Source organism: Castanea sativa, chromosome 11, assembly GCF_040712315.1.
Source record: "Castanea sativa cultivar Marrone di Chiusa Pesio chromosome 11, ASM4071231v1".
Classification (NCBI taxonomy): domain Eukaryota; kingdom Viridiplantae; phylum Streptophyta; class Magnoliopsida; order Fagales; family Fagaceae; genus Castanea; species Castanea sativa.
Genome location: NC_134023.1, coordinates 52,312,533 through 52,456,711, shown reverse-complemented (window position 1 = coordinate 52,456,711; position 144,179 = coordinate 52,312,533). Strand labels below are relative to the sequence as shown.

The 144,179-nt window shown below is 34.7% G+C and overlaps 7 protein-coding genes across 8 annotated transcripts; 3 read left to right on the top strand and 4 right to left on the bottom strand.

Annotated features, from left to right (window-relative positions):
• Positions 1-20,600: 20,600 nt before the first annotated feature.
• On the bottom strand, positions 20,601-22,236 carry LOC142617525 (cyclin-U4-1). Its single transcript, XM_075790418.1, has 2 exons — positions 21,848-22,236; positions 20,601-21,110 (listed from the first exon to the last, which is right to left on the bottom strand). The coding sequence occupies exons 1-2, from the start codon at positions 22,180-22,182 to the stop codon at positions 20,834-20,836; spliced, it is 612 nt and encodes a 203-aa protein (XP_075646533.1). The 5' UTR covers positions 22,183-22,236; the 3' UTR covers positions 20,601-20,833.
• Positions 22,237-43,337: 21,101 nt separating this feature from the next.
• On the bottom strand, positions 43,338-48,280 carry LOC142617505 (pentatricopeptide repeat-containing protein At1g02150). Its single transcript, XM_075790392.1, has 2 exons — positions 47,832-48,280; positions 43,338-45,048 (listed from the first exon to the last, which is right to left on the bottom strand). The coding sequence occupies exons 1-2, from the start codon at positions 48,207-48,209 to the stop codon at positions 43,789-43,791; spliced, it is 1,638 nt and encodes a 545-aa protein (XP_075646507.1). The 5' UTR covers positions 48,210-48,280; the 3' UTR covers positions 43,338-43,788.
• A 6,313-nt stretch (positions 48,281-54,593) lies between these two features.
• LOC142616703 (PRA1 family protein F3-like) lies at positions 54,594-55,184 on the bottom strand. Its single transcript, XM_075789502.1, has one exon. The coding sequence runs from the start codon at positions 55,182-55,184 to the stop codon at positions 54,594-54,596; it is 591 nt and encodes a 196-aa protein (XP_075645617.1).
• Positions 55,185-56,328: 1,144 nt separating this feature from the next.
• LOC142614740 (dol-P-Man:Man(7)GlcNAc(2)-PP-Dol alpha-1,6-mannosyltransferase) lies at positions 56,329-75,539 on the bottom strand. The gene is made up of 20 exons (XM_075787307.1): positions 75,386-75,539; positions 74,811-74,852; positions 74,644-74,689; positions 74,114-74,200; positions 72,176-72,231; positions 71,257-71,374; positions 69,156-69,214; positions 67,912-67,983; positions 66,205-66,268; positions 65,975-66,078; positions 65,332-65,403; positions 63,817-63,903; positions 63,391-63,458; positions 61,239-61,307; positions 60,410-60,492; positions 59,529-59,628; positions 58,786-58,851; positions 57,060-57,153; positions 56,876-56,966; positions 56,329-56,800 (listed from the first exon to the last, which is right to left on the bottom strand). Exons 1-19 carry the CDS (start codon positions 75,512-75,514, stop codon positions 56,886-56,888), a joined length of 1,497 nt encoding a protein of 498 aa, XP_075643422.1. The 5' UTR covers positions 75,515-75,539; the 3' UTR covers positions 56,329-56,800; positions 56,876-56,885.
• A 2,105-nt stretch (positions 75,540-77,644) lies between these two features.
• LOC142614848 (F-box/kelch-repeat protein At3g06240-like) lies at positions 77,645-83,692 on the top strand. 2 transcript variants are annotated; one of them, XM_075787491.1, is made up of 2 exons: positions 77,645-78,852; positions 83,422-83,692. In XM_075787491.1, exon 1 carries the CDS (start codon positions 77,765-77,767, stop codon positions 78,836-78,838), a length of 1,074 nt encoding a protein of 357 aa, XP_075643606.1. In that variant the 5' UTR covers positions 77,645-77,764; the 3' UTR covers positions 78,839-78,852; positions 83,422-83,692. The 2 variants fall into 2 exon arrangements, with proteins under 2 accessions (XP_075643606.1, XP_075643605.1); XM_075787490.1 differs by having other exon boundaries at positions 77,645-78,857.
• Positions 83,693-89,550: 5,858 nt separating this feature from the next.
• Positions 89,551-100,421, top strand: LOC142616702 (uncharacterized). The gene is made up of 2 exons (XM_075789501.1): positions 89,551-89,665; positions 99,898-100,421. The coding sequence occupies exons 1-2, from the start codon at positions 89,551-89,553 to the stop codon at positions 100,419-100,421; spliced, it is 639 nt and encodes a 212-aa protein (XP_075645616.1).
• Positions 100,422-132,339: 31,918 nt separating this feature from the next.
• Positions 132,340-133,663, top strand: LOC142616701 (F-box/kelch-repeat protein At3g23880-like). Its single transcript, XM_075789500.1, has 2 exons — positions 132,340-133,520; positions 133,621-133,663. The coding sequence occupies exons 1-2, from the start codon at positions 132,340-132,342 to the stop codon at positions 133,661-133,663; spliced, it is 1,224 nt and encodes a 407-aa protein (XP_075645615.1).
• The last annotated feature ends 10,516 nt before the right edge of the window (positions 133,664-144,179 follow it).

Here is a 144,179-nt window from a genome sequence, read left to right as displayed (position 1 = left end):
CTACTCCAGAGTTAAGAATTTGTTAACTCTGCGAATTGGCCCATACGCCGAGGGTCCGAGGATACAGCCGAGGGCGAGCTTCTCCTCGAACATATCCAAGAGAACTCAGAGCTTTATTATGAAGGTCAAGGCACAACTCTGGAAAGACTAATGGTTAAAGGGGGAAACCCTGAATCTTCGAGGTACACCAGTGTTAGAAAAATACCAAAAGAAAAGGCTGCCACCACCACATTAAAGACTCTGCACCTACCTCCTTGGCCGCCTTAATGGGGAAGTGACCCCTAAACAGTAGAACTGAAACTTCTGGTCACTATTCAAAGGCACTAAGAAAAGAAATATCTAGGGGGGAGGGGGTTGAAGCAACACGTGGATAAAGCATCAGAAAAAGAAGTATTTAAGGGGGGTGAATGCCAGAGAAAGGGGGGTCGGTCGGTAACAAAGAAAGAAATTAAGAATTGTAACTTTTAAGAGAGAAAGAGAAATAATACAGAAGTAGTCATCGGCTTACGTCCGAGGAGGTCTATTTGCAATTATCATTTGTTATTTACAAGTGTTTGTAACTTTTAGCCTGTTATCAAGTTCTCAGTACCTCTAACCTAGATTTCAAGCCCACACTCTACAAATTTTATTGTTTAAGGCTCATTGGGCCTGAGCCCGTAATTGTCTTTGGGTCCAGGTGCAATTGTGCACTTACAATTGGCGCCGTCTGTGGGAAATCTAGTCTAGAAGGAGTTGGGATACTATGGCAGGCCTAGGTTCTCACCATGCAGCATCACAGGGATCACAACCGGAGGATCTTTTCGAGCGTCTTGAGCGTCGAAGGGATCGTGAGGGAAGTGTCCATACAGAATACCCCGGGGCTAGCCATACTCATGGTGGGGGTAGCACCACCCATGAGGATGGTGCTAAAGCCATGCAAAAGGAGATTAATTGTTTGAAGAGAAAGCTACGCCGCGCCAGACGTAGGTCTTCACCGTCCTCATCTAATCCTTCCTCAGAGGAGGTCCGAGGAGGTAGCTATAGCTCAAGGTCATGCTCACCCCCCAGTGCAATGTCCTCTGGTGAGGAGGACGACCAGCCAGCTCGCAGACGCAAGAAGCTTCCTTCTAGGGGCTTAGGGAACGATGCTATGAGTCGGGCGTTGCACCAACTCTCCAAATCTCTGTTTTCACGGAGGATTGAGAAAGGGAGGCTTCCCAGGAAGTTTACCCAGCCCACCTTTACCATCTACAATGGCCGGACTGATCTGGTGGAGCACGTGAGTCACTTTAACCAGAGGATGGCGGTGCACTCTCACAACGAGACCCTGATGTGTAAAGTTTTCCCCTCTAGCTTGGGACCTGTTGCTATGAGGTGGTTCAACGGCCTTAAATCGGGGTCTATAGGTTCGTTTGGGGAGCTCACTAGAGCATTCGCCTCGCGGTTCATTACGTGTAGCAGAGTACCTCGGCCATTGGACTCGCTGCTATCCATGACCATGAGGGAAGGGGAGACGTTGAAAGCATATTCTGACCGGTACTGAGAAATGTTCAATGAAATAGATGGTGACTTTGATGAGGTAGCGCTCAACACCTTTAAGGTAGGCCTTCCTACTGATCATGACTTGAGAAAGTCTTTGACTAAAAAGCTCGTCCGCAGCGTACGCCGCCTCATGGATCGTATTGATGAATACAAAAGGGTAAAGGAAGACCAGCAGCAAGGAAAGGCTAAGGAGAAGGTTATCTCGTAGGAGAGAAGGGATTTCAGGTCGGACAGATACCACAACAATAAGCCGAGGAGAGATTATGCCAGGCAGTCCGGCTCGGTAGCACCTCAGGCCGTGAACACTGTGTTCCGAGAACTAGTGCACCAACTGCTGGAGAAGGTTCGTAAGGAGCCCTTCTTCAGGTGGCCTAGTAAGATGGCAAGAGACCCCGCGAAGAGGAATCAGAACCTCTTTTGTCAGTACCATCAGGACGTGGGCCACACTACCGAAAACTGTCGGACCCTTTGGAACCACTTGGAGCAGCTGGTCAGTGAAGGAAAACTAAAGTAGCACTTGTGTCAACCTGGTGGACAGGGCGGGCAATCTGGCTCGAACAATCAGAAGAATAATCCATCTCGGCTGGCATTGGGAACAATTAACGTTATCTTCGCTGCACCTAGCAGGACTGGCTCAAGTCCCACTAGGGTGATGGCGGTTTCCCATTCTCAGGCCGAGGAGGCAGGCTGCAGGCCGAAGAGGTTGAAGGTGACTTTACCCGTCTTGGGATTTTCGGAAGAGGATAAGGTTGGTACCATTCAACCCCATGACGATGCTCTTGTGGTCACTCTCAGGATAGGGAGCTACGATGTGAAGAGAGTGATGATTGATCAGGGCAGCGGTGCAGATATCATGTACCCTGATTTATTTAAGGGGCTAAGGTTGAAGTTGGAAGATCTTACTCCTTATGACTCGCCACTCATAAGCTTCGAAGGAAGGGTCGTTGTGTCGAAGGGACAGATTCGTTTGCCCGTCCAATCCGGCTCAGAAACGGTTGAGGTGGATTTCATTGTGGTCGACGCGTACTCCCCATATACAGCCATCCTCGCCAGACCATGGCTGCACGCTCTGGGAGCTGTCTCCTCTAGCTTGCATGTTAAGGTTAAGTTCCCCTCGGGGGAGTATGTTGAGGAAATCCTCGGTAGCTAATCAGTGGCCAGGCAATGCATATCGGCTGCAGTGCTTCATCAGACAGAAACCGAGTCATCAGCTTTGCCCATCCAAGAGTCATAGCAATTAACAGCTCCGGATGCACCTGGAGCGGTGACAGGAGAGGAGGCTGTTTGTGAGGAGTTAGAGAAGTTTTTGATAGCAGATGACCCAGAGAGGTTCTTCCAAGTTGGCATACGTTTGCCACACCAGGAGAAGATGGAGTTGTTGGAATTTCTGAAGGACAATATTGATGTTTTTGCGTGGGACCCTTATGAGGCTCCAGGCGTAGATCCGAGCTTCATTTGTCATCGTTTAAACGTCAACTCTGCCATTGTTCCGAGAAGGCAGCCACCTCGGCGTTCTTCCAAAGAACATTCCGAGGCTGTGAAGGAAGAGGTGCTCAAACTCAAGAGGGCTGGGGCTATTAAAGAAGTTTTCTACCCCGAATGGTTGGCGCATATGGTTGTGATTAAAAAGAATAATGGAACGTGGAGAGTATGTGTGGACTTCACAGATTTGAACAAGGCCTGCCCTAAGGATTCATTCCCAATGCCGCGTATTGATCAACTGGTGGATGCCACTATCGGACGTCCTCGAATGAGTTTTTTGGATGCCTTCCAGGGTTACCATCAGATTCCATTAGCATTGGAGGATCAGGAGAAGACTGCTTTCATTACTCCAACAGGGAACTACCACTATAAGGTCATGCCATTTGGATTGAAGAATGCTGGGGTTACCTACCAAAGAATGATGACTAGAATGTTTGAACAGTAACTAGGGAAGACCATTGAGGTGTATGTAGATGATATGGTGGTGAAGAGCAAAACAATACCTTTACAAGTCAAAGATCTAGCCGACACCTTCCAGGTGCTAAGAAAGTATAAGTTGCGCCTTAACGCCTCAAAGTGCTCTTTTGGCGTGGGATCTGGAAAGTTCCTGGGGTATATGATTACTCACAGAGGCATAGAGGTGAACCCAGCGCAGGTCAAGGCTATTCAGGATTTGCAGCCGCCTCGGAACCCAAAAGAGATCCAGAAATTGACCGGAATGATTGCTACATTGAATAGGTTTATCTCTCGGTCAGCTGACCGATGCCGTCCTTTCTTCCAATTGTTGAATAAGTGGAAAGGGTTTCAATGGACCGAGGACTGCGTGTTAGCTTTCCAACAGCTTAAGCAATATCTTTCTCGGCCACCCATTTTGTCCCGCCCCGAGGCGGACGAGGTCTTGTTTGCTTATCTGGCAGTGGCCGTCCACGCGGTCAGCCTGGTCCTTATAAGGAATGAAAGCGAGGTGCAAAGACCGGTCTACTACGTTAGTAAGTCTTTGAATGAGGCCGAGATGCGCTATCTACTCTTGGAGAAAGCACTTCTGGCCATAGTTCATGCCACGCGCAAGCTTCCTCATTATTTCCAGTCTCACACTGTGGTGGTTCTGACCCAATTGCCTCTCAAGGCGGTGTTACGCAGTGCCGATTACTCTGGTAGGGTGGCAAAGTGGGGAACCATTTTAGGAGCTTTTGACGTTAAATACAGGCCTCGCACCTCGGTGAAGGGGCAGGTCCTCGCTGACTTGGTGGCAGAGTTTACCGAACCATTGCTAGAAGAAACTCTGAAAGAGGCGCGCATGGATGAAAAATCAGTTGGTGTGATCACAGCCGCAGTACCTTCGACTTGGAAAGTGTATGTGGATGGGGCATCTAATCAGAGAGGGTCTGGTGTTGGACTTGTCCTAATATCCCCTGAGGGGATTGTCTTCGAAAAATCTTTGAGATTGGCGTTCTCGGCTACTAATAATGAGGCCGAGTATGAAGCAGTCTTGGTGGGCATGAAGATGGTATGTAGGATGGGTGGAAAGGAAATCCATGTGTTCTCGGACTCTCAGTTAGTGGTCGGACAAGTCATGGGGACCATGGAGGCTAAAGACCCCAGAATGCAGGAATATTTGGCCCAGGTCAAGCGTCAGCAAGCTGAATTTGACTCCTTTGTCTTAGCTCACATTTCTAGGAGTGGAAACACCCATGCAGATTCTTTGGCTACGTTAGCAACGTCCTTGGCTCAGGGTTTGCCCAGGATTATCCTCGTGGAGGATTTGCTAGAGCCAACTCTTACCACTGTTAGCGCAGTTCGCATTCATCTGATAAGGCCTGGACCTAGTTGGATTGACCTGGTTATATCTTTTCTTAAGAATGAAATCCTTCCTGAGGAAAAATCTGAAGCAGATAAGATACGTCGAAAGGCGCCACGTTTCTGGTTGTCCGAGGACCAGAAACTGTATAAACGGTCCTTCTCAGGACCATACTTGTTGTGTGTGCATCCTGAATCAACGGAGGCACTTCTGGAAGAATTGCATGAAGGGATTTGTGGGAGCCACACCGGGGGAAGGTCCTTAGCCCACAGAGCTCTAACTCAGGGTTATTGGTGGCCCAATATGCAGAGGGAGGCTCAGGATTATGCTCGAAAGTGTGATCAATGCCAGAGGTTCGCCCCTAATATTCATCAACCTGGAGGGGCTCTCAACCCTCTCTCCAGTCCTTGGCCTTTTGCACAATGGGGATTGGACATAGTGGGGCCATTTTCGAGGGCTGCAGGAAACAAAAGATGGCTTCTCGTGGGGATAGACTATTTCACTAAATGGGTTGAGGCCGAGCCCTTAGCAAATATCAGAGATGTTGATTCCAAGAAGTTTGTCTGGAAAAACATCGTCACTAGATTCGGTATACCACACACACTTATCTCAGACAATGGCGTTCAATTCGACAGCAAGGCTTTTAGGAAATATTGTGGTGACATGGGCATCATAAATAGATACTCCACCCCAGCTTATCCTCAGGGAAATGGGCAAGCCGAGGCCGTTAACAAGGTCATAGTCAGTGGGCTGAAGAAAAGGTTGGACGATGCGAAGGGCAGATGGGTAGAAGAGCTCCCACATGTTCTGTGGACGTATCGAACTACACCGCGCAGGTCCACGGGAGAAACGCCATTCTCTATGACTTATGGAGCCGAGGCGGTGATACCTCTGGAATCTGGTTTTCCCACCCTGAAGACGAGTTCTTTTAGCCCAGAGAATAACAACGGCCTCCTGGAGAAAGGTCTTGATTTACTTGAGGAACGACGCGAGGCAGCTATGGTCCAAATGGCTTATTATCAACAGAAGCTTAAACGGGGATATGACGCCCACATGAAGCTAAGGCCACTCGCACCTGGGGATCTTGTACTAAGAAAAGTTGTGGGCACTTCTAAGAACCCAGCTTGGGGTAAGTTAGGACCAAACTGGGAAGGCCCCTATCGCATTGTTTCCGTAGCGGGCATAGGGTCATATCGGCTAGCCGACCTAGATGAAAGAATTGTACCACGCCCATAGAATGTAAATAACCTTCGAAGGTATTATTATTAATAAAATGTGCTTTTGTTAGTTAGTAGTTCAAATTATAAATACTTTAGGGGCTTACCGTTACTATTCTTAAGAGTCAAACAGAAACTTGGTTAAGTATGGTCCTCGGACCACAAACCTTGTGAAAATTGATATCTTGTCATTTGTTAAACAGAACCTTAGTTATGCCGGGTCCTCGGACCTCCTACTTTGGGGAAATTAACATTTGAAGTTACTATTCTTAAGAGTCAAACAGAAACTTGGTTAAGTATGGTCCTCGGACCACAAACCTTGTGGAAATTGATATCTTGTCATTTGTTAAACAGAACCTTAGTTATGCCGGGTCCTCGGACCTCCTACTTTGGGGAAATTAACATTTGAAGTTACTATTCTTAAGAGTCAAACAGAAATTGGTTAAGTATGGTCCTCGGACCACAAACCTTGTGGAAATTGAATTCTTGTCATTTGTTAAACAGAATCTTAGTTATGCCGGGTCCTCGGACCTCCTACTTTGGGAAAATTAACATTTGAAGTTACTATTCTTAAGAGTCAAACAGAAACTTGGTTAAGTATGGTCCTCGGACCACAAACCTTGTAGAAATTGATATCTTGTCATTTGTTAAACAGAACCTTAGTTATGCCGGGTCCTCGGACCTCCTACTTTGGGGAAATTAACATTTGAAGTTACTATTCTTAATATCTTGTCACTATTCTTATTCTTATCACACGTTTTGTGGAAATCAGTATCTTACCATTCATTAATTCAGATCTTAAGTTTTATATCTTTAAGTGCGAAGCATATTTTTGTAAGGAATGGTTCTCGAACCTTACATCCTACTAAAAGCAACACTTCAGATTACAAAGGTTTAACCATCATATGAGTTTTCTAACTAGGGCATTGTTTAATGTTCAAACTAAGTTTGGACGATGCGAAAGGCAGGTGGGTAGAAAAACTCCCACATGTTCTCTGGACGTATCGGACTACACCACGCAGGTCCACGGGAGAAACACCATTCTCTATGACTTATGGGGCCGAGGCGGTCATACCTCTGGAATATGGTTTTCCCACCCTGAAGACGAGTTCTTTTAGCCCGGAGAATAACGATGGCCTCCTGGAGAAAGGTCTTGATTTACTTGAGGAACGACGCGAGACGGCTATGGTCCAAATGGCTTATTATCAACAGAAGCTTAAACGGGGATATGATGCCCACGTGAAGCTAAGGCCACTCGCACCTGGGGATCTTGTACTAAGAAAGGTTGTGGGCACTTTTAAGAACCCAGCTTGGGGTAAGCTAGGACCAAACTGGGAAGGCCCCTATCGCATTATTTCAGTAGCGGGCATAGGGTCATATCGGCTAGCCGACCTAGATGAAAGAATTGTACCACGCCCATGGAATGTAAATAACCTTCGAATGTATTATTATTAATAAAATGTGCTTTTGTTTGTTATCAGTTCAATTACTATTCGTAATTACTATTTTTAAGAGTCAAACAGAAACTTAGTTAAGTGTAGTCCTCGGACCACAAACCTTGTGGAAATTGATATCTTATCATTTGTTAAACAGAACCTTAGTTATGCCGGGTCCTTGGACCTCTTACTTTGGGAAAATTAACATTTAAAGTTACTATTTTTAAGAGTCAAATAGAAACTTGGTTAAGTGTAGTCCTCGGACCACAAACCTTGTGGAAATTGATATCTTATCATTTGTTAAACAGAACCTTAGTTATGCCAGGTCCTCGGACCTGCTACTTTGAGAAAATTAACATTTGAAGTTACTATTCTTAAGAGTCAAACAGAAACTTGGTTAAGTGTAGTCCTCGGACCACAAACCTTGTGGAAATTGATATCTTATCATTTGTTAAACAGAACCTTAGTTATGCCGGGTCTTCGGACCTCCTACTTTGGAAAAATTAACATTTGAAGTTACTATTCTTAAGAGTCAAACAGAAACTTGGTTAAGTGTAGTCCTCGGACCACAAACCTTGTGGAAATTGATATCTTATCATTTGTTAAACAGAACCTTAGTTATGCCGGGTCCTCGGACCTCCTACTTTGGGAAAATTAACAGTTAAAGTTACTATTCTTAATATCTTGTCACTGTTCTTATTCCTATCACACGTTTTGTGGAAATCAGTATCTTACCATTCATTAATTCGGATCTTAAGTTCTATATCTTTAAGTGTTAAGTAAATTTTTGTAAGGAATGGTCCTCGGACCTTACATCCTACTAAAAGCAATACCACAGATTACAAAAGTTTAACCATCATATGAGATTTTTTAACTAAGGCATTGTTTAATATCTAAACTAAGTTACTCTCTGTCAGGTTCTTAAGTATTCTACTTTGCAACGCAAATATGCGCATGGCTGTGTGGAGGTTATAATTGTGCAATCCCTGGAGTTAGATTTGTTTGTTCTGACCTTCCTTTAACTATGTATTAATGAGAACTTTTACGACAAGTACAAAAAGAATAAAGTAAAACAAATACAACATGAGTGAAAATCAAACAAAATTGTCTTTCATTGATTATTCGGACATACATTACATGCTAAGTTTTGAGTACAAAGAAAGAGAAGTCCTAGGCTAGGTCCTAAGCTCTTGGAGGGGGGTCTTGCTGAGAAGTGCTGGTTGCCTCGGTGTTTCTTAGCTCCAACTCAAAGGGAGACAGAACTTGCTTCCCTTTGTTTGCTGTAGTTGTTGGAGGGACAATGGGCTCCGCACTCTGGCTCAAACCCTTCTCGACATCCCCGCCCCCTTCCTTCTCTTTATTGGAACCTGAAGGTTCTGTAGGATCTGGAACGAGCTTTGGGACCATAGGAGGAAGAGCAGGAGGAGCTATCTCAGGGGCAGGAGCAACAGCAGGAGCCTCTTCTATCTCCTGTATGTCCAGGGGAAGCCAAACGTTCTCAGACTTCCTCAGCTCCGAGGCTGAAGGAACCCCTGCTACATATAGAGCTTCCCCCCAGACTTGCTGACAGTACTCCCGGCACAAGGCCGCGAAAGCCTCTGTCAGCTGCTCCTCTGTTGCAGCTACCCCTTCCTCATAACTCGCCTGCTTGGCGGCCTCCACAGAGCGTTTGAATGCGCCGGCTTCCTCCTTCATTCGCGCAAGCTCCTTCTCCAAATCAGAGCGCTCCCTTTGGGCTTGGGCGAGCTCGTCATCTTTTTCACGGAGAAGCTTGCGCTGCCCTTCTATTTGAGTCTTCATAGTCTTCAGGCTGGCCTCGGCACCGTCTCTTTCTCTTTTGAGATCAGCCACCTGAGAGACGAGTTTCTCATTTTCTGCGAGGGCTTGGCCTAGGGACTTCTCAGTCTCCATTCGAATGTCAAGCTCCATTCTGGCCTTCTTCCGAGAGTCCTCTATAAACTTCTCGGCTACAAAGACTTCTTGAACGGCCTACATAAAGTGTTAGAGAATTAGATATAGCAGGACACTCATTAATAATCCAATATTATGAAGAAGGGAATATTCATAAAAATATTAAACTTACCAGGGGTAATTCCCTTTTTAAAGACAGGAATAGTTGAGGTTGGCTCATTCTCTCCAAGGTTTCCATGTCTTTGGACAGCAGAAGAGGGCGCTCCAACGCATCGGCCAGGTAGTGGGTGTGACCTTGTTGGATTGCCCTGATAGTAGACTGGCAAGAAATTGGTGCACTGTCCAGTCTTAGGTCAGGAGACCAGGTGGCCGGTGCTCGGCGCACTTCGGCCATATCTCTGATCTCCCCACTCTCGACTGAACGAGGCCTACCTTTGCCCTTGTCTAGCTTTTGCTGCTGAGCTAGCTGCGGCTGTTGTCGTGGCCTTTTTTGTTTTTTGCCAGCAGTCTTCTCGGCCTCCCCCTTTCTTTTCTTTTTCGGCTCCTCAGCTGGAAGTTTGGGTTCGGCTGGAGGAGGGGGAGGTGGCAAGGATGGAAGAGCTTGGGACCCTCCTGCCTTCTTCTGGGCAACTTTTTCGCCTCTCTTGGTCAGAAGGCCGTGAAGTTTGTCCATGTCCTCCTCGGAGTCGTCTTCGGGGTGGGCAACAACGAACCCTGCAATTCCGGAGGCCTCGGTGGGCTCTTCTTCCTCGTCAGAAAGTACGACGAATTGGTTTCCTCGGGGTCTTTCGACGTCCTCGAGCTGAAAGTTATCTATTTCGTCGTCTAGTGTGTGTGAAGAGGACACCTGCTCCTCCGGGACAGCAGTTGCTTGGGAGTGTGTTGAGAGGGGGATCGCCGCAATAGGACGGCTGTACAGAATGTGTTGGGGTCGTCGGGAAGGTCGTGGTCGGCTAAGAAGTGCGGCCTAGCTACGTGAATCCTTCTTCGCCTCCGGTCACCCGCAATTATTGCGTTCTCAATCTCCTGGAAGTCCGAGGAGATATGGTTGTACCCTAGAATCAAATGAGCCGCCCTAAGTTGTAAGTCTTCGCTGATGAACACTTCGGAGCGTAGCACTCGATTCAAATCTGCAACGTTGCAGTGGCTTAAGCGTGGGCGCACGTTTTGCTTATCTGCAAAGAAAGACATCCAAATAAACAAACATGGTCAGATTCGTAGAACATGTAATAAATTAAAACTAGACGCTCAAGTAAATGCAAATGCACATTCCTAGATGATAGAGGGAGTTATAGGGTGGGAAGTTAAATCCTAAGGTGTCGCACTTGGATCTCCCCACTCAACTGGGCAGTGGGGGCCGTCGTGTCAGTTGCCTGAGACGATGAGGTAGTCATCCTTCATGCCTTTATTAGACTTGGGTAAACAGGAGATTAACCTAACTACGCTAGAACGGGATTTGATGTAATAACCTACATTTTTAAGTTTATGGCACTCGTACATGAAAACAACGTCGTGCTAGGTAAGGCTCAGACCCATCTGCTCGTTTAGAGCATCGACACTACCTAAGACTCTAAAAACGTTGGGAGCGCACTGATTGGGACACAACCGATGGTTGCGGAGGTACTCCCTGGTTACGGGTTTCATTGGAAGGGTCATCCCACCTTCTACAAAGGCGACCATTAGGATAATGACCTCTCCGGTTTTCCTAGAACCGGCCATGGCTTCTGCCGGGCAGTATTTTAAACCTACGTCGCTGGGAATGTTATACTTAGCTCTAAAACCTTCCATCCCAGGTATCAACTAGACACATAAACTTTCCCATCAGAAAGGAACGAAAGACTAAGTTCTAAGAGGGAAAACGGTTAGAAGGGGAGCCGAGGACAGGATCCGAGGAGAATGGGTTAAGGAAAAGGAATAATCACTTACAAATTTGAAGTTGTACGAATTTCCACGGATTTGTACAGACAAAAGGTGATTACTGATGTTTTGATGGGATTAGCCTCTGAAGAAATAAATGAAGGCGCAGGTTCCCGAAGCGTCACGACGTACGGGAAGCGGCCTCGAAATTACATTTGTCCCACCCAAATTTTCATGGAGTAACAAGGGCCGTTGGATGCTCATCTCACCGTTGAACGTGGGGGACAAGGCGTAACTTACGGTAATAAATGCGCGCGTTTTTGAAAATAAAACCGCCAAGTGGCATCTTCTGGAACGCGAAACGGTCTCCACACGTGCAATTATTTACAAAACGTGTGGGGTAAGTCCTCGTTGGATCAAAACCCTATTTTTCTCCTCGGATGCTGAAAAATAGAGTTTTGAGGGGCTATTGTGGGGAGTAAAAAGACCCAAGTGGGCATATGGGCCTTTGAACTGTAGCATGGAGGGCCGACCTGCTCCAGAGTTAAGAATTTGTTAACTCTGCGAATTGGCCCATACGCCGAGGGTCCGAGGATACAGCCAAGGGCGAGCTTCTCCTCGGACAGATCCAAGAGAACTCAGAGCTTCATTATGAAGGTCAAGGCACAACTCTAGAAAGACTAATGGTTAAAGGGGGAAACCCTGAACTTTCGAGGTACACCGGTGTTAGAAAAATACCAAAAGAAAAGGCTGCCACCTCCACATTAAAGACTCTGCACCTACCTCCCTGGCCGCATTAATGGGGAAGTGACCCCTGAACAGTAGAACTGAAACTTCTGGTCACTATTCAAAGGTACTAAGAAAAGAAATATCTAGGGGGGAGGGGGTTGGAGCAACACGTGGATAAAGCATCAGAAAAAGAAGTATTTAAGGGGGATGAACGCCAGAGAAAAGGGGTCGGTCGGTAACTAAGAAAGAAATTAAGAATTGTAACTTTTAAGAGAGAAAGAGAAATAATACAGAAGTAGTCATCGGCTTACGTCCGAGGAGGTCTATTTGCAATTATCATTTGTTATTTACAAGCGTTTGTAACTCTTAGCTTGTTATCAAGTTCTCAGTACCTTTAACCTAGATTTCAAGCCCACACTCTACAAATTTTATTGTTTAAGGCTCATTGGGCCTGAGCCCGTAATTGTCTTTGGGTCTAGGTGCAATTGTGCACTTACAATACTTATCTCTATTTATCTATTGTGATAAATATTCTATTATGATAAAGATAATAATCAACAGAGAGTCCTACCATAATTTGTTACTAGTAAATAATTATCTCTATTATATTTTGTTATTTTAGGGGCCAAATGAAACTGGGTAAATTTTAATATGTCAATGTGATGTTAATTTAAATGACACGTGTCACATTTGATTTAATTTATTGAATGACACATAAATTTGGAATTTGTCACTAAATTTTATCATAGTATATTGTAATAAATGCCCTCTCCGGACTTTAAAACGTCTAGACTCACACAACTTTTTGATGCTATTGTTTTCAGCACCCTTCATATATACATACCTTTTTATACCATATCACAATGATCCCACAAGGTTGGTTCGCTGCCCAAGCCACGCTCACATCCCTTGGCCGAGGCATATCAAGACTCACAAGAGTTCAAATGTTATTCATAGAGTTTAGGACTGGATTTCGGATAAGTATCTTTCACCCCTTCAATTCTTCACTCTAAACAGGATACTAACTTGTAATGCTTCATAGAATAATAAAGACTCCTCATAACAGGTAAACAGCTTGTATTGCTAGGTTCCAAGATCCTAACCATCAGATAAAGGAGTAATCTCCTCGTAATTTCGACTCCTTTTCCTAGCCAAATTGGTCTTTGACTAGATAGGTACTTCCTTCCAGATTCAGATCATCTAGATTTCCTAGGGTATTTTACCAAATATATATTTTTAAATCTTAACTATTCTTTAATGATTTAATGGTCTGGATTCTGTCATGTCAGCATTCCACTAACAATAATCTTAATTGTTTTGTTTGCAATATTATTTTATAATTTTAAGAATATTGTTAGTTGAATGCTGGCAGAATCTTGACCATTAAATCATTAAAGAGTAGTTAGGATTTAAAAAAATCTACTCTTATTCTAGGAAATCTAGAGGATCTGAATCCCTTCCAATAACCATCAAACAGTTCTAACTTCTATGCCAATATGACTCCACGTTAATATTAATAATGGATATTGGATGGTATTCTTTTGGACAACTTCAATCCGAGGAGGACTTCTTTTCCAAGTCAAACTGCCTGATATCAACAGCCAAATCCAAAAATGAATAAGGATTTAAACTCTTATCTTTGGAAGAGTCCTACTTAAACACGGAATACCAGTAGCCAAATACTAACTGAGATTAACTCCTGAAGCTTTATCCTTACCGCAACTCAAGACTTCTTCCCCTAGTTAAATTCGTCTTGACTGAATGAGTTCTAGTCGGAATTAAACTCTCTTTAACCAGCCCTATAAAAGTGATAGTCACAGCCGCAAAAAACTGAATTCGCAGTCTCTCTGGTGTAGTGCGTGAGTGCAAAAATATCTCAGTAAAAAATTTTCTTTTCTTCTTTCTTAATCAGGTAACAGAATGATCTTCTCTTCTCATAATTTTACCTTCATGTTTATATTTTTATAAACTGTAATCATGGTCTTATTCTCTTTTCTTCACTTTTGCTTGCTTTTCATTGTCACTCTTTTTTTCATCTTCAGATCGTGGCATATCACAAAGCGCTAGAGATACTCTTCTTGCTAAGCACGTATTCCTTTGTTCTTCAAAGGTTCTTTCTCTCTTCAAGTATGAGACAATTATCTTTTTCACTTTATCTTGATTTTGCTTTCTATGCTTTTTTTTTTTTTTTTGGGTTCAATACGGCATGAACAGTACTTCTGGGACCCTTCTAATACATACGGATATATGAGATTCAGTTAGATTGGTTGATTCTCTTCCTTTTGTTCCTTTTCCTTTTTTAATATGAGTCTAATTTATTCTTCCCCCCCCCCCCCCCCCCACCTTCTTTTGTGCAGCCACGGGTCCTAGAAGAATTTAGCCTCAAATTTTGCAAGAGTTCCATCATCCAAATCTTTGGAGATACATTCTTGTACAAAAGCTTTCTTATTTGTGAATTTCTTTTCTTACATGTCTATTTTTTTTTTTTTTTTTTTTTTGTATTGTTTTGCGTCGGTTTAGAACATGTCATATGGTGACTTATTGGCACTTGTCCATGCAAAGATGTGCATTCATTGGCATCTTGCATTGGAGCTCTACCGATGCAATGATCTTGAAGACGATGATCTTGCAAGAGTTTCTTTTGTCTCCCAAGCCAAGTGATCTGCCAATGCAACAATCGAGACGATCTTGAAGATGAAGATTGTCTATGCAAGGATGTGCATTCATTGGCATCTTGCATTGGAGCTTTATTGATGCAACGATCTTAAAGATGAAGATAGTCCATGCAAGGATGCGCATTCATTGTCATCTTGTATTGAAGCCCTACCAATGCAATGCTCTTGAATATGAAGACAATCTTGAAGATGAAGATTGCCCATGCATGATCTTTAAGATGAAGACACCCTTGAAGATTAAGACGATCTTGAAGATAAAGACTGTCGTGAAGATGTAGATTGTATGGGAAAGCATGCACCCAAACAACTAATTGTTGGAGAAGAATGAACAATCTTGTTTAGTCTTTAATAGAGACTAGCTAGAACTGGTATGACTAGACTAATAGGGCGACCTGCTGTCATGAAGCTTGCAATCTTGAAGGTTCTAGGGTGAATTGTATTGAGAACTTCACTTGGCAAAACAAACGTGCAGAGCCAACAAGATAGTAACGCAGCTAAGTATGTCTCTCCCCATATTTCATCTTCAATCTTGAGTTTGACGAACAGACGTTTCCTATATTTGGACCAACCTTTAACTTTATTAAACAAACCATCAGGATTATGAGTCTTGATAGGACGACTTAACCTCTTTTTCCTTCGAGCAGGTGGTTTTGAATGTTTCTATTCACGTTTACACCAAAAGTTGACCCAATCACTCGCCAAAACATGCAAATCTCTTTCTTTTCTAGTATTTAGGTAATGAAAAGCCGCAAATAGATGTTCACAACTCTTTAGGATGAACCTCTATTTCCCATCATTTCCTATCAATTCCTCACAAGGATGGCTTCATCATAAAGAGGACCAATGATAGGGAGCCCGCCAAGTCGATACAAATCCCAAAGAGAGATAGACATCTCGCTTAGTGACATGTGAAGGGTGTTGATATGTGGGCACCATGCATCACAAAATTTTCGCATTACATTAGAATTTTGATCATATGTATAGAGAGATGCTAAAACTGCATCATAGATATAAGTCTTAATAAGAATTCCCTTGCTTCTAAAAAGGACATCCTCAAGCCATTCCCAATATAAAGGTATGTAACTACACTCTCCATTGATCTTGGAAAGAGTGTCCCAATGCGTTCTGCCTAAAATAATACGGTGACCAAGAGTCATTAGTTAACGTGACTCCATAGAATTCTTGTGAAGCATGGTCACCATATTATTTCAAGCGGAATGTGTTGGGATGCTCCTTTCAAGATCGATGGAGAGTGTAGTTAGATACCTTTATATTGGGAATGGATTAAAGATGTCCTTTTTAGAAGCAAGAGGACTTTTATCAAGACTTATATCTATGATGCAATTTTAGCATCTCTATATACATATGATTGAAGTGTTGATGTAATGCGATCATTTTGTGAAGCATGGTGCCCACATACCAACACCCTTCACACATCACTAGGCAAGATGTCTATCTCTCTTTGGAATTTGTATCGACTTGGCAGGCTCCATATCTTTGGTCCTTTTTATGACAAAGTCATCCCTCGTTGTGAGGAATTGACAAGAAATGAAAAGGAACAGACGTTCATCCTAAAGTGTTGTGAGCACTTATTTGCAGCTTTTCATTACCTTAATACTATAAAGGAAGAGGGTTTGTGTGTTTTGGCAAGTGATTAGGTTAGCTTTTGGTGTAGAAGTGAACAGAAATATTCAAAACCACTTGCTCAAAGGACAAAGAGGTTAAGTCATCCAATCAAGACTCATAATCCTAATAGTTTATTTAATAAAGTTCTAGGTTGGTCCAACTATGGGAAACGTCCTTTTCTCAAATTCAAGATTGAAGATAAACTATGGGAAGAGACCTACTTAGCCTCATTACTATCTTGTTGGCTCTACATGTTTGTTTTGCCAAGTGAAGATCTCAATACAATTTGCCCTAGAACCTTCAAGATTGCAAGCTTCATGGCAGAAGGTTGCCTTGTTAGTCTAGTTATACCAATTGTAGCTAGTCTCTATCAAGGACTAAACAAGATTCCTCATTCTTCTCCAACAATTAGTCGCTCAAGTGCATGGCTCAAAAGATGTGACAAGTTGATGAAGAGGAGATGAAAGATAGAGATGGTCCCACTAGGCATGCCAGAAATTCGTAAACACAAAATTTTCTCAAGTTTGAAAATCAAACAATTGAAAAGTATTTCACAAATATAATTTTGTATTAATCAAATAGTGCATAGAATTCTCTATTTGACTCTTTTACAAAATAGTGATCATCTGATTCTATCTTCTTTGTAATCTTGACTTGAATGCAAAATCTTCTTCACTATGAGGGGAAGGTGAATCTAATGGTCTTCATAACAAATCTTTGGCTTTGTGCATGTTAAAGATTTGTTGTTCTTCAAGTCTTTCAAATGTTCTTCAAGTTCTTCGAAGATTCTTGGATTTTGGGTTGAAATTCTTCGGTGCTTCAGAAGCTTGATCCATTGACTTTCAACGATTTAGAACTTTTGAAGCTTATGGACGCTCTTGAGCTTGATTCTAATAGAACTTCAAGTCTTGAAAGAATGATTTAAGTGAATTTCTTTTAATGTTCTTCGTTTGCTCTTGAGGCAGAATTTCTCCAAAGTTTTGGCTTCTTCAAAACTTGGTAGAGAATGAGAGTGGGATGCCCTTTATTTATAGTGTTTTCAAATGATTAATTCCACTTTCAATTTATCTTTTTAAAGATAAGTAGTAGACTCTAATTGGCCTAAATTTTACTTATTAGATACTTATCTCTATTTATCTATTGTGATATATATTCTATTTTGACAAAGATAATAATCAACAAAGAGTCCTACCATAATTTGTTACTTGTAGATAATTATCTCTATTCTATTTAGTTATTTTAATATAGATAATTATCCATCAATTTTGAATAGGAAATTTATCTTTGTCTTGTAGACCAAATGACATGTAGCAAATTTTAATATGCCAATGTGATGTCAATTTGGATGACACATGTCATCATTTAATTAATTTAATGACACATCAATTTTGAATTTGTTACTAAATTTTGACATGGCATGTAGTAATTGGCCCAATTAATTTTTTTTTGCCTCCTACACTCTCTCTCTCAAGACATAAAGTTTTTTTTTTTTTTTTCAAAACAACAATACATAAATTTTAAATGGTGCTAGGAATACTACAAATTTAAGATTAAAATACAAATTGTACCCTCTAAGTTTGACTGAAATTCATTTCAGTCCTCTAACTTTACTTTAGTTTAATTAATTCATCTAATTTTCTAATTCAGACATTTTATCCAATTTCATTAACCAAAATTTCCATTAAAAAATATTTTTCACATAAAAAAATCTATAAAATTAAAAATATATTTTTTATAAATTTTTTGTATGAGAATTTTTTTTTCGAAATATATTTGTTATTAGTTAATTGCAAACTTAATGAAATTTTTTTTAGTAGAATTTGATGAAAGTTCTGAATTGAATAAATTTTAATACTTAAATGACCAATTAAACGAAAGTAAAGTTAAAAGATTTAATCAAAGGATTTTATCAACTTTTAAAAACCAGATAAAAATAAGTAGTTTAGAAGTTTATTTTGAGTGCATACAGTCAAATGTTGGACATTGACTATTTACTAAGATAGAAGGGCAAACTGTGAGAAGGGTGTATCTATTTTGAAGTTTTGGCATCAAAGACAACGACATAAAATTCCTTTCACTGAAGTTTACAGTCGAAAATGAAAATTTGGGAATGAAAGATTCAAAAACAAACCTCTTTTTACTCAATCCAACACAACTAGTTAAGATAGGTTCATCTTCTTTTAGATCAGATTCCCACACATTTTCAAACATATCATAAAGTTTTAATGTTGCTTATGATGCTTATGTCGGAGTTTATTTGATCAATTACCAATAAAAGCAATTTTTCAGAGGATTTTTTGTAATGATTTCCCGGGCATTTAGATTGAGATATTTGCCTGAAGAGTTTACTATTTTGAGTGGGCCTATAAAGCCAACCCCAATGATGTCCTTGTTTAGCAATGACCAAAGTTGAAAATCTATAGGAAAAAAAAAGTATAATTCCTAATAGGTTTATTAATTAAAGGATTATAGCTGTTCAAACTTCAAAGTAGATTTACAAAAGGAAAAGATGGAGATCTGATCCACTCTCTGTATAGACTTTAAATAGAAAAAAGAAAAGTATAAATCTAGTGTCATATGTTTCTTAATTTGTGATTGTCAGGGTGGTATGTGCATTTGACCAATGAGTTTTAAATCAAATGCTTTTTTTTATAAATTAATTATTACAAGAAGTAGGAAGAAAGAAATTTGAACCTTAATTCTCTTTATTAAAAGTTTAGGCAGTGCTATTAAGTTGTAAAGCTATTCACATATAACATTTCTTTCTAAAATAAGTAACAGCTGGAGGTAAGATCATAAGTTCAATATCCATGAATATGTTTCTTGTTTTCTTTTCTTTTTTTCTTTTTTGAAGTGTAGGACTTTTTTTTTTTTTTTTTTTCGGGTTAAAAGGAGGCATAGTGAAAACTAGTTGATAAATCTAGAATAATTTCAATTCCATATTTTCCTCAAAAATGAAAAGAAAGCTCACATAGTTGTTTGAATTTGCCTCAAACTATCTAAATGTACAGGAATTGGGACAATATCAGGAAAATGTCACCTAAGTGGCCAAAATCTTTAATAAGTCTTGCATCTTTTTGGGAGAAAAGGAGAAGATATCGACTAATAGTGTATTTTACACAAAAGATGGACTCACTCCATCCTATAACAAACGATAACTTAAAATAAATTTTTTCTAAAACATATGAAGATTTTCAATAGAGAAAGTTCAATTTCCTATATTATCCTTTGCTTTTATAAAAATGAAAAAAATGAAAAGAAAAGCAAATTTTATAAAAAAAAGTTGTATCACTATTACTATTGTTAAATTACCAATTGTCCTAAAAGTTTAAACTATTAGGAAATGATGAATTTAATCACTTACCTCATTTGTGGGCCTAAACTTTCCCTTTATAAGTAGGGGCCCAACAAGTGGGAATTTAACTTTTTAAATGGGGTAGAGTAAAACCAGGAATCGAATTCAAGATCTTCTACTCTGATACCATTTTAAATTACTGATTGTCCCAAAAACTTAAGCTATTAAAAAATAGTAAATTTAATCATTTAACAATAAGTCTAACAACTATAAAATGATATTTTAGAAGGATCACTATTATATTTATATTCTACGCATGAAAGGATAATCTTATAAATAGAAGGATGATGCTCTTACTACTGCCTTATATTTTGTTTTCCATGCTAAAAAAATAAGATCATTCTATGGTAGACACCTTTTTTTGTGGTATATAGTACCATATATGTCTAATCTAAATTGTTTGTTTATTATTAATATATATATATATAGAGGGGGAAAAAGTGTGCACTGTAGAATTCATCTTTAAAAAATAAAGGATCTTTTTCAAAAGATCATGAGTGCTTTTTTCCCATAGCATTTCTGTCTTTTCAGCTTTGGGCCTGGAATTAATATGCCGGCCCAAAACTTGGCGTAGTTTGATAGAAACTTTGGGTCAAATTATAAAGGTCCAGATAGGCAAGGCCAATCCAAGTTAGCCACTCTCTCTCTCTCTCTCTCTCTCCTAGCTGGCTACACATGCTCTTTGTTCCCTTTTCAAGAATCTGTACAACTGTGAAACAGAACAAACTGTCTCCACTACAAAAAAATAAACCCAACAAAATAGTCCTCTTTGCGTACATTACTGTTGTTCTCATCTCATGGGCCATGACCCACCCATACCACCAAACTACAGCTTCTACACTCACCACTCACCACACATCACACATTTTTCCTACACAAAATCCAAGTTGTCTCCAAGTATAAGCCAATTATGCCTCCTCTGAACTTAGAGTGACAACCCAAAAAGTAAGAGAATCCTAGCGTAGATAAGAGCAAGTATCCGCCACATAACAATTTCAAAAAATTTAATGACACAATGAGACTTTGATAGACAGACTGTAAAGTAAAGAAGAGACTCCAATCTGTACATTCCAAAATAACTTCAAATCCAAAGCCCAAAAAAGGTAAAACCAAAAAACATCAAAAGCAAGTTTGGTACACAAATATCATAGGCTTAATGAGATAGAGGACAATGTTGCTACTTCTATATCTAACTGCATTTTTGAGATGTGCATTAAAAAGCTTAATTACACAGCTAATTGTTGCTGTTGATGTGAGGTTTCATCCTCATTGAAGCACAAATGGAGTTTGAGTGATTTTCCTAGATTTATAGAAGACTCAGCTAGATTAAGAGGAGGTTGTTGCATCATCATCTCTCTTTGGAGGAAGGAGCAGTAGATGTGGAAGGTGTTGGGGGTCACATTTAATCTGAAGCCCAAACCAAATAGGAAATCTACTTCAAGAAAGTTCATTTCTATTGTGCTGATCCCTCCAACTTTTGCATAGTATGCGTTGTTGTAGTAACTGAAAATTTCAAAACCATAAACAAAAACAGAACATCAGTATATGATTGGGAAAGAAAAAATAACTAGTTACATAATTACCAAAATGAATTTTACAGTATAAGCATTTAAATTAAGTGAAAATAGGAAACTAACCAAGGCCATTTTTTTTTTTTTTATATTGGTTCATTGACCCCAAATCAAATTATTTATATAACTTGCTGGATTCACATGCTTCTTGGCTGGCAATATGTAAAAGAACCAGGGTTTCACATGGCTTGTATTCATTTGTATCTACACGTGGAAGCATTAATCTTCGACAAAGAATATCCGGTGATTATGACTTTACAAAGAAATTGAATACAAGCTTTGCAGGATATATAAAACCAAAGTTTAATTTCAGAGACTTTTCAGAGTTTCAATTATTTGCAAAGAAAAACAATCAATGACAGCAAACCCAGAAAAGAAAACAACATGAAAGCTCTGCAAGCTACAATTCTAGCATCAGGTCGAACAGATAAAGGAAATCCTGAATTTCACAATTTTATACCTCTATGAAACATGCTCTAAAACTAGCTAGTAGAACTTATATTAACACAAAAAACAAACTTGAAAGCCAAATAAGAAAAGGCAAGAATTTAAAATTGTTACTTCATTTCAAACGTTAAGTTACATACAATATTAAGTTTCAAGAAAATTAAAAGCAAGGAATTGAAATTATGCATCCAAAAATATTGACTTCAAAACTATAACACTTACATATCATCCATGAATTTTGCAGCCACCATGACACTTGTGATTAGTAGACGATGAACGTTGAAGGAATTGACGGGCAAAGCGGGTTGGCTTTGAGCAAATCGATCAAGATAAACATATGCAACAATGTAACAGGAAGGGCTACAATTTGCATACTTGAAAATTCTCTCTAGGTAGCTTTGAATTGAGATGGTTGGTCGAGATAGGCCATGGAAGACAGAGATTTTCTGGGGTTGGAATTGACGGTTGAGATCGTTCGAATCGGCCACTTTTTGGAGAAGAGAAGAGAGAAAATTTATGAGCTTTGGCATCAGATTTGGGTTCTCTAACTCAGCCATTGTTTTGCAACTTTTAGTGCTCTCTGTGTTTGAATTTTGCTGTTGAATATTTTGGGCTATAAAAGGTTTATTAGCACTAGTCTATATATAAAAATAAAAATAAAAAAACAGGTACAGTGGTCGTTAATTGGTTGGTATTTTGATTGACCAAAACACCCTCAGAAATTTAAATATTGACCGACAAATCTCTTTTAGTGGGTTTGAGTTCTTTTTTGATTAAAAGTTTGTGATTTTGAGTTGGGTAATCATTGTTATTATTGTTATTAATTTCAAAAACTTAACTTGTGAAAGAGGGAACATAGGTGGAACAATGTGGATCAGTGTCTTTTTGTTGATAAAAATTTGGGGTTTTCTGGCGATTTAATGTAACATTATGGTGATGGTGGCATGCCATACCCATCATGTGATTACATGTGGGAAATTTGTGATTTTAATTGAAGGGCCCACTTTTTGGGAGATCTAGCATGTGTTTTGATTCCAAAAAATTGGGTGACATAACATGGATTTGCTATGTTGATTTATAGCATTAGAATATGCTGCTATTGTTCCAAGCATACAGAAAAACAATGAATTTAAGAGTACTGATGGGTTGGATTCAAGTTTGAGATATGTAATTAAGGATCATTAACAACAAGCTTGACTAATAAAGTTTGGATAGGAAAGAATGGTAACCTGAGGAATAATCCAGCTTTTTAGAAGTTGTAAATGAACAACTGTGACTGCATAGATTTGTCTAAAATTTAAGAGCAAACAAAATCAGATCTAGAATTTTAAGTAGAAAAGTTTTAAATCCACAATATTTTTATAATATTTTAATAATAAATTTTAAATAGTAAGTTGTTACTGGTTTTAATCTGAACCCACCACTGAAATTACTTTATTGCCTTCTAATAACAAGGAGAAATAATCTCTCATTTAAGATTTGTTGCGAAAAATGTTCTGGACATAACAATTCTCTTTCAAATATTACGGACAGCTTGCCATGCACCTACCTGTAGGCTATTGTGGGCTTGGATTCGGGTTGGATTTTATGAGTTATGGGAGTTTCATTCATGTGTGACTAATTCCCATGAGGAGTAGAAGTATAGTACAACAAAAGCAATGTGTTTATAATTTTGTTGGACCACTCAAGCCCATTAACTTATAATTATGTCATGAAATTCTGTCACATTATGTGCATCTTGTTTTCAATGAAAGAACTTTCCCCAAGTGTAGCACTCTAACAAGTGCTATCAATTATCAAAGTCCTCCATATGGAATAAATGGCATTTTTATATATGAATTGTCTTACTCACGCATTTATAGGAACCTTCACATGTATATAAATAATTTAATCAAGAAAAAGAAAGCACTAGAAAGAAAATATTTTCTCACCACGATCACCATTTTTGTGTGTATAATCAAGATGGTACTAAGAAAGGTACTTATTGTGACGGACCAATGATTTAGGTTTGATCAGTAAAGCCCACTATTTTTGGATCGGAATTCGTCTAAGATTGCTAAAAGAATTTGTGATTACATGTTTTGCGTTGGGTAACGGTGGGGTATGCAAACCTCAGATAGAGGAAAAGTAAAAGAGATGAGGAAAACAAAATATAATTGGTCCTAAACCCATAAGTTTAATCTTATGGATTAAGTGGTCTTATACATTGTAATAGGAGAAATGTTAGGCTCATAATATTTCCACTATAAATTTTAAGTGACAGATTATTGTTGGTGGGATAAAAAAGTAAAGTCAATAGTAGGCTCCTATTAGAGTCAATAACAATTTGTCACTTAGGATTTGTTATGAAAGTATTGTGAACGTAAAATTTTATTTTTCATAAATAAATAAATAAATTTACACTTTACTCCTAAGATTTGTGATTTATATAAAGATACACCCATATGACCACTCACGTATTATTAATAACTAGCAAGTTAACTAGCAGGTTACTCGCACGATTCGCGGATAATACTTTAAACTTTTATATAAGATGGTTTTAGAAAATGTTGTGTGTGTGTGTGTATTATAACACAAACGGTGGATATTTTCATTTCTAAAATCACCTACAATTATAGTTGAAACTTCAGAGCAAGTAGGCATATTTTGTTCCCTACCATTAGTTGATCATGAACCCAATTAATTGCAAGCATATGTTGTACATATCAAACTAATTGAACCTATCACTTTTCATATGAAATTTCTAACTTAGGCATTGATCTCATCAAGCATCCTCAATAATATTTTAACTATATATAGCAGCATCAAGGTCATATAGTGAGTCATGTCTAAGCAAAGCACTTAGCCCATTATCAATCTCTTTGGCTCTGCAAAACAGGGTTCTTCTCCAACTATCAGAGATTCAGAAGTAATGACCCAATTTTGTGGTGGTTTTGGATATTCGATCAAAAGATGTAAGGAATTCGTCCTTCATTAAATGGGCATCGACAGTCTCTCTCATAGAAGTCATTGAAACATGGAGTTGAGCCTCCTTATATTAGCCTTGTAATGTTAATTTAGGATGCTTTGAGTATCAACAATTCTGATCTGCATAAATATAATTCCACCAATTTTAAATGAATATAATTAGATACAATTATCCTAAAACCTGGTCCAAAAACTTGTTCTTGACCCACAATTCATCTTCAATACAATTATGACAATAAACTAATTACTAAGTATAGTCACTCAATCAATTACTTAAATTTGAAAAAAAATTTATAGGAAAGCAAAAGGTCAAATACAGTATTTAGAAAGTTAATGTTCAATTTATGATAAAAAGAAGTGGTAAAGTGTAGATAAAAGATCATAACAGTTTATATTTCAAACAATTGGCAAATTTTGCTATATTCCTTTCTATAAAATTCATGCTTATAGTATTGTTGGAATAAATAATAGTCACACTAATAAAAATAAAAAATAAAAATGAAAAGAATTGACTTGTAATATATATATATATATATATATATATATATATATATATATATATATATCAGAAAAAATTGAAAAAAAAAATAAAGAGTCAAACATACATGGCAGTCCCATCTAAATTGATGCACAACATCTATTCCCAATTGTCACCACAATGATCAGCACCCACTCAATTAGGTGATACATTCTTCAACTTTTACAAATTCCTACAAAAAAAAATAATAAATAAATAAAATTAGAGAGCTCTGTCTATCAATTTTTTGTTTAAATATAATTAGTCAAAGAATGATAATTGAAAGGTAGAGACCTATTTGAATGTGACAATTCCACTCCCATAACCTTGAAATAATCATTTTACTATCTTCATAGTTGCAATAAATTTGTTAAAACACAAATGAATGGTTTTTCTCAATTCTGAAAACCCATTTATCAATTAGATTTACCTTAATAGTAATAAATATTCAACAAACATGACCATCTTTTTTCTTGTCAACCCTTTTCATGAGTGTGTCCATCAAACACATGAAAACATAGAGATACAATTATTGGGATTAAAGTTATCAACAAAATAGGGAGTAACGCACATTGCTCAATGACAATCCATTGTAAAAGATTTCATACATATGGTATTGTTTTAGTCAGTCATAATACATATCTAGGCAACAAACATACATCATCTATTTCCTAACATCATCCACTTGTATTACCTGCATATAATCATAAATTTAAAATAAAAAAAAAATTGAAAAAGGAAAGGAAAGAAAAAAAAATGTGATGAGAATAAATCAAAATATTAATTCAAAGGTCAAAGTGGAATCTTTACCTTTTCCTATTGAGACTTACATGAAATTCAACAGCAATCAAGGCCATCAAAGCCATGTGGCACATTGGATCAACGATTAATTCATAACCCTTTATGTCATGATTGATCTCTCATTTCCTTCTTATAGTCTACAACCAACCAATTTACTTTTAAATGTTTTGAATTATTCCAATATCGCTCACACATACACAAAAAAATAAATAAATAAAATTGCAAAATGGGCATTATGAGGGTAAAAGGTCCAGGGGTGGTTCTTGGGCCTAGGGCCTGGTCTGAAGGAGTTAACACGTCCGAGGAGGGTTTAGTGGTAATAACGATACGAAACGTAAAAGCCCATAAGCACACTATAGTGACAGAGGTTGGTGGAAATGGTCTGAGGAGGGGTATCTCCTCCGCTATATGAAGTGAAGGTTATACTATACAATATGATGTTTAGAAGGAAATGCTAGGAGGTTTGGTGGAGGAGGATGTGTTCCTTGAGAGTATAGAGGAAAGGAGGGAATAAGAAATATCTTGGAGAAAGTTGTTTCCATCGCATTAAAGATTTTGCACCTACCTCTCTGGCCGCATTAATGGGGAAATGACTTCTGAATAGTAGGAATCAGCCTTATAGCTATTGTTTGAAGACTTCAAGAAGGAGTAGGATGTGACAAGTATCAGGGGAACTGATCTAATCCATACGTGGAAGATGGAGGGAAGAAGGAGGATAATATAAAAGGAAAATAAAGGCATTCGAGTGGGTGGAATCGGAGAAGAGAGAGGAAACACACTGTACACACTACCATCAATTGTAATCTATCTTTAAATAGAGGAAAGCAATAAAAACCGTCCTCGGCATTAGTCCGAGGAGAATTTCTGCTACATAAACAGTTTGTTGCATGTGAATTGTAGATCTAGCCTATCATATTTGTTATCTAATATCCATAAAACCTAGGTTTCAAGTCCACTCTCTACAAATTTCATTGTGTTGGGCTCTTTAGGCCTGTTCCCTTCGTACTGTTGGGTTCGGGTGCAAAACTGTGTCCTTACAGACATCATTTAAGATAAATTTCATAGCTGCAGAATTCTTTTGCCTTGTTTTTTATTTTGTTCATGGTCTAGTGAAAAAATTATCCAGTTAAGCAAACCATAGACGTTATAGAAAAGAAAGCAAAACCAAAATAGTGTTTATTTGAAGCAATTTACATCGTTACCTCTAGCACATACCATATTTATTGGGTATAGCTACAATTTACAATATGAGCTGATGAAAAATGGTTTGCTACTTCAACATTAACTATTGCCTACAGCGAAATACTCAACTATTTTGTCAAACAATTTGCATGCATGTAACTAAAAGGCAATTGTGCCCAAACCAAAATTATAAAGTAAAAAATTAAAGAGATTAAAGTAATAAAGTAAAATTTTAAAGACTTACAAAGAAAGGGTTGTTTATTAGAGATTATATACCCAACTCTTAGTGGAAGAATTACCTTATAATTCAATTTGGGATCCTAAGCATAACTTTGAAAAGAAGATATAATGGTTGAAGAAAATTGGCTTCAATGGAGTAAGAAAGGGAAGAGGTGTCTAATGGGATTTGGGTTATTATCCAAAGAACTATTGCATTGATTTATTTTTCTTAGTGTCTAGCAAACTCTAAGGGCTATATATATATATATATATATTTAAAAAGAAATACATTAGTTTGCATTAAATTTAAAGGGGAACTAAAGAGTAAAGAAAGAGAAATAGGTGAATTGGATTTTGTTGAAGCAATAAGTAATGTGTGTCTTTTCAATTTCTAAAAGGATGTGGGAATTTATTTTTCAAGTGAAGGTAATTTGAAAGGTCAAATGCAATAATTGCTCTAATAGAGCTCAAATAGAGTGCCACATAGCAGGATTTCATGCTTTCCGGCAAAACTTCATGCTTACCCGCATAAGGTTCCTGCTTTTAAATATATACTGATTGATTGTGACATGTTATCTAATTAATATTCATGGTTTTTTTTTTTTTTTTGCTGAATAATTAATATTATACATGGTTGGCAACCGTTTTAAAAGATTATATACGTACCTTGAATGGGAATTAAACATACATACATACATACATACATACATACATATATATATAGCAGTTATGGGCAAAAGGAAAGTTAAATAGCACGTGTCAACACTTCGAGGAGATATATTTATCTCTAGCAAACTTAAGATTAACGGAAAAAGATCTTTAGGTCCCTTTGTTAATTATGCGGATTAATTACTAATTAAATTAATTTAAGCCGATTATGTGATTACAACTTAAAAATAGTTAATTACAACCGCAATGAATACCAAATATGAAATTTAAAGAAACAAGCGCATGAACACACAAAGTTGATGAGAACGTGAAAAATTGATGGAGAACATGGCAAAGAAAAAACCACTACAAGTGTACCTCTCCCAAATAGTGCAATCAGTTATAGAAGAGAAGTTTTACAATGTAGTTAAAACCACTGGCCCTAGTCACTACTCAATAGCTTAATTTACTGAAGTGACCCAACAATATCCCTAGAACTTCTAAATTCTTCATGCATGAATACTTTTTCACAAACCTCATCTACTATTAAAATTAGACCCTTTGATTGACCCCAAGGAGTAAGGACTCTTCTTGAAAACTTAAACTCCACGACTATACATTAAGATTGTAGGTTTTATGGTTTCAGCTCTTGATCACCGAAAGGTAGCAACCCCTTTGTCGATATCAACTTTTGAACTCGTGTTAAAATCACAAGGCAAACAAGAAGCTTCAAATCAAGGAAACAAATCACAGAAAGATCAAGAAAGTTCGAGAAACAGAGAGAAAACTCTAAATGAAAGAGAGAAACTTTATCGCTAAATTTTTGTGAATTACAAAGACTAATTAACTTAAACACACTGAGCACTATTTATACTAGCAGTTACGGATCAGAGAAAGGAACAAAAGCGCGGAAAATATAACGGAATTTCCTAAAATCTCCTCCAATAGCATTAGGACAAGTGTCACTCTAAACCTAACTAAGTCAAAAAAATCTTTTTTTATCAATTGAAAAGTAAGTGAAAGGTTTTCGAAAGTTTAGATACGACGGATCGTGTATCAATCAAAAGGCAATCAAACTCTTGAATGAAGGACTTCTTTTAGCTATATCTTGAACCTTTAAATCTTGAGCATTTGACACCCACTTTTAACTCAATTTAGATTTGAATTTCATGGGATTTGTTATTTGTTAACCTAAAACCTAATAATTAATATAGGACAACAGGGGGAGGAGTGAAAGAAAAGAAAGAAGTGACTTTACATTCAAGACGTCATTTTCTTCTTACATGCCATATAACAATGTGTTCTTTCGAAAATTCATTTTCTTCTTAAAAAAAAAAAATCAGGTCACCATTGTATTTATTATGAGTTTCACATGCAGCAAATATTTAATGCGATGAGTGGAATACGTTTGTTGTTTAAATCACCCATCTGAATTTGCTATTAAGTCGAGATGTCTGTTAATAAAGATGTTGTTCAATGCAAAGTGAGCCACCAAAACCATAGTATGGAAATGTTAATTTCATGTTTTTCACAAAACTCAAATTAAATTTTGTATTAATTTTTTATTGAGTAATACAGTTTTTAATTTAATTAGTTGTTTCTTAATCTTACAATTGGACGTCCTGTTCTTTCTAAGCTTAACACGGATGCTAAATCCTTAGAGCAACTAAATGTTATTCAATATATTTATCTCTAAACTCAGGCAGGGACAGAGCCAAAACTTTAGGTTGGGAGGGTAGTTTTATTGTTGACTGTGTATTGATTTCAACCTCTGATCCTGCTACTTAACTGCTAAGATTTTTTTTTTGTAGGTAAGAACAAAATTGTTTTTGTTTAGAATTTTTTTTAAAGGGCAGGGTTACTTATTTTGGATAAAATTAGTTAATAGAGCTTAATTTTGTTTTTAGTTTCACTCGTAATTTTTGTTGTTGAGCTTTGTTCTTTTTTTTTTTTTGGGCTTGTATATTTTGTTTTAGATTTTAGATCTATAAATTTTTTTATGGTCACTAAAATGAGGAAAATGCTAGAAGTTTTTTATAAATTACTTATGTAATAAGTGGTTATTGGTAAGTAAAAAAATGATGTGAGTGGTGTACCTATATGCGAACCAATAAGAATTTGCTGCCAAAAAGGTTTGTAAAAATGTTATAAAAAAGTTTGTGTGTATAAAATTAGTCTTAAAAGAATCAATGATATTGTTAAAGGAAAATCAAATGAAATTTTATAAAACAAAATTGCAAAAAATAATACACATAGAATAATATTTTTTTAAAAAAATTTAGGGGGTGGCCATTGCCCCCCTGGTCCGAGGGTAGTTCCACCCCTAAAATCAGGTAATATCGGGTAATATATATATTGAGTGGCATTGCATTAAAAAATTATCTATGCTATATGTAACTTAATTAAACCTAATTCGTGTGTATATAATTTTCAAATCATTGCAACCGAATTAAAGATATATATACAGGTGGGTTTAGGGTTCTAGCTTTTTAGTCTTGATTTTCAAATAAGAACTCAATAAGAGAAGAAACTATCTTAGATCCTAGAATATTTATTTGTACCTAGATGGAATTATATTTGCAAAGAAAGATGAAATAGTTAAATTATCATCTACAATCAATGTGACCATTGTCAACAAGCCATCTTTAAGGGATTTTAATAAATCCAACTAAAAAAGTAAATACATTGATCCCTTCCTCTTAGATGAAACTTAATAAATAAGATGACACATACTTTTGTAATATATATATAGATATATATACCTGTTGAAATACTCTTGATGAAATTGTATTCCTTTAGGAATTACCAATGTTTTTCTGTGTTTTTTATTTTTTTGATTTGTTGAGCGGAAAAAGGGTAAGGATTTAACCTATTTTGGCTACTCTGCTAAAATCATAACTCAAGTTCAACTTGGACAACAAGCATGGACACATGACCCTAACCCTAACAATTGTGTCACAATCGTGGGTTGTATTAATTTCTCTGTGTAACATGATTAAGGGAATGTATGAAGATTACTGTTTTAATTTTCACTTATCATAGAAAAGGAGAAGAAATATATATTTAAAATGTGTTTTTTTTTTTGTCCATTCCTTATTGGCAAAATACCAAAGCCACAAACTATTTTGCACCCCTTTTTTTTTTTTTTGCAAACTACTGATATAGCAGGTGATTATCAGTAAGTAAAAATATGATATTAGCAGTGGACTCAAAAATTCAATAAAAATTTGCCACTTTAATAGTCTGTAAAAATTATTGTAAAATAGTTTGTATTAATATCATTACTCTCCCTTATTTCCTCTCTTTTAAAGCAATCATAATATGAATAGTACATGTTATTAATGTGTTTTTTTAGGTGAATGTTACTAATATGTTAATAACATATTAATATTGTTATTAGATGTTAAATGAGTAAGTTGTATTAGAAAAAGTACCATTGTTTATCTAGTGATTAAACTAGTAACACATTAGTATAACCATGCAATGCCTGCTAAACTACATAATAATTTGTGACATAAGGAATATATGCCTCTAATTTTTTTTCTTTTATAGAAATTAGGTATTAAAAAAAAAGATCTTAAATTAAGTTAGTGACTAAAATAATTAATTCATAAGAAACCTTTCTTGCTACCTAAATGAAACAAAAGAAAAAAGTTATTATTTTTTTATTATTTATAATTTAATAGTTACAACAAGAGAGAGGGGAATTTAGCGTTAGATATTTTCGTTGGAAACAATATAAGATGCCAACTAGCTGAACTATAAGATTCTTAACTATTGAGAAAACTCTAATTCTTCTTAAATACATATACAAAAAGGATCATATGAAGTACGCATGAGGGTATACAAATTTTGTAACAAAATTTATAGGTATCAGGATAGGATTTCGTAACATTTATTTTCTTTGTGTTTTCTGCAATTCTGTTCTTTTGTACGAGGGAGGATTGTCATGGCAATGAGCAAGTGTATCGGAAGTGAGACAAGGTGCATGATCGGAAGGAAAACTAGGATGCCGAAGTTGATCACCTTCTTGTACTACAACAACAACAACAAGTACAAGCATAATTCATTCCAATATGATCAAATTGTCATAGCTCCCTTGCCCATCTTGAGTTCCGTTTTTCTTTTTCTTGGAAAACTTGAAAGTTAAAATGCACAAGAAAATTCCAAAGAGTCTGAATCCTATATACAATTAGTTTTCTGATCATTTTAATTAAATTAAAGATACCTTAATTTAAAAATAAATTCATCTGAGAAATATATATTTATCAAACAAAAGTTGATTCAAACAAAGAGCCAGTTTTTAAATTAATAGCGATTCTTCTAGGAAACCTTGGAAGTTGGAACAAAACGGAATTTGGTTAACTCATGTTTGTAATCAGCCTAGGATCAGAATTTTTATTTTTAAATTACTTAATAGCTTGTGTGTGTTTGTTTCTTAAAAAAAAAAAAATTCAAGTTTGCCCTTGTGTTCACTTCTTACCTGAATAGGGCAATGGTGATGTGTGAGGAGTAAATATTTTAAATGGACCAAAATTAATTTTTGAGATTTTAAGGGGTGATTGATCAAATATAACTACTAAAAAAATAAATAAATAAATAAATAAAAACCTAATTGATGAGAGTTTCAGTAACAATAGCGTGTCTAGCAAAAGATATAGTTTCAAGAGCTTAGTTATGGGTGTGGAGAATGTGTTAGTAAGGCCCTGTTTGATTCATTTTTTTCATCACTCATCACTTTTCACTCAATTTTTGTCACTTTTCACTCATCACTCATCACTCAAAAATACCCCAATTTCTTATAACTCAGTTTAGTGGACTGCTTGGGTGAAATGTCTCAGTGGGTTTTCAATTCAATCACTCACCTTTATGTCACTCATTGGGTCCCACAAAAATCAATTGCAGAGGCAGTTGTACAGAACGGTCACAAGCCTACCCGCGTTGCCTCTCTCTCTCCTCTTCACGCACTTTCCGCAACAAAATACTCTGTCCCCAACTTCAGAAATCCACACACCACAGCAGCGTCTCCACTCTCTCACCACTGATCTTTAGCTCTCCAAACCCTCACTTTGCCTCTCATTTTCTGCCCCTCACTTCCTCGCCTCCATTGCATTAGATCCGTCCCTCATCTCAAACTCTAGAAACCCACACGAAGGAATCCTAGACTCCCAACTCTGAACACAACCTAGGTATCCTGTGTTGCTCATCTTCCTCCCCTTCAACTTGTAAACCCATTGCGGCACTGTGGGTCTGCTGAAGAGAAATTTGCATGCCCTCTGTTGGTGTGGTCTTATTTCTCATCGTTTTCATGATTTTGTCTATATATTTCATAAATATATTGTTGTTACTCTGTCATGTCACAATGTGATAAGTGGATTGGATCATTGGAGATAGTGGGAATTGGTTTCCTAACTAGAAATTGCATGCTCCAGTTCCCTCCATGGTAGCCTTCTTTGAGTTGATGGTGGCTCTTATAAGATCTTGACTATTGTGGATTTCTTCCACTGGGTTTCTCTATTTTTATTTTTTATTTTTTTTGGACTGAAATTTTGAATTAAGTTTGTGGAATTAGGCAATGTGCCTTTTATCCATCTAGAACCTAGTTGATTAGTTGGTGTTTTTCCCCTTTTTTGTAGTCTTGCTGTTGTCATTTGGTTCTCCCTGGCTTGTTTCCAATTTGATTGTTTTCTCTTGGAATCCAATTGTTCTGTCTCTGTTTCTAAATTCCTTTTGATATGTGTTGATAGTTTCCTCAAACAAACTGCTGGGTTTTACTTTGCAGATTTGAGACTATTTTTTCTCTTTGAAGAGAGGACTTATTGGTTGGTTAAAATGTTTACATAGAATTCCTAGTTTTTATTTATTTTCTTGGAGTGGACTTGTTGGTATCATTTTGTGGGATAAATTGTTCTCTGTGTGTGTGTTTTAGTTAGGATTGTGGTTGGTCAATGATTTTTTTTCCGATTCCGTCAATTTCATTGTTTACAAATTTCATTCTTCTTGTTTCTTGTGTTCAATCTTAAATAATTCCAATTTCTTGTCAAGTTAAAATTTTGAAAGGTTTACTCTATCTATTATTTTGTACTCTTGAAATTGCCATTTTTAATTTTCCTCTCTCCTATTTCCTTTTGTATCAATGCTTTTAGTGTGTGTGTGACAGATGTATGTTGCATGTTTCCTTGATTATAAGTGTTCTTGCCATGGTATTCTTCTGTAGTGAATAACAAATCAAATACAATTGGTATTGATGATAAGAATCTTGGTTCTCATAAAAGTCTTTACATTCAAGTCATAAGTTCTTGGGCTATTTTACCTATCAAAAAAAATTCTTGGTCTATGTATTGCTATGCACTACAATGCTTCGGAGTCCACCAACCACCTCTTACTAAGACGGACCAGCCCCCTCATCCGAATCCACCACTGGCCACCCACGCCTTGGCCCATGACGACCTCCGTTGGCCCTACAATACTCGCTCCGGATATGCATGAACCGACGCATAAGCTGCCTCTTGCGGAAATCCTTCCCAGTTTGAGCGTTGAGAGTGTTTGTGATCACATCCCACAATGGCTCACAGGGAAGCCCTGCCGCAAAATTACCCAGCAGGAATTGGCCGAAGACAATGTCACAAAGTTCATCGACACAGTCTTCATCCCACATCCTTAAATCCCCAGCCATCTAACAAATGCCTTGCTGATCATGTAATAATCACATATAAACAATAAACATTTCCATGTATTCAATAAAAGTCAAACAATAGTGTTTAGGGGTCTTTTCTTAACGTGCAATAGTTTTCACTTTATCCTCCCTTAAAAACCCACCATATTGTTTATAAATATGGATACAGTTAGCTATGTTACATATTCTATTAATCTATTGATGTATATTCTGTCAGTAGCTACATCTTATCGGTTAAACTAAGTACTAACTAAAGTAACACTCATAATAAAAAATAAGATAGAGCAACAAGGCACATCCCTCTTTGATTCTAATATTTTTTGAAAAAGGTACATCCATCTTCCATTATAAGAATATCACATGAACCATGTCGAAAAATAGTATAATCAGTAAGCAATAAGTAGGAGAACCCATAGCACGAATTAAGCAAGGAAAAAAATGATGATTACTTTACATAAAAAATAAGCAAAGCAGACATTGTTCATAATACTAATATTTCTTTAGAGCAAAGCAGACATTGGTTACATTGTTCAAAAATGAGCAAAGCAGGGGAACCCACAACATAAGAGGGTGATTAGTTTTCTTTAAAAATGATGATTAAAAAAAATAAATCTAAACCTCAAGGGATCTGTGACGGTGTTTTGGTAGAGTTTCGGTCCAAATAATTTTTTTTTTCCCAAACCAACAGCAGAGCAAAGCTCCTATTGTTCATAATACCATGATTGTAACAAAGGAACAAGACAGAGAAACTTCGAAAATAAATAAAAATGAAAAAAGAAGCATAAAAGCTATTGAAAATCCAACATTGCTACTGAATCATCAAACCCAACATTGCTCCTGAAAATCCACTAACAACATTGCTTAAAAAAACAAAAATTATCAAAATAAAACCCAATAGATGGAGGGGCTAAAAATCCACTAACAACATTGCTACTGAATCATAAACAATAAGAATGGCAACACTCATCACAAAAAATGGAGGAACATGAACATGGAGGAACATGGAAGAACATAAATTATCGAAATAAAACCCAACAAAAGGCGGGGCTGCATTTGGGTCTCACCGGAAAGTTCACAATCGATGAACGGAGCTATGTAAATCTCAGGCTGAAGGTGCTGATCGGCGGAGAGAACGAAGCTCTGCTTCAGTTCTGTGCATGTTTTGGGTTTGGGAGAAGGAAAATGGGAAGTGAGATGGAAGGAGTGAGAATATGGTAGTTGGGAAAGTAAAGGAAAAGTGTCGTTGGGAGCATTCAGAAGCTATGCATTGATGTAATGGGTCTGTAGTGATGTAACAATACACTGCTATGGGTCCCAACACTTGTCCAAAATTACAGGCGTGCCACTGAATTCAGATATCTCATAACTTGAAAACAGTCTTAGGGAGTTTCGAAATTTGTTAACTCTCAATTCATTTAATTGGGGTTTCTTAACTGAGTTATCATCCGAGATAAGCAACCAAACAGACTTCAGTGATGTGGGCCCACGGTTTTTGGGTTATCAGTTAACAAAACTCAGTTTTGTTAACTGAGTTTGGCAAAATCCAAACAAGGTCTAAATATCTACCATTGAACCAATCTCTAACTCCCTCACCTCAAACTCTCTCCCAAACTCTCTTTCCCTTCTTCTTTTCCTTCCCAACAATCTTTCACCGTCAAACCAAACCACAATAGTCCCACTAGTTTCACTCTCTTTGTTACCCAAAACTAAGAAAAAAAATACCATGAAACACCAAAAAAACACTTGTCAAAAAACATTAACAACAATTTTGACAATTTTAATGAAGATGATGTGAGAAAAATCATAGGAAGTAGCAGTTTCACAAGGTGAGCTTCAATTACCCTTCAATCAACACAGAATCCTGGCCACCAAAGTTGCTTGCTCCTCAGCCACTTTGGTTGCCTGCTCCTCAGCCACCTTGGTTGCCTGCTCCTCAGCTACTATCGCTTTCTCCTCGAACTCCTCCACCAACAATCTTACTTGTTCCTTCACACAATCCTGTCCTAACTTGTTCTTTAGTTCTAGGAATGTTTCAATCTACTCCTCTAAAAATAGTCCCTAGAACTTATCTCCTCTTTCTTTTAGAATCGTTTTGTGACAATCTTCAACTGATTTCTCCCTTTCCGAACTAGCTTTAGAAAACTCCTTCACAAATTTTGCTACTCCCCTCCAATTGATAATGGCTTTGAGTTTCATAATTTGATCTTCAGTTTTAAAGTACTTCTTAGCTACGCACTTCTTACAATAAACTTGCATTATTATGTTATTAGTTTTCTCCAATATTTCAATAACTTTCCATACAAAAAACAATAATCATTTGCGTTCTATTTTATAAATTTGAAAATTGCATAATATAATGGTTAAATTTGAAAACTGCATGATATAATGGTTAATATAGATACACAAGTTTTATACCTATCCAAAATGCAAATATCATTTTCAAAAAATGAAAAAAATGAAAATGTTTGATTTGATAAAATCAAAACGCAAATATCCCTTAGTTACTTTCTTTAGGTCTTGATTGTGTGTTTATATATATTTTTTGTTGGACTTGTTTAAACTGTCACAAGAGTAACTACATGTTAGTAAGAGTACCATATTTCAAATTAATTGTTTCTCATAAAAATTTTAGAAAATGACATTAAAATTTCATTATATTTAAATAACTAATGTTCCATTTAACATAATTAATATAACAAATCAAAATAAATGTATTTATCCTATTAGTAATTTACTCAAATAAAAATAGTTTATTATATAAAATTTATAAATATAATCATATAAATTTATTTAATATAAATACTTATTATATTATATGTATTTAATTCATTGGCTAATCCAACAAACTAATATTTTGATATAAATTTAAACTTATAAATAGTAATGTACGAAGTTGTGCTTAATAGATCTAAAAAAAAGTGTGAGGTGGCTTTTTTCAGTCATATATATTTTGTGTAGAAACAAAAGGAATGTACTCACCATTAGTGACAAGTATAATTTGAATTCCATTTTGGCTTCCCTAGTTACACATCATGTTTGCAAGTCCAGAATTTGGCAATTATATCTTAATGACTTGGAATTGAGACCATCATTTATGGTCTATCAGGCTTTCAAATTATAAGATTCTTCTTAGTTCCATCTTTGACTTCCCATAGCAAATTCCATGTGAAGCTTACCTTATCTTTCATAACTTGAACAGGCAATATTACTGATTTAGGTTCTTTGAAGGAGGCAGCAAAATTTTTTGTTCCAGGTAAAAATTCTCTGATTTCTTTTACCTGTCCACTACCTGAGTCAATTTATCTTCCCTTCTGGTTTTCGTTCTGAATGCTGGTCATGCTGCGTGGCAGGTGGTTCAACTTTATACTCTGCAAGAACTATAAAACTGAAGGAAAAGGAAGGCTGTTAGAAAATATTGGTATCTAATACTATCAGAGTAAAAGTTGGGCCTTAAGAGGAAAATTAAACCTTTTTTTTTTTAATATAATGGTGGAAGAATAAATTCTTGATGTAGAACGAGTTCTATCACCTTTTCACCATACCTACAGTTATGAGCAATAAGAGGATCTATTTTGCTCATATTTTTAATTGGATTACGTTAAGACTCAACTATCCATTTTCTAGCAGTATCTCCATGAATTATAGAGTGGTCAGATGTTAAAATATAATCACAATTTCTTGTAAGCCTTTGCATGTAATATTTGGAACTTTTACTTCCAAATGTACGTGTTTGGTGTTCAAATACTTGTTTCAGGACTTATTACTTCTATATTTTTGGTAGAGATGAACAGCGTGTAGCATTAATGGCTGCTGTTAACAGTGGAAAGGTTTGTTACTATTTCTTTTCAGTGATAGAATGCTTGTTTGTAAAAAATATAGCCAGTACATACCAGGCTTTGGTGCCTGTGATGGATATTTTAAGTGTCTATAGCCCATTAGTTGATCAACTCAAGAGAATTCTACTGGAAGGCCCAAGAACTTTCTGATAAAAAATTTAGGATTTTGATTTGCACAAGAAAACCACGATGCCAGTGATTTTGTTTTCATTTTGGTTTTTAATGATTTCATCAAGTAAATCAATGTCCCCCTTTCATATGTAGGCAATTATTGCTGGAGCAACTGCCCCACTTTCTTAATGGGAGGATGATGGTGTGAAGCTTCGTTCTTCTGCTATATCACTAACAGTCATATAGTAAAACCACCAAAAATTCAAATAGCAGGTATCTATAGCTATGACTCTCCTAAAATATCCATTTAAATTTGTTGAGACAAAGAAAGTGAATTGTATGCTGTTTATAATTTGTCCATTATTGCCAAATGAATTGCAAAGAAAAAGAGAAGGCTTAGCTTCAATTAATTACCTAGACATCATTGCCGTGTTTCATGTTCATTTTATGTTTATGCAATCATATTACCGTTCATCTTTCTGACTGGGAATGGTCATAATCTCAAGCAATTGGTGCTTGCAGCAAAATATTTCAGGTAAGTGAACTAAAGTGAGATACTTAAACGATCATGGACCAACTTTTAGCATAAGGCTAAAGTCTTAGACTCAAGATCTAGCCTTCTATTTTCGGCTGTTGATATTTTGAGAGCTAAGTTATTCGTTAAACTTGGGCCTTGTGGACTGTTGTTGAGAATGAAACAGAAGGAAAAAAAAAAACTCATTCTAACTTTTCCTGCCTTCACAGTGTTCTCATTGTTCATACCATGCAGCTACATTTCAGATGGGACACAAAAATTTTCTTGGATTCAATGTGCCATTATTTGAATCAATTTCTCCTGCCTCTTTCATTGTTCAGATGATTCTGAGACTGCTTAGCCAGTTAATGTTTAACTGTCTAGCATCTTTTCTTCCCAGGACAACTTTTATGCAGCTTAAGCATATAGCATATAGAGTTTGTTGAAAATGTTGATTTGAGGGAACTTCACCATTTTTGAGATTGTATAAGGTAATTTCTCTTCAACTGTGACTTGCCTTTGTTATATTAATGAATGCAGAAGAGATGTAACTTGGTTTAACAAGAGCCCATTAAAGTGCTTTAAGATGATTAATGAAGTTAAAAATGCCAGCATCCTAATTTTATTTTTCATTTATAGACATTTAAAATTACAGTTAATGTCATGAACCAACATGTGTGTTAGTACCATCTGCCGTTGCCCACTTACTTATGCGCCCTTGCCCACCCATGGCCCACCAATGAAAGGCAACAAAGAATTCATCAGCCAGAATAACATCAAAGTCATCCAACTACATAATTAGGAAGCTTTGCCTCTGAGTTCACTGTTTTGATTTTACTTGGGCACTTGCTAACTTTCAGCCCAAGCTGTTAGACCATTCAATCAACCCAACACTGACTTGCCCATAGGCTTTGGCCCCGCACACTAGGCCAGCACCAACCAGCCCATGTCAACTATATTTCCCACACAACATTGGCTTACCCACTATCTCGTGCTTTTAGCATTACTCTCCCTTCCACCCTTAGTGTGATGATCAGTCTACAAGTATAAGTATTTATAAGGTGTGGGGCGTAAGAGCCGGGATTCAAGTCTCTAGAAGAGAGTTTTACACACATATACACTTATATTATGCTAAAGGAAAATTTATATCTTGATTAAAAAAAAAAAAAAGCATTACTCTCCCTCATTTCCTCTCTCTTTAAGCAATCATAATATGAATAATATATGTTATTAATATGTTAATTATCATTAAATATCCTTCTCTAATTTATTATATTATTATTAGATGTTAAATGAGTAAGTTGTATAAGAAAAAGTACCGGTGTTTATCTAGTGATTAAACTAGTAACACACTAGTATAACCATGTAATGCATGGTAAACTACATAATAATTTGTGACATAAGGAATATATGCCTTTAGTTTAACAAAAGAAATATATGCCTTTAATTTTTTTTTTCTTTTATAGAAATTATGTAAGAAAAATGATCTTAAATAAACTTAGTGTCTAAAATAATTAATTCATGAGAAACCTTTTCTTGCTACCTCAATGAAAAAAGGGAAAAAGTTTTTTTTTTTTTTATAATTCAATAGCTACAATAGGATAGAGAAGATTTTAACCTTGGATATTGCTGTTGAAAACACCATAAAATGTCAACTAATTAAACTAGAAAAATCTTAAGTATTAAGAGAACCCTTATTCTTCTTAAACACATAAGTATTCCTTCAACCAAAAAAAAAAAAGGAAAAAAAAAATCTAAGATAGAGAGGAACAAGGATTATTTTCTTATGCTTCCATGTAGTTAGAGAGACAAAAGTGATGGAGAGGGAACGAAGATGAAGCTTTTTAAAATCTAGAATTTATTTCCTAAATTCCTAAAATTTGTCTTGCCACCGAACCATTTGTGCCATTTGTTTGGGTATACAAAAGGAATCCTACAAAGTACGAATGAGGGAATACAAATTTCATAACTAAGTTTATAGGCATGGGGATAGGATTTCGTAACATATATTTTCAGTGTTTTCTGCAATGCTTTTCCGTTCTTTTTTGTACGAGGGATAATTGTCAAGCCAATGAGCAAGTGTACCAAAAGTGAGACAAGGTGTGGGATTGGAAGGAAAACTAGGAAGCAGAGGTTAATCATCTCCTTGTACTACTGCTACAACAAGAAGTATAAGCATAATTCATTCCAACATAATCAAATTGAGACTCCCCATGCTAATAATATTCATAACTCCTTGCCCATCTTGAGTACTGTTTTTCTTTTCATTTTTGGAAAACTTGAAATTTAAAATGCACAAGAAAAATCCAAAGAGTTTGAGTCCTATATACAATTAGTTTTCTGATCATTTTAATTAAATTAAAGATATCTTAGCTTAAAAGTCAATTTTTCTATATCCTATATCATAGCTTCCGTTTTCAAGCTCATGCTTTTCAATAGATTAACTTTCAACAAAAAGTAACAAATTGAATAGATGTAGCAGATAGAGCTGCTCATGAGCCTCTTGCTTCTTGATTCCGGGCTTCCAATGCAACAATTTACATTGGCAAAACACGAATAGCTGGAGGAACAGTCAGTTTAAACTGTGTAGCTCTGCCCCTGAACAAAGCAGCGCTAGGAGGATTTGTCACTAGAATTGGTAAAACTACTGATAATTTACTCATATGTCTAAGAAGAAAGAGTAATCTTTTATCAATCCCTTTGATTTTTTTTAATAGATAGAATAAAATTTTAACCTATGAAATCTGCTCCATGATAATTGTCATTTATCATCATGCCCAGACACTAATTGATTTTTAATATGAAAGGTTCGAACCAGATCTCTTATATCTAATTGAGTTAATTGGGAACCCATTTGTTCCCTTTGAGTTTAAGAGAGCTTAATTAGTGTCAATTATTTATTTTAATACTAACTAATATACTTTAAAAGATTCCTAGAGGCTAGAGTATTGTAGCCCAACCAGTTTGCACCTCTTAGTGCATCCAAGGTTCAAATGAATCAAATTCTCCTCCTTTGTTGTAACTATCAAACTATCAAATAAAAATTATAGTTTAAAAGATTAACTAACAAGTTAAGAATAACTACATTTCATTCTCACTAATATATAGATGATTTAATTCTTGTAGTAGAAATTTACTGCAGCATAAAATAAAAAATATAGTTTAAAAGATTAACCTATGAGTAAAGAATAACTACATTTCATGCTCACTGATATATAGATGATTTAATTCTTGTAGTAGAAATTTACTGCAACATAAACATATCTAATTATTATTGGTGCTCTATTGAAACTAAAACGTCATGTTGCTCAGAGTAGTCCATTCCACCTTAAATTGAGAAGACAAACAAAAAAGCCAGTGCATATTCTAGCTTGATCTGTATCCCAAAGGCATCCATAACTTTGTAACTTGGTTAGAGGATTGAGTTGGTTGTGACTCAAGATATATTGTTTTTTATCTTCAACAGAAGAAAAGAATAAAAGTTACAAACTTCTAATAAAAAAGAAAACAGAAAAAGAAAAGGAAAGTAATATTCCAGATGACCCCACGCACGATAAAAATAAGGAAGAAGAAGATTGACCTAAACAACAAGAAATGATGTGCCATATTAGCCATTTTCGAAAACTGTGAGAACTGTGTCCCGATAAAGCCAGATCAACAGTCACAATTTAGAGCCCAAAGAGCTCTCATTGTCTTGGCTTTTCGGACACCTCAACAAGCCTTTCAGAGAAGAGGGGTGAAACATGATTTAAGCCTACCTCGACCATTTGGATTCCTGGAGCTCCCTGAATTCTATTTTCGTAATCTCACACACCTTCATACAAAAAACACGTCCAAAGAGAGTTCATTTATGAAAAATAAAAGGCTTTAACAACTAATTAAAAGTTGGCCACATTGCTACACATTTGAATGTCAAGTCCTTTTATAAAAAGAGAATTAGCAGTGTACTCTTCTTCTTTTTTTCTTTTTCTTTTTCTTTTTCTTTTTCTTTTTCTTTTTTTGCAGTTTTTCTTGGACATGAAAGAAAAATTCATTGGGAACCAGAACTAGGCTAGCATGTAAATGAAGTCCCAAAGTAAACCTCCTGTAGTTCAGATAAAACCATACTAATGGTTTGTAAGAATTTCCCTGCACCTAATATCCAACTGTGTAAAAAGAAACCTCACAGAAGTTAGATGACCTCAATTTAATACAGCTTCAGAACAGTAACAGAAGAAATGCTATTATACAAAGAGAAAGCATTTCGGAAATTAAAACAATGAACCGCCTTTGGAAAACAGAGAATCACAATACATTAGATCGAATTTTGAAATTGAAGCTACAATTGGTAACAAGACTCGCATTGCTTCTGCAAACTGTAAAAAAGCCATAAAATTTGAGACTTGTATGGTCCATAAGCTAAACTGAATTAGAAAAAGGACTCCCACAGCCAACGAACAGAGATGAGATTTTGGATATAAACATCTGAGATATTCATCTGCTGAGTAAAGCTCCATGTGTTAACACCTATATGGATATTACAGCTCCACAGAGAAATTCCAAAATCCCTATCGTGGCACTATTAGCAGAACTTTGTAATACTAGACTGCCACTTTTGTAAGAGCTCTTTGAAAATTGAAAGAGACCCACTTCAGCAAGAACTCGCACCTTTTAAGTCTAACAACTGAATGTCCAATGTATACAACATAAGTATCACAACCTACCCTGAAGTTGGTTAAGAAGAACTTCAGACCCATTGTTCTCATCCTCATCATTGTCATTGTTATCATCAGTTTTATCTTTCTCCACTGAAAGTCCATTTCCACCAATGTCTCCATCAGACAAGCCAATGAGTGATGCATATCCTTCATTTTCAAGAGCTCTTGATTGCCTCAGCAGTCCAATAAAAACTTCCTTGCTCTCCATGTCATTGTTTTCCTCACAGAGCTTAAAGAAGGCAGACACATTAACTGGCTTTGGCCTCCAAGTCGTTGATCCCTCAGCCATAAAAGCTTCTTTCCAGCAGGATAAAGCCTCAGAAATCCTCCTTTCTCCAATATGCCCCTCAGCAAGAGTTTCCCATGAACTTGAATTTGGTTTTCCCCCAACTTCAACCATATGGTTGAAAAAACTCTCAACTTTATCCAAATTTCCCTCTTTAACATACCAACCCATGAGAAGATTTGTTATCCTAGGGTCAAAAGATGATTTTACTTGCAACCATTCCTCATAAATCTTTTCTGCCCCTTCAATATCACCTAGCCTAACAAGAGAAGAGATTATAGCATGATATGCCAAATTTGGAATACCAGGAAAAATGGTTTTGTAAATTTTCCACACCCGATAAGCCTCTTCTTTGTTACCAACATTTCCATAAAGACTTATTAGATAATGATAAGGTATCCGATCCCGGCCTGTGATCCTACTCTCAACATTCTTTAAGCAATCTTCAGCCTTTTCAATCTGCCCCATCTTAATGTACATTGTAGCCATTGTGCTGAATGTAGTCCAATTGGGATTAATGGTCCTATCCTGTTTCATCTGTTCAAATACTTGTTCCATCTTTTCTGCAGGTCCTTGTAATCCACGAGATGATAACCAGATATTATAGGAATATATATCTAGTTTTATATTTTTCTCAGTCATTTCTGAGACCATCAAGTCAACTTTATCATACTCCTTGAGATTCATATAGAGAGTCATCATCACATTGAAAGGAAGTGAGTGCATGGCATAACCTTTACTTCTCATTTTTTCAAGTAAAGATTCTGCCTTTCCTCTCTTTTTGGCTCTCACATAAGCATTGAGAAGAGCCCCATATATCCTCCTGTCCTTCAACCTATCCGGCAGCTCCAGGAAGTAATCTTCAGCTCTAGAAATTCCATGAACCTTGCCAATTAGATCTAATTGAATTGCAGCATCACTAGACGCTACTCTAAACCTCTCTCCTCTGTTGTTCATCCAATCATAAACCTGCAAAATGCATAAAATTTCAAACCAAATAATAATGCAAGCCAAGGCTTTTCATCCAAGTGAATAAATATAAAAAGTAAGAAATGGCTAATCAATGAAAGAATTATAGAGCTATAACCCAATATATCAGTTTATGCTGAAATCTATAGTGCCAAAATGCTAATTAGAATGGAAATACCCTTGACCTTCCAATTAACAGATTATTACAGAAGGTCATGTTTAATTACACAGAATGGACTGTTTTATTCATGATAACTTCAGCATCTACCATTCATTATAACCCCATATTCACGATATGCTTAACATCTGTCAGAGAAATTTATGCCCTCATTTAATAAAGAGGATCTTGTGAACAGAAAAAACCCAAGCACAATTAATGAAAATTTTAGCATGCAGGTGCACAGAATGAATTTTTTCAATCAGGAATTGCTCATTTATTGTAACCCTAGCTTCAAGTCATGTCAGAAGTATTTTGCCCTCATCCAACAAAGAGGAGCTTACGAACAGCGGAATCCAGCACAGAATATGCTCTTCATTCTTTAAGATATAGGAAAACCCAATAAAGGCACCCAAAACCTTCCATGGATTTTTTTTTTTCAACTACATGAATATGATCTTAGACAGTAAGTACATAAGGTTGCTATTTGACCTCACAACCAACACTATTTATCATAAAACTGAAAAACCCAAAAGTATATTATAACAATGAATCCAAACAAGGATGATGTTTGTGTGGCTTTACCAGACAAATATATAATAATTGTAGAATGTCTTCTTCTTTTTTGAGTTGTAGCCCTGCATTCTGATATGCTTAACCAAGTTGTTCTGATATTGGTGGAATAAGACTAGTATACAACTAATGCATGCCATGCTATCCTCATTAAATTTTTTATTTATTCTTTAAATTCCATGATATCGTTACACTTGCTACACATTTAAAGGCCATTATGCCTTAAAATAATAATGGAAAGAGAATTAACAGTCTTGACGTGGATAAGCACAAGCTAATGATTCAGATTAAAAATATGTGGATTCTCAAGGATCCCTTAACTTTTAAATTATAGTAATTGCAGTGATAAAAACTTAATCTTTAAGCCCTTTTCCCCTTCTCATTATTCATTCCAACATTCTACTAATATTATCTATGATTAACCTTGGCTTTAAACTAATCACATTTGCAACTTTTATCACAAGTGAAGATGCTACTGCAAACCAAGCCCATTTTTGGTATCCAAATTTGATGTCAAACTACTAATTATAACTCTTCTTCAATTTCCTTACAGCCAGTAAGCAGCTACACTACAAGGGGTGCGTTTGTTTCAACAGTAAAGCAATTCTGGAAAATGTTTTCAGGAAAAGAAAATATTTTCGGGAAAAGAAAATATTTTTAGGTGTTTGGTAACATTTTAAAAAATATTTTGAAAAATATTTTCTGGTGTTTGGTTGTCATCTTGAAAATATTATAGAAAATGCATTTTGTATTTGTTGCTCACATTTTCTCACATTTTCTCGGCTTCCAAACAAATATCATGAACAACAAAACCCAAAAAAAAAAAAAACTCATCAAATTCTTACGATACAGCTCAACAAAACCCAAAAATAAAAAAATCTCATCATCAATTTTTCTCTAACAAATCAACAAAACCCAAATCGGTGATCTACGAAGAACGAAGACAGAGAGAGAGAGAGGCGACTGGCGATGGCAAAGGGGAGATCGTGCCGGCGCGGCGCGGCGAAGGCAAAGGCGAGATCGTGATCGGCGATGGAGAAGGCGAGATCGTGATCGGCGATGGCGACTGGGTTCGATGAAGAGAGAGGCGAAGGCGCGATCTCGCCGGGACTGGGTTCGACGAAGAGAGAAGCGACGGCGCGACTCGCCGGCGCGGGTTGGGGCGCGACTCGCCGGCGCGGGTTGGGGCGTGACTCGCTCTCTCTACTCTCTCTTCGTGCTCTCTCTCTCTCTCTCTCTTCGTGCTCTGTCTCTCAATTTTCTGGAAATTTCCTATTTGAAGGTAAAATACAAATGGAAACGAATTTCCGGGTCAGAGGCCTAAGTTTTACAGTCAACTGTTCTTATTTTCCGTTTGACCATATTTTCAGCACCTGCCAAACACCCGAAAACGCGGAAAACCATTTCCTGAAACCGTTTACCGTCGAAACAAACGCAGCCAAGGTTTCAATACATGTTTCATTCATCCCCAGATTCCTCCCCGGCCCTTCTAACCTACAATTACTGTTACTATATCGTTATACAATTATCTTCGTCAAAAGGTTTCTGTTTTCAAATATTCGCTGTAACTTGCACTCGGAATTCAGGGTTTAACACCATAACCCTTATCACCCTGTCAAATTCCCTTCCTTCAGCTACTCAGACTTCATGAACATCTAAAGACAAGATCATACCTAGAAACACAAACAGCAATGGTATACAAACTCCCCATCCCATCAAACCAGCACAGAATTCCCACCAAAAAAAATAGTAAAAAATACCCTTTAAGCAAAACAAGCTGAAAACAGCAACACCACTACAAAACCCAAACTCAGCATCTTGCTCAACAGAAAGTTCACAGCAACATAGAGAACAAATATGATACACAATATCACAACCCCATTAACCCAAACATTCAATTTAACCAATTTCTAACACATGTAACAAATACCAGCTAAGCCAAAGAACCAAAAAGGGCTTGATATTTCTGCCAAAAATAGCACATACCCATTAACCAAAAAAGACCAAAAACATCAAAAAGGTACCCAAAAATACTTTCTTTCTTCTTTTTTACCTCAAGAGCTCGGTTGAACCTCTTGTACTTCCTGAGCTCCTTGACCACCCTACAAAGCTCCCATTTTGAGAGCCGCCTACCCTGCTTCTCCCACTGGTCCAACACAGTCCCAGAACCCAACTCAGGGTTTTCCATCATAGATATTCTCTTGTATATAGCATTCCATTTCACAATGGGTCTACGCTCATAGTCCATGGTGCCATAGCTGTGGATTTGTGAGATAGAGCAAGTGACTGTGATTGGGACTCCTCTGTAATTTGCAGTCTTTGGGAGTTTTAGATTGGGAACTATGCTTCTGCATGGTAGGGGCAAGGAGTAGGAGAGGGATGAGGTTGCGAGAGAAGCGTTGTGGTGGTGAAGAGAGGGTTGGAGAAGCATTTTTTTGGTAGAGGCTTTTAGAGAGTGTTTGTGTACTGCGAATGAGTATGGTTTTACCCTGCAATTCTCACTTCTCAGAGGGTTTTTTTTTTTTTTGGTTTTGCCCTTGTAGATAAGTTTCTGAAATTACCTCATGGTCCCTAGTGCTTTAGTTCTTGATTGCCACTTCAAATAAAAGTCTAGAATCATAATTCATTAAAATAAAATTATTTAACAATTTGAGATGACAAGTTGTAAATAGTTGACAGTTGTACAGTGTTTGTGATTGATCCAAATAATAACGAATAAAATCTTGACGATTCAAAATTTGTGAAATTTGTAGTAAAAAAAATATTATGCCTTTCTAGTATTACTCTTATTAATTTTTTGGTGAAAATTACATTTTCGTTCTTACATTTTCACGTGATTCTTACTTTGGTCCTTAACTTTTATTTCCATCGCTTTTAGTCCTTATCTTAGAAAATGTGTCTCATTTTTGTCCCTGCCAGTACATCAAAGACAAAAAATACACATGTGGTAAACGGAGTGCACTGTTGGCACACTAAAAGCTGACATGGCCATTAAAATAATAATAAAAAAATGTTATTTGGCATTAAAAAATGTCACGTCAACATCTAAATTAAAAAATTAGTTTATTAGTTTTAACTAAATAAAAAAATTAAAAACCAAAAATCACATGAATTGAGATCTAAGTGTGTCTTGAATAAGAACAACAAGAACACAAACCCAGATACAAGATCACAAACCCAGAAATTAAAAAAAAAAAATCAAAACCCAGCTCGAAGACGAGTCTCTTGGAGCAGTTCGACTCAGCGACGCGAGAGAGAAGGCCGCGTGACTTCTTGAAGCAGAAGCTGGGAAGGTCGTCGCAGGAAGGAATATCGGGGAGGACTATGAAGCAACCATGGCCGTGGGTTCAGACCTTGCCGAGCATGTTGACGAGGACTCGAACGAACCTGGAATCCATGGCGGTGATGTGAGCTTAGCGCTGGTGGATGGTGAGAGATGAGAACGATTTGAGGATTGAGGACCTAGGGTTTAAGTTTTGGAGCGGAGGAAGATCCGAGTCAACAGTGGTGCGAGAGTGGTAGAGAGAGATGTGGGAGGTGAGCAAGTCGATGAGTTGGCTCTGAGTCATGATTAAGTTGGCGAGTGAAGGTTTAGAATTACAATGATTTGGGTTTGGTTTTGGTTTTGATTTTGATTTTGATTTTTTTTTTTTTAAATTATGGGTTTGTGATCTTGTATCTGGGTTTGTGCTCTTGTTGTTCTTGTTCAAGACACACTTAAATCTCAATTCATGTTATTTTTTGTTTTTAATTCTATTTTTAATTTTTTTTATTTAGTTAAAATTAATAATTTTTTTTTAATTTAGATGCTGATGTGGCATTTTTTAATACCAAATAACATTTTTTTTAATGGCCACGTGAACTTTTAGTGTGCCAACAGTGCACTCTGTTTGCCACGTATACATTTTCCATCTCTAATGTAACGGTAGAGACAAAAACGAGACGCGTTTTTCAAGATAGAGACTAAAAACGATGGAAATAAAAGTTAGAGACTAAAATGGGAATCACGTGAAAATGTAGAGACGAAAATGTGGTTTTTACCTAATTTCTTTTATTTCTTTGAAATATACACCATATTTTGTTATTGAGAATCATTGCTAAATTTGTATTAGGGTTTTCAACAGAGATATAGAAAGTTCAAATTTTCTTTTGATAAAGTAACTATTGAATTTTATTTAGATAGGCACAACATTTGTTATTAAAATTTGTCAATTTTTTATATTTAGTCTCTAAATTTTAAAAGAAACAATTTGATCTTTAAATAATTTTAAAAGCTCTAACTTTCATTACGAGCGTTCCCATTTTTTTAAAAAAAATTCTATTCCATATTTAGCTTAATATGATCAATATCTTTTGCTGTTTTTTTCCCCCTTATTTATTACTATCTAAGTTATACACACATCCAAAGGGTTTTGAAATCGAGACCTCACAATCCATCTAACACTTATAAAAGAGAAAATGCCACATGTGTTACAGCTTATTGAGTGAGAATTAATATGATTTATGTGTTTTAGTTTCTTTATTGTTAGTCAATTTTTGTGAAAACCTTGTCATCAAATATTGCTTAAACCAATTGGTATCTTGCCCTTATAATAATTAATAAATAGTCATTATAAAAAACTGGTCTCATATGTTAAAATTCTATTATATTTGAGAAAATATATATTTTTGGGGTCATGCAATAATAGTGAGAAATCATGATGATTATAAAGTATGTTGGTAGAATTCGTTTGCATAGCACTTGGTTGAATAAAGTTTTTTATTTAACTTTTTCTATAATAAAAAAGGCTGTTTATTTAACTCATTTAATTTATTTACAACCTTCTAAAGTTTTTAGTTTTTATTTTTAGATGCAACTATACTTTTATCCAATGTATTTTTAAACTCAATAAATCAATAAAAATAAACCCTCTCAAATAAAGCATCAGCACCAGTATTGACATATGGGCGAAGTTAGATACTTTTGAAGGTAAGAAATTGAAGTTGGATAAACTTTACAAACGTATTTCACTTTTCTTTTTCTTTTCTTTCTGGTAAAACAATTTTTTGTTTTTCATTTCTTATTGTTTTGGTCCAGTTTGCATATCAGTGACTTGACTTTGACTTTGGTTTTTCTTTTTTCTTTTCATTTTCCTTATCATTCAAAAGGGAAGAAAAAAAAAAGCAAAATAAATAAATAGTGACTCAGCTCTCAAACGCCCTTTTTTCTGTCATTAATAGTATTCAAAACAAAGCATACAATTTCAAAATTCTAATGGATGGGGATTTCTGGAAATAAAATTTCTATTAATTCAAAAATAGCAGGTCAATTATTTATTGCTTTCTCTAATTACAATAAAAATCTATGGTAAAAAACATTCAATCAAACAGAAGCTTGAGACTCAATATCAACATCACCAGTTTTCCCATGTACAATAGGAACCAATTCCCCAGCAGCACAAGCCTCCTCGTCCACAGAAGGATCATCACTAATCCTTAAAAATGCATGAACCAAATGGATTTGTATTCCACAAATTAAATTAATAAAAAAGATGTATAGCTGCCCTTGTCAAAATGAGCTCAACCCCAGTTACAACGGCTAGCAAAGACAGTGCTAGTCTTTTGTCAATAATTCTATGTAGCACAACTGAATTAGGCAGTGCCGCAGTAATGTTAGGTACAAGGATGTCACAATTGTCTTGACCACCAAGAAAATTAAGGAAACTTTGCACCTGGGAACAAGGCTTATGAATAGTATAATCCACAGAATGAGCGCATAGTATAATCCGAAATACCTTAGGTTTCTGACAAATAGGAGGAGGTACCTGGCCATTGAGTCGTTGCGCTTCTTTTGTGTTGAGTCCATTGAGGAGGTACCTGGCCTTTGCATAGTTCCATAAGATGCCATGATGCTTGGACTGGAGTTATAGACTTGTAGGGACTAAAGAAATAATGCTCTTGAATGATCTTCAAGTAGAGAGATGAAAATTTGATAGAAATAGATCTCCCCTTGTATGTGAAGGTAGAGTTCTAATCCAAACACTAAAAAGAAAAGTCAGGCGTGATTTCTTGTCTTTGAACATTATATATTTGTTGCTAAATTATTGGCTTTGAACATAGGTATCACCGATTAAGTCTTTGTTATTGTAAGCAGAATGAATCACAAGGTCCAGGTCCACAATGCATAATTAATTTCTTTTAGTAGTATGTATAATTGGATGGTTTTAATTAAATAAAAAACAAAACAAAGCAAAGCAAAAATGCGATGCCAAACAATACGAGTACAACCAAGTTTTTTAGTTCCTTTGCCAAGCGTCCTGTTGTTCATGTCAAAAGACTTTGTGCATGATGTAAATTGATTCTGCTTGGCTTCAAGGCATCATTGAACCACAGGATTGAGACCCAAGAAGTCCAAATTTTTATGAATGTCACACTTAGCTTGCTGTATGGGCTGGAAATGAAAGTATTTTGAATCATTTTTAGAGAGGGTTGAAGAAGCATTGTTTTTTGGTAGAGGGTTCTAGAGAGAGTGTGTGTAGATACTGCGTATGAGTGTGGTTTTGTCTTGCTCTGCAATTCTCATAGGCTTTTTTTTTTTCTTGGTCTTGCCCTTGTAGATAAGTTTCTGAAATGACCTCATGAGCCCTAGTGCTTAGTTAGTTCTGATTTCCGCTTCAAATAAAGGTCTAGAATCATAATATATAAATAAAAAAAAGATTTAACAATTTAAGATGACAACTTGTAATCTTAAAATTTTAAATTGTGATCAATCCAAATAAAAATGAATAAATTTTGATAATTTAATAATTATGAAATCTGTAGTGAAAAATATTTTGCCTCCACCATAATATATATATTATGTTTCTAGTATTAGTCATATTACTTTATTTTCTTTTCTTTGGGATAACACACCATATTTTGTTGTCGAGAGCCATTACTAAAATGGTATTAAGGTTTTCAACAAAGATATCGAAAGTTTAATTATTCTTTTGATAAACTAATTATTGAATTTTATATTGATAGGCACAACATTTGTTATTAAAATTTGTCAATTTTTTAAATCTAGTCTCTAAATTTTAAAGTAGCAATTTGATCTTTAAATAATTTTAGATACTCTAACTTTCATTATTAGAGTTCCTAATTATTCTTAAAATGTTCTATTCCGTATTTAGCTTAATATGGTCAATATCCTTTACTCTTTTTATTGTTCTTATTTACTACTATTTAAGCTATACATATATCTAATGGGTTTTGAAATCGTGACCTCACAATCTACCAAGTACTTATAAAAGAGAAAATGCCATGTGTTATAGCTTATTGAGTAGAAATTAATATGATTTACGTGTTTCAATTTCTTTATTGTTAGTCAAATCTTTACCAAAGCCTTGTCATCAAATATTGCCTAAAACAATGGGTATCTTGGACATATGAAAAAAAGTTATTATAATGAAATGGACATCATAAGTTGATTTCTATCGTATTTATAAAATAAAATAAAAAAAAATTGGATCATGTGGTAATAGTATTTATGAAAAATATATATTTTTTGGGTCATGTGGTAATTATGAGAAATCATGATGATTATATGTTGGTAGAATTCAATTGGATAGGGCTTGGTTGAATTAAGTTTTTTATTTGACTTTTTTATAATATTAAAAAAAAAGCTGTTTATTTAACTCATTTAATTTATTTACAACCCTTAAAAACAATTATTATTTTTTAAGATACAACTATACTTTTATCCAATGTATTTTTAAACGCAATAAATCAATGAAAATAAACCCTCTCAAATAAGGCATCAGCACCAATATTGACATATGGGCGAAGTTAGATACTTTTGAAAGTTAAGGTAAGAGCATCGTCACACCTACACACTAAAAATCCTGCTTCGTGAGATGTGTTAAATGCCAAAAGAATTTGCAATTTGCTACAATAGAATATTAGGTTTAGAGCTGCAATCTCAGCGAAGCACCATTCTCACCATCCTCCTCATCCACACCTCCAAGAGCTTCAAACCTTTCAATAGGCGGTTATTGCAGTGTTGTTGTGGTGGCTTATTTGGGTTGTGGGTTTTTTGTGATTGTTTGATTTTGAGGGGTTGGTGGTGGGTTGATTTTTCTATAATTTGGTGGTTGTGGGCTAATGACAGTGCCTACGGTCAATCTGGTGGGGTGGGCTGTGGATAGTGGTGGTACTCTAGGTCTTGTATTTATTTTTATTTTTTTTTGTATTGTATGATTTTTTTAGATTATTTTAATATGTTGTGTATATTATTTTAATTTGTTATGTGGAAAAATAGAATATCTAATGTAAGTGAATTGTAAAATAATGTGTTAAAATAATTATTAAAAAAAAGTTTTTGATGGGCAAAAATAGAATTTGCTTAGTACAACTAATATTGATGCTCTAAGAAATTGAAGTTGGGTAAACTTTAATACTTTACAAAGGTATTTCACTTTTTTTTTCTTTTCTTTTCTGGTAAAAGAAATTTTATTTTCTTTTTATATTGTTTTGGTCAAATCAGTAACTTGACTTTCACTTTGATTTTTCTTTTTTCTTCTCTTTTCCTATCATTAAAAAGGGAAGAAGAAAAAAAACAAAGGCAAAATAAATAAATTGTGACTCAGCTATCAACCATAGGTCCAAACACCCTTTTTTTCCATCATTAACAGTGAATCAAAACAAAACACACCTTTCAAAAAGCTAATGGATGGGGATTTTCTGGAATTAAAATTTCTAATAATTTAAAAATAGCAGGTCAGTTATTTTATTTTATTGCTTTCTCAAATGACAATCAAAATCTAATAGGCCAAAAAAAGAAAAAAAAAAAATTCAATCAAACAGAAGCTGGAGACTCAATATCAACATCACCAGTTTTCCCATGTACAAGAGGAACCAATTCCCCAGCAGCACAAGCCTCCTCACCCACAAAAAGATCATCACTAACCCGTAAAACTGCATGAACCAAAACTATTGGTATTCCACAAGCTAAGCTAACAACAAGATGTATAGCTGCCCTTGTCAAAATGAGCTCAACCGCAGTCCCAATGGCTAGCAAAGACAGTACTAGTCTTTTGTCAATAATTCTATGTAGTACAACAGAATTCGGCAGTGCACGCAGTAACGTTAGGTACAAGGATGTCACAATTGTCATGACCACCAAGAAAATTAAGGAAACTTTGCGCCTGGGAACAAGGCTTATGAAGAGTATAATCCATAAAAAGAGTGTGTAGTATAATCCGAAATACCTTAAGTTTCTGATAATTCGGACAGCGACGGCTTCTGGGCTTATGGGGATGTTGAAGGGGCAAAGGAGCTTGAAGTCATTGCGCTTCTTACGTGCTGAGTCTTTGGAGTCGTCAGGCTGAGTCGATGGAGGTGAAGTTGAGGAGGTACCTGGCCTTTGCATAGTTCCATAAGAAGCCATGATTGCTTGGATTGGAGTTATAGACTTGTAGGGACTACAGAAATAATGCTCTTGAATGATCTTCTAGTGTGAGAGATGAAAATTTGATAGAAATAGATTTCTCCTTGTATGTGAAGGAAGAGTTATTATCCAAACACTATGAAGAAAAGTCAGGCGTCATTTATTGACCTTTTAACATTATATTTTTTGCTAAATTATTGACTTTGAAAATAGGTATCACCGATTAAGTCTTTGTTTTTGTAAGCAGAATGAATCACAAGGTCCAGGTCCACAAGGCATAATTAATTTCTTTTAGTACTATGGATAATTGGATGGTTTTAATTAAATAAAAAAAACCAAACCAATTAAAATGCAATGCCAAACTATGAGCACAACCAAGTTTTGGAGCTCCTTTGCCAAGCTTCCTGTTGTTTATGTCAAAATGTCAATTGATTCTACTTTTCTTGAAGGCATCATTGGGCCATAGGTTTGAGACCCAAGAAGTCCAAATTTGTATGAATGTCACATAAGAAGTATATATAGTTCATCAGCAACCCATAAAACCCAAGAAATTTTAATACAACAACCATTAAATTGTAGAGAAATTAATAAACACAGAAATAATTGACATAGTTATAAAATACTTAAAACTCAATGAACAAGTTGAAGAGAGAAACAACTCACAGTGACTGTGTCAAGCAGGATTGAGGCAGAAGAAGATGTTGTATCTGATTTCATATATAAGGTTTAATGAGGTTTACAGAAGCAGTTGAAGAAAAGATATGGAATTTATGTGATTTGAAAGAAAATGAGGAAGCATTCAAAAGAAGGTTGGGAAGGAGTTGTTAGGAGATTTGAAGTAGGTTCTGAAAGCTGTGAAGGATTTATGAGAATGGAGCCGTTGGTATATAGAGGAGTAAATATGAATCTGAAGAATTTACGAGATAGAATCCAATCTATCGTGAAGGAGGGAGAGAGAGGAGTTTGAGGCGTTAGAGGGAAGCTAGGCATAAATGGTAGGAGACAAAAAGAGAAAAGAAGTCTTGGAGTCGCATGAGAGAGAGAAAGTGAGGTTCTGTTAAGTGTGGTCATATCAAATGGGATCTATGGATTTTAACATATTTACAAAAATATCATTGAGTAATGTAATTTGAAAACTGAAAACTAGTAAGAAGAATTTTCTAAATTTTAGTATTTAAATTCTCTAAAATGAGAAATGTAACTTAGATACTCCTAAAGAAATCTCTTACCAAACGGTTTTTTTTTTTCCCCCAATTTTCAGTATTTAAATACTAAAAACTATTGTTTAAACTACCTTACCAAACAAGCCCTAAGCTTGCTGTATATGTTTGTGTGTGTGTGTCATGCTAAACTATGTCGAATCTCCTTCGCTGACAAGCCAAATGTTGGGTCAAAATCTGTTCCCTTTTCATTCATGGGAGTCTGTACATTGAGTATGCTCGTAGTCATTTTAAGACCATACATTAAGTAATACAAAGAAACGGAAATGGGTTAATAATCTTGTGCAAATGACACCGCTGTTTAGGCTTCAACATGGTTTGTAAACCATCAAGTCCAGTTGGTCTTGGGTCTTGGGCCATCTGGTCTAATGCAAACCTCAGACAAGAGATTGTGACCTGCCCAAAATGAACTGTTAAGGTGCAGGTCCAATTTACAAAATATAAGTTTCATTTATGAGAATTCGACCTAACCTCAAGATAATTACGAGCAGCCTGGCCAATGTCTATTCATAACATCCTTATTTTTTGTATTTCCATGAATGAAAACTTTGGGCTCTTTAAGCTGCAGAAGATATTAGAAAGAAATTATTATTATTATGTTAAGCATATCAAGCATTTGCATGTGTGAAAGTGCAAGGTAGTGTTCATTCTCTACCAGTAAAAGCGGTGGGAAGCCTATTTGAAGACGAGTTCTTGAGAACCCGTTTATAGAGAATAGACACTTGAATCCATCAATATAGCAATGTTCACTGTAACGATGAGAACAAGAATCAGACAAAAGATACCAAAAATAAAAAAGGGAAGGAGGGGGGACAATAATTTCTATCCATAAATAAACACCTTAAAAACACAAAATAAAACAGCATGCGTTCTCAAATTCACCTCAAATGCAACCCATCCATAAGGATGATAGAAGTATAGGCAATCAGTTTTAGGCTGATAAAGCCTGATCAACCTTAACTAAGAATAATACAATAGTAAGCATTATGTATTTAGTTTAATTTTTCTTTTGGTTACTAGAAGAACCAAAAAGACTTGCAGAATATAACAACAGCTACTAAAATGCATGACCACTATGTTTGGTAGGAGGGATTAAGAGTGGAGTTGAAAGGGGAAGGAACGATAAGTGAAGGGTGTCCATTCCCCCTCATGTTGTTTTGTTGAAGGGATGAAAAATTAAACTAATAAGAAAATAAAGATATAATTCTACATTATGCCCCCATTTAAATGGTTTAAGGTGTGGGAAAAACTGACATGTCACATAGTTTTATTAAGGGGTTAGCTTTCCTCCTTTCAATCAGCCCACTTTTTGGCAGATTGAGCTTGCTGGGCCCAGGAGGGATTTTCCTCTGCCTCCCCCTCCCTCCACCTCTCTTCTATTTCCCTCCTTCAAAACAAAGGGATTTTCATCTCCATCTCTTCCAACCCCTCCTACTAATCCCTCCAAAAATAGTGCAAGTATTCAAAAAAAAAAAAAAACTATTAAAAATGGCTAAAAGATCGTCACCAATTATCCTACAACAACCATGATCCAATTCCGTTAATTTATACCATAAATCACCTATAAGGCTATAAGTGAAGAAAAAAATATGTGCATCCAGAAAGCATGACAAGTAAGGAAGTTCATCCTCTCTACAAATTTCTTTTTATTTTTAATTGGCCTTTAGTACAGAATGAACACGACACCTAATTAATCTCCAGACTAACTACCAAGCAAAAACTCACTCTTAATACAAAATCAAACTAGCTTGGCAAGGAAGTATATATTAACTCTGCCAAATGAACAGAATCTATATTAAAATGCATAAGAAACATAGAATACAATGTATTAGGAGGAAAAATCTATCCCATTATCTGAACCATCTGTACTCTTCAATATTCACGCTTTCCAGAACACAGCAAATATTCACCAGTTCAGATTGAACTGCCTATATATCTTAATGATAGTTTAAAATTTGAAATTTTGAATTTAAATGCTCATCCAGTCCTATCTGTCAGTGTAAAGGAAAAAAAACACCCGTCTGAGTGCAGCCTAGTGGTTGGAGGCTTGGGATGATCTATAGACCCAGACTTCCTAGGTTTAAATTAATCCCCACTAGGAGTTTCCCTAGATTATTTGATGCATGATTCTGGTGGATGGGATCATGTATCCGTGGTTTAATTCCCAAGGGTGGGTTCAAAGGGCTCTGCCTTGGCAAGGTTCCACGTCATCAAAAAAAAAAAAAAAAAAGTGGAGGAAAAAAACACGGGGCATTAACTAAAAATAAGGACCAAGACACATCCAAAAACAAATTGCTCTCCTACACAGATACTTATATTGCCATTAATTGGCCCAGGATGCTTTTAGGAGTGAGAAAAAGAGAAGATGATGGAAAACATACTTTATAAGAAAGGTGAAATTTCTGTGGCAAAATTCTTCTAGAGAGATTTCTTCTTCTTTAGAATACCTGCATTACATGATAGTCTAATCATAATTTAACGCAAAAAATTTGCGCCTTAGAGAACAGTAAATATACTTAAACATGAAATAGAATTTCCAATGTAAGAAATATGCCAATAGAACTCAATTAACAATTTTTTTTTTTTTTAATTTAAAAAAGGCTGCATTGCTTGGAACAGTTATCTATGTTATTCAGAATTACTTACACAAACAGAAAATTTACATGTAATGGACAAAATGACGATTAACAAGAAAATATCAACAAACTCAGAATTAAACACTGAAATGTTTCACCATCCTTGTTCAATTTTAAATGGTCTAAACATGAGTTTAATTTCAAAAAATAAAGAATTTGGCACAATGCTTAGTTTACCTAGGACCATTTTGTTAAAGGCCAAAATAAACAGATTATGATAAAATTATACAGAATTATTCTATATAGGAGATTCCTGAATAGATGTTTAAATAAGTAAAAAATCCCATCTTAAAAAAGAATCATTTTGTTTGTGGCAAGGAAATTATTAAGAACATAGTCACTCAATAGGTCACCGCGCACCATCTAAGTGCTGCATCCATGGAATTATCATTGGTTCCCAAAATATCAGCATTTTTAAATAAAAGAAGAAATAGACAACTGCAGTCAAAAGTTATAATTAGTCTACAATAAGCAATAATCAGATATACCTCCAGGGATACAAAGTTTCACAGAAGCGAGAGATTCCATTCATGGCTGAAAAGGGGTCAATATGAACCCACTGCTCATTTGTATTGTTTGGAAGATGACCTACCAAAAAACTCAATGCTCAAAAATTTTCCAGAAAAGCATAATCTATTCTTCTCTTTTATTCAGAGGGAATATAGACAACATCCCAAATATTTTAGCTTGAGAAACTAATCAAACAGATTATAAAGCCTGAATCTCAAACAAGAATACATGTCATACTTGCTATCAGATCCAATAATCAAACAATATTTATACATATTAGCACCCAATTTGGGATGACCAAATATATGAGCCAACAAATGCACCTTCTGTTTTTACGCAAGAATTGTTATACCAACATCAAGCAGAGTGAGTTTAATGTAAGGCATTTTTATGTGCAGTTTATGTGCATTTTATGCACTTCTACTAACTTTATTCATGGTTCCTTTTCCAGGTTGATGTTCTCTCCTATTTTTTTCCATAAGTTTTTGAGAACTACTATGTCCACAATATTTTTACAACAAATCATAGGTGGTTAGTTGTTATTGGTTTTAATTTGAGCCTATCACTTAAATGACTTTTTTGCCCTAGCAATAAAAACCCCATAATAACCTACCACTTAAAATTTACTGTGAAAATGTTGCAGACATAGCATTTCTCTAAGATTTTAGATGATCTGTATTGCAAGAGGTAATCCTAGTTGTCTCTTTAAACTGCTCATTTTTTAGTATAATTCTTGTGTACCTCAACTGCATTCCTTTTGGTGTTAATTAGTTGATTCCTTATCAAAACAAAAGTGCAAATCCAAGCCCATTGTCATGTTAATTTTTAAGAGAGAGAGAGAGAGATAGAGAGAGCATACCAATCTGGTGCAAATCTTTCAAAGCATGACCACTTGGGTAATTGTTGTAGGAAGCCATGAATGTTATGACGGTGCACCCTAGACTACAAAATAGAAAATGAGCACAAGTGGAGAAACTTAATTTTTCACCCAAATTGTTTGTCCACCTTTAGAAATGAAACTCACACATTAAAATTCACATTTATAAATATAAGTTGGGTCATGCTAACGAGTGCCCTTAAAGCATTGGTTAACAGTCCATTTAAGGAAAGTTTTGACATCATTTTTATGAGAAATGAAAAAAGCTGTCAAAACATTAATTGCTTTTTTTCTTTTCCCATAAAAACTTTTTTTAAATGAATTATTAACTAATGCCCTAAGGACATTCGTTAGCATTTTTCATATAAGTTTTCAAAAATGTCCTCAGAAAGTTGCAGTTTCTCAAATATTTGTGATGAAAGGGAAGATATTTTCTTGCATAATATAAGAAAGGGAAGTCAAGTAAAATGATAGAATCCTGTACATCATCCTTCCAAAATAGGACATCCATGAATGTTAGTGGAAAAAAAAAAATTTGAGACATATGACTGAATTGCTATCCAGGGAACAAAATTTCAGAGCACTGTTTTAGTAGTTCAGAAACGGAAATGTTTCAAAATTGTTTCAGAAACATCACGGAAGCAGTGAAAATGCATAAGAAAAACTATAGGACCATGCAAAACACACTATTTATAGGTAAAAACAACCGTATCTAATGAGTCTCTGAGTATATTACTAGCATACACCTTTGTCCTAGTTAAATTACACTAATTTTGTTGTGGCTGTTATACAGAAGGGTTTGTCTTCCAACCTGATTAATAATAATCCCAGCATAATGAAATTAAGCAACTTCCAGAAAGTCTTCTTTCTATTGTTGTAACTGTAAGAAGTTGAGATAAATATTAGAAAATGTATCAGCAATTGAAAGCTCAGAAAGGATTACAAAAGCAAACCATACAACAAAAGATAAAATGATTGACTTGAAAGCTATCAAAACAAGATGAGAATTGTAAGAATACAATTATGTTTTTGTACAGACACACACAAACACAGATATCTTATCATCAATGTGAAGCATTATATAGTCTAGAGGTAATTACATTTATATGCATTTCTTACACATATTTCAAGAGAGGGCATGTACGCATTTATGAACCCACTAAAAATTTCTTTTTCTGGGTAAGCTTGAAGTCGTCACACTCAGCCATTAAATATTTTAATGTTTTAATCCTTTCAGCAATCCAATTCCATTTCTATTGTAATATTACAAAAATTAAATGAAATTCCAAACAATGTCTCTTACAAAGTGGCACTAATAGAATTTGAGGCAAACTACCTCAGGCAAATACGATTTCAATCCTGCAATCTTGTTTAGAATAACCAATTGAATGGTTCAGACCAATATATATTTAGGCCAAAGTCAAAGCACCACTCAACCGTTAAAATGTTATAGCATTCCACCAACTTCTATCATAGTACAAAATTTAAAAGATACCCATAGTTCTTTTTTTTTTTGGGGGGGGGGGCGTTAGGTAAAAATACTTTTTATGAAAGAAAGACGACTTCATGTACAATGGACACAAAGAAGCCTAAAGATTAACAATAATAATTAAATTAAATTTTAAAAAAAAAAATTGTACAAAAAGGAAACAACTCTATAAATGTTGCCATGGAATCACCATTCGCAAAACCCCATAATATGATATTGATTTCTAATAATGCAGCCCTATGACTACTGAATTGATTCTAAGGTACTTTGGACAACTATAAGTAACTAAAATCAGGTCCTAGCATTTAATTTAGCAGGCTGACATTCCCGAACAGGATATGGAGGAACTCAATCAGATTTCAGGTGACTAAAACTTGCAAAATTAATTCAATTGCAAACAATTTTTACATGAAACTTGATCTAATCTCAACACAAATGAGGGAAATAAAAAAGAAATATCAACCATAAGAAACATGGAAATCAAAGGCTTGGTTTATTGCATGTAAGTTCAAAAAATCAACATGGCTGTCAATCAATAGGAGAGGAAAATAAAGATGGGTTGGGGCTTGACCAGAACTAGTATGCGGAAAATCTGCAAATTACAGGAAGCAAAAGACTACACAGAAGGCAGACTCAGAAAGGGAGAGATGGAGAAATCATACATTTGGCCCGTCACCAACAATCACAGCAAAAGTAACATACAAGAAACAGGACAGAGAAGTTTTCCAACCCCCAACCAGCCATTAAAATGAGAAAGAAATAGAAAAAATAGAGGATGGGTAGATAAGAAAGGAAAGACGAAGAAGATACAGATGAATCACCAGTCTTAGAATACTATTTTATCACTTACAAATTTTCCTTAAGTGGATGACTCCTAGCAGATAAATGAAGGTTGGACACTTAAATTAGGAAGAAGCCTCAAACTCTTGTTTCATCCGACCTTAGCTTATTAGCAATAGTTCCAGAAAACTGAAGGGCATTGAATTTATCTCTATTTCTATATAATTAAAAATAATTTCTATCAAACAAGAGAAAATATACTTAATATAAGACTTTTCACACAATGGTAATGCACACACTCAAATGCCAGCTATCTAAAAACTCTTGGAGAGAACAAAAGCAGTTGTTGCCTAAAACAACCATTTAATCAAATAGACATCTTAACAAGGATTGCTTGATAACACAGATTGGATGCTCAGCACCATCAGACGTTCTACTGTTTCGCTCTTACCAAATGGTCCACAAGACACATAATGGTAAAGGTAAAGCAAACAAGCTTTAGAGCTTCAAAAGCCTTGATGATCTTATCCATTGATTTCCTTTTCCTTTAGCTTAAAGTGTTGTGTTATTTCTTAAACACTAGGTAATAACTTTAGTGGAGTTAAACAACTGTTCAAAAAATATTATCACAATCCATAGAAATTTCCAACATATCACTTCAGATAATGATGAATATTAAACATCTGCAACATACATTCTAGTAGCTGCAATTGCCGCAGATAAGTTGAAGATTGGAACCGAACTAATAATAAAACGAAGCTCCTGCATTAACAAATGAAATGGTGTTACATATGTCTTCTTAAGAAGTAAAAAGATATTCCCTCCATCCAAAATAAATGATAACATTCCCCTTTGGGTTATTCCAGAATATACGAAAATTTAGAAAAGTGGAAGTCCAATATCCAAAACTACACTCACATTTTGTTCAAAAGAACAAACAGGATATTTATCAAGAGTCGTGTCACCTCTAATAGAAAGTTGATGTAATTTTTGGGAAGATCGTCATACTTTTACCTTTTCTTCAACAATAGTGACATTTCAAACATTTCATGTATTTAGGGATGAAAGGAGTAAATAAAAAATAATGAAAGTCAATGAGGCTACATTGAATATCCAATACCTTATGGGGAAGCTTTGAGTAAAGTATAATAAAAAAGAAAACTGGAAGAACAAAGGGCAAAATCCTTCTGTCGAGTAAGATCCCAAGCTGCAAGAAGGATAGCTTTTTCAGGTAAGGGAACTGAAGTGAGAGAAATAATAGAATCAGTAACTTTAGAAGAATAGACATCAATATACTTGAGCAGGCCAATTATTCAGTGTCCAAAATTTTTCTGTTTGTTCCAAAAACATGCATTTATTGCTTTTACCATTTAACTGACCCGACTGAAAGCATGAATTTCATTTCATTAGTGTACGTTTGTTTTTTTTTTTAAAGGTAATAAGAGTTTTATTAAAAAAGAAAATGTACTCCCTGTCATGATGATGAACACATAGTACTAAAACAATTACAAACAAATCATATAGAAAATCTAACACAATGTTGGAAATCATAAATGGAAGTACAATGTGTAAAACCCAAAGCCAAGATAATCAAACAAAGTCCGGATTAGCCAGGACTTTAGATGTTCAATAGGTCTATAAACATCCTCAAAAGTGTGACTGTTGCGGGTTTTTTTCTTTCTTTTTCTTTTTCCAGCTTCTTTTATTGATTCCAGTGTTTTACATCTAATTTGTTAGATGTAAAAATGGTCTTCCTTTCAAAAGGTAAGCTTTGACCAAAAAAAACTGGAAAGGGTAGGCCTTGACAATAATTTATTTTAATTTTTTTTTTAGGTTTAGTTGAGTCTTAATGGTTAGTCAATCCTTTTCCTAATAGGACATTAAATGTTCCAGCTTATGCTTAGATTCACCACCATATAGTATATAAGACGGTGGTCTTGTAACAATTGAACAACTTGATTGAAAAATTTTGGGTATTTTGCTTTCTGTTAATGGTGAGGCTCCATTGAAATTTTTCTAGATGGGACTTGAAGGCCTCTTAATCCTTTCTTCTCCATCAGCTACTTTCTAAGTAGCCACAACCATATCTCAACCAACCCCCTTTCAAGCCCAAACAATCCCAAAATCCTATTTCATGAACCCAAAGAGAGCCCACCACCAATCAACACCAAAAATTCCTAAACATGAAGGTTAGTATTCTTGCTAATGTTCACAGATACTGGACATCACCGGTGTTCCTTTGTTTTCTCGAATTATTCTAACTCCAAAATCTCCATAATCCCCAAAGAGCCTTCAGATCAACAAACCCCAACAGCTTTCTAAGTACAATTCTTGTGTACTCGGAGGCATTTGTATTTACTAAAATTTTCTTACTCATCAGGGAAAAAAAAAAAGGTTCAACAAACCACAATATCGAGAGCCTTTTGGCCTACCCATGTTGAGGTTAGGCAACTCTAACATCCAATCCAGGAGGCCATCCTACATCAGAGACCATATCAACTGCACATCATTACAGAGTTAATGACAAGAACTATAAGCCACCATCCAAATGAAGTTAGGCAACCTTTTTCAGCAGGTGTATGATGCTAAGCAGCAACCTTAACATAGAAAAATGTTTACTAGTTGCCAAACTCACCAGAAAAAGAGGATATGCAACAAGCAATGAGCGTGGCAATGCTGAAGTGAAGTACCAGTGAAAGGAATGTGTCTAAAAATAAGAGATGTTAAGGAATACAGTGTAAGATTCAAAGAAATATATAGTTTCTTTATTACTGCATTTTTAGAATCAACTATGAAAACATCAGATGAGACTCCTATTGAGTAGGCACCAAAAAGTAACTACCTGAGTGCAGTTATCACGCAATAGTAGGATAGCACCAAACCATTAAGAATTTGAAGTTAGCATTTTACTGCCATGCTTTAGTCGCTTCCAAATACAAGCAGGCCTAGTTTTTTACCTCATTAAACAGTATTCAGAGTGCCTATTAGCCAACCAACTCACCACTGTTTAAACTTAACAATATGTGAAACAAAGCTGCATGCAACTCTGCAGTATTTATTTCAACAATATGCAAAATGAAGCTGCAAACAGATAAGTAGCCTTACCTGCATGTCATGCTCAGATGGATCCAAAAGAGGAAAAAAAGTGTAAAGTAAGAATATAAATAAATCATAGACCCAGATGGATAATTAAAATTTCCCATAAAGCATTCATAACATACATTTTCAATTGTAAAACACATCAAAGGTGCAATAGAAAAAACTTTTAGAAAGGATACACCCCACTCAGAACTTCGATTCAGAACAGAGTTGAACCAGAAAACTTCAAATTCAGGCCACAGTATCCTCTTCCACATAATGGAATCAACCAACACGGTGAGACCTGCACTGAGGAGAATTTCAAAAGTAGATATTAGATCAGCAGTTTACATCAAATGGCCAATTTTAATTAGATAGGAAGGCTTAATCAAGTCAAATTGTAATAAAAATGAATGAACAATTAACCAACCTATGCACAACAGAGCTATCCCAATGCAGCGTATTAATGCCACCCATAATGAAATTGATTTCATCTGTCATAGATGAAATGAAATTCTCTTATATACCATATATGGATTGAAAGAAATACAGGAAGCAATGGTAAAGTTTGTGGAGATGAAAGCTTAGTTAAAACTATATGTGCTGATGTTAGTGGTAGAATCTGCTCCATGGAGCACTTACAGAAATCAGTTCAAGCTAGGAGATTATCCACCAACTGGAAATGTGACATACCAATATACAGCCTGAAAATAGCTAAGTTCTAAACCTCATTTTAATTGTATCTTATGGAAGATTGTCTCATGCTATGCTAAGCATGTAATCAATGCAACACCAACAGAGACATTGCATGACTAGGGTATGATTAGTGATGAGTTAGACTCTACATGAGATTTTTATTTCAATTTATGTTGAGTGAGAGCCAAGAAGCAACCAGTGACCATATCATAGGCAGTTTTCATCAGGTATTCTTTAATATCTGACCTTGAAGTTTCAGACATGCAACAGTAACGCAATTTATTCAAAAAACAATTATAAACTTAAGTAAACTTCACTCTGCTCCTCATCTTAGACTAACCTCTTAATCTAATCAAAGTTGAGAATCATATAAAAATGAATTCACAATCCTAATACAAATTACTGAAACAAAAAATAATAGCTCCAAGAAAAAATTAAGCAGCAAAAAAAATCTTCCCAATCTGTGCAATAAAAGGATAAAAAACTCCTTATATAATGCAAGAGGCTTGAATTGTAAGAAAATAATTATTTAAAAAAAATTTAAAAAAATAAGAGCATTCAGAGAGTGATTTGATACACCAACAATGAGAATAATATCCTCCAAATCAATTAAAGAATATAAATCAGTTCTACCATAAAAAAATATCAAGGAATAGTTTTGTAGCAACCGAATCTTCAAAAGTTGCATTTAGAATTAGAGCTCAGCCATCATTTTTATGACTAGTCTTTTAACACTACAACACAGACATATATTTAACGTCCGCAACAAATTTTTGGTCCATATTCGATTTTGTAATTACATTTGCACTATTGCTCTGAACATGATTGCAACATGGGTAACAGCTTATTTGTTAACTGGTGAGCATAAGTTCTAGAGCTTTGGATGTAAAAGTGGCTCATTCTACTTGAAACATCTATCTGATCATGATTGCTATATGGATAATGGCTTCTTTGTTAACTTATCCAACACACACACAAAGAATCTTGAATTAGGAGAGTTGGCGCCTGCTGTTGTGAATTCTAACATTATAAATTAGGTGGCCTCCTGATGCAAAAGATCAAAGGAATTTAAAATGATTCTACATAGTCACTTTTATAGTTCTTGAGCATCTTCATTTGCATGTTTTTCACATTTTCTCATGCATTCCTTATATATACATATATATAGCGTATCAATTGTAAAGTTTCTAATGAAAAATTTTTACTAGTAACTGAATTTAATGAAATAATTCAGCCTAGTTCTTCCAATTACACACATTCGCATAAAAATTGTAGGGAAAGAAATGTTTAACCAAGAAACAAAACAGGTATAATTGTAAGAATTCAAAGTCACAATTTGACAAGATCCTAAGAAGATTATCCATCTTAACAAGATAAAAGGGGTGGGGGGGGGGGGGGGGAATGAAAAAAAAAATAAGAAATAGTGTCACAAGCAACCTACCAACAGAAGCGTCAGGCCGAGAGGGGCAAGAAGTAGCAGCGTATCACATCTAAAGATGACAGTAGCAAAAATCTGATCATTAAAAGATAGAGAACCATGATAAGATTTACGCAATTTTGATCATAAAAAGATTCTACATGTAAGAAATAAAAGAAAGAATATTGAATTAAATGTCAGAACAGAAATATCAGTGTGTATATATATAAATATATAATATCAGGGGTGGATCCAAGGGGGGGCAACTACTCCCAAAATTTCTTATAGGTACTGTTGCTCTAGTATTTAAGAGCCCCTCTTAAAAGCTCCGCCCCCCCCTGACATAGGGAAAAAGAAAGGTAGTGCCAATGAGAAGATAACTACTCTGGCACCACCAAAAAAATAAATAAATAAAAAGGGAAAAAGCTTCTCTGATATACAGTAACACACCCAAAACTTATGTTTTGTTTTGGTCCAAGGCTTTTAGCTTTTAAGTATTCACAGAATCACGGCACTTATTTAGCTCAAGAAAGTCTCATGGCACTTTTAAACTTTTAGTGTTTACCCTTTTTACCCTTTTTCACTTCTTTTTTGTGATTCCAAGGCATTTCAATTGATGGCTTTATTTTTATACAATATATATATATATATATATATATATATATATATATATATATTTCTAAATACTTAATATCTTTGTACAATGCTAAAACCCCACTCCCCCTTTCAGGGCAAAAATATATTTACTTATCAAAAAATATGAAAAGATAATTACCCCTTTAGCCTGCCATAACTGCAACCTTTGTAAAACATAAAAGTAATAACTTCCAGTAAACAATCACTCTTTGATTTCTTCACTCACCTTTGCTAAATTTTGAAAAATTCCTGGAGATCACTTGGGCTTTAGTCAACTATTTGACAAGGTCTATTACAACTTGATTATTTCTTAGTGTATGCTATCACAATTAGGCATTGCCAAAGAGACAAACAATAACCCTAATTTATTTTGCAAAGTGGTATGATGATGGCATTGTTCTCCAATGTTCATGAAATGCAGCATTAGGATACGTATAGTTTTTCAATTATGAAGAACACAGAAAGCATACTGAAATAGGCAATGAATTTCAGAATGGCTTGCATTTAATCTAACTATAAACCTCAATGCACAAGATTTTGTTAAGTATAATTGAGCTAAGTATTTAAGAGCTAGCGACATTTAGTACAATTAGAACTGTGTAATCTGAATTGATAGTAAATAGGGCACATACCAAACAGTTCAAAGCTGCAAAAAAATTCCCCTTTAGCCAATATCCATATGCCAAGTTGACTACAACAGATAAGTATAAAAGAAAATTAGTGCCACCTCGATGACATACTCATCAGTATTTTAAAATTTAAACTTAAAAATAATATTAAAATCAAAAACCCTTTATCAGCAACAAACATCCTCTTGTAAGAGCAACAGTCAGCTTTACTTTACAATGAGAACATAGAAATGCATCACATATCAGGCATACCATCCCTATTTGTGATATAATAATGCAGAAAACATATAAAAGAAGTACAGTGATAATCTCAGTCTTTCTCTAATCCTTCCAATTAGGACACCAATGTAACAAATCCTAAAAAAACAATTGCATGTCGCACAAACAAACAAACAGAAGAGAGTGAATGGTGTTTAAAGCAAAATGGTTCCAGTTACCCAAATAATCGTTTGCTAAAGATTTGACTTGTTGCAGCCAAAAAAGAACAGAATTAACAACTATGGTTCCAATCACAAAATGACTAACATAGAATTAATCAGAGTATCTGACACAGCAATTTTATCCACCTCAACTTCAAGAAAAATTCTTTTTCTTGATAAGTAAAAGAAATTTAATTGAAACTAAAATACAAAGGTACAAAGAGAACTGGGTATATCAGCAATATGCCCCAATATTCATCTGTTAGGTTCTAAAGATTTAGGTTTAAATGTTTAGAATCATATTTTTGTTGTGTTGGCAAACCAAGAACAAAACATGTCTAGTCTAAGTGTTAGGCAATGCTTAAAAGTATAGGTTTCAAGTCCAGCTAATTGCAGAAAAAAGGAAGTGAGGTTTTGCCTTCCTCGACCAATCGAGAATTAGACTCGACCGATCGAAAATCGCAAGTCCAGTTTTTCTGCAAAATTTTTGAACAGGCCCAAGCCCACAAAAACATTTAAGGTTTCATTTAAACTTCTCTACATATAAAAGAGAAACCCTAACCACGTTTTGGAGACTTTTTGGAAGACTTGTGTGTTACTCTTTGTGAGATCTGAGAGGTTTTGTACCTTCTAACTATACAAGAATCTACTGGGGCAAGAACTACAATCAAGCATTGGTAGAACATAGTTGTTGCCTCTAGTTCATTACTAATGGTGATTTGAAACCTTTCAGTGAGATCTCAAAGTCACAAGCAAGGCGGCTTGTGTTGGTGTAAATCCAAGAAAATAAGAAGTCCGTGGATTCAAAACTTGCACGTGGTCATGTCAGTAAATTACTACATGAGGTAATAATAGATTTAGGGTTAAATCTGATTGTAAAAACTTCAATTCTCTTATTTAATGGATTTACTTTACCTTGAGGATAGCTAGGTCAAATCCTCCCCAAGTTTTTACCTTGAAACGGTTCGTTTCATCGGTTTTTCTAGGTCACCGTATCATAGTGTTGTTTATTTTACACTGCTTTGCATGATATAATTTATTTATGTTTAGCCTAGATCTAAATAATAAACCTAATAATCACTTGGTTAATATATTAGGTTAAAAAATCTGGTTTAAGGGGTCGAAACGAACAAACATCATCTACTATGTCACGGATACAATAATCTATAAAGCCACGCATATCTTCTGGTCTACCCTGTCAAAAGACATCCAAAAGAAAAGGGACCCATTTCAGGCTTTTAGCCGCTCTACTGACAAACTCTTGCCCCTCATTCGACCTCCTATTCCTCTCCCTCTAAATTTGCCACATATTCAAGCAAAACTCTGAGCTTTTCAGTCCATTACACTTCTTCAACAGCATCATATGTGTGCCAAAAGTTAACAAAAATTATATTTATAATAGGAATTAGCAAACTCCATATAGTCATTTAAGCTCAGCAACTTAATTAAAAAATTATAAAGCTCAGCAACTTAATTAAAAATTAATTAAATCTACTAATCGAAATTCCTCCAACATAGTACTGGCTTCTGTTACAAAGAGCATATGAACCATTTGTGCAAGTGTTTGCTAGATAGCATGTTGTTAAACCAAACACAACTCTCCATTGGAGCAGCCAGCAACAGAAACCAACTACTTTTACAAGGAAGACAAGGAGCATAGAAGAGATACTGCAATAAGTAATTACCTACACCAAAAGCTAGTATATTAGGAAGAGGACGTGTACAGTAAAACAGCACGTGAAACTGGATTGCAGTTAGTATTACAAAGAAGGCTTCTACGTGCTTTCCAAACTTATCTCTGACCTGATCCAAGAAAAAAAAATAACTTCAACTTTGTTAAAGATTAAATATCAAGAGGGTAAACCTTTAGAGTGAAGAAAAAAAAAATGAATACAAAATACTTGGTTTTGCATCTTATTTGTCTTAAAACGGAGATGCGGAGTTAGTTACACATTTGATCATTCTTGGGTAAACAATGAAATTGAATATTATCTATGTATAAGGCGATTTTATTTGTTGAAAAACAAAATTCAAGGTTGCATGTATCAACTGCAGCCAGATCCTTATAACTAAGTCTACCTAGGGTAACACTGATGGTTCTTGGATTGTTGTCCTTTTTTTTTCCTGTTGAAAAGTTTTGATTGTTTATTACATGTTATTGAATGTCATAATGGCCAGATTACTTTTCTTGTTTTTCCCTGGTTTCAGCAACCACTAGGTGTAATTAAAGATTGAATGACAGTTATTTTGTACTGCTAAAACAAGCATCTTCAATTCAATCATGTTTATCAGGTATACCCCATGAAAGATGAGAATCACTTTTCAGTTCCAAGAGGGGAAACTTATCTAGAACATGCAGCATGATTTTGTTATTCCCAACCTAAATTTGTATTTAAATCAAGACATGTAAATGGCAGAGGCTTCATGCAAGACCTTATTCTTCAGACCATTAACTATTGAACCTTCCAGGCATAATAGATTTAACCATAAAAATTATCCAGCAATAAGTTTTAATTTCATGCTTCCAGCAAAAGAGTGGATTTCCCATAATAAGTAGATGCAAATGAATACGTGTGCCCAAATGGAGAAACAACACAAAAATACCTGGAGACGGAAAAATCGCAGAGTGCTTAATATGATGCAACCTAATGCCATGCGAACTAGACAAAAGAAATTGAAACGAGGTTAGTCTGCTTTAATGTAATAAATGAACCATATATAACATAATGAAATAGATAGAATTTTTTTTTTTTTTTTGGGGTAGGAAGGGGGGGGGGTGAAATAGTGTTGTTAAAAGCACACTTAAGCGCAAAGCGCAGAGCACAAAGCCCTTGGGGCTTTTTCCCTCTAAAGCGAAGCGCCCTCACAAAAGCGCGCTTTTTTGAGCTTTTTTATTAAGTGCAAAGCGCGCTTTTTTAAGCTTTTTGTATTTTTTTTTTTTTTTAATCCTGATTTGATTTTTAGCCATTAGATCTAAATATGTTTGATATAAGCCATTGATCTAATATATAAAAACTAATAGTGTGGTGTGCTACTTTGTAACTTTTAACCATAACCACACAAACAAACACTAGTTAGACACTCACAAAGATGACATTACATAACATTCTAGTACTTTTTAGCCTTTGTCTGCTTGGTTCTATACTTCTATTTTGATTCAACCATGTTTTGTAATCATGATCATCAAATATCATGGTTGCATATACTTTGTGAAGCACAATAGAATTATATAAATGTTATATAAATTATACAAAATATTTTACTGTAATTTATATGATTAATTGATCACTTGATTGTTGTATTGATCATTAATAATTTTTTTTAATTTATTAAATTTGTTTTTTAAATGTGCGCTTCCCATCGATTAGGCACGCGCTTGCGCTTTGCGCCTAGGCTACAGAAGGCCTTTGCGCTTTAGTACGCTCAGTGATTTTAACAACACTGGGGTGAAAGGGTTTTTCACTAAAATCCGGGTACAAAAATATAAAAATAAAATAAAAAAGTGAAAAAGGAGGAATTTTCAATGCCAAGCATTCAAAAAGTTAATTTTAGGAAGCATATAAAAGCAATTACACTCATTATATTATACTGCTGAAAGAAACAAAACCAAAAGAAATGATGACATATATGGTAGAAAAATGAAGAAAGGGCCCTGTTAAAGAAAGTGCCTCACATCAGTTGGGGCATGGTCTTGACTCTTGATTATGAATTTATGTACTATTTGGGTTTCTCCATCTACTAGCTTATGCTTTTTGGAAGGAATGCTTCAACATGATATCATAGTCAATTCCTTTGCTCTTGGACTTCACGTGCATGGCCTATTTGCATTTGTTGCAAGCTCTGTTGAGCTAATTATAGACAATTTCTTCAATTTCCAATTAAGCCAGTATGTGACAAAGAAGTGTTAAATAAAGTGTCCGACTACAATTAGATACATGTTTATGTACTAATTGAGTCTCTCCACCTTCTAGCTTAAAATTTTCAAATACATGCTTTAAACACTTTGTGATATAATTCTCTCTCTCTCTTTTTTTTCTTTTTTTTTTTCCTTCTCCTTCATCTTTGCTTGATTTTGATTTTCTTTGTAGTTTTAAATTTGTGGCAATCAGCAAATTTATAATGCACCTATTAAGTTGAAGGAGAATTTGCATAAGAGTAATACAAGACCAGCTACGCCCCATCCTAGAGGATGTTGGGCTGTTAATAAGCAACAAGTTCATACAATGAGAATGTTAAGATGGATGTGGGAGTTTTAAGAAGGATAAGATAAGGAATGAAACCATACATTCAAGGTAGGTTAGCCCTTATTTAGAAAATGATGAGGGAGAGTCACTTAAGATGCTTTATACATGTGAAGGGAGAGTGAGTAATACACCACTAAGAAAAGTCAAAGAAAAAAGAAGCAAATATGTTTTATTTAATTTCACGTTTCAAATGACATATGGACCAGAATCTCAGTAGGACCAAATTTGAAATTTGACTTGAATCTTATAGTTACACACACACACATTCAATGGGTACCAAAGTATCCAAAGAACTAACCTGCAATAAGACCATAAAGCTTTGGCAAGTGTAGCAAATTCATTGCTAATATAAATGGAGACGCCAAAATTGATACAAGCAAGGCACCTACAGGAACAACAGTACTTTGTAAGAAGTAAACTTAATCTACCAGAAGAAAGATTTAATTTTCACGGACTAGTTCATATATTTAGCAAAATTCATTAAAAATCTAGTAAACTCTGACTAATGGGTTTCATTTATCTCAAAAAAAAAAAAAACAAATAAAAACCTAGTGTATACACATAAGTATCTAAGCAAGGAAAATCACTAGAGAGAGATCAAAGCACAAAATGTATAATGCTGAATAATCATATGAAATATAAATTATATAATAAACCACGAAGAAACCACCTCAAATTTAAACGAAAATAATTGCAACAGATATGGAATTGTATTAAACTACATTACGGGCCTATATCATGAATTTTAGCAATATTTAAATATATTAAAATTTTATTAACAAACACAAAAAATCACTAACTAAACCTTAGAAGAATCAAAAAACTTACCAATAAAAGTGCGAGGAACCACTCCAGGGAACTCCAAATGATCATACTGATTACCAAAAACAAAAACAAAAAAACCAAACCAAACAATTATATCGAAAGCCATCCGTTAAGTTCCTAGGTAAATAGAACATACAAAAGATATTGAAGCTACAGACAAGTAAACTTACATTATCCAAGTGATGCCGATGATAGAGAATATCGTGCATTGCCTAAGCAAACAAAACACGAGATACTTAGCAAAGTATATATGCAATAACAAGTTGATTTTGGAATAATGGACTCATAAATCCAATGATTTAGCCTCAAATGCTATAAAAGCCACAATATATATGAAATTTTGAGTAAGAATTTTGAACTGAAACATCAGTTTTTTTTTTTTCAAATTTCTAAAACTTGTCAATGTTCTAAACCAAACCAAGCATAACAAGTTGATTTTGGAAATAATGGACTCATCAAGTCAATGATTTAGCCTCGAATATATATATATATATGAAATTTTGAGTAAGAATTTTGAACTGAAACATCAAATTTTTTTCTAATTTCTAAAATTTGTCAATGTTCTAAACCAAACAGGGCATAAGCAAGCTTGCTAGCTCAGAAAGTTAAGATTTTTTATTAGTTTCTTGACATTTGATTCTACATTTTTTTTCTAGGAAATTTGACAGGAATTGATAAATTGAAGGTTGTTTGAGTTGAATGAAATGTAAAATTCGAGTGAAGAAGAAGACAAGGGTTGGAGTACCTGAACGTTAAAGCTTTCTTCAACCTTGGTGTACGGAACCATGATCACGTAGAACGCAGCGATTGATCCCAACAGTACATCGTAGCCGTAACGCTCCATAAGTTTTGAAGATTTGGAATTGGAAGCCATTGTCAGAGAGAGAGAGAGAGAGAGAGCACTTGTTAGATGCTAGTTGAGTTAATTGGGCTTCGGATTTAGTCATGTTGTTTAGGGAAAAGGCCTGGGTTGACATTCTTGTAATAGCCCATTACGTTACGGCCCATGTTGTGCTCATGAGCTCAGTCCAAAAATTTATAAATAAATAATAATAAAACAACAAAAATACTATAATATATATCAAAAATTAAATTTTAATAAAAAAAAAAAAAACGAGGAACATCATTAGAAGAACACTTGCAATTGCAAAAATCTGCAGAGAAGGAAGGTGATTAACAACTAATAGTTTTTTTTTTTTAATTTTTTTTTTATAGTAACTACTAGCTATATGCACAATTTGAAATAGATATTTCAAAACTGCAGGAGCTTTTGGATGGCTATTTTTCTCCCTTAGCCTAATTTCCTAAACATATAAATTAGGTGATTGATTTTAAAACAATTTTGTTAGGTCGCCACTGTTGGAATTCAATTCTCTCTCTGAGTTCTAAAAGGGCACTCAAAATCTTGAGATTTATGAAGAAAATCAAGAAACAATATATTTTTTTTCTAAGTTTTTAGTGGAACTCAAGTTTTAGTAACTTCACTTCTTCATGTTAGATTTAGAACTTAGAGTTTCAAAATTGGTCACATAACTAATATGTTTCAATTATAGTCACACAACTAATATATTTGGCATAAAATGTAAAATATAAAAAATTTAAATTAAAAAAAGGTTTTGTTGCATACTTGTATGCAGGAATTGCTTCATACCAGGTTATGTAGCAGCAAAAAAGAAGAAGAAATAAGTGTCTAAGGGTTCACTTGGTCATGTGCATCTTTTTGCTACCAATGCAATAATTACTATATACAAAATTGATTGGCACTACTAACTACTGAGTATGGCCTCCGACAAGGGACTCAAACCCTTCAGAAGCAAGTACAAGTACAAAAAGACAATTGAAGCTATGGTTGTAAAAACTAGATTGGACCAACTAGCTCAACCAGGAATCAAACCTTAATTTGGTTTGGTTATCATCAAAAACCAAAAATTGAAGTAAAAGCAAGAAAAATTGGAAACCATAGGTTCAACCTAGAACCGATGCGGTTAAACTGGTTCTTGTAACTAAAAGGAAAAAAAAAAATGAAACCAAACTTGCCAAACTTCTTAAATTTGAGGAAAATCTTAGATTTTTTAGTGAAAATAAAATGAAAGACATACTTATGTTGGATGAAATGTATGAAAAATTTATGCTTTCAGCCTTTGACTGAAATTAGATGTTGAAGAACTTGTCTTGAGAAAGATTGGAGACTTGAGAGAGAGAGAGAGAGAGAGAGAGAGAGAGAGAGAGAGAATCATGTCCTGTGCTATGAGAAGGAAAGAAAAATGAAAAATGAAAAGAGTTTAAACTTTGAATATGGTAAGACTTAAAACTTAAAAATACTAATATAATAGTAGTAAATGGTAAAGTGTGGTGCTAGATTTTAAGGTAAAAAAAGAAGCAAACCAATGTAGACGTGTGTGGTTTGGGAAGTGGGGAAGTTAGGTTAGTAAGTCAATGACTTGTTTTGTCATAATGACATTTGAGTTTTATTTTTTTTAATAAATAAATAATTAAAGCTAAACTATTAAACTATTATTTATAAAAATAAAATTACAAATTTAGCAAATTATACTTTCTCAAATAATTACTAACTAGAAAAAAGAAGGAATAAGCTAAAAAAAATCTTTATATATATATTCATAATTTCAGTTATGAAAAATCATCATATAAATTTATTTACATATTTTAATTATATTAATCATGACATCATTGGTTGAACCACCAATCCAATTCTAGTTGGATCAAAAAACTAGTTATCCATCTCTTTTTTGGATCTTTATCCTGATTTTTAAAACCACGATAGGAAATATATATCTTCAATTTATTCTATATTTTTCAAACAGAAAAATATCATTATACAAAATATCATTTAAGAGGAAGACCAGTTGTGGTGGGTTGTAACTTGGGTCTGTTTAAATATTATTTATTACTAAAAATTAAAAATATTAAAAAAATAATTTTTAAATTATCTCTGCGATTTTAAATGAAAATTGGCTTCCCGTGCAATGAAAAACGCAGGAACGCACGGATGTTCCAGTTCTATCCTAATATAAATATTCCTTCCTGGGTACGCCTTTTCAAGTATCATTCAAGGTCTGATCTTTGCTGATACGGGTGTTCAGGAAAGCTCGAAGAAGCAATAATGTCAAGCTATCTGCCTGAGGGAGTGGTGGTAAATATACTCTCACACCTCCCTCCTAAATCTCTTCTTCGATTCAGGTGTGTCTCCAAAACTTGTCTTGCTCTCATCGGAACTCCTGATTTCGTATCCAAAAACCTCATCAACAACTCCATTCTCAACGCCAAATCCCAACACCCACATCCACCCTTCCTCCTCGTCAAAGCCAGAGAAAAATTCAACTCTCCATCTCCTTTTCTTGGACTTGGACTTGGACTTGGCATAGCCTCTTCCTGTAATGGCATCCTCTGTCTCCACGACCATATCCAAGGCGATGTCTACCTCTGGAATCCTACTTCCTCATTGAGACTCAGGCTTTTACCTCGTCCCATCTACCGTCCTCACACGAAAAGCTTCCTCTACTGTGCGGGGTACGGGTTCGGGTTCGATTACATGGCTGATGACTTCAAGGTGGTGAGATTTCTAGACACTCTCAATACCAGTTTCATGGCCGACACGGATTTTGTGGATGTCAAGCTGGAAGTGTACAACAGTTTGGGCCCTGGTTTAGGAAAACAGCTCGACACTCCTTTTGATTCAAACATGTTCAATAATTTCGCTCTCTATGTAAGGACGAAAGTGTACGACAATGGGTTCTTTTACTGGTGGGCAAACCCCAATAAAGATTATGATGAGAGAATTGTTTCATTCGATTGTAGGAATGAGGTGTTCAGAATGACGCCGCTTCCGGATAGAAGTGTTATTGGGCATCATCGTGAAGTATGTCGGAGTCTCATGGTGTTGAATGGGTTTGTTGCTATGTCGGTTTATCCTATCAGAAGGAAGAAGAAGGTATCGTTTTCTATATGGGTTTTGCTTGAATTTGGTGTGGAGGAATCGTGGACTAAGCTGTTTAGAATTGGGCACTATTTCGATTTTGGGAGGCCATTGTGCTTTTGCAAGAATGGGGAGTTGTTTATGGAGAACAGAGAAGGGCAGCTGGTCTTGTATGATCCTTTTACACAGACAACCAAGAATCTTCAACTTAGTACGCGAAGTTCAGGAGTTCAGGCACAATTGACAAATATATTGAGCTGATCTAATAAGAGGAGGTAAGGTATGATATAGTCTTCAATGTGCCTTTTCCTTTTATATAAATTGTCCTAAACATTAGTTTTGAGTGCTAAAAAACACCAACTGACAAATATGTTGAGCTGATAAGAGGAGGTAAGATATGGTTCACTCTTCAATATGCCGTTTCCTTTTATATAAATTTTCCTAAACATTGGTGTAAGTAATACATTTTTTTTGTGTTTAGCAATTGGTGCATTTGATAATTACTTTGTAAATAAAGAGGAGGGTGCTCAGTGAATTACATGGTGACCTACATTGTAGACAGCTGAAAAAATCAAACCATTCAACCAACACTCCCTCCCTCTTTCATAAACCAGATCAATATAAAATGGGGAAAAGAAAGGAAACTTGAAATGTCTTTTATGAAGAAACTTGTTAACATAGAGTCAATGATGAAAGCAAACTAAACCACTATGACAAAAGAGGGAAGAAAAATGTGATTCAATTCAATGTTCATTCAGTAATGGTACTTAAATATTAATTTTGTAGCTTCCCATAGTTAGAGTTGAAAATGTACCAGAATATAAGTGTCTTTTATCTCCAAGATGGGTATGTAAAAGGAAAGTGAGGTTTTACAGGAGCAATAGACATGAAACTGAGGCTTGAAATTGAACATGGTTAGCTACAATATTTTCAAGAAAGCCAAGCCATGTAGAACAAAGCTCAAACTGTTAATTTTCATGCAAAATCAATTGGTGAAACATGAAAATAGAGTCCAAATTTAAGAAATCCTTAGAGCCCATTTCCAAATTTTTTATAAAAACTACATTTGGATAGACATTTTTGAGTATCTATTGACCTTAACCCTAGGAGATGGTTCTGGTAGGAGATGTATTGTTCAGAACCTAGAAGAATTGGCCAGACTTATTATGTGCAATTTCCCTCATCTCTTCTTGAAATACTTGGGGTTATGATGTGGTTTGTAAAATTTTTGAGGATAAAAAAGATTATATAACAAAAGACAAGATTTTCTAGAATGGGCTGTCCTTGGCTTTATTAAAGGCCCATAAGTCTTATTTTGTGTTTGAGTCCTTGTCCTCGGAGGTGTTCGGAACCTAGTTAGAGTTGTTTCTTATTACCTGAAATAGAGATGCTACTGTTGCAGTTCACATGTATTGTTTGAATGGAAATTGTTGGTGGAATATGTAATTTAATCGTGCAGTCCAAGATTGGGAGCTAGAGTTCATAGTCATTTCAAGATGATCTCTACACTCCTAAAGTTAATCCGGGAGAAGAGGACAAGCTGGTCTGGTCTGGTCTCTCTCCAAGAGCCAGGGTTTTTGTGTTAATAATTATTATAAGGCTTTGACGAAAGGGGCCAACATCAATTTCCCATAGATATCTATTTGGCATGTTGGAGCTCCGCCACAAGTAGCTTTCTTTACTAGAACAGCTGTGAACGGCTCAATTCTAGCTGCTGACAATTTGAGGAAATGGGGCATTATAATTTCTGATTGGTGTTGTGTGTGCAAATCTGATGGAGAATGAACTGATCAGCTTGTTCTTCATTATGAGACTGCTAGAGTTATGGTCCTTGGTTTTAAGATTGTTCAGGGTAAGTTGTGTTATGCCAAAATATATGATGAAACTATTGGCTTGTTGGCAAGAGAACTTTGAAAGAAGGTTAATGATGGAATATGAAAGTTCATGCCTTTGTGTTTGATCTAGCAGTTGGAGGGAAAAGTATATGCACAGGTTTAAAGGAAAAGAGCTCTATAGTTGAAGTACTTGTTTTTAGTGATTTTTTAGCTATGATGAATTTTAGATGCTATGTTTCTTTTGTTTTTTTTTTTTTAATTTTTTAATTTTTTTGCCTTTTGGTTTCGCCTTTGTATACACCATGTGTACTAGGCTTGTTCCTCTTTTTGTGCTTTTTAATAAAGTTCATTTACTTCCAAAAGAAAAACCCTCTTCAATCTTATAGCTGGCATGTAATTTGCAAAAATCATAAAATGTACCTTTTATACATGTTTTTGTGTCAAGTTGGTACAACAGAACCTTTAGGCATTAATTTGCATTTGAATGAGCTAGTTTTTGTTAGCTTATCTTGCTTTAAAAATAAGTTTGGTAAAATAAACTGTACCTTGAAAAGTTGGGCTATCTGTAGAGTAGGCAAACAGCCAAATAAGTATGATTAGATTAGTCATTGACATTAAGGGAAACTTATAGTGATTGTTAATTGTGGAGCTCCATCTTAATTTCTATGTTTTAAACTAAAATTTTGTACTGTATGTTATATCATTGAGAATAGCAAAAATGTTTCATGAAGCTCTTATAATATGTATAACTTTTGAAACTTGATATCATGAATCATTATCTCTGCAATATTTTGAACATAGTTGTTTCTGTTGGCATAACTTGTTATTCCTATTGGACGTAAAAGTTGTTTCTCTGCTTTATTATAATATCTGCAGCAGGCTTTATAATTACTTCCTGCCTTGCTTCTGGAACTCAAGTTGGATATTCAATTTATCGTTAAACTGTAATGGGAGTGAAAATATGACATCTTTGGAGGTGACGGAGTAGGTGAAAAATGCAAGAGTTGAAAAACAAGTTTTAGGAAGAAACAGTTATTCACTTATTCTGAAGAAAATAATTCCATAGAATTATTATTATTATTATTTGTTGTCTAGGTTTAGGAATTAAGCCAATAGTGTTGAGATTTTTATGTTTAGCCCAAATCTTTATTCTAGTATATCATTTTATGAGTTGATGGTGGGATGGGACAAGGTGTGTGCACCTTTGGAATTTGGTGGGTTAGGCGTAAGGAAACTAACTACTTTTAATAAAGCTTTACTAGGGAAGTGGTTATGGCGGTTTGGGATCAAGGAGACACGGCTTTGGAGAAGGGTTGTAGCTCTAAAGTTTGGGGAAGAATTGGGGGGGGGGGGGGTGGATATCCAAGCTAGGTAGAGGGGTACACGGGTGTGGCTTGTGGAGAAGTATCAGAATGGGTTGGGAGGATTTTAGCAAAAATACTCGTTTTGAGGTAAGGGTGGGAGATAGAGTTAAGCTTTGGACAGACTAATGGTGTGGGGAGTCTCCTTTTTCAATTGACTTATCCCAATGTATATGGGAGGGCTTCCAATAAAGAGGCATCAGTGGCCTTTTTTCTTGAACGGTTGGGGATAGAGGAATGGAGAAGCTGGAATGTTCATTTTATTCGGAGACCAAACGATTGGGAAATGGGTGATATGGATGATTTTCTCCACACTTTGGGTTCAAATATACCTCCCACTGAGAATGGAGATTGTATGCAATGGAAGTTGACAAAGAATGGGGGTTTTGATGTCCGATTGTTTTACAATAAGTCAAGAAGACCTTTGCTCATAAGTTTTCCTTCGAAAGGTGTATGGAAGGTTAAGGCTCCTCCGCGTCTCCTTTTTTGTGTGGACTGTTGTGTGGAATAAGATCTTTACAGGTGATAATTTGAGGGGTAGAGGGATGGATTTTGTTAACTGGTGCATTATGTGCCGTTGTAATGGGGAGACGATGGATCATTTGCTTCTTCATTGTGGTAAAGCTCATAGGTTGTGGAGTTGGGTGTTTAGATCTTTTGGGATTTCTTGGGTATTGCCAAGAATGGTTGCAGATACTCTCTTTGGTTGGTGGAATTGGCTCGGAAAACATTCGTCTAGCATTTGGAATTTAGCTCCTTTGTGCTTAATGTGGTGTTTTTGGAGGGAGCGAAATTGGAGGACGTTTGAGGACTTAGAAAACTCGGATGACCAATTGTTGGCTTCTTTCAGTGGCTCCCTTTTTTACTGGTCTAGGGCTTGAAGAATCACTTCTAGTGACTCTCTCCCTATGTTTCTTAGCTCTCTCCTTTGTATTTAGTATCTTTCCCCTTCTTTTTTCACTTTTCTTTATCTTCTCTTTCTGTATTTTTCTCTCTGTCTTTTGCTTTTCTGCATAAGGCAGTGTTCTTTTGCTTATCAAAAAAAAAAAAAATTCTTTTAGTAGCATCCTTCTTCTTTTTAAAATTTTTCAATCTTCTAGATTTTAGAATTTCATCTCCACATGAACCTTCTTAATAGAACAACTTTTTATTTTATTTTTAAGGGAATAAGGAACTAGAATTCTCTTCTGAGGTGGTCTCTCAATTCACAAAGACACGATCAAGTGGCATAAAAACATTACAATATCTAAAAATAGATATGCTTCTTCAACATTTGTATTTATACATGATGAGCTTGTTTTGTTTTATCTTCAATTTCTAGTGACAAGCTATTACCGAATAGTTCTAGATACAGAACCTGCTATTATGGATAAATTTTTAAATTTGTTATCACTTTGGCCCCCTCATTCTTAAAGTTCTAGTTCCACCCCTGATTATGTAAATGTAAAACCAATAAAAAGAAAAACACTGTATTCACTGCTACATCTTCGGAGTGGAAAAGAATCTCTCTTGGGAATTTTCATTTCCATTTACCTGAAACAAGCATCATAAATGTTTGTTTTTTCCACACTTGCTATCATTGGACATAAGCATTATTTTTTTTTTTCAAGATGATCTCTACTTACCCTGCATATCTTTGGTTCTACAGGTGTGCGAGGAGTGTTATGGACGTCAACATGGTGAAATTATATTTTGATTCAGGTGAAATATTTAAGTGCTTATTACACTGTCACAGAAGTAAAATATTAGCTTAGTATATGGTGTTTGCTGTATATTTGTATGAATGTTTTCTGGTTAGCTACTTAGAGACAGGTTACTAGTTTGGTGCTGTGTCCCCAGTTGTTTCAACTTTCAAGGGTACAAGACTATATAAGCTAAATAAACAAATACAGTGAGAAATACAGACAGAGGGGAACTTTATTATTTTTGTATTTTGTGGGGATTACTTTAACCGAATTTCACTTTGAAATGTTGGCCTCTAATTAGTGGAGGGATGATTTGGGTCTCCACTAGCTAAATTTTCTGATTAACATATACACTAGGAAGAAGTTTGTAGCCAAACACTTTAATTTCATCTAAAATAATCCTGATTTCCAGCAATGGGTATCTTTCACTTGTACAATTTCCAGTAATGCTAAACCAAATCCCGCTTGATCTCTCACCACTTTCTGATCCTAAATTTTACCAATACGATCTTGACATAGTCACTTCCTGTCATGGTCTCATCTGTCTCTACTACCGTTCCCAAAATGGTGACATCTACCTATGGAACCCCACCACCACATCGTTGTCATCATCAGGACTCAAGCCTCTTCCTCCTGTTACCCCTCGTGAAAAGTTCAACGTCGAGCCTTATAGTGTTGGGGTCGTCTTCGACCCAATATCCAATGACTTCAAGGTCCTCAGGCTTCTGAATGTTATGTACAATGAAAACCTTGAAGCAGAAGTGTATACCACAAGTACTGGTTCGTGGAGACTGCTTGAAGATTGTAGAGGACTTTCCCCATGCTTTTTGTCCTGATTTTCGGAACACAGCGTACATGGGTGGATTCTTTTTCTGGTGGACAATCGATGCGGGCATTGAGAGTATTGTTGCTTTTGACTAGCAAGGAGGTTTTCATACTGATGACGCTCCTGGACCTTTCTGCTAACCCGTGTTTCAGCCAACTCACGGTGTTGAACAAGTCTTTTTGCGGTGCTGGTTAACCCTTTTGGAGACGGGATTAATTTCCCAGGGCATAAATAGCCGTTACCCTTATTCAGAGGACAACACAGATTTCCCTTATGCATAGGAGGGTGATTTTTTAGATATATGGGTTTTGCTCAAATTTGGTGTTATGGAGTCATGGACAAAACTTATTAAAATTGACCTCTGCCATTTGAATAGGCAGTTGGGGCAATTAGACTCTACTATTGTTGATTGCTTTGCCATGGTTTGCTGGGGTATATGGTTTAAGTGTAATGCTGTCTGTTTGAAGCAAGTTTCTCTCCCTTACTCCCAAATTTACTCTGATTCTGTTGCAAGACTGCATGAATTTCACTTGGCTGTTGACTCCATGGTTAAACCAGCTGTTTTTTCTTGCCCCAATCACTCGGATGGCATCTGTTTTTCTCACTTTGGCCATCTGGTGGACGACTCTTGCACTGCTGCCTCTAAGTTTTGAACTTGTTTTTTCTTTCATGTCCATAGAGATTGTAATAGAGTTGCTGCCAAGTTAGCTAAAATCTCTAAATTTTTGTTTGGATTGTATTGAGGACATCTCTGAGAATGTCTCTCCCTTTGTTTCTCATGACAGACTTCGTCTGTTGATTTAGGATCCGTTTGGATACAGCTGAAAACTGAAAACTGAAAACTGAAAACACTGTAGCAAAATAATTTTTAAATAGGTGAATAGTGATGCGGGTCTCATTTTTAATTAAAAAAATTTAAAAAGTACATGAACAGTGCACCACAGTGCGGTTACTGTTCACGCACAGTGGTGAACAGTGCACCTATCCCTCGTTGAAACGTGTGCGCAGGGAAGGAAAAAAAAAAAAAAAAGTCTCAAACGCAGGACGCTGCCTCCCAATCCAAACACACGCTTAATATATTTGATTTGGTCGGTTTTCTCAACAAAAAAAGAAAAAGAAAAAGAAAAGAAAATTATGCCACGTGTTTTCAACCAAATTCTTTCTATTCACAATATTTTCAGCGTGTTTCAAGTTTTAAAAAGTAAAACGTTTTACAACTTTTTATAAAAGATTTTATCGTAAACAAAAAATCTTTTATAAGTTTAATTTGACCATATTTTACATTCAAATGATCACCTCCTAATGAAAAAAATATTTTCTAGAAAATCGTTTATTTCAAAACAAACGGAGCTTTGTTAAGTTCTTTAGATGCATGCAGCTCATATTTATATTCAAAAACACATTTATATTGAATTTAATTTTCCTTCAAATAGAAATATATTGGGGTAAACTATATATTTAATCCCTAACATTTGCATCATATGTCAATTTAGTCCCTAATGTTTCATTTGTGTCATTTTAGTCTCTAACATTTTGTTATTGTATCAAAATAGTCTTCGTCACTAAGTAATAGGTGGAAAAATATTGACATAGCTAACTAAAAAAAAAAAAAAATTATGCTACATTGGATGCTAAGTGTATTGACATAGAAAAAAAAAAAACCTATTTTCTAATTTCAACTCTAGAGAGAGAGAACAATGTCCAGCTCCACCCGACCGTAAACTTCATTAAGTCATTTATATTTGTGTCTAAGGTTCAATTCAGAATGAGAAATCCAAATTCAGAAGACCAATTTCAATTTATGAAAGTAACTACTAATACTATCTCCTTCCTCTCAGCTTACCAAAACAAAGAAAATTTGAATTATTAATAAAGAAAGAATGCTGCAATTTCAACTTAAGGGCGGCAACACTAGCAACCACGTGATTAGATTAACAACTTCAATTACAATTTCAACCAACAACTCCTAACTAAGAAGCATTGATAATAATAATTGGAGATTGTGGGTGAAAACCCAAAGGCAGAGAGAGTGGTTACCCTGCTACCACTGGAGATTTAAGCTTACACAAAGAAGAGTGTTAATGGAGAAAGAGACGAATTCTTAGGTTTTTGTTAGCAACTTAGCCATTGGATGAGGTGGTGTTGACTAATTGGATTTTTAATCATGGCAGTACACTTCGCATCCATGTGGCATAAAAATAAAATTTTTATTTTAGCTGTTAACAACGTCATTATTTTTCATCCATCACTTAACGGCAAAGACTATTTTGACACAATACCAAAAGGTTAGGGACTGAACTGATACAAGTGAAACATTAGGGACCGAATTAACATATGATGTAAAGGTTAGAGATTAACTATGTAGTCTACCTACTATATTGTCTATAAATAAAAGGCGGAAATACTATTTTCGTCCCTACTTTTTTAGCCGATTCCCATTTTAGTCCTTACTTTTTATTTTTACTGCTTTTAGTCCTTATTCTGGAAAATGCGTTTCGTTATGGTCCCTACCGTTACCTTAGAGATGGAATTTCCTAGGTGGTAGACGGCGAAATGAAATATTGTTTTCTTTATTGCAACTTGTCAACTGTTGCTCCACGTGGCAGCTTCCTACAATTAAGAAGTCACGTGACTCTCACGAGACTTCGTTTTTAACCACCCACGCATGTGAAAGCTTCGGAAAACCCTAAATCAGCCCTTTAGAAACCCTAATTTCTGAAAATCCTTTCTCACTTGCTCTCACTCACTCAACAATCACACAACATACCCACTCAGAGCTGAAAATGATCGTCTAAAAAACCATTTGACACACCATACACAATTTATCATTAGAAACCTAAGGAAGACGCTACGTGATTGTGAAAGCTAGATTCTAAAGGTATGTTCTCTTTCTCTCTCTCTGCCTCTCTATCTTTATAGCTTTGTGTAGTGGACACCTTTTTTAGGGACCACAACATTGACTATGATAAAAAATGAAATATTTTTGTTGGTATTTGTATTGTTTGTCTATATTGTGTGTTCTTTTTTGAAAAATGCTCAGGTCCATGTGTTCCTATGATGTTGCTTTTTGTGGTTGATTTTTATTTTTTTCTTACTTTATTAGACTAAAAAAATATTTCTAATTTCAAAAGTGGATATCTATTTTTATTGTAAATTGCATGCAGGATGGTTGAGTTTTTTACTCTACATGTCCACCATGGTGGGCATTTCACTTGGGACCCTCAAAAGTATATGGGGGGGGGGGGGGGTGGGGGACAGTAGATCAAGTAGAAAATTGTGACCCAGATAGGTGGTCAAAAGTAGAAATTGAGAGTATCTGTAGGGACTTTGGATACACTGCAGTTGATAGGCTCTGGTTTAAGATGCCTGGTGTGAACCCAGAGCATGCAAATTTCCACCAGATAGTTGATGATGATGTTGTTGTGTTCATGATAGACTTGGTGAAGGGTTATGAAGAGATTCGTGTGCTTGTTGAACATTCAGTGGATGAAACACTTGAGTTACCAGTGGAGGATTTTGAGCCCTTAAATGTTAGACAATACCATGAGTTTGCATAGCCAATTATTTTGAGCCTCTGTTGTGATTTTCTGAGACCAAAGATACCATAAGCTTCTCTGATCAGTCCAAACTACAAAGGTCCTTCCCAAAAGGTAATGCCGCCATTTAAGCACTGCCATTACAAGTGCTAACATTTCTTTTTCATATATGGACATCAGCAAATTCTTCCCGTGTAGAGCTTGGCTATGAAATGTGATAGGGCGATCTTGTCTCAAAACAGCCTCTATGCCTGATCCGGAAGCATCACATTCAACCACAAAAGTGCGATTAAAACTGGGAAGAGCCAATACCAGTGCTTTGGTTATGGCATCCTTGAGCTTTTGGAATGCCACCTCTCAAGTGCAGTCCATTTAAATGAATTTTTCTTCAGCGTGTGTTAGCGGTACAGCAATCTTACCATAATCTTGTATGAACTTGCGGTAATAACCCGTTAGACCAAGAAAACCTCTCATAGCCTTTGGAGTCTTGGGTTTCGGCCATTGCACCATTGCTGAAATTCTTTTAGATTCAAGATGAACCCCCTCCTAGGATATAACATGCCCCAAATACTGAACCTCAGTCTGGCCGAATTGACATTTTTCTCCCTTAACAAAGAGATGGTGATGACGTAAAATTTCCAAGTTAATTTGAAGATGTTGGGATGCTTTTCCCAAGTTGCATTGTACACCAAAATATCATCGAAAAACACAAGAATAAATTTACGTAATTTTTCCTTGAACACATCATTCATTGATGGAGGGTTGGTAAGACCAAATGGCATGACAAGGAACTCGAAATGCCCATGGTAAGTTCGGAATGCAGTCTTCTGCACATCAGCAGCTTGGACTCAGAATCTGATGGTACCGGGAGCACAAATCTAACTTCGAAAAGAACGTAGCTCCACTTAACTCATCCAATAACTGGAATTGGAAATTTATCCTCAATTGTAATTTGATTCAAGGATCAATAATCAATACACATATGCCATTTCCCGTCTTGCTTTTTGAACAGTTGAAAGTATCTCAATCACTAACCGCTCAATCTCTACCTTTTGATAATAAGGATAATGGTAAGGTCTTGAACAAACCATTGAGCTACCTGGCTGTATAGGAATGTGATGATCTTGAGTCCGATCCGGTGGTAAGCCAGTAGGTTCCCTGAAAATACCAACAAAAATATCCAACAATTGCTGTATTTCAGGCTCTTCCTTCTCTGTTCTATTTGTGATTTTTCCCCCATTCATAGCCAAAATTTGAATAAATGCTCCTGTAGCAGTAGGCTGTCTCTTGGCTACCTTCTCCATTTCTCATCCATTGAAGAATTTATCCAACAATCCCTTAAGCGTAACCTCTTTTCCAGAACTATTAAATTTCATAATGAGCTTGGGGATATCCCATAATATCTCCCCTAATGTACGCAACCAGTGGGTTCCCATAACCACATCATAGCCTTCTAAAGGCAATACATAAAAATCTGCATGACTGAGGAACATACCGAGTTTAATGGCGATTCCAGCACAAATTCCCTTGCTAGTGAGTTTATCACCTGAATCAACCATTACACGAATGCTTTGATTCTTTGTAGGCTGCAAACCAAGCTTACAAGCAAGACCTTCGCTGATAAAGTTGTGGGAAGTTCCAGAATCCAATAAAACCGTTGTAGAGACCGCCTGAATGCTGCCTAGTACCTTCATGGTGGAGAATTACCACCATTGATTGCGTGCAAAGATATGCCTGGTGTTTCCGGTTCATCATTGGACTCAACATCCATAACTATGTCTCCATCTTCCTCCGATTGGAGTATCATGGAAACAAAAAAATTGTTCGACCCTACAAATCCAACTGGTTGGATTTTCGGTTCCGTTAAATTTTGGGAAATCTAATTTCACCAAACGGGGAGCATATGAATGGTGGCTGCCCCCAGAGTGATTTTCCTCTTGATAATCTCGTCCCATTGGTCTTTTCCCAGAGGCAGTATGTGACCCCTCAGCTTCGTCTCGACTGGCTGAGTGTGGCAAGCTTGTCAAATACTTCTGTCATCCTCTCAACCAATTGTTGCTGTCCTTTTATCAGAGAACTGATGTTTTGTTCCATCTGCTCCACTCTTTGGTCCATCCCTAGGCTCTGATACCACTTTGGAACCTATGATTCCTTATCGTTACCTATGTTGGATGTCAAATTTTGAGAGAACCCAATGAAAATAATACTTGGATTGTTTCGAGGTATCCGGCCTCCTTAGTATTCACTTTGATAGATAATTTAGATGCCTTTTTTTGAAAATACTTCAGCAACTTAAATACAACATGGATAATTTATCAACCCAAAATAAAAGGACCACTACAACTTAACTACTAAAGATTTTGACTACTACTTGACAACCTTACAACATTCTAATCAAATCTCCTGATTTAACTAAAACATGACTTTTATTGAAATCAAATAAATAACAAACAATCATGTAACATGGAAAACACAACCCCTGTTCCTCATGTTTCTCATACCAGCTAACAACTTCCTCCGTGTGACAGCTAGCCATCATCAAGTGCATCTTATCTAAAGTTAAGAGAAAATCCAATTAGATTCTAAATTGACATCTTATCTAAAGTTATGAGATTCTAAATTGGAGTCTAATTTTATGTCAAGTGTCTCCCCAATTTTCTCCTTTTGGTATAGCTATCTTTGATTTTTTATTTATTTATTTATAAATATTATTATTTTTAATTATTTAAATCTTTCATATTGAGTACAGGTTGTACATTTAGGCTATCGTGCAGAGGTTTGAAAATCCCCATATTGAAGTTGATGAGGAAGACATACATATAGATGTGTAAGAAGGTGAAGATGCTATCACGATATGACATCCAGTGGTGCATGTATAGAAACATAAGTTAGAAGCTATTTAATTTATGTTTCTGGTTTATAGTATAGAGCTTATGTGTGTGCTCATTTCCTAGATTCTAATGTGAATTTTGTAAGGAGTCAAATTGTGATCCCCTAATAATCCGTCCTTCATAATGACACTTCAGTGACTCAGCCCCATGACCATGACTCTGATATCATTTGTCGGATCATGAGCTGTACACACTCATATCTTTTATGACATTTGACATCGCATCACACGGGCTTATTTTTAGAATAATTGTAAAGAGTCAAATTGTAGCTCCCCCGACATAAAGAAACTAAAGTTGGGTCTTTTTTGTTTTTTTTTTGTTTGGGATTTTAGGAAGGCATTACTCATCAAGATTTTGTAGGCTATAAGGGTCCAATTGGAGCCCGCAATGTGCTGGTAAGGCATCAGTTGCTGTTGATCAATAGAAATTAGAAAATTATATCAGAGCTTTATTATATAAACTTAGTCTTCTTTGTTTCATATCATTTTTTGTGCAACGGATAACAGTAGGTAGATAAATAATCAACTCTGAAATGCATGCAGGAGAAGCAACGTGAAAGGGTTTATAGCTCTGGATCAGTTTATCCTCCAAATTAATTTAAAGACAAAATGATAGAACTCTTCTTTCCATTAGAAATGACATTATTTACAAATAATCATTCATGAATTACTCATTTCATGTTCATGAGCCACACTAGCCTGTTTCTCCACAGTTGTGTGTATATCTTAATGACTTTTTTTTTTTTTGGATGAATTGTATACCTTTAGTGACCTAATTTTTCTGAAGTTATTAAATATCTAAATTATGCAAGGAAGTACATAGTTTGTCCGAACCTTCATCCATAACAGTACATATCATAGTATCATTCGATTAGATACACGAATCACTTTAAATACTAAAAGTCAAACATCCAATTTATGGATTCATGGATATGAAGATACCACAGGCTTTATCAAATTGGCATTCCCAGTAACCCATGTGGTACTTTTCATCACTTCATGCTACCTAATTTCTATCTTAGAAGATTTGGTTATTAGAAAATTTTCATGTATAACAAATACTCCAAGTTGTTTTTGATAGCTGCAAATAACAAGTATGCTTTCTTCTAATATACCCCCCCCCCCCTCCCTCCCTCCCTCCCAAAAAAACTCACTATACATTCCATGTTTTGCATTATTCTAGACGCCAATAACTTGTAAGTTCCCTAAACCAAATTCAGACACTTAATTTTTAGGATTGAACCAAGGTATCAAGAACTTCTAAGGGAGGACATAGAAAGGGTAGAGAAAGACAAGGTTGAGATTCAAATTATAGTAGGGGAATCCATGAGAGTTCGATATCTGGTTTACACCATGAACTTCAAAAATGTACCTAGATTCCACTCCAATAGCAAGCGCTCAAATGGGTGGAAATAGGTGAAGCAATAGTGTCATTTCTAATTTATTTATTTTTATGTCTAGCAGGGGATGGTGCTGTGGAATTTTTTTGACGCATAGGATTAGCATATGTCTCGTGCTTTTGAGACTCAAACCAAACCTCAAGGGCCAAAATGAAACTTTTGAAAACATTAGAGGCCAAAATTGTTAGGGTCATAATTTCTATGTAATTAGCTAATCTTTTGACAAAACGCCTTTTACTTGTAATTGAGTAGATCTAAGTTGGGTTTAATGTATCAAAAAGTATGTTGCCCAAACATATCAAGTAGTATCTTTAAAGTCATGAAGATTGATTCAAGAAATAAAGTAAAGAAAAGCCGATTCATTAAGTCTTCGACAGAAGCTAGACAAATGCTGCTATCGAGGTTAAAAGAAGAAGCTCGAAACAAGCTCGATCTATTGAGAATTACGATTTCAGAAATTCTAAATTTGAAATTTGGCCAATGCTATCTTATTTATTAGGGTTTCTTTTCTCACAACCCTAGTCATACATAAGACAGGTTTTAAAAGCTGTCATCTATGGATACAATGACCCAAGACTCATATACACTGTGTGGAGCTACTGCATTTGTGCTCCTTGGGGTTTTGAAACCAATTGTGCTTCCTAACCTTTATTGTTGATGAAGTGACACTACAACAAAATGTATTTTCAGTGACAAAAAATTCGTCACTAAAAGTCTAGTTTTTCGTCACTAAGAACCTTTAGTGACGAAATCGGACTTTTAGTGACGAAACTCATTTCGTCGCTGAAACCCCATCACTAAAAGTCCTAGTGACGAAAAATTTTGTCATTAAAAGTCCGATTTGATTATAAAAAAAAAAATTTAGAGACGAAAATGTTTCGTCGCTAAATATTTTCCTCGCTAAAAACACCTTTCAGTGACGAAAATATTTCGTCACTAAAAGCACTTTAGTTTATTAAATCATATTTAGTGACAAATAATTTCGTCACCAAAACTATTTTCGAATATATATAGTAACGAAAAAGTTCGTCACTAAAACTATTTTTAAGAAAATCCAGGCATATATAGCGACCAAAATTTTCGTCACTAAAACCATTTCTTACCAAATTTTGCTACATTTAGTGACGAAATATTTCGTCACTAAAACAATTTTTTATTGCTATATTTGTGACGAAAAAATTCGTTACTATAACTAATTTTCTGTTTTTATTTTTTCCATGACTTTGATATTAACCTGTAACCTGTTATTACATTACTAAAACCTCACATTTGAATAATACATTTATTTTAACAACACATTTATAAAAAAAAGATCCATACATTCCACAAGTAAAAAATAAAACAAGTATCTAATTCAAACTCCTTCCATACAATAATTCTTTGCAACATATACAATAACTCAAGATGTTTTATAACAATACAAAAAGTGTAACATAATATAATTAGAACTAACGGAAGATGTCCCCATATGTCTTCAAGTAATGCCAAAAATAAATCTCCTAAAAGCCACCAATAAAAAATCTGCACAAATATAAAAAAATACTACATTAAAATCATAAAGTAAAAACATTAATTATGTTATAAGAAACATTTCTAACAATGCATTAAAAATAGTCACACCATGTAATGTGGGTCAGTTGCTAAAAGAAAGTAATAACCAAAAAATGTTTTAACTTGAGGTTGAACCATCCCCATAGGTAAGAACGTCATCATAACCATTCCTCCTTAAAAAGTTAAGAATATTCTTTTAGACCTCTTCTTGCTTAGCTCATGCCTCTTGGTCTCTAGCTCGCTCTTCTTGGTCCCTAGTTCTTGCCTCTTTGAGCTTAATGATCTCATTTTCTAACTGTTGAATATACTCCACCGAGAAATTAGATGAGTCGGTGGTTATTAAAGAAAAGGAAGGTCTCATGCCAAGTCCTTTTACAATACCGGACTTCTTCTTAAAAACCAAGTTTGAGATCTCCTCTTGTGTAAGGGGAATTACATTAGGATCTAAAAATAATAATAATATTTCCCTTAAAACAAGTAGTTTTGGATCTTTGGTTTCTTACTTTCTCGTCAGAGTTGACTAAAACAAAACCAATATGCTAAGAATACAACCACAATAAGCAGTTGAGATTCGTAAACACTATAAAGAAGAAGGGCAAAGTAACTACATTTAGAGAACCTATAATTAATTCTTATTTTTGCACCAAAAGACACATAGAAATAGCAATAACAATAAATTTGAGGCATTAGTTTTATATGTCATTGGAAAATTCTGTGCTCCAAAAGCATCTACTAAGCCTTCTTGGGCGTTCCACATTTAGTAGTCAAAAGTCACATGTTAGCATGTTATTTCTACTTATTACAAAACACTTCTTTTATACTTCTTTTATATATAGACTGACTCATAGAAAAGTTTGTATATTATGGGACCCAATTCGATGGTTAACGGCGAACCATATCTCTTCAATTTAAATGCCACAAAGTGTGAAAGAGATATGACAGACATGATGCTTATTATCACTAATCCAGTTAGGCCCAAAATAGAAAGCATTTATGTCTTCATATGGAGATGAACTTGGGCATTATCCTTGTACTTCTGTACTGCAATATTACTAATTAATTCAGCCACAAAAAAAGAAAGAAAAGAAAATTGATAAAAGTACAATTTGTACTTAGAAAAAGTGGTACTTTATTAGATACTAAATACTGATAAAAGTACAATATGTACTTAGAAAAATCAACATTTTCAAAACCATATATGAACAAATCAATAAGTTAAAAAAACTAAAAGTTGAAACGTCGTAGAATAGCTATATACTAGCTTGGCAATTGTTAAGAATATAAAACTTATTGCTGTAACCACTAGGATTTTGATATGAACAACAACAAGAACTTTGAAATGGCTCTAATGATAGTTTTGTGGTGAACTTACTTCTGTCCAACAAGTCTATACATTCTATAGATGAGATCTTCTTCTTGTTCAGTCATGCTTATAACCTCCCATTTAATACTACTAACCTCTGCCACAGATAAACAAAACAATTAAGGTTTAAAAGTTTTAATCGAAAAAAGAGAGTCCCATTATAGAAAACGTATATAAAATGCATAAGAATTGGAGAAAGGAAGAAGGGGATTGGGACACTGACCTTCAGACTCAAAAGTGGTGAAAAAAGAACTTAAAGATGCAAGATCCAACACTGGAAATTCATACCTAATTAATATATATATATGAGGCCCAAAGGTATAAGGCCCAACCATTAATTTGAAAATATATAAGAATCAAACCCAATCAATTAGAAAATCTATTGAGACCCAAAACTTAAACCTTATGCCAACTTGTTTTTCTAATAATTTCCAGTTATAAAAAGGATTGGCAATGCAATCTAAATATAAGTGAACAAGGTTAGTGGAATCATCAACATAACTCATTCATGACACTACTTATTTCTCTCCTATACTTTCTCAACTTTTGCAATGTTTATTCATCACCATCATCACTGCTACAATAAAGAAAACTCTTACAATCATCAAATTCAGCCTCTTTACAATTACAAGTGCACCAATTTTATCTAATATCCTTGTCTATACATTGTTTATAATAAACTAAAGCAACCCAATTATGATAAAATATCATAATTCAAATGAACAAATATGCAGAGTATATAAGAACAGAACAAAGAAGTTGTAATTATAACTAACTTAAGCTTAATACCCAAATCAATCTAAGAGCTTTTCCCTCTAAAATATCTCATTCTCTCTCTCTCTCTCTCTCTCTCTCTCAACAAAATGTGTTCCCACTGAAGAAATGGCTCACTCATTCAAATTCCATTAAAAGGGTCTGAATTATCAAATTAAACCCACCTTTTTGAAGGAATTGACAAAATGATATTAGCAAGGCTGGCTGGCGAAATTTCCAGGAATGTGTGTATTTGTTCAAAAAGCAAAAAGATAGGGTTAGACTTTCAAGGCCAAATGTTAGTCCTACATTATTACCATGTCATGACAATTTCAATGTTTTAGCCCCACAAAAAAAAAATTCCAACAAAAATTTGAAAAAGGAAAGGGAGGAAGACCAACAGTTGATTTGGACAATTACATTTCGAAACTCAAAAACCCAAACAGAAACTAAGGTTCACACAAGAATTATAAACTAAGGTTCACATTTCATCAAACACGTGAAATTCAAAACTCCAAAATTAAATTTTTTAAAAATTAAAAATCGAAAATGACCTCAACAAAGATCCTTAAGCTTTGACGAAGTGAGACTTGAACATCAACATTAGCTAATAAAATTCCAAATAAAGAAAAAAATAAAATAAAATAAATTAAATTAAAAAAAATAGAGAAATCCAAAATTATAGAAACCACTTAGACCAAAAAAAGCCAGGCCTACCTAAATAAAAATAAACAAACGTGAATAGCTTAATAAAAGCATTAATTTTTTTTTATTTCATAAAACAAAATCAAAAGCTCAAAATAGTGTTAGAAAATTTTCACTAAAAGAATAAGAATTACCTTCTAGTTTGAGGAAGACCAACAGTTGGTGCATAACCTTTGAACTTGTCAGATGGGTTTGTGATGGGTTTGTGAGGGGAAGGGAGGTGAAGGGTTAGGATGGGTTTGGGAGGGGAAGGGAGGCGAAGAGACGGCTGGGTTTGGGAGGCAAAGGGTTGGCAGCGAGATGGGTTGGCGGTGGAGGAGAGAGGGAGTGGGTGATATGGAGAGGTGGGGAAATGGAGGGTCGACGGTGAAGTTTAGAGGACAAAATGGGGTTGTGGGTCGACGGTGAAGTTCAGCGGCGTGCTTAGATCGACGGCAGCGGGTCTGGGCTGTGGTGTTGACGGCGGCTGTGGTTTGGGCTGTGCTTAGACTTTTGGAAGTGAAAATAAAAGGGGCTGAAAATAAAAGGGGGAAGTTATGAAATAAAAAGGGGGGAAGTGAAAAATAAGGAGCTGAAAAGTAAGTGGCATCACCTATAGCGACGACACTTTTTTCGTCGCTAAAAACTTACACATTTAGTGACAAATTATTCCGTCGCTGTAGATTAAACAATTTTCGCGCCCATAATTTTGTCTCGCGCCCTCAATTCACCACACCATACAGTGACGAAATCCAGTTTTCATTGCTAAAAATTTTCAATTTTTTTATAATTAGTGATGAAATCTAGTTTTCGTCACTAAAAACTTTTAATTTTTTTATAATTAGCGACGAAATCTAGTTTTCGTCACTATAAATTACCTTTTTGTGACGAAAAAAATTTCCTCACTAAATTTCATCACTGAAAATACATTTTGTTGTAGTGTGAAGAACTTTGCAACCAACAACAATTATTCAAGTTGCTGGAATTGGTCACGTACTGAGATCCGTGCAAAGGAGTTAGTTACAGATTGGAGATTTGTACAACAAAGGAAAGAAGGCTATTACAAGATCAAGTTCAATTGGGTATTAGAGCGAAGGTTCAACTGTAGGTTGGTATTTTGAGATAAACTAAGGTAGTGGTAAGATTCCTTATATTTGTAACTGCTTGATTATTGATTAGTGAATTCTTGGGAGTACTGACCATAAATTCACTTGGTAAGGTTTTTGCCTTGCGAGAGGTTTTCCCATTTTTCAACAAATTATCGTGTCAATTTATTTTCTGTTGCATTTTAGTTTTTGGTGATTTGTTGGTGCCTTCACGATTTGCATGTAATTTGACATAATTAATCAACTTGAGTAATTGAATTAATTAACCGGGGTCAATCTATCTTAACCCAACAAAAATGAAAACAAATCTTAACATTAAGAGCTAAAAGTGAACTTTATTCTAAAAATTTTACCATATTAAGAAATATATTATGATATATAATCAAAATAATTAATCAAATATAAAATTACTCAAATCATTTGGTGATAGAATTTAATTGAAATATCATTTTAAAACTTAGTTTATGGAGTTTTACTTATTCTAAAAACTAGTCACTCATCTGTTCGATGCACAAGAAAGTTATTGTGTATGAAAATTTAGGCAATTCTTTGTTTTTTCCTCTTTAACTGTACATTAGGATTCTAGTCTCAAAAAATTATATCCTTGATATGCAACATTTAATTACTAATGAAAAATATTAATCAAACTTAAATTAAATCTAAAATTAGGATTCCAATCCTTAACATTCTCAATTATTCAATAAATGTATGAAAGAAAAATTTAAGGAACAAGTTGATCAATATTTCTAATAAAATAAAAGACAGGGACTTAAACTTAGTGCATGTAGCTACTAAACAAAAACCATATCAAACTCTTAATTGCCAATCCAGATGAACCACAACAATAACAAATATGTTAACCCGTCCTAGAACAAAAACACAACTCATAAACTTAAACTAAATCCAAACACAAATAAATTGAAAAAAAGGGTCTCATATTAATACAAATAGAGTGTAGACTGAGAATTATTTTTAAAAAAGATCTCATATTAACCTAAAATAAATAATAAAGGGAACCAAAAGCATATTAGTTAATATTTTATTTTTATTTTTCCAATTTATTTTTCCTCTTTTCCTCTACCATCAAATTTTCATTTTCGATTTGAATTTCTTAGCAAATAAATGCACACATGCCTAGTAAATCACATGACAAATTAAAGGTCATAAAATTAGGAAACAAAGATGAACTATACTATAGAGAGAGAAAAGCGAAACAATAGAGTGGTAGGTGAGTAGATATCTGTCCCTCTAGTAATTAATTGGTTTCGACAAATACTATGGTCTCAATGTCTACCTTGCCTTTACTAAGAATAATAAATACGGAAATGTTAACAGATACCCTAAGGGCATTGGTTTATAAAATATATTTAGAAACTTTTTTTGGAAAAAGAAAAAAAGTAATCATTTTTTTTTTGACAACTTTTTATATATATTTACTGTAAAAGTGGTATACAAAATTTTCTAATTAAAATGGTTAACTAACAAATACCATAAGGGCAACCGTTAACTAGATTTTATTAATATAGATTCTTGCTTTGCACTGTGACTAAATCTCTAGAACTTTGGTAATTTGTTGGATAATAGTACATAATCCTGAAATCATAGGGACTATTTAAGGGTTCTAAGAGAGAAGATTAACAAAACCAAGCTCCGTATAATTTAAAAAAGAGAGAAGCATTGATGAATTAAAGAATGAAGGATGAGATTTAGATATGTGTTTTGGAATGCTAATTAAGAACGTGAAGTAATTTTTGTTTTTTGAGTAGTTATTTGAAAAATGGAGGTATTTCGGTGAGTTTTTTTAACTAAGGGGGTAAAATTGTTTTTACAATTTTTTTTTTCTTTCTATTGTTTATCTCTATGAAAGTCTTTATTTGGTACAATCTCTAAAATAAGAAATAGGGTAAACAATCAATTAGCTACTAGTTTTATGAAACCTCTCTTCCCTATAAAAAAGAGACTTGCAATTGAAGTAGGAATACCAAGCTTCCTTACATACAGAAACTAGAAATATTGCTCATCATAATTCATGAATGAGAGCAATGTCAACCTATCTTCCTGAGGAGCTGTTGGCTTTCTGTCATTGGAAACCCAGATTTTTACTCCAAAAATCTTATCAACCACTCGATTCTCAGCACCCCCCCAAAACCAGCTCCTCCTTTTCAAAGGCATAGATAAATCCCGTATTCAAACAGAAGTTTGTTCATTCCTATATCATGAAAACCTTGAATGCCTGCCAACTCAGACTCCTAATCCTATATATCTACCTTATACATGTGTCAAAATCGTTGCTTCCTGCAATGGTTTTCTCTATCTTTACTATGACTTAGGCTTTGACATTATTATATGGAATCCATACACAATAGACGTCAAGGCTACAAGTTTTGTGTCTCATTATCCCATTTGGTCTATCACAAGTGATCGTGTTGGGTTTGGTTTTGATGCTAGATCCAATGACTTTAAGTTGGTGAGAATTCTCACTTCCGAGTTATGGCTTCCAAATCAGGAGATAAGGCAGGAAGTTCAGCTGTATAGCTTAAACCGTGGTTCTCTAAAGGACCTTTTTGTCGATCTACCATATGGCTTTCTAAATCAAAAGAAATTGACAGTTTATAGAGAAGGGCTTTTTTATTGGTATGCAAATTCTGGTGGTCGTGACGATGTTCTCAAAGACGAGATTGTTGTATTCAATATGAGCGAAGAGACTTTCCACATGGCACTGGCGCCAAATGAATACCGTGTTGGGAACAATGGGAACTGCCGCCATAATTGGTGGTGGTGGAGCCTTGTAACGGAGTTAAGACATTGCTTTGCTATGATATTCTTCCCTTTCAAAGAGCAAAAACAACATTGATTGATATATGGGTGCTGCTTGAATTTGGTGTTAACGAGTCTTGGATCAAACTCTTTAGCATTGGACCTACAATGGATTTGGGGCGTCCTTTGGGATTTTGGAGGAATGGTAATTTGTTCATGGAAAACAAAGAAGGGCACCTAGTGCTGTGGGATCCCTTCACTGGAAAGTTCAGGAATCTTAAAATTGACAAGCCGAATAGATTATTGGAAGTTTTATCGTACAAGCCAAGTAGAAGAGGTGATTACATAAATGGTGCATCTATGCATGAATTATGGCAAAGAAACGGATATCAAATAATTAGAAGGGATTGTATTTTATCGCTTTAGTACTTAGAATTTTGGTTATGTGGAGTTATTTGAGGCGGCTCTTAATATTAATAATAGTAACTGATATTGATTTATTTTTTGATTTTTTTTTTCAGATTTGATAGCAGAATTGTACCTATGGGGCTTTTCGAGGATGGTTACTCTTTATTACTAGGACAAGGCATCAATCAGTTTTTTGTATAGACGGGGTTTGAGCTCAAATATCTTATCGACAAAAATTGTTAATGAAAGGAAAGCAAGAAGGGAGAACTAGAAAGTAGGGAAGAGAAGATGATAGGAAGTTCCTCATCGAAGATCGAAGGAGAGGTTACATCCTTCATATATCCAATTAGCAACCAGCTCATCGTTCGGTTCTATGACAAGAAATTTAATCAACTAAGTTAACTAGCTCATATTGTAATTGAAATTTCTATTATGGAAACATTTATATTTCAATGTTGCCCCTTTTTTTAAGATGATTTTGATATTACAAAGTTTTTGGTTAGTAAAAGTCTAGCTTATTAATTCACATTAGTCCTAACTTTTCCTAGAGTCATTGCCTATCGTATCTTAAACCACATACTTAATATTTTGTTTGTTTCTACATTAATATTTAAAATGAGTTATTTTCCAAATTTTTTTTTTCTATAAAACTGTCTCATTTTTCTATGGTTGGTAGCAACCTTAACTGAGTTGTGAAATGATCTCCTAACTTTTCTTATTATCTTGCCACAAGATAGAATTATTAAAAAAAAAAATGCTCTATTTTTTTAGTTTGAAAGCCTTATATAAAGACAATTTTCCAGGTTTTCAGTATTTGGTAGTAAATAAAAATTTTGGTCAAAGGAAAACCATATTTAATCAATAGAAGAGTTCATAAAATATATAGCTTATTTTTTAAAGATTTTTTCCACTAAATTATTTTGGAAAACAAACTCTTATCACACCATTTGAAACACTTCTTATAAATTATCTCCTTTTTCCCACTGTAGATACCGTATTTTATCTGCCCCGATTTGCGTTCTGGACCCTGAAGATTCCAAAAATATTACACTTTTTCCATGGGGCTGTGTTAACATCTAGATTGACGTGGCGCAACCCATTCGGGCATCAGAGCAATCAAAGTGTCTTTTCCGGTTAAATTGACCAAAATGCCCCTAGTCAACCCTGAGTTAACCAAAAGTCGAACCAGGTCAAAGTCCTCCCAAAATGAAAATTTTCATGCTTTTACATCAAACTCGAGCCCCTCGGAGGTTTTTGTCAACTTTGCCCAAATTTGACTCGACATAGACTCTCGGGGGCTCCTCAAATCCTAATTTTGATCTGAACATCAAAACAGATTGGGACCAATGCCATTATGAAGATTATCAAATTCCCTTTTCAATGATTATTCATGGGTTGAAATCGGAGTTAAACGGTTGAGATATATTGAAAACCATACAAAGCGCGTTAACATGCTTCTCGAGGCCATAGCTTTTAATCCAACCATCGGATTTCCAATTTATTTAGTGTTCTGTAAACTAGACATCCAAGGATTTCCAAGAACACTAAGATCATCTCAATCTGAGTTCGGAAAGACCTTAAAAAACACGTCTGAAGCTGGACCATAAAAAGCTGGAACTGCTGATGTCAGCAGAGGTGGCCGATGGCTACTCAAGGGCTGCCGAAAGTTGAAAGGTTAGATTTCAGCTATAAATACTCCCAGACCCCTCATTTTGTGGTAAAAAAAAAAGATTTTGGGCATTTTTCTAGGCAGATCCTCTCTCTTTTCCTCTCTAATTTCTTTCCCAAACATATCCAAACACATCCAAACACCTTTTATTTTTTTTCTCCCACAATCAAAAGTAGTGTTCTTGCGTTCAATCTTCCTCTCCTTGGTTCCATATCTTCGATTTGAGGTTTAGAGGTGTGGATGTAGCTTTTTAGCTACAATCCACACCCTTTTCTTTTCATACCTCTTTCTAGCTTTTTCTTGCTTAATAATATGCTTTATTGCTTTTCCTAACATGTTCTTGCTTTTCTTTTTTCTTTTTTTTTTCTTTTTGCTTCCTAGCATGTTTTATGGTTTTTCTAACATGTTTCCTTGCTTTTTGCCATGATTTATTGCTTTGATGTTGTTGGCATAGCTTTCTTGGGCTAGGATACATTTGAATTCCATGCTTGTGCTTAGATTTACATGCCTATGCTTTCTATGCCATACTTGTTCTTAGATCTACATGCCTATGTGTTCTTTGCCATGTTTATGCTTAGATCTACGTGCCTATGTTTAGATCTATGCCTCTTTGGGCCCCGTGTCATGCCTATGTTTAGATCTAAGGGTTTATGTGCTTCATGCCATGTTTGTGTGCTTAGATCTATATGTTGGTTGCTAATGCCATGTGCTTCTATAGCCCTTTTGTATCTTGATATCTCTCTTTCTTGTGTTTTGGCCCTTATTGGTAGGGTGTAGATCTAGATCTCGTGGTGTAGGCCTACATCCATACACCTAGGCCTATATCAAAGGGTTTGGATTATTTTCCTATATGCATGTGTATGTTTGCTTGCTTCTATGCTTTATGTCTATGCTTGCCTCTCTAGATCTAGGCTTTGCCATGCTTTGTGCCCCCTGTGGGCTTGTTCTTGTGTGGTTACATCCATCCCCCTCATGGCCTTTGATACATGAGACCCCGAGTCCCTTCTAGCACTACAAAAAATGGACCTATAGTGGCGTTTGTGAAACGCTACTATAGGTCCAAAAAACGCCACCATTGGCCCATTTGGGCTATAACAGCGTTTGCTATAGTGGCGTTTGTAAAATGTTGCTATAGGACCAGCTTTTTAAAAAAAAAAGAAGGCTATAGCAGTGTTTTACAAATGCCATTATAGTGTATAGACCTATAGTGGCGTTTTTGTAAAACGCCACTATAGGTCTATAGTCGCAGTACAATAGTGGCATTTTGAAAACGCCACTATAGCAAAAAAAAATTTTAATTGAAATTTTAATTTTTAAATTTTGAAAGCATTAATATTAATGCTTTCAAATTTCGAAAATTAAAATTTTAATTGAATTAAGAAATTCAAAATAAAAATACAAACCCAACAAATTCAAGCACAAAACTATAAAATTCAAAGTCAAACACAACACAACATGCTCCAAAATACAAGAACACAATCTCATAAAAATCCAAGCTGAAGAACACATTTTTTTTGTTTAAAAATAAGTACAAGATCAGATACATGATAGCACAAATCCAAGAACACAAACCCAAATTTACACATAAGCACAAGATCATATACACAATAGCACAAATCCAAATTTCAACATAAGCATGAGATAAAAAACATGAACATAGACACAAACATTGCTAAAATATTTGTTTCATTCAAAATATTCCTCCATTTTCTTACATCCCAAACAGAAAAGAAAAAAGAAGAAGAGGAAGCTAGATCTACTGTCAACAAAAACCCAAAAAAAGCTAAGGGAAGGGGAAGGGTCTCACTGGGTTGGTGGTGGCATGGTGGGCTGAGCAGCGGGACTGGCGGCATGTGGGATGAGCGGTGGGCTTGGCGGCATGGTAAGCTTCACGATGCCGTTAGAGAGCTGAGAATGAGAGAGCTAGAGATGAGAGAGTGACTTAGAGATGAGAAAGTTTAGAGACTGAGAGATGAGAGAGTGACTTATGAGAGACTTAAGATCAGACCCATTTGTTTTGTGTATTTGTGTGAATAGTCAGAAAAGTAAAGCATTTGGGGAAGCAAAGTGATTAGACTTAAAGTAAAACATGTGGAGGAGAAAAAGAGAGGAAAAATTAAATTAAAAAAAAAAACTAAATATAAAACTTCTAGGACACTGTGTGCCAGAAATATGACAAGATGAATTCAAAATTCAAACTTTCAATTTTTTTTTTAAGTTGGACCTATAGTGGCGTTTCTCAAATGCCACTCTAGGTCTTTTTCTCCTCTAACCTTTATTTAAAAAAACCCAACCGAAAAAAAAAGAAAGAAAAAAAAAAGTGCTTATAGTGGCATTTGTCCAACGCCACTATAGGAAGGGCCTATAGTGGCGTTTGTCAAACACCACTATAGGTATTTTTTCTTCTCTAGCCCTTATTAAAAAAAAACCTAAGCGAAAAAAAAAATGAAATAAAAAGTGCGTATAGTGGCATTTGTCAAACGCCATTATAGGTCCTTTTTTAATTTTATTTTTTTGGTTATTTTTTTTTCTTTTTTAAGATCTATAGTAGCGTTTGTAAGACCAGGACAAATGCCACTATAGGCCCTTGTAAGACCAAGACCTATAGTGGCATTTTAAAAACGCTGCTACAGGCCTTGGAAATACTACTATAGACTCAATGCCACTATAGGACTCCCTAAACACCACTATAGGTATGCCTATAGCAGCGTTTATAGAAAACACCACTATAGGGTACCTATAGTAGCGCTTTTGACAAACGCCACTAAAAAAAAGCCACTATAGGTCTAGTTTTTTATAGTGTAGGAATTTTGCTGGATGACATGTGTGTCGTCCATACTACAATCTAATGGAACTATGGACACTCGATCCAAACCTACATTTGACCTCCTAGGACACCCTCTTTGTTTGATAATGTACTTGTTTGTCGTAGTATAAATTACAAAAATTTCAATTTCTACCATTCCTCTTGTTTTATTTCCCTTTCTTAAAAGATAAAAGACAAGAGGTACAACGACCCAATTGCAAAAGCGGAGCTCTACCAACTGAGCTATATTCCCTTTCATATGCTTAGCATGCTTTGTTTGCCCCCATTTGGCTCTCTTTGTTAGTATGTTCTTTGCATGCTTTCCCTATCTCGTTTGTTTCTTTCTTTGCTTGTCTGCTGACTTGTTTCATTGTTTGTTTCATGTACACGCATGGAGCGAGAATGCTTGGAGCAAGGGCACGACCTCCTAGGCACGAGCAAAAAGGGTAAAGATGCAAGCAAGAAGACACAAGCCCAAAATGGGCAATGTTAGTAGATTGGAGGCCTAGCCTCTCCGAGAAGTTATGTCCTTCTATCTCCCTCCCTTAGCCTCTGAAATAAAAAAAACTGGTTTTATATCTCATACAAAACACATAGTGGAAGCAACAAACAAGGATCTATTTCATTCATGATTGATAACATGCACTATGTAAATTTCAGAATTTAAGAACAAGATAGCGTATCTTGGTGTGGTGAAATTCAAAACTAAAGATTGAAGTACTCGGGAATACTTTTAATCTTCACTCCAATTCCACTTTACGCCCAAGATGTGTGGTCTCTCAATCAGTTTTCAAAGGGAGAATGAAAGTGTGTCTCTCTCTCACATACACACCATTTCTTATATCACTAATAGAAATTCTGTATATTTCTTCCTTTATAACTAACTGATTATCTAATTGGGCTGGCCTATTAGGCCTTTCCAATTGGGCTTTAGTGTGTGGCTTGGAGTAGGACCAAAAGGGACCAATAAGACACTAGCTCCAATGGGCCTTGGGCTTTTCCGTCAACTCTTGACAAGTCCAAAGTTACCATTAATTATATTTAATACCACTATATAAATATAATTGCACTCTAGGCCTTATTAATAAATTATATCCCAAGACTTTATTATACATCTAACCCCTTCATTAAAATATTCGTAATAATACAAAGTCATGAATATAGACTGCCACTTTGAAGATTACTACATCTTAATCCTTGAGTACCCGGTTTAATATTCATCATATATTTATGAAATCCAATTTCATAAATATATACTTTAATAACTCCTTACTAAAGTGGTTGGACCCAACACTCTGAATAACTAAACCCATTAAACTTAACTCAAGGGAATATTTTATATCTCCATTAAAAGATTATGAATTCCATCTTGAGAATATATGTTCCATCAACACTAAATGCGGCTGCCTAACATACTGAGGTTTTGACCGTTACTAATAGATCTCACTCTTGATATATCAAAGTAACCTACATCTCATGATCAGGTCCATTATTCTCCCAAGATTTAGAGTTGATGTTAATAGAAGTCGTGAGATTTATTATTCAATTGACAGTTGTTAGGAGAATAATAAATCTCACAGCAGTCTAGCTCAATATGTTTTTAACTCTTAAAACATATCAACATACCAACTAGAAGTCTCTACTTCCATGATCAAGACAAATCATCTTAGTTGATATGTTATAGTCTTCGCAGATGAAACGCCTAATTTTATCACCGACTACGAACTACATTTTGAGTTTACAAGGAACTTGTGATTTACATTTTCTGTGACTAAATCACATACAATGCATCTCATGGACTATGATAATGTCCCATTAGTTCATTTATAGATAGTCTCATATAATTAAATAATTTAATTATTTATGACATGCCAATAAATTGGATTTTAGGGCATAAATCCCAACAATCTCCCACTTGCACTCAAAGACAATTTACCATATATTCGACACTTATCTCCCTTTAGAGTAATTCATAGTCACTCTAAGGTAAGGTTTGGAAATAAGTTTCAACCAGATTTATTGCATAAATTATATTTTATACTACTACTTAAGTACTCATATCTCTCTAATAAGATAATACTTATATTTAATGTGTATCTTCACCACCTAGGATGCACACATATCTTGAAGTCCAACTTCATGAATCAAAATCAAACTACAAGTCAGTATTTGTACATCCAGTAACTATCAAAACCTCACTTTTGTGGATAAGCATATAATCCCTCATTTTCCTAAGATGTTTGAGTATATGATTTACTTCCACTAAATTAAGTGAGCTTTGATTCAAATGATATTTGCTTACCATGCCCACCGCAAAATAGATATTTAACCTAGTATTTAGCATAGCATAAAGACTTCCTATTATTATAGTATTAGGAACAATTTTAATATGCTCTTCTTTTTATATGTCTTAGGACCACAGTCCTATATATAAAAGAACTTCAAACTTAAAAGAAAAGAATCCTTTCTTGAAGTATTATATGCTATACTTGGCTAGAATATAATCTATTTAAGCAGTTTGAGATAGACCCAACATCCTAATTTCTGAATTATAACAAAGTTAAATTCTTAGGATAACTAGTCTTTCCAATGTACTTTATATCAATCTAGATTAGACAACAAAAACTCTATTGATGACAATAACTCAACATCATTCTAAATGATTAGAATGTCATCAACATACATTAAGAAATTTATTATTCTATATAGCTTTACACACATAAGGCCTTTTAATATTTGATCAAAATCAAACAATTTGATTTCTTGATCAAAGATAATATTTTATGATTTAGATGCTTGCTTTAATCCTTAAATGGAATTTAAGCAACTTGCAATGTAAATACTGCCGTTTCTTTGCTATGTACAAGTCTAGTTACATCATATAGATGTCTTCCTCAAGATTGCTACTAAAAGAAACTTTCTTGATATCCATTGCCATATTTCATCCAAATGAAATATAATGGATAAGAGAATCTAGATAGAGTCAAACTTGACTATTAGTAAAAAAATCTTTTCATAATCGAACCATTTCTTTCTAAATAAATCTTTTCACCACTAGTCTTGATTTTGAAGGTTTGCACCTTCAATTCGATCAATCTCATTTTTCTTGTAGACTTATTTGAGAACAATAGGATTAATGTCATTAGGCTCCTCTACAAGTTCTAGACTTTAAATAGAATCTAATTCTATTTACATAATCTTAATCCAGTAATCCATATTTATATCATCTATTGCCTCTACGTAGGACCGAGGATCAGATTCATATCCTTGTGGAATGACTTCAAAAGTTTATTCTAAAAGTATGAATTTATTTGATAATTGATAATCCTACCACTGCGATATTATATTGGTGTATTAGCTATATATCTAGAATAATTCCTTGTGGTGTATCTAATACAACCATCTCATTTCTAAATGTATTTTATAGTTGTCTTACAACAAATTCTGACATTTGTTTAGCTTTAAGATTATTCATATAGTCATCATCAAGAACTTTGTATTTGTACTTTACAAACATCTTATCTTCTTTATGACTACCAAAACAATCTTTTGAAATTCCTTTTGGATACCCAACATAAACACACATTTTTCTACCTTTTGATTTCAATTTGTTAGACTTCTTTTCTAGCACAAGTGCTGGACATCCCCAAAAGTGGAAGTATCATATACTAGGTTTTCACCCAATCCACAATTTGACAAATGTCCTAGGAACAAACTTTTGAAATCAATTTTAGAAAATGTATAGTAATGCATAGAGTATATCTCCAAAAGAAATAAGCAAATGGAAATACTTATCATGTACTTTACTATTTCTAAAAAGAGTCTTATTCCTCCTTCATGTATGCACTGACTTAAAGAAGTCATTGAAACTATATTCCTTTACAATAAAGGAAACCTAAATCATATTATCCTCTTAAATAGAATTCATAGATTGAGAATTTAACAAATAATGGTTCTAAAAGCCCATCTTTCACCAATCTTGAATACCATTTAGATTAATAAGATCTAGACATAAGTGCCAAACATACAATACCGAAGGACGAAAATTTTCTCTTTAAAAAAAAAAACATGTAAATCTCCATCTAGAAAACAATCATGGATAAAGCTTAACATTACCAAACCAAAAACATTTTCCTTTGGTTATACTTTTGAGTCTAATTTCCTTTTGGCAACAACTAGGGCAACTATCTAGCCCAAGTGTTTGGTATTTTAATTCCTCTTCTTACCACCTTTTCCTTTCGGTCTAGGCTAAGAATTTGAATTAAATCATATGGATCCTAGCCTTAGCTTTTAGGATGTCTTCTGTTGTGTAGAACTCATTCATCAATTCAGATAATATAAAAGAAATTTATTTTCAAAACAATCTGAATTGGTCAAATGATTCTAACATGGACTTATGGATCATATCCATATGAGATTAACATTTAATCTCTACATCCAAGAATTCCAATTCATTTTAAAACTGTAAAACATTCTTATAAATGATATAGAATTGGAACTCCTTAAGCCTTTCTTAGCACTCAATATGATTCATACCAAACATCTCATTTAGGCTTAATATAAAGTCTAAAACTAGTACTAACTCTTGCATCTCATGCTGTAGCACATTTGAGATAAAAGCCAATGTAACATATTAGCATTTCAATGGAGATTATGATCATATCATAGGCTATCTTCCATTAATGCATCATGCGTAGGAAATCATGACAATGCTAAATCGAAACATAAATATGTACTTCAGCTCCTTTAAGCACCATGTCCAAAATTATTTCTTAATTAATGTGATTCAATAAAAATAGTAGCTAGAGGAAAAATTATGACAACTTTATTTTGAAACTATGAACATAATTACAGGGACATTACATTTTGCATCCATAACCAAATAGTATGGAACCAAAAAAAAAAATACTATACTAGGTGCAACGACAACCTAATCACACAATTAATATTCTTCAGCATAGAGTGAATACCAACCACTATGATCAGGCGAGAAATATTCTCATTATTAATGCTATCATGGTAACTCTTTCCAAAAAAAAAATAATTTGCCGCTTTTCCTTTAGCCTCTAAGTAATAATACTAAGAACTCAGCATAGATGATACTATCAAACTTAGTCTAGTGTATACCATTGTCTAGAATCACGTGTAGCCACATTTCATCCCTTTAACAGGCTTATTGTGTAGTGCCATGATACAAAACACCCTTTGCATGGAATGCAAAGCTCGAGGCTAAGATAAGGTGTTTGATCAAACTACTATAAACCAAGAAATTCAATCCTGTAATACCATGAAATAAATACTCTCCGCATGGAATGCTAAGCTCGAAGCAAAGACAAAGTATATATTTCATACTACTATGAACCAACAATGGAGGCCGTGAGATCCAACCCTTGTATCTTTCTCCCACTGGAAATTTTAAAACAAGTGGATTGTCCTAAAAAAATTGTGATCTAATCACAATTTTAACCCTACACATCAAATGTGTTTAATTGTTTAAATTCAATATGATGTTACTAAGTCACGTCACTATAGTGTAACGAACATTCGCGCAATCACAAAGAAGTTTAACCTTGTAATCCGTGAAGTAAATACCCTCCGCATGAAATACAAGACTCGAAGTCAAGACAATGTATCTATTCACATTACAATAAACTTAATAAAAGGGTTATTTAAGCACTCTCACTCGTTATTTAGGTTTTTCTTAAATAATTGTGATCCCATCACAACTAATAACCTTGCACTTGTTCAAGACTCTAATCTCATTAGAATCACTAACTAAAATAGAAGTCCTAAACTATTTAGGATTCCTTAAACACTAATGAATCAAAAATTAGTTATATAGAACTCTATCCTTAATTTATTAGATAAAGTATTCTAATCTCATTAGAAACTATATAACTTTAATTAGAATTTTAATCTCATTAAAAACCTCTAATTAAAATAAATTAAGGACTTTATCATACAACAATTTAGGACTAAGAGTTCTATTTAACTAATATCTTTGATCTCATTAGGTCTTTTAGTTAGATAATGATTAATGTATGTCCTTAACTTTTAAGGACTGTAAAATTAATCACATAGCTTTGTTTTTTTTTTTTTATCAAAGTTTTAACAGTTAGTCAAAAAAAAAGTGAAAATTCAAAATTCAGTGCCTCCAATCGGTCGAAAGGAATTCTCGATCGATCAAGACTCGCAAAACTGAATTTTTTTCAGAATTTTCAGGTAACCGTTTTTGGCATCTTCATTGTTCTTCCATCAAAAACACTTTTGATTTTATCAACGAAGATTTACAGATCAAACTTTAAGGTTTTCAAGATCATTATCAAGAACTCTAACAATGCTAGACACTTTGAAAACATAATCCTAATCTCATTAGGAACAAATTTCATTAAACTAGCATTAGCTTATATAAAAATATATAACGTAATATAAACTCATATATATTTATATATATAAAATGTATCAACCAATGGTCTGGTTATCATAAGCAATAGAATGCTTGAAACCAGGCCATTAAGAATTTACAATTAGGCCTTGTCTCATGCAAATTATTACATAATATAGGGTTACATGCATCATGGCCATCAAGGCTTCCATTCCATGCCAAGCAATGAAATAACATCCTTCACATATACCATGCAATCCGTATAATCTATTAGCATTGAATGTCTAACATGCAAAACATGCAAGCCATATTCAAGCCATGCAAAAATTATTCAAGCCATGCAATTAAAAGACCAAGCGATGCATTAAGTTGGTTCATGCATATGGTAGTTGCAAGCGGTTATTGTTTGTTGAAGTCACTGTTTTGTAACTACCATTTGCAATCCGTACATTAACTCATATATATTGACCAATGCATCAATTGTCTAAAATTAGCCAAGCCGAACAATAACTAAAGTAATCCACACAACAGTTATTGATATAGAACTATATCTCCTTGGCAATTTCAATTAGAACACGGCATAATTCTTTAATCATAGACCACTTCGAACAAACCAAGAGAATATACATCTTTGGTGTGAACTCGATATGATCAAGAAAACATTTTTCTTTAATTCTAAAATTCAACCACACGCTATACAATCATGATATGAAAACGTGGCTCTAATACCAATTGAAAGAAAAAAAAATTGGTTTTGTATCTCATACAAAACACATAGCGGAAGCAACAAACAAGGATCTATTTCATTCATGATTGATAACATGCACTATGTAAATTTCAGAATTTAAAAACAAGATAGCGTACCTTGGTGTGGTGAAATTCAAAATCAAAGATTGAAGTACTTGGGAATACTTTTAATCTTCACTCCAATTCCACTTTACGCCCAAGATGTGCGATCTCTCAATCAGTTTTTAAAGGGAGAATGAAAGTGTGTCTCTCTCTCACATACACACAATTTCTTATATCACTAATAAAAATTCTGTATGTTTCTCCCTTTATAATTAACTGATTATCTAATTAGGCTGGCCTATTGGGCCTTTCCAATTGGGCTTTAGTGTGTGGCTTGGAGTGGGACCAAAAGGGACCAATAAGACACTAGCTCCAATGGGCCTTGGGCTTTTCCGTCAACTATTGACGAGTCCAAAGTTACCATTAATTATATTTAATACCACTATATAAATATAATTGCACTCTAGGCCTTATTAATAAATTATATCCCAAGACTTTATTATACATTCAACCCTTTCATTAAAATATTTGTAGTAATACAAAATCATGAATATAGACTGCTACTTTGAAGATTATTATATCTTAATTCTTGAGTACCCGGTTTAATCCTTTATGTTATTCATCATATATTTATGAAATCCAATTTCATAAATAAACCATTAAACTTATCTCAATGGAATATTTTATATCTCCATTAAGAGATTATGAATTCCATCTTGAGAATATATGTTCCATCAACATTAAATTTGGCTGCCCAACATATTAGGTCCATTATTCTCTCAGGATTTAGAGTTGATGTTAATAGAAGTCGTGAGATTTATTATTCAATTGATAGTCGTTAGGAGAATAATAAATCTCACAACGGTCCAGTTCAATATGTCTTAACTCTTAAAACATATCAACATACTAACTAGAAGTCTCCACTTCCATGATCAAGACAAATCATCTTAGTTGATATGTTATAGTCTTCGCAGATGAAACGCCCAATTTCATCACCGACTACGAACTACATTTTGAGTTTACAAGGAACTTGTGATTTACATCTTCTGTGACTAAATCACATAAATCACATACAATGCATCTCATGGACTATGATAATGTCTCATTAGTTCATTTATAGATAGTCTCATATAATTAAATAATTTAATTATCTATGACATGCCAATAAATTGGATTTTAGGGTATAAACCCCAACAGCATCTTCTCTAGAGCATGTATTAGGGTCCCCCTCCATGTACCCCCTTTACTTTCCTGCTTATTGCTTGGGTCGCGTTCCCTGGGTATGGCAATGTATGTTTTATATTTCCTGTACCTTGCTAGGCCATACTCGTGGAATGTTGACAATGTCTAATTTACTTTCCTGCTCTGTGTGGTTGCATTGTGCATGATATATTTATATCTATATCTGCTTGTATACAGGTGATTATGCACTTTGTATGATGGACTCTCGTGGCTATGTGAGTGACCCTCTCTAGTCATGAGAGGGTAGGGGTATATTCATGCTATATTGTGTGCACGATCATTGCGGTATTATTATCTCGATCCATGTCACCCAATGGTACTGATTTCCCCGTGTATGCAACACGCATCAACACGCTTAATACTTTGAAGGACTTCGACTCGTCTTAGTACGAGCATGTCGATACGCCTTTGTATATACAGATGCAAAACCCTGTTAGTGAGCCATAGCCCACCAAACGCAAAACTCTATCGAATTTTCGCAATGAAAATGAGGCACACTGTTGCCATAATCAAAAGCTCGGTGAGAATAGCATTTTGTGTGTTATGATGCACCTGAGGTGAAACGCTGTTGAATTTTCGCCACAAAAATAAGGCGAAATGCTGCCAATTTTTGCCATGGAAATTTGGCATCGATTCCAAACACACTGAGAAAGCATCGACTAGGAGCATTCCCATTCCAAAATCAAATCTCAAAACCCAACACGTTTAAAGCCTCATAAGCTAATGCCAATAGCTTGTTTTCAATTGCCAATGTCTAAAAATTACGGTTTTACCAAAACAAATGACTGTCCTTAGATAGGTGTTGTGGGATGACTAACACTTTCCCACACATAACCAAATTTCTGAACTTAAGAATCAAGATTTTTTATCCATCCATATTAGATTAGAAAAAACGACATTTTTCGTAGCCTAGGATCAGTAATAAAATTAAATAAAGACCAATCACGCCTTAGACAAACCCAATGATTGGTGGCGACTTCACTTATCCTTGGTAATTCCTTAAAAATTGACTCAAATTCCTTAAGCAAAGGTAACAACCCTCCTTCATATAAGCACCCACAAAGGTTCCCGAAGGAAGCCCTTTGTGCGAGTGTCGCTGCGATGGGTGGTAGAACAGCCGCGAGGCTTCGACACTCATGAAACTTAATCAAATCTCATGCTCAATCTTTGTCTCGTAGTCACAGTAATCTCTCTTTTGTTTCTTTTCTTTACTTTGCTTAATCATTCTTCTCATGCCTAAACTCTTTCTCTTCTTTTCTATTCCATTGATCTATTTTTTCTCGTTCTCATTGTCACTCTCTCTTTGTCTTCTCTCACTCTTTACTCCTCTCTCTGACTCTGATGTCTCTTGCTCTATCTTTCCCCTCTGTATGATTGTTCACTCTCTAGATATCCTGTCACATTGGGGATGTATTAATGAGGAAGAATCTTAGAAAAACAAGGATTATTGTTTGCATGTGTAAGATTACCAAGGATTGTTCAGTATTATGTGGACTATGCCTGGAACATTAGTTACTATTGGTGGAGAAATTGGGCTTATGCCCTTATTCTTAAAAATATCTAGCAATATGTCTCTATTTTGAAAACTATTTAGGTTCGTGTCCCTGTTTTAAAACTCAATTTTCTCAAAATCGAGTTTCAATGTAATACTTGATTTATAGAAAATCAAGTATAAGCAATCAAACTTAAAAATAAAAATAAAAAATTTATGGAACTCGAGTTTCACAATTTTTTTTTTTTTTTTAAGTTTGATTTGGCATAACTTGATTTTTTGAAATCAAGTTTTACATTGAAACTCGATTTTGAGAAAATCGAGTTTTAAAATAAGGACACGGACCTAAATAGTTTCAAAACAGGGACACATTGCTAGATTTTTTGCAAAATAAGGGCAAAAGCCCAATTTTCCCTACTATTGGCATGCTTAATACAACAGTTTAGTGGACACTATAGTGGCGAGAAAAAAAAAAAAAAATTATTCCTTTATATGTGTGGTGCATTTAGATTGAGTGGTTGCTAAAAGTTTTTTCAAATTTTCAAATTTGTTGGAGTTCATTGAACTCTTAAAATCTAGGGTCTTAGTCCCTTCTATATACTTACAATACTCTTTATTCTATATACATACAATACTCTATCTATAAGAGGTAAAAATTTTAAGCCAATCATAAAATACCACATCAAAATTTAGTAGCAAATTCTAAATTAATGTCATTAAATTAATTAAATTAGATAATGACATGTGTCATCCAAATTGACATCACATTGGCATATCAAAATTTGCCACGTGTCATTTGGCCCACAAGATAAATAAAAATTTCCTATTCAAAATTCATGGATAATTATCTTTATTAAAATAAATAAATAAAATAAAGATAAATTTTCTATTCAAAATTGATAGATAATTATCTTTATTAAAATAAATTAAATAGAGATAATTATTTATTTTTGTTGATTATTATCTTTATCAAAATAGAAAAATAGAGATAATTATCTCTAAGAAGAATTTGGGCCAATCAAAAGTCTACTACATATTTTCAGGCATATCAATTCAAGAGGCCATCACTATAAATAGAGGACATCCCCTCTCATTTTCAGGACCAAGTTTTCAATAGGCCCAAGCTTTGGAGAAATTCTGTCTCAAGGATCTTTGAAGAAGTTGAATCATCTTTGAAGAACATTCAAAGGGCTTGCTTGAAGAACTTGAAGGACAACAAATCTCTAACAAGCTTAAGGCTAGAAATTCGTTGTGAAGACCGTTCAATCCATCTTCCAACCAACGTCAAGAAGATCTCTTGTTCGAGTTCTTTGAAGTTCTATTGGAAGTAAGCTAAAAAGCCTCCATAAACTTTAATAAACCCAATCTTTGAAACTCAACGGATCAAGCCTCTAAAGCCCCGAAGAACTTCAACCTAAGAGCCTTCACATTCGAAGACTTGAAGAACAATAAATCTCTAATAAGCTCAAAGCTAGAAATTTGTTGTGAAGACCATTCAATCCATCTTCCGACTAAAGGCAAGAAGATTCCTTGTTCGAGTCAAGTTCAATGAAGATAGAATTAAAGGGTATTCTCTTGTAAAAGAATTGAAATAGAGATTGTATTCATTATTCATCAATACAAATTTATATTTGCAAACCATATTTCTTTTCAATTGTTTGATTTTCTGCAATTGAGAAATTTTGGTTCACCACTATCATTTTCTAATAAAAAAAGTAGTAATTTTCTAATAAAATCACTATCTATGAGGTAGGTTGAGGTTAGAGTTCATGGATATGGGACAACTAATTTTGATAGTATCTACCTTATCAAGTGTGGTGGGCATTTTGTGTTGTTGGGCTTTGACCTTCTTCCGCTGTACCACGGCCCGTGATTCTAGAGTAGGAGAGCTAGGGCTAGCCTAAATGAAACATACCTTAGACAAGTTTGGGCACAAGTTGGGCCATCCCAATACAAACGCACCTTGGTTGGAGTATTGAGTATGTAGCGTGCCCAAGGTAGGAGCAATTGTTACAAAGATTACAGCAGGAAATATAATATGGTAGAATCACTATAACATCTAACAAGTAATACTAATGCTAAAAAGAAAACCCAGCGGGGTCCTAGTAGAATAACACAATAGCAGGGAACAATGCTGCAATAAACAATTCAATAATAAGATAACAAGCTAATCATTCATTAATCTCAAAAGTAAAACTCGTCTACTAGAGAAATGAGCTTATTCTTCTCAACAAATGCAAGTCCAAAGAAGGAACTGATTCCTAATGCGAGTAATCTCAAAGAAGGCTCCTGCCATAGAGATTACACACTTTGGAAAAAGGACATAGATGGCTTAAACTTTAACTCTTAATTCCTCAAAGAGTGGGTTTGTCGAGAGGGAGAGAAATGGGAGCCTATTAATGCATGCCTTTATTCCTATTACTCATGCTTTTTTTTTTTGGGTTTGTTGTGTTTTCTTTTCTTTTCTCTCTTCTTTTTCCTTATTCTACCTCTACTTCTTTACGTGATGATGATACCTCTTTTTCTGATGATCCTCCACTGTTCACAGCTACCACCCTTTATATTGTCTGCTGTGAAGGGATTTGCCCCTTTTACCCCTCAACTGCTTTTGGTTCCTTATATGTGTCCTTCCAAGATTGCCCACTGGCTTGCCGGTTGCCTAGCCACTACCATTGCACTAAATGTGTTGGCTGCACCACTCCTCATTCCAAGACAAAATGGCTTGTTTTTTTCTTACCTCCTTCTATTCTCACTACTCTTATCTAGATAAGGATTAATCCTCTCCCTCACCTACCTCTACAGCATGCATCAAGTGGTCCCAGCTCATTCTTACTTCTTTTGGATGAGATGCCATCCTAGTAAGATATTTCTCCCAAAGAAGTTTGAGTGGGAACCACAAAATAGATATCTTCTTTCTCTCCACCGCCAGACCACACCCTCTGATACTCTTGACCTATGGCCTACCTCCCATGTATTGGCTAGATACAAGTAGGTGGTGTCTGGGCCCTTTGTATAGGCTCCACTTCCATTTGAATCCATTCCTTCTTGGCTTGCACGCTATTTTTGCTGCCTTTGCATTTGTCTGATTCTGTTGTACGTTTTGGTAGGAGTTTCAAATCCTGCGACATGAAGGACGTATGGGCTTTTGGGCTCGTGTTCCCTGCCTTTCACTCCTTCCCTGGACTGGGTATTTCTTGGGTGAAGGCCCTCTCTTTCCTGCCTAGCCCATGTACTCTTCTTTCCTGTGTTCATGGGTTTCTTAGTTGGGGATCCTATCATGCCACTTCATTGTTACTACTATATCATTACCTCTTTTTTTTTTTTTTTTCTCTTGTTACCTGTGGGCTTACGGGCTGATCCTTCTGCCATGCCAGTCCACTTTCTACATCTTTACATCTTTTGGGTTTTATTGGTCAACATTCCTGCCGTGCCAGCCCATTTCATTCCTTAGGCTTCCTCGACCCATTTACTTCTTCTTTACATTTTTATTCCCATGGGCTTTTTGCTAAATCCTATGGGCTTCCTCGGCCCAATTCCCACATCCTTATCTCTTATTACTTTTCGAGCTTATTGGCCTTTAGGCCAACCCAATGAATTTACTAATTCGTTTCTTGGGTTTCTCTGACCCATTTACTTCCTCTTTACCTCTTATTGTTCCCATGGGTTTACTATTTCATTCCTTAGAGTTCCTTGGCCTATTTACTTTCTCTTTACCACTTATTATTCTTGTGGTCCTACTGCCCATTATTCCTACCATTGCGGCCTGCTAGGCTTGTTTTACTATTTTCTCTTCTCACTTTCTTTATATTGTTAGGCTTCTTCTGCTATTGGGCCCTTTGTCAAAAGTGGGCATCAACATCAAGAACTTAAATTTTATAAATTATTGCAACATTAGAATGAAAGCCCTTTTTTCAAAATTAGTTTGAAATCCAAACTCATAATTGAATTTTCAATTTACATTGTTTTCGTTAATTGGTTTACACAATATATATGTTATACATGTTTTGAATTCTACAAGATATATTTAAAAAAAAAAAATTTGTGTAACAAACACTAGAAAACATTTTTAAAGTCACTATCAAATACAGGAAAATGAAACAATTTTCTAGAAAATGTTTCTTTTAAAAATGACTCATTTTTTAGAAATCTGGAAGGTTGAAACAAATAGAGGAGTTCAAAACAATCTCTAAAAAAGAAGCTATATTTCTTACATTGACTAAAGATAATTTTATTTTAACTCATATTTTCTAATATTACAAAACATTGAAAAACATGAAAAACTATTTTTATACATGGTTTTTCATCGAAACAAACGTGGTGTTTATTCTTGCAAGATTTTTATTTGAATTATAGCCAAGTTTACCTTTTTGTTATTTAATTTAAATTATGATGCAAATTGGAAATAATTTTCTTATGGGACCGTATATATGAATCTTCAATTAAAATGACACATTTTTTGAACATCATTACTTTTCGTAATAATTTATAACCTTCCATTAAACAACAACTAATTAAAGTCAAACCAGGAAAAAATATTAAAGTCAAATCAGGAAAAAAAAAACTTAGATTATTAAAAAATTAGAGTCGATCTAGAACCACACATTTAAGTCATGTACACCACACCCCGCGAGAGCTATCATGTGCATATTCTAGAGTCGTGTCATGGATATAAAAAATTGGGGACACCACTTAGCCCAAGAGGCTTAAGCAGTTAAGACTATTAGTTTGGACTCAACTATATTATATTAACTACTCGTTCTTGTCATTTTTATTCAATGTGGGACTTCACTCATACTTGTATACCCAATTGTCTCTCCCTCACGTGTAAGTCTTTGCCTCTTTGTAAACTTTGACCAAGTCCTACAAGCTCACCTTTACTTATGAGCTTTTCCTTCACAAGTGCATCATTCATGAGCTTCTTGTGGACCATCCATGCAATCATGTGCCAACCTCACACACTTATTCATGAGGACTTGGCCTACACTTCCATGTTCATGGGAAGCTCAAACCTCATTGTAATCTCAGCACTATTGGCAATACTCATTTATTGGGCTTTTTCTAATTTTCAGGATTGTTTATGTTAGTCCTTTAGGTTTTCTTTGTCCCCACTAGGAAAAAGACCTTGAACACCTTATCACTTTTGCCGCACACCAAATTGGCCAAATTAACTGAAGCGGTAAGGAGAAACATCAAGAAGCAAAACACATCCAGTTCTAGAAAATAAGAAAAGTGCACGTTTTTAGACCCCTTAGACACAAACAGTTTAACCTAGGTATTTAGCCAAGTGATTAACTTAGGTAAATTATGCAGATCTAGGTTAACACATATATATCATATCATGCAAAGTAACAGAAAAAATAAACAACACAATGATATGATGACTCAGGAAAACCAAACCGGTAAAAAACCTGAGGAGGATTTAACCTAGCTATCCTCAAGGTAAACTGAATCCACTATGAAAGAATTGAAGTTTACACAATAGTGACTTAGACCACTAACATCCTATTGCTACTTCGAGTAGGAAACTTACTACCACGATCACGTGACAGCTTCGAGTCTGCGGACTACTTCTTTCTTGAATTCCCAACAAGCACAAGCACTCCCGCTTGTATATCTTTAAGCTCTTGAATCAGCAACTGAATTGATCACCAAGCTCTTGACATCAATCTAGATCTTGATAACTCTAAGTGTATGTGAAGGAAAACACCTCTAGATCTCACCAAAGATTCACACACACAGCATAAAGAGCATCCTTAAAACGTGGCTAGGGTTTTTACTTTTATACTTAGGGCAAAACATAAAACCCTACACGTCAAACCGGGCTTGGGCTAAGTTGGAAAATTCTGTAGAAAAACAATATGCATGAGCTTTGATCAATCGAGTATAATTTTCGATCGATTGAGCCAGGCAGATTTACATAGTAAATCCTGCAGAACACTTGATTCCAACTTTACAACTTAAACATACTTTGAGCAAGTCTAAAACAAGACTAACCATTTTGATCATGGTTTGCCAACATTACAAATTGAATTTCTAATACATTTAAACCTAAAGTCTTAGAACCCAACAAACTCCTCCTTTGGCAATCCGTGACAAAACACAAACTTAACCAAAAGCTCAAAGTTACAAACAAAACAGTCCTTTACAAAATCATAGCCCAACACAACAAATTCAACCTAATTACTATCCATCAGTTGCAAGTGTAGACAGCAGCACAACTGAATCAACTTGTATATTCCTGTAACACTTAACAAACGCATAAACGCGCATGTGGAAATGAAGACAGAAAAATAGTAAAACAACAAATATGCAAACTAAATCTTCCCCTAAGTTAGATACATCAAAAACTCTATTTTCTCCCCTTTCAAAAACAATTTCAACTCCCCCTAAACAAAACATACTTGTATTTTCCACACATATGCCCACATTTCATCTAAAACTTCCCCTTTTTGTCACGTATTGACAAAGACAACTCAATCAAAGAGTAAACAGAAAATATATGCAACAAATGATAAGAGAAAATAGAGAATAAAGGGAACACAAAACAAATCAACTCTATAGAAAATAGAGACAGCTCCCCCAATGAAGAGCAACAACTCCCCCTATGAACAAAAAAGATTTTAAAAACAGATTTCTCCCCCTATAAAAATAGGAAAAACAAAACAAATTTGGGGAAAAAACAGTTTTGGGGAAAAATAGGAGGTTGGGATAAATAAAAACACACAAACTAAAGTTAAAAACTAAGTTGAGGATACACATGAAGAAAAATATTCCATCTTTCAATAAATGCAAACTTGACACTATGTGACCCATAAACAGTTACATGAGTAGAGAAAATATTTGCACATTTATTATCCATCATATCAAAAAATATTCGCAGTTCACACATATATACTAAAATGTACAAAGGACTCAAAAATTAATCAATCAATTTTTAAATCAAGTTGAGTACCCAATTTAGTCAAGTGTATGCATGTTATGTGTGAAAACAATGAAAGATATGACTGCAAAACTACAAGATAGATACAAAAAATAATGCTATGCATGTGAATCCTAAACACAAATATGCATGAAATAAAAAATTTGGTCAAATAGTTCAAAACTGAAAATTTTTTAGTTTCGATCGATCGAGCATCAATCGAATACCAATCAAGTCAGGCAGAAAGCAATGATTAAAAATCAAGGAATTTTCGATTGGTCGAAAAACACATTCGATTGATTGAAATTCTGGAAAATTGGATTTTTTGAAAAAAAAAAAAAGCAGAAGTTTATGTAGAAAACACTAAACCCAAATAATTTTATGAATGAAATGCATGAGAATGAGTTTAAAAGTTTTTCAAAAATATGAGTTTTCAACCTAGAACTTCAAAACAAAGTTTTTAATCATCAAAAACATAATTTTGCCAACCCTTAAACATATTTTGCATCAAACACCATAGAAAACATAATCTTGGATGGCCAAACCAAATTCATACACAATAACATGTACTAAGCTTAGCAAAGAATAACTTGTGAAGTGTGTGCAACTAGTAAAAGCATGAGATACATGTGAGGTGATAAGTAAATAGAAATCAATCATAATTTCTACAAAATTTATCACATAAATTGGAAAGAGACTATCACTTAAAGAATTACATCATATAACTCCCACATCTCCTAGAAAATAAGCTTGCAATCATGTAAGTTTCTTAATTTGCCTCATAATGTACACACCAATTTTATTTGACTTGAAAATTATTAGAATAGCCAAGATAATGTACACACCAATTTTATTTCAATATGCATTAATTATAGCCCAATAATGTACACACCAATTTTAGCATTAATCTGAGGCTACACTTTGTGTTCTTTTTATGCATGTGCTACACTTTCTTGAGCACAATATCATACGATATGCACTAAGGTGTTCATGATTGGCTAGTAAACAATGGTAAGATGGTTATTTATATCTTTCTTATTAAGTTCAAGTCCAACAATCAAAATCATGTGACTTCAAGATTAAGATCAAGTGATCAAAAACTATAAACATCTCCCACACAACATGCACTACAAAACTCAAACTAGTAAAGTGCAATAAAATAAGCTAATCTAAGCTAAACAAAGTACATAAACAAGTTATGTAAAGATAATATGGCCAACCTCAGTTACATATTCATGATGTGTGATTCAAAACACATAAAAAACTTTTTGGTTTAAAAATATTTATGACCAAAACTAAAAGCACACATTATGTTGAATGAACAAAATGCAAAAACAATGCATGATAGTGCCAAACTAAGCTATAGAGGGTACACAAACAAGAAATATCAATTTATTAATTAACCCATGAGTACATGTACAAACTAGTATATACTCACACAAAATCAGAGATAGCTTAGCACTTATATAACACATACTATTCAAGTTTTTCCACAATGTCAAGCATGTTCTAAATCAAGAGAGAGATATTATAACTCATGTAATCCTCAAAACAAATAAAACAAGACACAAAATAAAAATATTTTTGTCTTTTTAAAAATTTTCAATGTTTTTGGATTTTTTTTTTTAAAACAAAACAACCAAAAACTAAAAGAAAACATGTCCACAATTAATTGAAAGAATTAAATCAAGGACAAGTAAACAACATTCACCTTAGAGAATCTTTTCTCACCCATATAGTACAAGTCTTCAGCTTTGTAGGTGAAAATCCATGAGAAGTAGAGTGTATTTGAGGGATTACACTAATCTTCTGAGAAAGACTAAAATCCTGCAAATTCCTTTCACAAGCCAACAAGCTTAAATTTTTCAAAAGCATATGAAACAATTTATTTAGACTTATGGCAGGAGAAATATCATCACACATCCTAGATTGAAACACAGAATTTTTAAATTTCAATTTATGACAATTAGGACGAATGTGACCGAAGACACCACAAAAATGACAAACAAGAACAAATTTAGGAACATCAGTATTCCTAACATCAAATTTAGTCTCAGATTTTAGTTTTTGCCTCAACAAAGAACAATTTGGTCTAATATGACCAACAACACCACAAAGGTGATAGGTAGACACAAAAACAGATTTGTTATGCTCTCTATCAGTAGGTTTAGACATAGGTTTAAAAACTTCGGCATCTACATCAGAACTTTTACCTTTGTCTAACCTAGCAAAATAAGCTTTTTCTTTATTATTCCTCTTGAAAGGAGGGATATAAACTTTCTCAGTTTTAGGCTTAAGAGAAACAGAAACACTTCTGTTATCAACAGTAGGCTTGGTACTAGTCAAATTTTCAATTTTAGCTTTAGATTCAATTAACTCTTGTTCCAAGCTTTTCATCTTCTAAAGAAAATTTGATTTCTCAAAAATTCATTTTTTTTATTAGATTCATCTAATCTCACAACCAATTCCTCTTTTTCAAGATTAGCCAATTTTAACTCTTCCTTGAATTTCTTAGCAATTTTCATAGATTTCAATAATTCCTTACGAAGGGTTTCACAGGTATCAATAAAATCAACAGAAACAACAGTATCCTTTTTATTCAAATCATCACAATAAAAAACAGTAAGACACTTAAAATTATCTATGATAACAGGGATCAAGGATCAACTCTTAGATCAAAGGATCTAAACACAAGAGCTAACCCGCTCTGATACCACTTGTATGTTTTTAGAACCCTTACACACAACCAGTTTAACCTAGGTATTTAGCCAAATGATTAACTTAGGTAAATTATGCAGATCTAGGTTAAGACATATATATATATATATATATATATATATATATATCATATCATATCATGCAAAGCGGCGGGAAAAATAAATAACACAATAATATGACAACCCAGGAAAACCAAACCGGTAAAAAACCTAGGGAGGATTTAACCTATCTATCCTCCAGGTAAACTGAATCCACTATGAAAAAATTGAAGTTTACACAATAGTGACTTAAACCACTAACATTTTATTGCTACCTCGAACAGGAAGCTTACTACCACGACCAGGTGACAGCTCCGAGTCCACAGACTACTTCTTTCTTGAATTTCCAGCAAGCACAAGCACTCCCGCTTGTATATCTTTAAGCTCTTGAATTTGCAACTGAATTGATCACCAAGCTCTTGACATCAATCCAGATCTTGAAAACCCTAAGTGTATGTGAAGACAAACACCTTTAGATCTCACAAAAGATTCACACACACAGCATAAAGAGCATCCTTAAAACGTGGCTAGGGTTTTTCCTTTTATACCTAGGGCAAAACATAAAACCCTACACGTCAAACCAGACTTGGGCTGAGTTAGAAAATTCAGCAGAAAAACAATCTACACGAGCATCGATTGATCGAGTATAATTTTCGATGGATCAAGCTAGGCAGATTTACATAGTAAATCCTGCAGAACACTTGATTCCAACTTTACAACTTAAACATACTTTGAGTAATTCTAAAATAAGACTAAACATTTTGATCATGGTTTGCCAACATTACAAATTGAAGTTCTAATACATTTAAACCTAAAGTCTTAGAACCCAACAAAAAGTGTCATTGAATCCACAAAAAGTCTGAATTTTATTGATTGAATAATTGTTAAAAAAAACGTTTACAGACTTAGGGGCCTATTTAAGGGCTCCGTAAAACTTGACAAACAAGAAAATATATTCTAAAATAACTCGTAATTAATACTTAACCATAACAGGAACCAAATTTGACTTAAAAAGCATTAAAAACACCTAAATATAAAGAAATAATAACCCTAAACCTAAAATAACGAAAATTACAAATTAAATACCAAAATTAATAAATTACAATAATTAACTAGTAGATTGTGTCCTACATCATTAACCAAAGAAATTACCTTCAATCTTGTCTCTTTCGGAAGAAAAAAGCAAATATTTCAGGAGTATCGACTTGGTGCTATACGACTTCAAATGATTCATGTCAATGATGGAAAAATTTTCTAATTAATTTACTACAAAATAATATTTACTGATCATGAGCAAGAAAAATAAAATGAATGTATGCGTGGGCACGCTAAAAAGTAAAAGAAAATGTATCATCTTCTCATTTATCATGAAATTATGCAGTTGTCATTATTTTACAGTTTTATTATCTAGATCAAATATAGTGAGAAGTTTTAGAAAGTCCAAGATCCCCTTTATACAAATAATACAATCATTAATTGTAATAATAATATAAGTTATTACAAACTATATCTAAAAAACAAAAGAAAGCTGCTAGGGATGTGCATCTTCATCCCCTAGCTAAAATGGTCTTTAGAAAAAGATTAAAAGAACTCTCAAACCAAAATGGCTAGTTCCATTTGGCTGTGAATTTAGCTTAATTGAAATGAAAAAAAAAAAAAAAAAATCAATGAAACCTCTATAGGTGATCAAATTTATCGTAGGATTTTCTTACCCAAGGGTTGCCTAGTCTCAAGCATGTGTAGATTTTCCTACCCATGGTTGCTTAGTACTGTATTGCGCCTTATCTTAAACATTTAATTTTTAGGATTAAGCGGTATCATATCTTCTAAGGGAGGACATACAAAGGGTAGAGAAAGATGGGTTTGAGATTACACCATGAACTCCAACAATGTACTTAAATCTCACTCCAAAGCAAGAGCTCAAATGGGTGGAAATAGGTGAAGCAATAGTTTCATAATTTGTATTTGTTATTTATTTATTTTTACGTCCAGCCAGGATGGTGACGTGGAATTTTTAACACGTAGGATTAGCATATGTCACGTGGTGGATCCTACATGGAACTTAATGGGTAGAGATAATAGAATTGGACGACATAGTGCTTTTGAAACTCAAACCAAACCTCAAGGGCCAAAATGAAACTTTTGAAAGCATTAGAGGCCAAAATGAAAACAAATCTGAACATTAAAGGTTAAAAGTGAACTTTAGTCTAAAAATTTACTATATTAAGGAAAATATTATGATATATAATCAAAATAATTAAACAAACATAAAATTTCACAAAACATTTGGCGATAGAATTTTAGTTGAAATATAATTTCAAAACTTAGTTGATAGAGTTTTACTTATTCTAAAAATCAATAAGTCATTTCGATATTTTGGAAATCAAGTTCAATAACAAATGAGAGTATAACCGCTTGTTATAAAGAAAAGATAATCAGTTAACATTACCACGAATTTTAGTTACCAACTTATTTATGTGCCATATGATATGAAATAATTTTTATTATATTAAAATAAAAAATTATGATAGATTATCAAAATGTTTAAAATTCACATGAAATTTTAGGGTATATTACAACTTACCCACTTGTGGTTTGACTGAAATTTAAGTTGTTTATTTGAATTTAAAATTTGACACTTTACTCACCTGAGGTTTGACCGAAATTTAAGTTGTCTATCTGTGATTTGAAATTCTATGATGCAAGTGTTCTGATGGATTCTTTTTTATCCTATTTGATCTTGTATTTTTTATGTTTTTTGTGTTTTTTTGAGGAGAGTGACATAAAAATTGAGCAACATCACACATTTAGTCTTGTTTTTTTTATAGAGATGAGTTATGAAAATTTAATTAAGCTAACCTCAGATGGGTAAAGTGTCAAATTTTAAACCACAAGTAGGCAACTTAAATTTTGGTCAAACTATAAATAAGTAAGTTTTAATTTGCCCTAAATTTTATTTAAAATTCCTTATTTTAGAAATTAAGTGACGAATGTGTGAAGTAGGAGTTCGAGAGAATATTTGCAGTTCTAAGTAACAATTTCTTTAGCCCTAATTTTTAAATATCTTTTTGTCATCAATGAAACATGAGCTCAGACGGTCGGAGCTCTGCAAAATAGGCTGCATATAATAATAATATATGTGTTATCTATTTACTAAAAATTGAAAATTTTTGGATTTTTTTAATCCAAATCAGAAATTCGATTAACTTGTATGATTGACGAATTTGATTAATGAATTACATTGAATTTTATTAAATTGAATGGCTTCAAAATGTAGACACTGAGGGTAGGTGTTACGGAAATTCAATTTCCAACAAAACTTAGGAATTTATTATTTTTATTTTTTATAAGTTTGACTATAAGAAGTTGAAACTTTGCCAAAAAAACAAATGAACCCATGTCCTTAGTAAAGTCATATACGAGTTGGGGCAACCTTTTTTTCCTAGGGGAAAAGGCATTTTCATTCATCACAAGAGCTGAGCAATTTCACAATTTCCCCTTTTAACTTTAGTGGTAAGCAAGTTCTCCCTTTATAATTTGGAAATGTGCAAATACCCTCAAACCGTTAATTAATTTGTTGCATTTAATGAAATCTTTTGATCCTTGAAATATTTCACGCACTACAAGACATCTAGTTTAGGTGTTTTTTTTTTTTGGCAACGTTTTCAAATTTGTGTCTAAAAGAGGTATATTGCGGCGTTTTTCCCTAACACCACTAAAGAGTGGGTATATAGCATCGTTTTTTAAAATAATGTCACAATAGCCCAAAACAATAGTACCTTTTTTTTTAAACATTGAAATTGTTATATTTTCAGCAGCGTGTTCCTAGACTATAGAGACATTCTTATAACTTGCCGCAATAGTTATCAGATAGAACATTATAGTGACGTTTTTAAAACATCGCTATATTCTAATATAGAGACATTGCCTTTAGTGACACGTCTAAACTGCTGCAATAGGTCAAATTTTCCCCAAATTTGTTATCATTCCAGCACAAAATTTCCCAAAATTTTGTTTCCCACTCTAAGTCTTTTGCTTAAGGATTTTCCCCAAATTTTTATTCGGCTCTCTCTCTCTCTCTCTCTCTCTCTCTCTCTCATGATACACACACACACACACACTCTCTCTCTCTCCCCTCACTCCTCTGCTCTTTCTCTCCTCATGAAGCGTAGCTGCCCACTACCACCACCACTAGCCTACTGCCTCCTCACTCGGTCACTCCCTCCCTCACTCACTCCCTTACAAAATCTCATGAAACTCTCTCTCTCTCTCTCCCTCTCTCTCATGAACTCTACCCATATCCACCATGAGCTAAGCCCAACCACCGCCACCCTTCCCTTCTACCTTCGACACTCTCTTCTCCCTCTGTTGCTGTCGCTGCCCTCTTTTCCCTCTGTTGCTGTCGCTGCCCTCTTCTCCCTCTTTGCCACCTCTCTCTCTCTCTCTCCTCATGATCTCCACCCACCTCCACCGCCACCCTCCCACTCTCCTTCGCTACCATCCTTCCTTGTCCCTCTGCCGCCACCTCCCTCCTTCCCTTAGCTTTTCCCTTTCTCTTTTTCTCCTCCACTGTCGACCCTCCCTCTTTCATCCTTCCCTCCACTGGGACCTCCCTCCACCTTGCTTTGGCTACTGATTTTGATATTGTCTGGCTTCATGCATGTTACTGTAAGTTTTAATTTTTGTAAAAATTGGGTTTGGATTTGGTGAAATTATATGGGTTTTGTGGTTTTTGGCTTTTCTTGTATTTATTAATATGAGTTTGTTACATTTAGTAAATTATAATAGTTTTTTTGTGTGATTTTAGAGTCATTGTTAAATTTAGTAAATTTAAATTCTCTATTGTTGATTTGTCAGGTTTGGATGATGATGATAAATGGTTTGTTGTTGGGGATTCTTTGATTCTAATAGATCTTGGTCAAGTGATGAATTTTTTGTTTGTTATTTATTTATTTTGTGAAGCTAGTAGAAATTGAGCATTATAAATTTATGGTTTGTTATCATTTTTTTGAAAGAGAGAGGTTTGTTATAAGTTTGTTAAAAGAGACTTTTGGATGTGTTTGTGTGTGTGTGTGTTTTTTGGTCGTATTGAGAGGTTTTTTGCCAGTTTGTTAAAAGAGGCTTCTGGATGTGTGTGTGTTTTCTTTTAGTTGTGTTGACAGGTTTTTAGCGGTGTTTTTAAAATGCCAGCAAAATTTGTAAAAACGCTGTCAAGTGGACGAATTGCCAAGAGTACTATTGCAATTGCTCAAATAAGAAGTTAAGAAAGGGATACTGAAGTGACCTAGTTGAAGAGTCAAGTGGCTTTTTGATAGAGAAAATGACTCATTATGATAACTTGGAGGAGCAATTGACCCAAATGGCTAGCATGATGCAACTAATGCAAAATCATTCTTTAGAAGCTAGTTGGACATTAAATTTTAATGTTTTAAGAATGTATTTAGTGTTTAAATTTTTTAATTATGGCTACTATTATTGTGCTACCACATTTATTTTGGAAGCATTGTATCTATTAAACAAAATGACACTTTGTTTGTAATATTGTCATAGTTTGGATGGTTGTTTTTATTGTGTAGTTAGACAATGTTTTATTAAATTCAAGATGATACTTCAGACATATTTTATGTATTGGTACTAAATTTATATGTATTTGAATCTATGGATAATATGTGTTAGTTTGTACATTTGTTATTGTGGAATATTGGTGATCAATAGGTCTATTTGATCTATTACAAGCTTATGTTAGTTATTGTGGTATTTATGGGCAGATTTTTATTGTATTTTTATATGACAAAAATGAAAAAAAAAAAAATATATATATATATATATATATATATATATATGAGTAGGTTTTATCGGCGTTTTGAAAACGCCTTTATAGGATTGATTATTTGCGGTGTTTTAAAAGCGTCTCTAAAAAGCATGAGGACAAATGATTTAGCATCATTTTCAAAACGCCGTATAAGAATGATTTTTTGCAGCGTTTTAAAAATGTTGCTAAAAAGCAAGAGGGCACATGCTTTAGTGACGTTTTAAAAACACCGCTATAGGATTGATTATTTGCGGTGTTTTATGAATTTCGTATTTTCTTAAATAAAGAACAAAAAAGGCATACTATTTAGTGCTTTTTAAAATGTCACTAAAGGTTTTCGAACGCTATTAAAGGGTTATATATGGTGATTTTTTTAAAAGTTGCAATAGACCTAGTACGACGGTGCTATAGTGACGTTTTTTACAGTCGCAATAAAAAATGAAATGATAGACCTTTTGTGTCTACAACGACACTTTTTTGGTTTATTGCGACGTTTTACAAACACCGCCTAAAAGAAGGTTTTTGTAGTGACAATGAAATTACAAATATACTTTCCTTAATTTAACAACCACCCCAAAACACATTTATTTCCAAATCACTAATCTAAAAAGAAATAATAAAGGGAACCAAAAAGCATATTAGTTAATATTTTATTTTATTTCTCATTTTCCATTTGAATATCTAAGCAAATAAACACACACAAGTCCAATAAATCACGTGACAAATTGAAGGTCATAAAATAAGGAAACAAAGATGAACTATATTATAGAGAGAGAAAAGAAAAACAATAGAGCGGCATGTAAGTAGATACCTGTCCCTCTAGTAATTAATAGGTTTTGGCAAATACCATGGTCTCAATGTCTACGTTGCCTTTACCAAGATTATTAATACTGGCAATGTTAACAAATACCCTTAGAGCATTGGTTTATAAAAAAGTTTTAGAATTTTTTTCGGGAAAAGAAAAAAGTAATTATATATTTAACAGCTTTTTATATTTACTGTAAAAGTAGTATAAAAAATTTTATAATTAAAATGGTTAATTAACAAATACCATAAGGGAACTTGTTAAGTAGACTCTATTAATATAGATGCTTGCTTTGCACCTTGACTAAACTATAGAACTTTGGCAATTTGTTGGGTAATAGTAAATCTAATATAAAATCATAGGAACTATTTGAGGGTTCTAAGAGAGAAAATTAACAAAACCAAGCTAGATATACATTTAAAAAAAAATGAAATTGAAAAAGAGAGAAGTATTGATGAAATTAAAGAATGAAGGATAAGATTTAGATATGTGTTTTGGAAGGTTCATTAAGAAGGTGAATTAATTTTTGTTTTTTGAGTAGTTATTTGAAAAATGGAGGTATTTCAGCGAGTTCGTTAACTTAAGGGGGTATTTTAGTAATTTTACTATGTAATATTCCAAGAATCAAAAAGATTCGGTCAAATCTGCTCATTTCCAAAATATAAAAAGAGAAATTATAAAATTTAGAGGAGACTTGTGAATTAAGGAAAATTGTTTTTCATTTTTTTTTTCTTTCTAATGTTTATCCCTATGAAAGTCTTTATTTGGTACAATCTCTAAAATAAGAAATAGGGTAAACAATCAATTAGCTACTAGTTTTATGAAATCTCTCTTCCCTATAAAAAAAAGACTTGTAATTGAAGTAGGAATACCAAGCTTTCTCACATACAGAAACTAGAAATATTGCTCATCATAATTCATGAATGAGAGCAATGTCAACCTATCTTCCTGAGGAGCTACTGGTGCATATACTATCATGGCTGCCCCCAAAATCTCTCATACAATTCAAGACTGTTTGCAAAACTTGGCTTTCTCTCATTGGGAACCCAGATTTTCACTCCAAAAATCTTATCAACCACTCAATTCTTAGCACCCCCCAAAACCAGCTCCTCCTTTTCAAAGGCATAGATAAATCCCGTATTCAAACAGAAGTTTGTTCATTTCTCTTTCATGAAAACCTTGAATGCATGCCAACTCAAACTCCTAGTCCTATTTATCTACCTTATACTTGTGTCAAAATTGTTGCTTCTTGCAACGGTTTTCTCTGTCTTTACTATGACTTAGGCTTTGACATTATTATGTGGAATCCTTCCACATTAGACGTCAAGGCTACAAGTTTTGTGTCCCATTATCCCATTTGGTCTATCACAAGTGACCGTGTTGGGTTCGGTTTTGACGCTAGATCCAATGACTTTAAGTTGGTGAGAATTCTCACTTCCGAGTTATGGCTTCCAAATCAGGAGATAAAGCAGGAAGTTCAGGTGTATAGCTTAAATCGCGGTTCTCTAAAGGAGCTTTTTGTCGATCTACCATATGGCTTTTTAAATCAAAAGAAATTGACACTTTATAGAGATGGTGTTTTTTATTGGTATGCGGATTCTGGTGGTCGCGACAATGTCCTCAATGATGAGATTGTTGCATTCAATATGAGCGAAGAGACTTTCCGCACTACATTGGTGCCAAATGAATACTGTGTCGAGAACAATGGGAATTGCCGCCATAAGTGGTGGTGGTGGAGGTTGGTTACAGAGTTAAGACATTGCTTTGCTATGATATTCTTCCCTTCTAAAGAGCAAACAACATTCATTGATATATGGGTGCTGCTTGAATTTGGTGTTAATGAGTCTTGGATCAAACTCTTTAGCATTGGACCTACAATGGATTTGTGGCGTCCTTTGGGATTTTGGAGGAATGGTAATTTGTTCATGGAAAACAAAGAAGGGCACCTTGTACTGTGGGATCCCTTCACTGGAAAGTTTAAGAATCTTAAAATTGATAAGCCGAATAGATTTTTGGAAGTTTTTCAATACAAGCCAAGTAGAAGAGGTGATTACATATATGGTGCATCTATGCATGTATTATGGCAAAGAAACGGATATAAAATAATCAGAAGGTATTGTATTTTATAACCTTAGTACTAAGAGTTTTGGTTATCTTGAGTTATTTAAGGCTCTTAATATTAATAATAACTGATATTGAATTTTTTTTTTCAGATTTGATAGCAGAATAGTACCTATGGGGCCTTCTCAAGGATGATTACTCTTTATCACTAGTTCAAGGCAGCAATCAGTTTTGGGTATAAGCAGTGTTTGAATCAAATTTCTTACTCAACAAAAATTGTTAATGAAAGGAAAGCGAGAAGGGAGAACCATAAAGTAGGGAAGAAAACTTGGAAGGAAGTTCCTGATCGAATATCGAAGGATAGGTTACATCCTTCGTATATCCAATTAGAACCTAATTCATTGTTCGGTTCTATGACAAGAAATTTAATCAACTGAGTTAACTAGCTCATATTTTAGTTGAAATTTCTATTATGGAAACATTTATATTTCTATGATGTTGGTTTTTTAAGTTGATTTTGATATTACAAAGTTTTTGGGTTAATAAATGTCTAGTTTATTAATTCACAATAATCCTAACTTTTTCTAGAACTGTTGCCTATCGTATCTTAAACCACATACTTAATACTTTGTTTTTTTCTACGTTAATATTTAAAATGAGTTATTTTACAAAAAATATTTTTTATAAAACTATTTCATATTTCTATGTTTGGTAGCAACTTTAACTGAGTTGGAAAATAATCTTGTCACGCCTCAAACCCAAAAAGGTCCAAAGCATGAGAAAAATATCTCAAAGGTACTGTAGATTTATCATTTTTGACAACTCAATCCAAATAATTCATGTCAAGTACTAGCATCAAGAATTATCATAATAATTTCATTTACAATACTCCCAAAGTAAGCCAGAGCTCTATGCAATAATTACAATGACCATTGGCCACGAAAGAATGGAGGTCTTAATAAATATAATTACATATCATTAATTTGTCCCATCAGTGGAAATAAAGTCATAACCACTATTAGATTCAAAAGAATGGGTCAAGCCTACTCTAGGATATACATCTAAAAATCTCCATCACAAAAGTCTAGCCTCCATCAATAGTTAGTCTAACTACTGCTAGCCATAAAAAAAGACCTATCTCAAAACAATCATTGCCTAGTCTGAAAATTTTGTAAAAAAATGGGATGAGACAGAGCCCAGTAAGTAAAATAATTAATAGGGGTAGGAAAAATGCAAGTTTCATGATGATGAATAGTTTACAAAGCACGTTATAATTTGGGAATTTCCAAATAATTTCTACAAATAATTAATGGCCGGCCAAAGTGTGTGGAGATATTTTGTAAGGATATGTGGTGGGGAACAAATGCATAGGTGGGGCATGTGTGACTCCATAAAGTCTAATCCTTTTTTCTTTTTTTATAATGGGCTGGGCCATTACAAATCTCCCAACCTTCCTTATTTATCTTTCCGTGAGATAGAGTTGTTTAAAAAAAAAAAAACGCTCTGTTTGTTTAGTTGGAAAGCCTTATATAAAGATAGTTTTCCGGGTTTTTGGTATTTGGTAGTAAATAAAAATTTCAATCAAAGGAAAACCATATTTGATCAATAGAGAAGTTTATAAAATATACAACTTATTTTTTAAAGATTTTTTTCCACTAAATTATTTAGGAAAACAAACTCTTATCACACCCTGTGTGAAACACTTCTTATAAATTATCTCCTTTTTCCTTGTGAAACTTAATCAAATCTCACGCTCAATCTTTGCCTCGCATGCAGTCACAGTAAGCTTTCTTTTGCCTCTTTTTTCCACTTTTGTTAATCACTCTTCTCATGCCTACACTCTTTCTCTTCTCTTCAATTCCATTTGATTGATCTATTTTCTCTCGTTCTCATTGTCACTCTCTCTTTGTCTTCTCTTGCTCTTTGCTCCTCTCTCTGATCTCTCTTGCTCTATCTTTCCCCTCTGTATGATCGTTCACTCTCTAGATGGTGTCTGTCACATTGGGGATGAATTAATGAGGAAGAATCTTAGAAAAACAAGTACTGTTGTTTGCATGTGTAAGATTTTCAAGGATTGTTCAGTATTATGAGGACTATGCCTGGGTTAGTTACGATTGGCATGCTAATACAACAGTTTAGTGGACACTGTAGTGGCGAGAAAAATAAAAGTTATTCCTTTATATTTGTGGTGCATTTAGATTGAGTGGCTGCTAAATTTTTTTTCAAATTTTCAAATTTTTTGGAGTTCATTGAACTCCAAAACTCTAGGGTCTTAGTCACTCTATCATTTTCTAATAATAAAAAAGCAACAATTTTCTATTAAAATCACTGTCTATAAGGAAGATGAAGGTTAGAGTTCATGGATATTAGACAACTAATTTTGATAGTATCTACCTTATCAAGAACTTAAATTTTATAAATTATTGCAACATTATAATGAAAACCCTTATCTCAAAATTAGTTGGAAAACCAAACTCATACTTGAATTTTCAATTTACATTCTTTGCAGTAATTGGTTTATACAATATATATGTTATACATGTTTTGAATTCTATAAGATATATTTAAAAAAATTGCGGGTTGTTAAGATATATGTGGAACTTGTTATGAACATATGTCATTTAGAATTGGCTAATCCTTTAACAAAATGCACTTTACTTGTATTTGGGTAGATCTAGGATGATTTAAGTCTTCAAGCAACTTTGTGTTCAAGTTAAGAGTTAAAGCCATGCAAATCTGTTCAAGAAACAAGTGAAGAATTTCTATATTTTAAACCTCGACAGATAGCTCAATAGATTGAATCTATCGAGGTTTAAAAGGAGCTTTTAGCCCGAATCTCGATAGTATCTTGACAGATAGCTTATCTATCGAAGTTTACGAAAATCAGATTTCTAGATCTGTTTTTTACACATATCTAAGCTATTTGTGTAGGGTTTTTTTCTCACAACCCTAGACATATATAAGGATTATTTTAAGGGCCTTCTAGAGGTTATTGCACTTATTGTTACATGCATATTGTAACTGGAGACAATTTGCCATAGTTCATATTTCTCTGGAAGAAGCTGCTGCGTTTGTACACCTTAGGGTTTTGTAACTAAGGAGCTTTTTGATCATCATCGTGTGGATGAATTGAATAACTTTGCAGCCAACATATTTCTCAAGTTAGTGTGTAAGCTGCATACTGGGATCCGCGCATCGATTGGTTAGTCACGTATTAGGAGCTATGCATTAAAAAAGATAGATTGTCACTACATTACATGTCCAATTGTGTATTAAGGTAAGGGTTCAACTGTAGGTTGGTATAAGGTATAAAGATTCATTTACTTGTAACCGCTTGTTTTGATAATAGTGGATTTTGGGAAGTGGTGACCTTAAATTCCCCTGGTGGAATTTTGTCTCGGTGGTTTTCCCCATTCGTAAACAAATCATCTGTGTCAAATTTATTTTCCATTGCATTTAACTTAGTTGGTGATTTGTTTGTGCTACCATGCATATTGCATGTTAAATTGACTTAATTAATTTACTTGGCTAATTAATTGGTTAATTTACCCAAGGGGTCAATATTTTCTTGGCCTATCAAGTGGTATCAGAGTAGACACACTCTGATTAGGGTTAATCTTTTCTATGTGATTCATTGACCCCTGTTTGTCATGGATAGAGGACAATCTTTAATTATACCTTCTTTATTTTATGGCACTAAGAGTCCGTTTGGATAGAACTTATTTTGCTGAAACTGAAAACTGAAAACCGAAAACACTGTAGCAAAATAATTTTTAAATGTGTAAATAGTACTGTGGGACCCATTTTTAATGAAAAAGTTGCGGAAAAGTGAAATTTGTGGGACCCATGAACAGTGCATTTGTGCACTGTTCATGGCTGAATAGTCAAATCTTGCGGCTGGGTTTAAAAAAAAAAAAAAAAAAAAAAGGCAGCAAAACTCAGACGCAGAAACACCTATCCAAACGCCCTCTAACTATGCATATTGGAAAGTACTCATGAGAGATTTCTTGCAGTCTTTAGATGAGGAGGTGTGGCAAGCTGCAGAGATAGGTTAGACCAAGCCAAAGGAAGCGCCGGCTGATTGGGATGGCAGTCAATACACTGTTCCCTCTGGACCTAAGTGTTTCAGTTGTCAAGGTTTTGGGCACATGAAACAAGAATGTCCGACTTATCTTAATACTATTGGGAAAAGCAAAGCCCATGCTGCTACCTTGAGTGACACCGAGCCTGAGGATGACTCAGACAATGATGATGAGGGAATCTTGAATGCCTTTATTGCCATAGTAAATCCTACTAAGGGGATTGTTGAAGATGTGGATGAAGAAGAGGACTTGGTGGAATCTAACTTTGAGAAAATGGATGAACAAGATGACATCCATGCTGCCTATGCTAAGTTGTACAAGGTTTCCGAGAAGCATGAGAAACTGTATAGGCTAGCCACCAAGAAGTTGAGTGATGTGGAACTTGATTGAGAAGAGCTCTCCACAAAGGTTGATGAAGCTAATCAGAACATTGGAGCACTGCGGTTTGAGAACAACTTCTTGGCTGAAAAGACCAAAAAGCTTGAAGAAAAGCTATTCTAGGTTAGAGCTCAATTAGAAAGGACTTCTAGTGTAAAGCTTGATAAGATGCTTAGCATTCAGAAATCTGCTTCTGATAGAACCGATTTAGGGTATGATTTCTCTTCTCCTAATATTGCTTCTTCTAGTACTACTGTGTTTGTTCCACGTGCTAATAATATTAATTCTGAGAACAATGATATTAAAACTGTTTTAGCTAGTGAGAACATAGATAAGGGTAAATCTATCTTAGGAGCACCCCCTAAGCTTGAAAAGAAAGATACTAAAAACCCTAGGACTAAGAAGGGTAATAACCAAAAGTTTAAACAAAAGAAGCAGCACCTTTTCATCATTGTGGAGCTACAGGACATACCTAATTGCTACAAGTGGTTAGCCACTCAACAGAGCAACAATATGATCACATTTGGAAACCAGAATCAGTTTACATCCTCTTTTGCTCCTCTTGGAGATCTTCTAAAGGCCCTCATGTTCCTTTCGAACTTGAACGGTTTCAATTCTTCCCACTCACCTCCGATTCAAGGGTTCGCGCAAAGAAAAGGTTCTTCTAAGATGTGGAAGGAAAAAATGCTCAAAGTGATTTAGTCACTTTTTTTCTCTCCCTCTCTTTTTGTTTATGCATTACTTGTGTGTTTTGCTTTCTTGTTTTTGAGACAGTCTGGTTTTATGCTTTTCTTTGTTTTAACATGTTTTTGTTTGTTTTGTTTTCAATTTAGATTTATTTTTTTTTCATAAAAAAAATTTGAAAAATCAGAAAAATACAAAAACATTGTGTGTTTTGTGTACATTGGTACTTGTATACCTTGGATGGCCATTGAAACAAAATTTTTTAAACTTTGTATCATTTGTAGCTTAGATGAGAATTTTAATGCACAACTAAGCAAAAGAGCTTTGTGGCTCATATTTATGATGAGTAAAATTAAGTAATCTCTTGTACTTAATACTCGTATCACTCTTTTTGACGGGAATGACTAAAAAATTCTAAGAGAAAGGCATAAATAACCATCTCACCATTATAGCCCGCCAATCATGAACAACATCTGTATGCTTCGACATAGCAAAATTATGATGTTTAAAGCTTAACATAATTGGGTATTTTCTTCTCTCTCTATATATGTCCATGCATGATATGCTCAAAAGAAAAAATATGCAAAGAAATCAAAAGTAAAAAGAATCAAAATGCTTTTAAATATGGTTGCAAGCGTGTTTCTAGGAGATGTAGGAGTTATAGGATATACCTCAAAGGTGATAGTCCCCATCAAGCAGTTATGATTGTGTGTGAATTAAATTAATTTTTTCATATCTCAAATCATCATAACATGAGAAAGTTATGCAATCTTGCGATTTTTTTCACACATAACACGCAAAAGTTCTTTGCTACTTTTGATACATGTGTAGGTACAATGTGCTTTGGCCATCACAAGGAATACATGTGTTAATGTATGCTCACTAAACTGTCTTAACTTGTTTTTGAAACATAAAAATAGTTAGACTTGTTGTGTGTGTGTGTGTGTGTGGATCTTAAATGCTTTACTTTCTTCTTGTTGAGAGTGTTTTTGAGAGCTTAACATGTTGATTGGATCTTTGGTTGAGTAGCTTGCTTGATTGCATTCATTTGTGTGTTTTTATCCTCTTTGAAAAATCTATTTTTATCAAGCTCGACGGCTAGCTATCCATCGAGACCTTTGGACTTCTATTTCTCGACAGTTCTTATCGCATTTTTGATCGATTGAGCTATTTAGAATTTTTCTTGATAGCTTCTCGACAGATTCTCGGTCCATCGAGAAGGTTTCTGTCTGACCAATAGCTTTTCGACAGCTTTTTGATCCATCAAGGTTCTTTTTGCGTTGACAGATTCTCAACAGCACCTTGACAGATTCTCGATATCTTTCAATCCATCAAGACACGATTTCTTTAAATAGCTTCAGCATGAAATCAGATTTCATTTCTCTCTTTCTCTCTCGATAGAAACTTGTCTTTTCACCTCTGAAACATTGTTCTTTCACTCCTTTCATCTTCCCCACTTGGAATTCAGTCTAAACCTTGGTTTCTACCTCTGGTTGAAGGAAAAATTCTGGTTTTGCATCTCATGCAAAACCCACAGCGGAAGCGACGAACAAGGATCTATTTCATTCATGATTGATAACGTGCACTATGTAAATTTCAGAATTTAAGAACAAGATAGCGTACCTTGGTGTGGAGAAATTCAAAACAAAGATTAGAGGCACTTGGGAATACTTTTAATCTTCACTCCAATTCCACTTTACGCCCAAGATGTGTGGTCTCTCAATCAGTTTTTCAAAGGGAGAATGAAAGTGTGTCTCACACTCTCTCACACACCGTTTCTTATTTTTTTTCTTTCTCTTCTAATAAAAATTCTGTATGTTTCTCCCTTTATAACTTACTGATTATCTAATTGGGCTGGCCTATTGGGCCTTTCCAATTGGGCTTTAGTGTGTGGCTTGGAGTGGGACCAAAAGGGACCAATAAGACACTAGCTCCAATGAGCCTTGGGCTTTTCCGTCAACTCTTGACAAGTCCAAAGTTACCATTAATTATATTTAATACCACTATATAAATATAATTGCACTCTAGGCCTTATTAATAAATTAGATCCCAAGACTTTATTAAACACGTAACCCCTTCATAAAATATTCGTAGTAACACAAAGTCATAAACGTAGACTGCCACTTTGTAAATTACTACATCTTATCCTTGAGTACCCGGTTTAATTCTTTAAAGTTATTCATTATATATTTATGAAATCCAATTTCATAAATATATACTTTAGTAATTTCTTACTAAAGTGGTTAGGCCTAACTCTCTGAATAACTGAAACCATTAAACTTATCTCAAGGGAATATTTTATATCTCCATCAAGAGACTATGAATTCCATCTTGAGAATATATGTTCCATCAACACTAAATGTGGTTGCCCAACATACTGAGGTTTTGACCGTCACTTCAGATTTCACTCCTGATATATCAAAGCAACCTACACTTCATGATCAGGTCCATTATTCTCTCAGGATTAAGAGTTCATACAAATAGAAGTCGTGAGATTTATTATTCATTTGACAGTCATTAGGAGAATAATAAATCTCACAGCGGTCCTGTTCAATATGTTTTAACCCTTAAAACATATCAACTAGAAGTCTCCACTTCCATGATCAAGACAAATCATCTTAGTTGACATGTTATAGTCTTCGCAGATGAAATGCCCAATTTCATCACCGACTACGAACTATTAATTCTGAGTTTACAAAGAACTTGTGATTTATATCTTCTGTGACTTTTCACATAAATCACATACAATGCATCTCATGGACTATATGATAATGTCCCATATTCATGTTACCATTATTTTAGATAATAATAAAATAACTTTATTAATCACAATATTAAGTCATACATCATGTCATACATAATGTCATACATAATATCATACATAGCATCATACAATAGGATTTAAGGGCACTAATCCTAACAATGGTATGATATCTTTTCTCACATTTATCATGCATTTCACGTTTTAGACCTAGGTTTTTGGGTTTTTGAATATTTTTGGGATTTTTCAAAATTGATGAGTTATTTGTGAAATTTTTTGGGTTGGGTTATGTTTAAATGATCCGATATGATCATGCATTGCATCACATTTGCATTTTCACAATGTTTCATGCATTATAGATGTGTGATTTCTTTGTTGGGACCTCTTGTGCTGGTAGGTTTGGATTAGACTAAGCCCATGATGATATTCTATTTGCATGTCATATGATCATGTATTTTTCATGCATATGTACCATTCTTTTCTTTCTTTTTGGTATATCTGCTGATTGGTGCTTTTTTGTTTGTCTCTCTCTCTCTCTCTCTCTCACAGATACTCTGGCAATGGCACCAAAACGCAAGTCTACTCCGTCCCGGAACCCTCTTCATTCTGGGGCCTCATCTTCTGACTCCACTCCTATCCATGTCAGGTTCCGTGATGAGAAGGCCTGTAAGGACTTCTCGAAGAACTTCTCAAAATGTGGCATTCAATCAGAATGCCATGTTATCCTATCGGAATTTTCCGATACTGCTCTAGCGGATGTCATACACAGATGGGGTTAGGAATCCCTATGTGAGTTGTCCTTCCATGATCATACAGAAGTTCTACTCCAATATGGATGGTTTCGATGCTTCGGTACCTTAGTTTTCCACCTTTGTTAAAGGTACTCATATAGAGTGACTTCGGAGCTTATCTTCGAAGTGCTACATGTTCCTAGAGAATTATATCCTAATTACCCCAGCTGTCCATGTCTGAGGACTGTGTCCAAAGACGAACTTTTGTCCAAAGACACCTTCGTCATGGGGTGGGCATCAAAATACCTCATGCTCAGGCTTTGCAAAAGGTCTGAGGTTCCTGAATATGGTGATCACAATTTTTCTATATCCCTTGTCTCACTATAATTCTATTACTGAGCCTCGTGCTCGCTTTTTATTATCCCTCTTAGAGGATCTCTCAATAGACTTTCCCTCTCATTCTTTCTCTCCCTTATAGATGTCTATAAGGATACGGTAACGCGTGATATGCTTATCTTTCCTTCTGCTATCACGAGGATCATTCGCCACTCCTCTATCTCCAATCCTGACTCTGATCATTTCTCCATCATGCGAGCCATTGATGCTGGTACTGTTCAACGGAGTGAGGCCTAGCTTTGACCGAAGCACGGACCAAGAAGGAGACTCCTCCAGCCCGTTCTACTCCATCCACCTCTGCACCTTCCTCTTCCATAGGTGGTGTGACTATTGAGGCCGTCTTAGCGTAGCTTGAGCGCATGGATGCTCACCTTGATACACTCACTTTTGAGTTGTATCAAGTAAACACCCGTGTTGGTTGTATCACACAATGACAGGCTGTCATGGGTGGTTTCAATACTTCTCCATCTCCATCTCCATCTCCATAGGCTTCAGAGGGTGAGGGCATTAATGATGGCTCTAGTGATGATGATTATGATGATGAGGATGAGGATGCTAGCTCTTCTGGTGATGAGGAGATGACTGCTTCACAGTGACTTGTCCTTTGTTATTCGTGACAAAAAGGGGGACTAGTTTTGGGTATGAGAGTAGTCACATTCTTAGGGAGAGAGTTAGCATAGGATATTTTTGTTAGGGGGAGTGTTCTTTTTTTTTTTTTTGGGGATGTTGTGAGGACTTATGTATTTTTTCTTTTCTTTCTCTTTTAGATACTTTATCCTTTGTACATCGGTCTTGTGACCACTTTGTGATAGCAAACCTTGTATTCTTTATTGATATATATATATATTTGATGAGGTTGTTATTACATTTTCACCAATCTCTCCATACATTGTTTCTTTTCTATCTTTATACACATGTTTCTGTTAGGATTAGTGCCTTTAAATCGTATTGTATGATGCTATGTATGATATTATGTTTGACATTATGTATGACATGATGTATGACTTAATATTGTGTTTAATAAATTTATTTTATTATTATCTAAAAATAATGGCAACATGAATATTAGAACATTATCATATAGTCCATGAGATGCATTGTATGCGATTTAGTCACAAAAGATGTAAATCACAAGTTCCTTGTAAACTCAAAATGTAGTTCGTAGTCGGTGATGAAATTGGGCATTTCATTTGCGAAGACTATAACATATCAACTAAGATGATTTGTCTTGATCATGGAAATGGAGATTTCTAGTTGGTATGTTGATATGTTTTAAGAGTTAAAACATATTGAACTGGACCGTGTGAGATTTATTATTCTTCCAACGACTGTCAAATGAATAATAAACTCACGACTTATATTTACATGAACTCTTAATCCTAAGAGAATAATGGACTTGATCATGAAGTGTAGGTTGCTTTGATACATCAGGAGTGAGATCTAGAGTAACGGTCAAAACCTCAGTATGTTGGGCAACCACATTTAGTGTTGATGGAACTTATATTCTCAAGATGGAATTCATAGTCTCTTAACGAAGATATAAAATATTCCCTTGAGATAAGTTTAATGAGATTGTTATTCAGAGAGTTAGGCCTAACCATTTTAGTAAGGAGTTACTAAAGTATATATATATTTATGGAATTAGATTTCATAAATATATAATGAATAACTTTAAAGTA

Coding starts and splice junctions, on each gene's coding strand:
- LOC142617525 (XM_075790418.1), bottom strand. CDS start 22,182: ATGGCTGAGTTAGAGAACCCAAATCTGATGCCAAAGCTCATAAATTTT. Junction 21,111..21,847: donor GCAAAATTCATGGATGATAT/GTAAGTGTTATA, acceptor TGAAATTTTCAG/TTACTACAACAACGCATACT.
- LOC142617505 (XM_075790392.1), bottom strand. CDS start 48,209: ATGCTTCTCCAACCCTCTCTTCACCACCACAACGCTTCTCTCGCAACC. Junction 45,049..47,831: donor GGTTCAACCGAGCTCTTGAG/GTAAAAAAGAAG, acceptor TGCATTTTGCAG/GTTTATGATTGGATGAACAA.
- LOC142616703 (XM_075789502.1), bottom strand. CDS start 55,184: ATGGCTTCTTATGGAACTATGCAAAGGCCAGGTACCTCCTCAACTTCA.
- LOC142614740 (XM_075787307.1), bottom strand. CDS start 75,514: ATGGCTTCCAATTCCAAATCTTCAAAACTTATGGAGCGTTACGGCTAC. Junction 69,215..71,256: donor TATACTAGCTTTTGGTGTAG/GTAATTACTTAT, acceptor TATCTGTTGTAG/TCAACTTGGCATATGGATAT. Junction 56,967..57,059: donor GCTTCCCACCGCTTTTACTG/GTAGAGAATGAA, acceptor TATCTTCTGCAG/CTTAAAGAGCCCAAAGTTTT.
- LOC142614848 (XM_075787491.1), top strand. CDS start 77,765: ATGTCAAGCTATCTGCCTGAGGGAGTGGTGGTAAATATACTCTCACAC.
- LOC142616702 (XM_075789501.1), top strand. CDS start 89,551: ATGCCTGGTGTTTCCGGTTCATCATTGGACTCAACATCCATAACTATG. Junction 89,666..99,897: donor CGACCCTACAAATCCAACTG/GTTGGATTTTCG, acceptor ACTATGACTTAG/GCTTTGACATTATTATATGG.
- LOC142616701 (XM_075789500.1), top strand. CDS start 132,340: ATGTCAACCTATCTTCCTGAGGAGCTACTGGTGCATATACTATCATGG. Junction 133,521..133,620: donor GGATATAAAATAATCAGAAG/GTATTGTATTTT, acceptor TTTTTTTTTCAG/ATTTGATAGCAGAATAGTAC.